Source organism: Chrysemys picta, chromosome 25 (genome assembly GCF_011386835.1).
Source record: "Chrysemys picta bellii isolate R12L10 chromosome 25, ASM1138683v2, whole genome shotgun sequence".
Lineage (NCBI taxonomy): Eukaryota > Metazoa > Chordata > Testudines > Emydidae > Chrysemys > Chrysemys picta.
In genome coordinates this window covers 3,759,961-3,880,195 of record NC_088815.1, presented here as the reverse complement: position 1 = coordinate 3,880,195, position 120,235 = coordinate 3,759,961, and the positions used below count along the sequence as shown (strand labels likewise).

Sequence of the window (120,235 nt, the reverse complement as noted above, 5' to 3'; positions counted from 1 at the left end):
AGTGAGGACTGGCCTGTTCCCCAAGGTCTGTGAGAGTGAGGGATCATTTTCCAGGATAGGTTGTAGATTGTTGATGATGTGCTGCAGAGGACCATTATTGGGAGTGGACCACATCCACCGTGATTGAATTGGCCCTGTCAACACTGGTTCTCCACTTATAAGGTAACTCCCTTCTCTTCATGTGTCAGTATATTTATGCCTGCATCTGTAATTTTCACTCCATGCATCTGAAGAAGTGGGTTTTTTACCCACGAAAGCTTATGCACAAATAAATCTGTTAGTCTTTAAGGTGCCACCGGACTCCTTGTTGTTTTTGTGGATACAGACTAACATGGCTACCCCCTGATACTTGGAAATCTTAGACACCCTCAGGGGTCCCAGGACCACTGGTTGAAAACTACTGGTCTAGAGCAGGGAGAGCGGGAGCTTCTCATCTCAGTATCTCCCTGCTCCAGAAGAAGGGGAGATTCAGTTGCATTGGGAAGTGGCAAATTCAAAACTGATAGAGGAGGGAAATATGTTTTCACACAAGGTGTGACTAGCCTGTGGAACTCATTTCTCCTCGCAGGATATTCTGCTGGTCAAGAATTTAGCAAGGTTCAAAGAGCGATGAGACGTCTATGGTGTGGTGTGTACTTGTTGGTGAGTATTTGGTTCAGGTTGGGGGGCTGTCTGTAAGTGAGGACTGGCCTGTTCCCCAAGGTCTGTGAGAGTGAGGGATCATTTTCCAGGATAGGTTGTAGATTGTTGATGATGTGCTGCAGAGGACCATTATTGGGAGTGGACCACATCCACCGTGATTGAATTGGCCCTGTCAACACTGGTTCTCCACTTATAAGGTAACTCCCTTCTCTTCATGTGTCAGTATATTTATGCCTGCATCTGTAATTTTCACTCCATGCATCTGAAGAAGTGGGTTTTTTACCCACGAAAGCTTATGCACAAATAAATCTGTTAGTCTTTAAGGTGCCACCGGACTCCTTGTTGTTTTTGTGGATACAGACTAACATGGCTACCCCCTGATACTTGGAAATCTTAGACACCCTCAGGGGTCCCAGGACCACTGGTTGAAAACTACTGGTCTAGAGCAGGGAGAGCGGGAGCTTCTCATCTCAGTATCTCCCTGCTCCAGAAGAAGGGGAGATTCAGTTGCATTGGGAAGTGGCAAATTCAAAACTGATAGAGGAGGGAAATATGTTTTCACACAAGGTGTGACTAGCCTGTGGAACTCATTTCTCCTCGCAGGATATTCTGCTGGTCAAGAATTTAGCAAGGTTCAAAGAGCGATGAGACGTCTATGTGGTTAACAAGACTTTTCAGAGTTATAATAGTTAATGCTAACAGAGTATAGGACAGGAGATAAACCCTGATGTTTTAAAGGCAATCTCTGTTAGTGGTTAGGGTAGGACCATCATGGGGAGGGTTTTATTGCCTCCCAGCTATATACTATGGGGATCCTTGCACTGTCCTCTGAAACATCTGGTGCTGGACATTGTCAGAGACAGGGCTGGATGGTCCATGTGTCTAGTCCATTATGGCAATTCCCACACTTCTGTCTGGAGAGCTAGGGGTGGGAGAGTACCAGACATGGGTCTGAGAGGGGTAGGGTGACCAGACAGCAAGTGTGAAAAATCAGGACAGGGGGTGGGAGGTAATAGGCGCCTATATAAGACAAAGCCCCAAATATCGGGACTGTCCCTATAAAATCAGGACATCTGGCCACCCTAGAGAGGGGTTAATGCTACAGCATGTTTAATCTATTTTACATTTATTTCCCCCATTCCTGGGGAACCTCAGAGCCCTCTCCTGCATTTATTCAATGCAGTTTGTGGAGTATAGGACACGTGGTCGCTCCTGCCCATTGCTGCACATGTCAAGCTGCCTGCACAGTTATTCCCTATTATTGTGAGCCCAAACATTCAGCAATGGCTGTTATTTGGGGTGCCCCAGTGTCTGGGTGCTCAAGTTGGGACACTTTAAAGGTGCCTCATTTTTCCAGAGCCACTAAGCATCAGCAGCCCCAATGAATTCAGCTGTGGTTGTTTTGGACTTCTAAAAATCAGGCCCTTTTAAAGTGCCTCAAGTTGGACCCCCAGAAACGGCAGCGCCCCAAATCATTAGCTCTAGCTCAGAGTTTTAGCCATAGTGCACAAGGGGAGGTGCTAGAAGCCAGGGCCGGCTCCAGGGTTTTGGCCGCCCCAAGCAGCCAAAAAAAAAAAAAAAAGCCGCGATCGCTATCTGCGGCGGCAATTTGGCGGGAGGTCCTTCGCTCCGAGGCGGAGTGTGGGACCATCCGCCAAATTGCCGCCGAATACCTGGACATGCCGTCCCTCTCCGGAGCGGCCGCCCCAGCACCTGCTTGACAAGCTGGTGCCTGGAGCCGGCCCTGCTAGAAGCACTACTGCGTGCTCTGCAGGCTGCCTGAGGGGAAGGCCTCCCTTCCCATGCCCACTGCAGCAGTCTGAAACAGGGCAGATCTACCCGCCCAAAGCCCAGATAATTGATTAAGGGGTGAGCACATAGAGCAGGCCCTACGCAGCTATTGGCCAGAGGACTGGGAGGAAATCCCACCCCTCACTCCCTGCTCTTGGTTGGAGAAGGAGGATGCATGTCTAGAGTGGAAGTTTAGCACTTTTGAGGTGGGGCTGGGGGCTGGCTGTAGGCCACTTTATCAGCCAGTGGGCATAGAAGTAGGATTGGAAAGAGGTGCCCCGTGGCTGAGGCTGGAGCAAGCAGGCCTAAGGGTAGCTTGGGCATGGGGCTAGGGATAGGCCTAGGTGGCTGCAGCCAGGCTGGGAAAGTGGCCCAGGCCCTGCCTGGGAGTCTTGACTGGAGTGGTAGCCATGGCGATGGAGGCTTGTGATACGGTAGAGACTGGGAGCTCCCGTTGCACCCAAGCACCAGGGATCACCATGAGAGGTACGAGAGACCTGTAATAGGCCTACAGGACTGAGGCTGAGATGGGGCAATATGAACTCGTAACGGGTCAGCGGTAGTACTCTTAAGGACTGGGGGCTCCGTGCATTGTACTGTTGAGGGGGTGCTGTGTGTGTTGCTGAAAGGTCCCTTACTAATCATGGGTTGTGTCCTTGCCCGGGTAAAGTTGCTGGTATTATATCTGAATGCAGCACTAATTTCTGTGGTAAATTCCTGCCTCCCCAAAACACGTGGGAGGGAGCCAAGCAGGAAGCAAGTGGGGCTCTAAACCAGGGGTTCTCAAACTAGGGGGCGTGACCCCTCAGGGGGTCATGAGGTTATTATGTAGGGGGTTGTGAGCTGTCAGCCTCCACTCCCAAGCCATGCTTTGCCACCGGTATTTATAATAGTGTTAAATATTTTAAAAAGTGTTTTTAATTTATTAGGTGGGGTCGCACTCAGAGATTTGCTGTGTGAAAGGGCAAGGAGTCTGGTGGCACCTTAAAGACTAACAGATTTATTTGGGCATAAGCTTTCGTGAGTAAAAACCTCACTTCTTCGGATGCATCCATTGTGTGAAAGGGGTCACCAATGCAAAAGTTTGAGAACCACTGCTCTAAACCCTCTTGGGCATGTGGCTTGGGGGCATTTGGGGACCACACAACAAACTGAGGTGCCCCCCCGTGCTGATCAGGTCCTACTGCTCCATTTTCCAAAGGGCCCTAGCGCTCAAGGAGCTGAGCACCTTACATACATAAACCAGTATTGCCAATGCCAGGCACTGAAAAATCATGTCAGGCTCCCCAAAATTATGAGATTTTTGTTCTTAAAAATGCACATTGGGTTCTTTTTATTTACCTTCTGGCATTTGAAGCTTTAGGGTTCGCTCCGGTCATGTTTTCAAGCTTTTCTCCACAACCACAAGGATTAGATACACAGTTTTTAAAATTAAAGCTGGGATTCTCACCTAACAACATGACTCCAGGAGCTGGGGCTTTAAGGAAAATAGTAAATATTGCAAGACTCATGATGAAGTTACAAGACTTGGCAACAGTGCAGTGGCAATGTGTGCATGTTACACTCACAGATCAAAGTGATGTTGGAACACTAATTTAATTACACTTTTTGTAAAAATTGGAGAATACAGTCCCCCACGGAGGTGTCTGCAGAAAGGTCAAACCTATGCTGTGACCACATCCTGCTCACCAGATTGCTGTTTGCTGCTGACCTTTCTGCCAAGAAGATGAAGGCTTAAAGAGATGGAGCTGGGATATGCAACCCTGGCATTATTTGAACAAATTCAGTGTAACGTAAAACACTTTTTCTTCAAAAATATAGGCTCTGTTTATGCTGAGAGTCCAAGGCATTGATTTCTGAATGCTTGGAGCTGGCAGTACTGCAGCGGTTTATATATGTTCCTCTTACATCCTATTCATTTCTTCTGTACAGAGTTCTTTGTCAGTCTTCTTTGTGAATCAGTGGAGATGTGCATTGAAGTCTCTCTCTTTCTGTTGACTCTGACACCCATTTTGGCTGCAGATTTTTGTCTTCCTCGAGTTATTCTTATACATGTTGTATTTCTGTTGAGGTGCTTTTTTGATTGTTTCCTAGTTGTAATATTAATTGTGCTTCATTTTGCCAATGTCAGAATTGCCCCTTTAATTCCATCAATTGCATGCACTCTGTGGGTGAATTCTTACATTCCCTTATTCCTTCCATTTTTATGCCAAAGTCACTTAATTTGTTTAATTCATTTTTATGTATGTTAAAGAATAAAATGTGGCACAATGACATTGTAAGTCATTCTGTGACAGCACAGAGTGACTAGAGGAAAGGCAAGATGCTGAATAGACCTGCACACAGAAGATTGCTGGGGTTTGTTTTTTTGTTTTTATGCTACATTTCTACACCTTGACCCTGCAATGAGTGACTACCACCTACTCACAGAAATCAATTCCAGAGCTGGATACTTGGTATGTCTGGACCCCCCCAAATAACCCAGAGAGAAGCAGTGCAAAGTCCCCTTCAATCTGCATAGGAGGAACCATCAGTTTGAAAAAAACCTATTGAATTCTTCATGGCCTACATAAACTGTAGTCTCTATCCCGGGACTGCAAAACAAGGGGTCATCTGATGGTGTTGGGTTTAGTGAGGTAGATAGCTGTCTGTCAAGAAATGGACTGAGACACACCAACTTATATAGGGGCCCCTGCGCAGCTGCCAGATAAAGACCCTACTAACCTGGGCTGTGAGAGGTGACCCTCTGAACCACAGTCAGATAATATCAACTACAGTAAATAGCTGGAGATGTCATTCACATCTCTGAGCAGGCTGAAACAGGGCAGGTACAATATTTACAGCTGGTAACGCCTTGCCACTCAGCATTAAAAATAGCCATGTGCTGGCACATCCTAGTCAAGGGGGGACACCTTCCACGTAGAAACACTAACAACTCTAATTCTGTTGTGTATGCATGATGTCAAATACTTGTACAGGGAATATGGTTTTAGCCTGAGTTGAGAAGGCCCCAGACAGGTGTGGAGGAAAATTGGGTCTGAGGCTTCTTCTATTTGAAGAAGAGCTAATGCAATCCCAGGATGCATAAACAGGGGAATCTTGAGTAGGAGTAGAGAGGTTTTTGGCACTGGTGTGATGGCTGATGGAATATTGTGTCAATTTCTGGGATCCGTAACTCAAGAAGGATGTTGATAAATCGGTGAAGGTCCCTGTTGGCCTTGGAATCTATGAATGAATGAAGTTTGAGAATAGTTGTGGGGTCTGATTAAAGTGGTGTTGCAACTCATTTTCTAGTTTCTATACCCAGAGTTCTAGGACGTAGAGCACAAAAGAGCTTTTTATTGGCGACTCTCAGCATGATGTTGCGGAATGTTATGGCTCTTCAGGTTATGGTTACTGTCTCTTTGTCAATTTTCTAATTTTCCAGCAATCCTATGTTTATTTCTTCTTGTGCTCCCCTGCCTGCTTGTCTTTATCTACCAGTTTTATCTTGTCTTAGATTGTAAGCTTTGTGGGGCTGGGTCCATGACTGGGAGATCCAGGCGCTACTGCGATATAAATAATTATAATATTCCATTTGTGCATTACCTTACAGAGCTGAGCATATGTATTACATATGAGGAAACAGTCTATGAGAAGCTTGATAAGGCTGAGTTTGACATTTGTTTGGTATTAACTCCAGAAGGAGGACTTGTAAGATAGACAAAAATCTACATTTTTGATTGCGTCTGATGAAGTGGGTATTCACCCACGAAAGCTTATGCTCCCAATACTTCTGTTAGTCTTAAAGGTGACACAGGACCCTCTGTTGCTTTTTAAAAATCTACATATAACATTTTTCAGCTGCCTTTCTGCTTGGTGACTTAGACCGTGATGATAGCGCCATCCCATTGTTTTAGAAGGGCCTCTAGTGCTACTTTTAATTTCTGAAGAAATAATTTGGAAAGTTTCAGGAAAAACAAACCAAGTCTAATTTATACAATTTGATTGTGTTGAATCATCTAAATGAAGGATTCAGATTAGTGTCATTTTTTCCACATCTTAAATAGATAGAGAGCTGTAGGGCACCACAGACTTCTGCAAATTCTGATTTTACGATTCTTTTCACTTGTTTAATACAATGAAGTAAAAACTGAAGTACTCTAAATAAGATACTGCTGAGACTTGTTTGATGTCTCTGAAATATGTGTATTGTAAATACTAATCTCTCGCTGCTTGCATCGTACTCAGAGTTCAGTGTTATGCTAAAATCTGCGACTGTCAACAACTCGCTCATCTAAGGTGCTTGTTATTTAGTGGCATAAATGTTCGTTTAATCTTTTGTTCAAGAGTTTGACGTGATACATATGGGGTAGAGCTGGGTTTAGGCTATTGGAACCCTGCTAGAGATACCTTGGCAACAAGCTAGTTTAGTCTGGAGTGGCGGTCCAACTCTTGGCTAAGGCATCCAGTCTCCACAAAGCATCAAAGGCCTTTGCAATGGGAGTTATGGCCCAGCTAGGGGTTGCACACAATGAAAGATTATGGAGAGAGATTGATTTAAATTGTATGAGGGCAGGCACAATGGGTATTTTCCTCTTCCCGCGCTTTTGTTTACAAATTTGGGGCTTGTTTACTTGCACAACCATTGCTTAACTACATTGTTACAAAATTTGACAATTCTGTGGCTGCGCTTGAAAGTAAAAGAAGAGACCCACTTCCTGGAGCAGGAAGGACACTGCTCATACACCTACTTCCAAACCACAGCTGGCCCCATCGCTTTTGTCTCTGTTCCAGAGGGAACATTTTCCACTCTCTCTTTTAAAATTTCGTTGCGTAGAGTAGCGCACCTGGGACACTGTGGGTAAGACTCTTCCTCCCCCACCCACCCTGGTTCCGAAGGAATTTGTCAGTCAGGTAACACTTATGGATTCTGGAGCTTTCACTTGGGAAACGCCTTTCTGCCTGGCTGAGAAATCTATTTAATTTGAACTGAGACGTATGTTTTCTCTTAGATGCCTATCAACTCTGCAGATCATTTTGGACATGAATGAGTTTCCAAGGGGAGAATATTTCATTCCACCAGGGTACCCTCTGTGTGGGAAATTAGCCAGCTCTGTTGACAAGGGCTCTTGCGTGCTTGACCAGAGGAATACGTTGAATGTGTGTGTAATACGATTTCTATTTTTAGGGCAATCAGTTCACACTGTTGTGGGTTAAGATTTATTGTGCATTCTCCCAGAGCTAAGTGATTTCTCTTGTGACTCCCTGAGAATTCAACCTGCTACAGCACCTGTTATCTCAGGATTTTCCATCTCAGAAAGGCTTGACTATTTATGACTCTCTGCACCTCGCAGTTTGCAGAATCAGCAGCACAAATGTTACCCCACTGACCAAGCCCTGCTGTGAAGTTGATCCAATAATAATAAACTTGGAAGGATTAGATTTTTATCAGTAAACGTTGATTTCACTGTACATGAAGAAACAGACAACAATCGGAATTTACAGATAGGCAAAGCAAGAAAAATGCTGTTTGAGAACTTGTTAGTTTGATTTAACGATGTTTACTTTGTAGATTTTGACATGTGAGGTTGACACTTTGTATTTTAATGGTTATAAACCTGTAACTTTTTGAATGTGTCTACTTTAATTAAATAGTCTGACCCCCCCCCAACTTCCTGCAACTGAAAATTTAAATAAACATTGAGAAAATGTTAAAACCCATAACTTTGCACAACTGTGAAAATTTAAAAATAGAAAAAATGCTTTAAAATAATTGATATGAGTGGAAATTACAAACAAATGAAAATGGAATTCTGCCAAGCCCAAATAATGAGTAATAGACTCCAAGCCTCTCATTTCCCCTAATCCTGCCTGTGACGAACTGGGAATGGTCTTAATGCTTTCTCTGAATACTGTGTGGGTGCCTCAGTTTCCACTATGCGTTTCTTAAATATGCACAGTGGTGGGATAAGGGTGTGTGATTGTTGCAGAGCCCTAGAGGGCAGGGGGGGTGCAGGGGTCTGCACAGAGAATGGCCGACATCCTGTCTCCTGGCAAAATGATGGCCTGAGCCCCTCCCCTGCAAGGTGCCAACTGAAGGTGTTGGAGAACAAAGAGATCAGGTGGCCTCCTGGCCAGGGAAAGAAACAAAGGCCAGATGAGGGGCTGGAGAGTTTCAGGTTGGAGCAGGCTGGGGAAACGGAAGGAGGCTCCCACTCCCTTCCCAGAGCTGGTAATAGAACCCAGGAATCCAGGCTCTCAGCCCTCCCTGCTCTAACCACTAGACCCCACTCCCCACATAGACCCAGGGAAAGAACCCAGGAATCCTGGCTCCCAGCCCCCCCTCTGGCTCTAACCACTAGCCCCCACTCCCCCCATAGGTCCAGGGAAAGGACGCTGGGAGACCGGGCTGCCACAGCGTCTGCTCCGTACGAAGCTCGATGTGTGTCAGCAATGGCGAGGGGGACATAGTCCACCAGTGTTATAGTGTGCTTAATTTGTTTAATCTGGTTTTAATAAAGTGCATGTGGCAAGTTTTCCAATACTGTCAGTTTATGTTTGTGTTGCTAAGAGCAAGTCGGGCATAGGGGAACCAGTTTAATAATACTGCGTAGGGCCAGCCCTGCCTGCGCATAGGGCAGAGTCAGCTCCATGTTAGAGATGGGGAAACTGAGGCATAGAAAGGGTACTAGAGAGGGCCAGGTATATAACCCAGGAGTCCTGGCTCCCACTAGCCCCCACTCCCCTCCCAGAGCCAGGGAGAGAACCCGGGCGTCCTGGCTCCCAGCCCCCGCCACATTCTACCCAGATGGAGAGGGGGCACTTCCCCCATGACCTTTGTTTACCCCTGGGGTGCTGATGGGGGTGGGGGAGGGGCTGAGCAGAATCTCCAGGGACTCTAATTAAGCCCAGGCACGAGAAGTGCCCCCGATTACATTTCCATTTAAAACAGAGCTAATGACACTTCCCTTCCCTGTACCTAGGCCCAGTCCGCCCCCTTGCACGGAGCCGGCTGCCAGCGCCTGGTGCAGATAAGTATGGGGCGGCAGGTGAGACTGCTGTCTTGGGGAAGGTGTGTATGGGGGGGTGGGGATCCAGATGGCACCCCCCGACCCCCCACAAATCTCTCCCATCCTGTGCAGGTCTGGCCCCAGGGCGGCGCTAGGGGGCGCTGTGTGGCTGGGAGCGGGGCAGGGGGCTCAGCAGGGGGTGCTCTCTCCTGGCAGGCAGGGCTGGCCCCAGGGCAGCATTAGGGGGCGCTGTGGGGCAGGGAGTGGGGCGGGGGGCTCAGCAGGGGGTGCTCTCCCCTGGTAGGCAGGGCTGGCCCCAAGGCGGCGCTAGGGGGCGCTGTGCGGCAGGGAGCGGGGCTGGGGGCTCAGCAGGGGGTGCTCTCCCCTGGTAGGCAGGGCTGGCCCCAAGGCGGCGCTAGGGGGCGCTGTGCGGCAGGGAGTGGGGCGGGGGGCTCAGCAGGGGGTGCTCTCCCCTGGTAGGCAGGGCTGGCCCCAAGGCAGCGCTAGGGGGCGCTGTGCGGCAGGGAGCGGGCCAGGGGGCTCAGCAGGGGGTGCTCTCCCCTGGCAGGCAGGGCTGGCCCCAGGGCGGCGCTAGGGGGCGCTGTGCAGTAGGAAGCAGGACGGGGGGCTTAGCAGGGGGTGCTCTCCCCTGGCAGGCAGGGCTGAGCCTACGTCCCAGCTACTCCTCCAGTCCATGTGATGGGTGAATGCAGTGGGTGATGCTTTGGCCGGCATTGTGGGCCATCAGCTAACGACCCCTGGCTAACGACTGCTTCCGGGAGGCTGTGCCAATGGGCTGCGGGTGCCCCCTGCCATGGCGTTCTTGCCCAGCCTGGTTCCTTTGCACTGCCCCGGGGTGTTGAGGAAGAGGGGCAGCCTTTGCCAGAGGGAGGGAGCCGGGATCCAGCTGTGTGGGGGAGATCAGCTGTGACACTGTGGGGCATCGGGGCTCTGCACACAGCCTGACTCTCAAATAATGGGGATCGGGGCCCCAGGTTCTAGAGAGCACTTTGGTCAGGCCCTATCTGGGCAGCGCCCGGCGCGACGGGGCCCCAATCTCAGTCAGTTACTTGGGTTACTTCCTACTTCAGTGCATTGATGTATCTGGCAACTTTCGGATCTCTGCCTGGGGTGCAGTAGGGTTACCATATTTAAAAAATAAAAAAAAGAGGACACTCCACAGGGCCCTGGCCCCGCCCCTTTCCCAACCCCGCCCCAACTCCGCCCATTCCCCATCCCAACTCCGCCTATTCCCCGCCCCTTCCCCAAAGTCCCCACCCTAACTCCGCCCCCTCCCCTGAGCACCCCGCAGTCCCCTTCCTCCCTCCCAGCCACACGAAAAGGGCTGCCCGAGCGCTACTGGCTTCACGGTTTGCCGGGCAGCCCCCAGACCCTGCGCCCCCGGCCGGTGCTTCCCCAGCGCAGCTGGAGCCCAGGAGGGGAAGCGCCCAGCTGGGGGTGCGGGGTCTGGAGGCTGCCCGGCAAACTGTGAAGCCGGTAGTGCTCGGGCTTCGGGCAGCCCCCATGCCTCCGGACAGCCCCCATGCCTCCGGACCCTGCACCCCCGGCTGGGCACTTCCCCTCCCGGGCTCCAGCTGCTGTGCTCCTCCCCTGACTCTTTGGCTCTGTTTAAGAGCCGAGCTGCCCGAGCGCTACCGGCTTCGGGCAGCCCCCATGCCTCTGGACCCTGCGCCCCCGGAGCCCAGGAGGGGAAGTGCCCGGCTGGCAGCTCAGGGTCCGGAGGCATGGGGGCTGCCTGAAGCCGGTAGCGCTCGGGCAGCTCGGCTTTAAACAGAGCAGAAGAGTCAAGGTAGGGAGCACAGCAGCCACGGGAGGGGAAGTGCCCGGCCGGCGGTATTTTTCCCGGACATGTTCAGCTTTTTGGCAATTACCCCCGGACGGGGATTTGATTACCAAAAAGCCGGACATGTCCGGGAAAAGCTGGACGTATGGTAACCCTAGGTGCAGAGAATCTCCTCTAGGGTTCACCCATGTAGATCCCCTCATCTTTGCGATACCCCAGAACACACTTGGATGTGATGTACTCGGGAACTACCAGACACAGGTAACAACATTGTTAAAAAGGCTGGAATCAGCAGCCAAAGTCTCCTCTTAAAGAGCGGGGATGGCGGCATGCGGGAAGCCAACAGAGCAGAGGGGAACTTTGGGACCAACATGGCCAGAGGAGTGCAAACCACTCTGCTCAGCTTTCTGCAGCTGCACCTGAGGTGAAGAGGAACTTGTTACGCCAGTTTCTAGCTGTTTTACCGTGTGTTTTTGATCACAACAGTGATACTAGAACAGGGGTGGGCAAACTACGGCCTGGATCCGGACCGTCAGGGTTTTGGATCTGGCCCGCAGGATTGCCCACCCCGCGCCGCTCCTGGAAGCTGCCAGCACCGAGGCCCCTGGGGGGGAAGGGGAAGAGGGCTCTGTGCACTGCCCTCGCCTGCAGGCACCACACCCCGCAGCTCCCATTGGCCAGGAATGGGGAACCGCGGCCAATGGAAGCTTCGGGGAAGGTATCCACAGGCGTGGAGCCCACTGCCACCCTGGAGCCACTCCAGGTAAGCGGCACTGGGCTGGAGCCTGCACCCTGAACCCCTCCTGTGTCCCACACTCCAACCCCCTGTCCTGATCCCCCTGCTCCATCTTGCTCCCCTCCTGCACCCCAACCCCCGGCCCTGAGCCCCCTGCTGCACCTTGCTCCCCTCCTGCACCCCAACCCCCTGTCCTGAGCCCCCTGCTGCACCTTGCTCCCCTCCTGCACCCCTGCCCAGAGCCCCCTCCTGCACCCCAACCCCCTGCCCTGAGGCCCATCTTGCACACTGCACCGCTCCTGCACCCCAGCCCCCTGCCCTGAGCCCCTTCCTGCACACTGCACCCCTCCTGCACCCCTGCCCAGAGCCCCCTCCTGCACCCCAACCCCCTGCCCCAGGCCCTACATTCATGGCCCTGCATGCAATTTCCCCACCCAGATCATAGACCCATAGACTTTAAGGTCAGAAGGGACCATTATGATCATCTAGTCTGACCTCCTGCACAATGCAGGCCACAGAATCTCATCCACCCACTCCTGTATCAAATGTGACCCTCGGGCCAAAATGTTTGCCCACCCCTGTAATAGATTGTCACTCTTTTCCCCCCTCCCCCCAGCTTTGCTCCCTGGGCATTTATGAATCACGTTGGATCCAAATTCTTGACACTAATGAAAAATTTAGTTTCACAACCCCGCTCTGAAGTAAGGAAATATCATTGTCTGCAATTCGCAGAGAGGGAAACAGAAGGCCAAAGAGCTGACGTGGATTAGAACCCAGGAGTCCTGAATTTTAGTCCCTGTTTCTAATCACCAGGCCGCATTCCCCTCCCAGAGCTGCAAACAGAACCCCGGCGTCCAGACGCCCCCTTCCTTTGCTCTAAACACATTCCACCGGGGTCCATTCTTCAGCACCACGTGCTCTGCAGTGGAATGTACCTATCATGCCAGGGGTGGAGAAACTGAGAGGGAAAAATCCTCAACCAGTAACCTTTACTGCTTCTCACACCCCATCAGACCGGACTGGACACTAAAAGCCAAAGCCTGAAAGGTATTTGGTGCCCATAAAATCAGCGATGTCTAAATCCCTAACTCCTTCAGCCTCGTCTGACTTTTTGTTCCAGCTTCCATGATCCACTGGACTCGGCAGATCAAGCAGGTGCTGAGAGCGCAGAAGGTGGGGGAGAGCAGGGAGAGCACAGGGCTGCTGGAGGAGATTGAGTTCTGGAGGAACTGCTGCACTGACCTGTCTGAGATCAGCGAACAACCCTGCAGGCAGGAACGGATGCATAGAATCATAGAATCTCAGGATTGGAAGGGACCTCAGGAGGTCATCTAGTCCCACCCCCTGCTCAAAGCAGGACCAATCCCCAACTAAATCATCCCAGCCACGGCTTTGTCAAGCCGGGCCTTAAAAACCTCCAAGGAAGGAGATTCCACCACCTCCCTAGGGAACCCATTCCAGTGCTTCACCACCCTCCTAGTGAAAAAGTTTTTCCTAATATCCAACCTAAACCTCCCCAACTGCAACTTGAGACCATTGCTCCTTGTTCTGTCATCTGGTACCACTGAGAGCAGTCTAGATCCATCCTCTTTGGAACCCTCCATTAGGTAGTTGAAAGTAGCTATCAAATCCCCCGTCATTCTTCTCTTCTACAGACTAAATAATCCCAGTTCCCTCAGCCTCTCCTCATAAGTCATGTGCTCCAGCCCCCTAATCATGCATCTGACGAAGTGGGTATTCACCCATGAAAGCTCATGCTCCAATACTTCTGTTAGTCTATAAGGTGCCACAGGACTCTTTGCTGCTTTTACAGATCCAGACTAACACAGCTACCCTTTGATACTAATCATTTGTGTTGCCCTCCGCTGGACTCTTTCCAATTTTTCCACATCCTTCTTGTAGTGTGGGGCCCAAAACTGGACACAGTATTCCAGATGAGGCCTCACCAATGTCGAATAAAGGGGAACGATCACGTCCCTCGATCTGCTGGCAATGCCCCTACTTATACAGCCCAAAATGCCGTTAGCCTTCTTGGCAACAAGGGCACACTGTTGACTCATATCCAGCTTCTCGTCCACTGTAACCCCTACGTCCTTTTCTGCAGAACTGCTGCCTAGCCACTCGGTCCCTAGTCTGTAGCAGTGCATGGGATTCTTCCGTCCTAAGTACAGGACTCTGCACTTCTCCTTGTTGAAACTCATCAGGTTTCTTTTAGCCCAATCCTCCAATTTGTCTAGGTCCCTCTGAATCCTATCCCTACCCTCCAGCGTATCTACCACTCCTCCCAGTTTAGTGTCATCTGAAAACTTGCTGAGAGTGCAGTCCACGCCATCCTCCAGATCATTAATGAAGATATTGAACAAAACCGGCCCCAGGACCGACCCTTGGGGAACTCCGCTTGATACCGGCTGCCAACTAGACATTGAGCCATTGATCTCTACCCGTTGAGCCTGACGATCTAGCCAGCTTTCTATCCACCTTACAGTCCATTCATCCAGCCCATACTTCTTTAACTTGCCAGCAAGAATGCTGTGGGAGACCGTATCAAAAGTTTTGCTAAAGTCAAAGTATATCACGTCCACCGCTTTCCCCTCATCCACAGAGCCAGTTATCTCCTCATAGAAGGCAATTAGGTTAGTCAGGCATGACTTGCCCTTGGTGAATCCATGCTGACTGTTCCTGATCACTTTCCCCTCCTCTAAGTGCTTCAGAATTGATTCCTTGAGGACCTGCTCCATGATTTTTCCAGGGACTGAGGTGAGGCTGACTGGCCTGTAGTTTCCCAGATCCTCCTCCTTCCCTTTCTTAAAGATGGGCACTACATTAGCCTTTTTCCAGTCATCCAGGACCTCCCCCGATCGCCATGAGTTTTCAAAGATACTGGCCAATGGCTCTGCAATCACATCCGCCAACTCCGTTAGCACCCTCGGATGCAGCGCATCCGGCCCCATGGACTTGTGCTCATCCAGTCTTTCTAAATAGTCCCGAACCACTTCTTTCTCCACAGAGGGCTGGTCGCCTCCTCCCCATGCTGTGCTGCCCAGTGCAGTAGTCTGGGAGCTGACCTTGTTTGTGAAGACAGAGGCAAAAAAAGCATTGAGTACATTAGCTTTTTCCACATCCTCTGTCACTAGGTTGCCTCCCTCATTCAGTAAGGGGCCCACACTATCCTTGACTTTCTTCTTGTTGTTAACATACGTGAAGAAACCCTTCTTGTTACTCTTAACATCTCTTGCTAGCTACAACTCCAAGTGTGATTTGGCCTTCCTGATTTCACTCCTGCATGCCTGAGCAATATTTTTATACTCCTCCCTGGTCATTTGTCCAAATCTTCCACTTCTTGTAAGCTTCTTTTTTGTGTTTAAGATCAGCAAAGATTTCACTGTTAAGCCAAGCTGGTCACGTGCCATATTTACTATTCTTTCTACACATCGGGATGGCTTGTTCCTGCAACCTTAATAAGGATTCTTTAAAATACAGCCAGCTCTCCTGGACTCCTTTCCCCTTCATGTTATTCTCCCAGGGGATCCTGCCCATCAGTTCCCTGAGGGTGTCAAAGTCTGCTTTTCTGAAGTCCAGGGTCCATATTCTGCTGCTCTCCTTTCTTCCTTATGTCAGGATCCTGGACTCGACCATCTCATGGTCACTGCCTCCCAGGTTCCCATCCACTTTTGCTTCCCCTACTAATTCTTCCTGGTTTGTGAGCAGCAGGTCCAGAACAGCTCTGCCCCTAGTTGGTTCCTCCAGCACTTGCACCAGGAAATTGTCCCCTACACTTTCCAAAAACTTCCTGGATTGTCTGTGCACTGCTGTATTGCTCTCCCAGCAGATATTAGGGTGATTGACGTCTCCCATGAGAACCAGGGCCTGCGATCTAGTAACTTCTGATAGTTGCCGGAAGAAAGCCTCGTCCACCTCATCCCCCTGGTCTGGTGGTCTATAGCAGACTCCCACCACGACATCCCCCTTGTTGCTCACACTTCTAAACTTAATCCAGAGACTCCCAGGTTTTTCTGCAGTTTCATACTGGAGCTCTCCAAGTCTTCCTACGTGGCACCCTTCCAAAGGCTTGTCAGACAGATACAGGCAGGGGTGGAGACAGGGCAAGGCTGAGCGGGGAGCCCGGGACGAGTGGACCAGAGCTGTGTCCCCCTTTGGCCACCCTGTTGTAAAAACTTGTGCCGAGTGTTGGCTTCCAGGGCTCATGAAAGGGAGGGGATCCCTACAGTAACCCCAATCTGTACATGCAGTGCGACTGGTCCAGTCCGGGGCTCTGTGCACACAGCTCTGCTGATGCCCCTCAGGCCTTGGAGAGAGAATGCACTTTTACTTTGGTGCAGGAACCAAAAAGGCCTTGAGAGTTTAATCTGGGCCTTGGAGCCCTGCAGGCCGAGCATCCTGCTTTCACTCGGAGCCTAACAGACTCTGAGTCACCTTTCAGAGTAGCAGCCGTGTTAGTCTGTATCCGCAAAAAGAAGAACAGGAGGACTTGTGGCACCTTAGAGACTAACAAATTTATTAGAGCATAAGCTTTCGTGGACTACAGCCCACTGTAGTCCACGAAAGCTTATGCTCTAATAAATTTGTTAGTCTCTAAGGTGCCACAAGTCCTCCTGTTCTTCTTTCTGAGTCACCTTGTTCCTCAGGATTAGACTGCCTGCTAGAAACCCAGATGAGATGACCCCTTGGATTTTCACTTTGGGGTCTGAGTTTTTTCTCTCCCCCGGTGATTGCTTTGCAGGAGGGGTCTGAGCACCCGCAGTCAAACCTCCGATTCCTTTCCATCCTGAAAGAGCTGTTCCAAGAGCTGGCCACACTGCGGCCCAAAGACACCCCTGTAGCGGGCTGGTTACCCCGCTCCTGTCCTGAAGGGCTTAAAACAGCCCTGGGGGAGGGTTGTAACTGGGAGCTGCTAAGCCGGGCTGATTGGGAAGTGGCTGCAGCTGGGCCATGCCCCAATCAGGCCTCAGCTGGCCCTATATAAGAGGCTGTGAGCCAGGCACTCAACAGTCTCTCTGTGCATTCAGAGAGAGAAGGGCTTGGCTGCAGGAAGCTAGAGACTGGGTACCTGAGTGGAGCAGGGCTGGGGAAAGGCAGAGGAGCTGGGGAGCTCTAGCCTGGAAAGCCCCAGGCTGCGGCCTAGCAGAAGGCCAAGGGGTACTGGGGGCTGCAGAGGGCAGCCCAGGGGTAGGCCAAGGCAGCAGGTCCAAACCCAACCTTGCCAGTGATGAGAAGGCTGATAATGTAGTCTGCCCCAGGGCGTGGGGCTAGACAATGACTGGCAGTAGCCTTCTACTGAGGTGAGGTGGGAATAGTGGGTGGGGGTTCCTGGGGAGGGGAGACCCTAAGACTCAAGGGTTACATCTAGGGGGCAGCACCCAGAAGGGATGCTGGGGTCCTGGGAGGGACATGGGGGCCAGAGGACAGGTGGATCACTGGCCTGCAGAGGGTGCGCTGGAGCTGGAACAAGCTAATTCCTGGAAGTCAACAGCAGGAGGCGTCGCAGGGGTGAGTCCGCACTGTTACAACCCCTGACAAGCTTCCCCGCCTCATCCGCATCATATGGGACAATTCCCCATTCTACAATACCAGAGAGAGAATCACAGCCCTATTCTGAAAGGGGGGGGCTAGTGGGTTAGAGCAGGAGGGGGGCTGGGAGCCAGGACTCCTGGGTTCTATCTCTGGCTGTGGCAGGGGAGTGGGGGCTAGTGGTTAGATCAGGGGACTGGACGTCAGGACTCCTGGGTTCTATTCCCAGCTCTGGAAGGAGAGTGGGGTCTACTTGGTTAGAGCTGGGATGCGATAGAGCCCACCTAGGGACTAGTCTTAGTCTCATCTGGTTTGTATGACGAAGTTGGAGATTTTTGTAGTGTTTTACATAAATAGTGTGTGCACCTCAGTTTCCCTGTGTGCTGCATGTTTAACAAGGTGGTGGGAGAGGGTTTGTTGTTGCAGAGAACCAGTGACCTCGCCTAGCAGCCGGGACCCCCGAACAACAGCCTGGAGATGGGGAACCCTAACAACTGGTGATTAAGAGGCCCACCCCAGCTTGGCAGCCAGCCGGTTCTGGCCAGTGGGAGGACAAAGGGCTGAGGAGAGAGGACCCCGGTGACCTGAACAGCCAGAGGGGAACAAAGGATGGAAGAGAGAGGGCCCCAGCGACCTGTTTACCTGGGACGGAAGACCAAGGACAGGGGAGGAGCTGTTGGGGGTGGTGATATCGGATGCCCAGCTGGAAAGTGCAGGGTCTCGGGACTGGAGGGGGGGAGCAGGCAGAGCCTACTGGATGCAGGAGAGACTTGGATGTACTGGGCTGAGGGAGGCCAGGCCTGAGGGCCCTGAGAGTTTCCTGTGTTGTGTTCAGATGCTCAATAAACCCTCCTGTTTTATGCTGAGTCGCTCAGGTCTAGAGAACATGGTTGCATTATTCCCTCTGGGAGTGGAGGCCCTGGGGGTCCAGAGCGAGTGGACTCCCTGAGGGGGCCCATGGTGAGAGACAGGCATGCTGAGGGCTCAGAGAGGTGGGGCTCCAGGAGGTGGAGGGGCTTAACCCCTGAGAGAGAGTGGACCCCCGAGAAGGGCTGTTGCACTGAAGGGGGTTCCCCCCAGGACCGTTCAGGGCCAAGAGTGGGCATGACCTGTAAGACTGTGACACCAAGCTCTCTGCCTCGGTTATATCTGGTGGCAGATACACCTCTACCCCGATATAACACGGGTTTGCATATAGTGCGGTAGCAGCGGGGCTCCGGCGGCGCTTTAAAGACTCTGGGGCTCCGGCTGCTGCGGGGAGCCCCGGGCCCTTTATATCACTGCTGGAGCCCGGCCACCACTACCCCGGGGCTGCGGCAGTGGGACTTGGATGACGATTTAAAGGGCCTGGGCTCCCCGCAGCCAGAGCCCCGGAGCTCTTTAAATCGCCACCAGAGCCCTGCCACCACTACCCGATAGAACGGCATTTCACCTATAACGCGGTAGGGATTTTTGGGGCTCCCCATGACCGCGTTACCTCGGGGTAGAGGTGTATATAGGGTTAATAATCCTCTGCCCCAAATCCTTTCTTCCTGTCACTCTGATGTGTGTTGCCATTGAACTTCATGGGGAGCTGGTCTCTTTATTGCTAAGAATTGTTGCCCAGGAAGAGTCTTTGTTTACTTTAAGAGGCCAAGGCAGAGCTGTGCTGACCCTTGAATCATTTCTCCTTAGATGAGCAACAAAATTATCCAGATGTGTTGCCAAGACATTTCCCTGGCCCAGATTTGAGGGTTACGTGGTATCCAGCAGACCGTCTCTCCACGACTGCATCTCATGTATGAATGCATGGAAGGATTGTTACCCGTATGCAGCTCAGATGCACAACAGGTGGGCAGCGGGACAGCTCAGCGTCTGCACCCTGCAAAACCAGTGGGAGGATGTAAAGGGAATGCGGCAGCTGGTGAAAGAGCCCAGGTTAGCTACTCCTCTGGATATCCCCAGAATGGGGACAACCTGGGGAATGGCAGGATGATCTCCCCTCTGGGGAGGAGGAAGGAGTTCAGTCTGTGTGGCCTGTTCAGTTCTTGGTACCTTTGCTCAGACTGCCAAAAGGTGGCCAGAGACATACAGCCCACTAGGGACCAACTGAAACCCGCTCGGTGGCTGGGAGATGGGGATGAGTGGAACCAGTGAGCCGGATGGGCAAGGCCCTGTGTCCCATTCCCCAGTCCCCTAAACCAGCCAGTCCTTTCTGCCTGGCTCCAGCCTCCCTTCCCTGGTTCTCCTGAGCTGTAAAAACCAGAATCTACCCTGATTAGGGAGGTCAGGTTTTAGTAGGCGCCTGGTCCTTGACAATTAAGTCTAAGTGTTACTTCTCTGCTTCAGATTCAGATTTGTCGAGCTGGATCAATATTTTATAAGATAAAGACATTAACGCGCAGGCAGCACCGAAGGCAAATACAGCTAAGTGGGGGTCATGTAGTTGAGCTTTGTTCTCAGGGTCTGTGATCTCCCCAGAGCTCCTGGACAGGATAATCTCCCTGGGTCTCCCTACAGCCCTGTCTCCCTGTCAGTGGGAAGAGATACTGGGGCATCTCGAAGGCTGTGAGCTCTTCCATTCTTTCTTGGGCTCTCTTGGGAGGGGGAGCAGAGAGGGTCTGCAGGCTTGATGTGCCCTTTGGGGGCTGATTCTCAATTCAAATAACACATTTGTGAAATCCTGCCCTGGGATTCATGTCCCAGAGCCAGAGGTCTTGGGTGACATTCCTATCCCTTGTGCCAGCAGGACACTGCCTTCTGTCCCCAGAGCGCTGCTGTCAAGGCTGTTTCCCCACTCTGAACTTTAGGGTACAAATGTGGGGGCCTGCATGAAAACTTCTAAGCTTAACTACCAGCTTAGCTCTGGTCCGCTGCCACCATCCCAAATGGATTCCCTTCCCTGGGAAGCCTTGAGACCTTTCACCAATTCCCTGGTGAATACAGATCCAACCCCCTTGGATCTTAAAACAAGGAGAAATTAACCATCCCCTCCTTCCTTTCACCAACTCCTGGTGGATCAAGATCCAAACCCCTTGGATCTAAAAACAAGGAAAAATCAACCATCCCCTCCTTCCTTTCACCAACTCCTGGTGGATCAAGATCCAAACCCCTTGGATCTAAAAACAAGGAAAAATCAACCAGGTTCTTAAAAAGAAGGTTTTTAATTAAAGAAAAAAGGTAAAAATCATCTCTGTAAAATCAGTATGGAAATTAACTTTACAGGGTAATCAAACTTAAAGAGCTCAGAGGACACCCCCCCGCCCCCCAGCCTCAGGTTCAAAGTATAGCAAACAAAGATAAACACTCTAGTAAAAGGTACATTTACAAGTTGAGAAAACAAAGGAAAACTAACACGCCTTGCCTGGCTATTTACTTACAAGTTTGAAATAGGAGAGACTTGTTTAGAAAGATGTGGAGAACCTGGATTGGTGTCTGGTCCCTCTCAGTCCCAAGCCAAACGAACTCCCAAACAAAGAGCACAAACAAAAGCACCCCCCCAAGATTTGAAAGTATCTTGTCCCCTTATTGGTCCTTTGGGTCAGGTGTCAGCCAGGTTACCTGAGCATCTTAACCCTTTACAGGGAAAAGGATTTTGGAGTCTCTGGCCAGGAGGGATTTTATAGTATTGTACACAGGAGGGCTGTTACCCTTCCCTTTATAGTTATGACAGCTGCTCTGCCTCTTCTGCAGAGCCCTGGATGATAGACATGCTGCTGCCTCTGAGAAGCAACGGCGATAACATGCCCACCTAGGAGAATCTACTCCCCATCTCGGTGCCTGCCTCTGAGGCAGCCATTGGGCATGACAAACCTTTTCTCCTTCCTCACTTCTAACAGGCTTTCCGAGAAAGGCTGGGTCCTGGACCAGACTAGCATCTTTGCCCAAATGGACGCCTTGGTTCAGCGCTGCAAAGACCTCCTGGGGGTACGTGGCAGTGGCATGTGATTCCCCCCTCGTGGTGACAGGACTAGGGACATGCCTGGCATTGCCCTGCAGGAGGATGATCTCACTGCCGCATTGGCGCCCTGGTCCCGCTATGAGAGGAGGATGCATCTCAGCCTGACAATTACTGGTGTTCATTTACTTGGAGCCAACGGCTGCTCTCAAGTGCACCGGGACAAATCCATCTGCTTCCCTGACAGAAGTTTGGCGCTCAGTGATTGCTACAGTGCCTGAGAAAAGTAGCAGGTGCTGTGTAGTGATCGTTAACAGCTCAGTGCCTGGCATCAAGCACCCCCCACACCGAAAGCACAAGAGCGTTCAGCCCAGCGTTATGTGGGGAGCTGCGCAGGAGGTACCCAGCCCTGTGTGACAGTGGGGAGCCCCACCCAGGAGGTAGCCAGCCCTGGGTGGTGGTGAGAACGCAGCCTTCTGCGTCAGCTGGAATTTTCAGAGTGTCTGATCATCCCTGCTGCTCCAGGCACATTTCATTCTGGTGGTGATGGGTGGAGAACTGTGGCAGACGCTCCTTCCCCGCAACACATGCAACGTCATCACATCATGCCATGCTGTGCTGCATGCAGTCAGGGCTCCCGCCTTGTTCTGCAGACTCAGGCAGCCCCAGGTCAGCAGTGCGTCAGTGAAGACGCTACCTGCGCTGATCTCCAGTCGGCATAGGCATGCCCCCTCACTGAGAGGTGGTAGCTAGCTTGAAGGGAGAATTCTGTCTACACTGGGGTTAGGTCGGTTTAATTCCAGAGCTCAGAGGTGTGGATTTTTCACACCTCTGTCATATTGACCTAATTTCCAAGTGTAGCCCAGGCCTGTGGCTTTACATTGTAAGATCTTTTTTGTTCTGTGGCTGCACAGCACCTAAGCACAATGGGGTCCTAGGACGAGCCCGGGGCGCCTAGGCGCTAGGACAGGATCAATAAATGAGGAGCTGAAAGCTCGTGTGTCACATGGGTGGGGCAGTTGGGCCAAGTAATCCACTATGTGTCTCATACAGCCAGTTAAATTGTTGCATGCAAATTAGCTGTAAAGTAAGGGTGGTGGTTGAATCATAGAATTGTAGGACTGGAAGGGACCTGGAGAGGTCCTCTAGTCCGGTCCCCTGCACTCAAGGCGGGACTAAGTAATAACTCGACCTTCCCTGACAGATGTTTGGTTGAGTTATCTCTGATACCACGGACTCTTGGCATGGCAGATACAGGCCTTGCATTGCACAGGTGTAATTTGTAAAGTCAGAATAGCTGGGACCTTAAAAATTGGGCAATAACAGACAGCAAAACGCAGTGAGGATTGAACCTGGTGATATTCTGAGCTCTCAGCAAGAGCTCCCAAGCCTGCTTGTAGGTGCTTCCATCCCTCCTCACTGACTCAACAGACATTGTGAGGAGGTTTGGCAGCATGTGACCTCCAGAAGGAGAAAGAGGAGCGTCCATGCACCAGCAATGGAGATACAGGTGAGCAATCGTTTCCATGTTCTCTCTACAGGTACTAATGCGGAGAGTGGACTAGATGACCCATCTGAGGGAAGGGAGCAGAAGGAGACTCCACCGATTGGAAGGCAAAAGATGCACTGTCCTAGGGATGGGGGTTCCACGACCACCACTCCCAAGAGGAGGAGGAGGGTGGTGGTGGTCGGGGACTCCCTCCTCAGGGGGACTGAGTCATCTATCTGCCGCCCCGACCGGGAAAACCGAGAGGTCTGCTGCTTGCCAGGAGCTAGGATACACGATGTGACGGAGAGACTGCCGAGACTCATCAAGCACTCGGATTGCTACCCCTTCCTGCTTCTCCACGTGGGCACCAATGATACTGCCAAGAATGACCTTGAGCGGATCACTGCAGACTACGTGGCTCTGGGAAGAAGGATAAAGGAGTTTGAGGCGCATGTGGTGTTCTCGTCCATCCTCCCTGTGCAAGGAAAAGGCCGGGGTAGAGACCGTTGAATCGTGGAAGTCAACGAATGGCTACGCAGGTGGTGTCGGAGAGAAGGCTTTGGATTCTTCGACCATGGGATGGTGTTCCAAGAAGAAGGAGTGCTAGGCAGAGACGGGCTCCACCTAACGAAGAGAGGGAAGAGCATCTTCGCCAGCAGGCTGGCAAACCTAGTGAGGAGGGCTTTAAACTAGGTTCACCGGGGGAAGGAGACCAAAGCCCTGAGGTAAGTGGGGAAATGGGATCCTGGGAGGAAGCACAAGCAGGAGAGCGCAAGAGGGGAGGACTCCTGTCTCATGCTGAGAAAGAGGGACAATCGATGAGTTATCTTAAGTGCCTATACACAAATGCAAGAAGCCTGGGAAACAAGCAGGGAGAACTGGAAGTCCTGGCACAGTCAGGGAACTATGATGTGATTGGAATAACAGAGACTTGGTGGGATAACTCACATGACTGGAGTACTGTCATGGATGGATATAAACTGTTCAGGAAGGACAGGCAGGGCAGAAAAGGTGGGGGAGTTGCATTGTATGTAAGAGAGGAGTATGACTGCTCAGAGCTCCGGTATGAAATTGCAGAAAAACCTGAGAGTCTCTGGATAAAGTTGAGAAGTGTGAGCAACAAGGGTGATGTCGTGGTTGGAGTCTGCTATAGACCACCAGACCAGGGGGATGAGGTGGACGAGGCTTTCTTCTGGCAACTAGCAGAAGTTGCTAGATCACAGGCCCTGGTTCTCATGGGAGACTTTAATCACCCTGATATCTGCTGGGAGAGCAATACAGCGGTGCACAGGCAATCCAGGAAATTTTTGGATAGTGTAGGGGACAATTTCCTGGTGCAAGTGCTGGAGGAACCAACTAGGAGCAAAGCTTTTCTTGACCTGCTACTCACAAACAGGGAAGAACTAGTAGGGGAAGCAAAAGTGGATGGGAACCTGGGAGGCAGTGACCATGAGATGGTCGAGTTCAGGATCCTGACACAAGGAAGAAAGGAGAGCAGCAGAATACGGACCCTGGACTTCAGAAAAGCAGACTTTGACTCCCTCAGGGAACAGATGGGCAGGATCCCCTGGGAGAATAACATGAAGGGCAAAGGGGTCCAGGAGAGCTGGCTGTATTTTAAAGAATCCTTATTGAGGTTGCAGGAACAAACCATCCCGATGTGTAGAAAGAATAGTAAATATGGCAGGCGACCAGCTTGGCTAAACAGTGAAATACTTGCTGATCTTAAACGCAAAAAAGAAGCTTACAAGAAGTGGAAGATTGGACAAATGACCAGGGAGGAGTATAAAAATATTGCTCAGGCGTGCAAGAGTGAAATCAGGAAGGCCAAATCACACTTGGAGTTGCAGCTAGCAAGAGATGTTAAGAGTAACAAGAAGGGTTACTTCAGGTATGTTAGCAACAAGAAGAAAATCAAGGAAAGTGTGGGCCCCTTACTGAATGAGGGAGGCAACCTAGTGACCGAGGATGTGGAAAAAGCTAATGTACTCAATGATTTTTTTGCCTCTGTCTTCACGCACAAGGTCAGCTCCCAGACTGCTGCACTGGGCAGTACAGCATGGGGAGAAGGTGACCAACCCTCTGTGGAGAAAGAAGTGGTTCGGGACTATTTAGAAAAACTGGACATGCACAAGTCCATGGGGCCGGATGCGCTGCATCCGAGGGTGCTAAAGGAGTTGGCGGGTGCGATTGCAGAGCCATTAGCCATTATTTTTGAAAACTCATGGCGATCGGGGGAGGACCCAGATGACTGGAAAAAGGCTAATGTAGTGCCCATCTTTAAAAAAGGGAAGAAGGAGGATCCGGGGAACTACAGGCCAGTCAGCCTCACCTCAGTCCCTGGAAAAATCATGGAGCAGGTCCTCAAGGAATCAATTATGAAACATTTAGAGGAGAGGAAAGTGATCAGGAACAGTCAGCATGGATTCATGAAGGGGAAGTCGTGCCTGACTAACCTAATTGCCTTCTATGATGAGATAACTGGCTCTGTAGATGAGGGGAAAGCAGTGGATGTGTTTTTCCTTGACTTTAGCAAAGCTTTTGATACGGTCTCCCACAGTATTCTTGCCGCCAAGTTAAAGAAGTATGGGCTGGATGAATGGACTGTAAGGTGGATAGAAAGCTGGCTAGATCGTCGGGCTCAACGGGTAGTGATCAATGGCTCCATGTCTAGTTGGCAGCCGGTTTCAAGCGGAGTGCCCCAAGGGTCGGTCCTGGGGCCGGTTTTAATATCTTTATTAATGATCTGGAGGATGGTGTGGACTGCACTCTCAGCAAGTTTGCAGATGACACTAAACTAGGAGGCGTGGTAGATACACTAGAGGGTAGGGATCGGATACAGAGGGACCTAGACAAATTAGAGGATTGGGCCGAAAAAACCTGATGAGGTTCAACAAGGACAAGTGCAGAGTCCTGCACTTAGGACGGAAGAATCCCATGCACTGCTACAGACTAGGGACCGAATGGCTAGGTAGCAGTTCTGCAGAAAAGGACCTAGGGGTCACAGTGGACGAGAAGCTGGATATGAGTCAACAGTGTGCCCTTGTTGCCAAGAAGGCTAACGGCATTTTGGGCTGTATAAGTAGGGGCATTGCCAGCAGATCGAGGGACATGATCGTTCCCCTTTATTCAACATTGGTGAGGCCTCATCTGGAATACTGTGTCCAGTTTTGGGCCCCACACTACAAGAAGGATGTGGAAAAATTGGAAAGAGTCCAGCGGAGGGCAACAAAAATGATTAGGGGTTTGGAGCACATGACTTATGAGGAGAGGCTGAGGGAACTGGGATTGTTTAGTCTCCAGAAGAGAAGAATGAGGGGGGATTTGATAGCAGCCTTCAACTACCTGAAGGGGGGTTCCAAAGTGGATGGAGCTCGGCTGTTCTCAGTGGTGGCAGATGACAGAACAAGGAGCAATGGTCTCAAGTTGCAGTGGGGGAGGTCCAGGTTGGATATCAGGAAAAACTATTTCACTAGGAGGGTGGTGAAACACTGGAATGTGTTACCTAGGGAGGTGGTGGAGTCTCCTTCCTTGGAGGTTTTTAAGGCCCGGCTTGACAAAGCCCTGGCTGGGATGATTTAGCTGGGAATTGGTCCTGCTTTGAGCAGGGGGTTGGACTAGATGACCTCTTGAGGTCCCTTCTCAGACCTCAGGAACCCGGCCTTGCAGGCTCAGATGAGGGCACCATCTGCACACACTTTGCTGGCTCGCTGGAGGGTGGCTGAAAGCCGCTCCTCCATAGAGTAAATATATGGGATCCTGTGCCCCGGGATCTGTCTGTGATGCAGCAGGACCCCCCCTGAGGGAATGAATCGTCCTCTGCCTTTCCTTAGTTCCTGTCATCTGCTGAGCTCGCACACCTTAGCACACGGTTAAGAAGTTTCCCAACCTCTTTGTGACATGGGTAAATTCGCTGTTCCTGTGAGGCCCAGAGCAGAGAAGGGATGTGCCCAAGGTCACAGAGAGTGAGTGGTAGGGTTTGGAATTGAACCCCAGAGTCCTGAGAGCATTCCCCCCCCCGCCCCGACTACACTCCCCTTCCTCAATAGGAATGAAAATGCAGGAGTCCTAACATCCTGCTTGAACCACCAGCCCTCACTCCTCTCCCACAGCCGGGGAGAGAACCCAGGAGTACTGACTCCCCACCAGCCCCCGCTCCCCTCCCAGAGCCAGGGAGAGAACCCAGGAGTCCTGGCTCCCAGCCCCCTGCTCTAACACCCAGACCCAGACCCCGCCCAGAGTGGGATTGGAACCCCCGAGCTCTAGCCGCTAGATGGCGATTGACTGTCCTGGTGTTCTTGCCACGTGCCTGGCTCTGGGTGTTGTGCGGCCCAGACATGAAGTCTGTTTCCTTGGAGGACTCACGCAGCACAGCTGGTTTGTTACCACGTGGTCCTTGCACCTCTTTGCAGTAAAGGGACTCGACTCTGACCTCGTTCGTCAGCGAGGGAGAATTCCTCTCCTAACACTGGGGTTTCACTGCACACCACCACCAGGGCTGTGCAGATGTGGTTCAAAGTGCTCAGATTTTCTGGGGGTGGGAAAAGCCACTGGGATCCTCAGCTGGGTCCTTGAGGATCTCAGTCCTTCCCCTTGGCTCACCATTGAGCTGCGGGGGAACCCCTGAGTCTCTGGCGTGGGGCTTTGGGATGGACAGTTACCCCGTGCTGCTGCCTCGCTATGGTATCACTCCCCAGCTCCGCCTTGCTAGGGGAAGCAGATTGCCCCCAGCACAGTCAGGCCTGTTGACACACAAACTGTCACTTTAACCACAGCACACCCAGAATGTGGCTGCAGCAACCCCGGTCTAGAGGGGCTTGTGCCAGTAGAGCTGGCCCTGCACAGGAAGGGGAACCAGCTACTCTGGGATAAGGTGCCTGTAGACCACTATATCCATACCCCCAGGAGGGGCTGTACCGGTCTGATGCTTGGTTCAAAATCACCTGTGAGCCCCCAGGCCGAACACTGGATTCAAACCAGGCTGACTTTGCCAGGAAAGTCCTATTGTTGCCGGTCCCCCAGCCCATACACAGCTGGTGGCCCATACAGTGTCCCGGGACATACGCTGCCCCCTCCCACATGTGAGCTGGCGGCCCACATGCTAGCCCCACTCATACACTAGCTGGTGGCCCATATACCAGCTTCCGGCCCATATGCTATCCCAGTCCATACGCTGTCCTGACCCAACCACCAACTGGCACCTCCCAGCCCAGGGGCTCTCCTGGTTAAAAGCGCAGGCTCCTCTCTGGGCCAGACTTTGCTCCCATCTGGAATCCCTCAAGCCCGTGTTTATTGTCTCCTAAATCCCTGCGCCCATTAGCGGCTCCGAGCGAGCATCTGCCCCCCGCCCCCGTTAAACAACCCCAGGGACGTGCGCCACACGCTGAGGGGAGCCGAGGAGGATTTGCAGCCACATCGCAGGCTGGGCTGGGCCCAGAGGAATCCGAAAGCGGCTGCAGACAGCCTTGGCCTTGCTATTTCTGTGTCCCCAGCAGCCTTGGGGCTTCTGCTTCTCCCATCCCGTGCTCCAGCCCTGGCAACCTAGTGGATTCAATACCCCGAGCTGCATTTCCAGCTCCCCGGCCGGCACCGCCTCCTGCTCACGGCCAGGAAACTGCAATTCAAAGAGCTGAGGGGGCACTGGGCGTCTGCCCCCTTAGGCCCTGGGCCCTCGCCAAGGCGTGATGGGTCTGGAGAAGGAGCTGCCAGGACCAGCCTGTGAGACTTGCACTAGTCTTAAAAAGGCAGCTTGGCCAGGCAAGATGCCCACCAGAGGGCAGCATCGGGCCCATGCCACATCACATGTACCTACGGGCCAAGCCCTACAACGGCTGCCCCCATAGATCCATGGGCCCAATCCCAGCCGCTAACGTGGGCGAAGCTATGGGCCAGGTGTGACACTGGCACAGCCCCCCATGTGTGCACAGCTGGAGAGGGCACTTTGCCGCAGCAGCTGGCCCTGGCTCAGGGTTAGCTCCCGTCCTTCCTACGTGACGCTGATGAGGGGCAGAGAAGCCAACCCCAGGGCAGCCCCTCCCAAAAAACACACGGGGCTTTGCACACGCCAAACTGAACCCATTTAACCCACATTTGCTGAGTCTGAGTGCGCCCAAAGCTGGGCCTGCCGCCCTCAGCGCCTGCCCTCTCCCACCGCCTCCCGGCCTGGCTGGCATAACCGTTACAGCCAGCCAGGAAGAGCCATTGATCAGTCAGGAGGTACCAGGAGCGTTGGGACAACGTCTTGTGGGCAGCTGCGACTGGCAGAGCAGCGCCAGCCCCAGGGAGTCGGGGGACACCTATCGCCCCATTAGAAAGCTGGTGTCCAAGGGGAAAGCCGCTCATCAGGCCAACCCCTTTGTAGCACCTCTCCCGTCCCAGGGGGCTGGGCCTGCTGCTCCCCACTGGGGGGTGGGTGGGGGGGAGCTGGAGAGGAGCAGCTTGGGAGGTGCCAGCTGCTGACAGGCCAGGACTGTCCTAGGCACGTGGCAGGTCACTGTCGGCGGAACAGGACAGCGCTCTTCCTCCACGTTCAGCAGCAGAGCAACAGCTGGTGGGTAAAAACCTCCCCCGCACGGCCCCTCCCAGCTGGACACCAGCCCCCGGCAACTTTCCTCTTGGGCCCGGAAGGCAGCGTGGGCCCTGGAAAAGGGCAGAGGTGGCGTCAGCAGGAGCAGGGGGCGCTGGGCTCCCAGCAGGGAAGTGAAAGGAGGTTGGCTGAGAAGGGAGGGAAGCGGGCCAGGCCGAGCTCCCAAAGCAGGATCTCAGTGAAGGCCCCACTAGAAAGGGCGCTGAGGCCACGTCTGGGGAACATCTCCCTTGAGAGGAGTCTGGCATGGGCCGCTCAGGCCTGGAAACCGTCAGCGGGGAAGGCCCGGTCAGCTCAGGACAGAGCCAGCTCCTTGGCCGCTGGCTGCTAGCTCCCTACAACAGGGAGTGAGGAGCTTGCAGAGGCAGGCTGGGGGAGGAGGGGTAGCACCCCCTCAAAGGCAGCCCACTGGTGAGCAAAGGAGGCTGGGAGGCAGGACGCCTGGGTTCTATTCTGCACCTCTGTAGACACTCAGCTGACACCAGGGCTGGAGTGATGGGAGTCAGACCCAGGGGCAGCAGGGACTCAGATGAATCCAACGGGCCCTGGAGAAGCAACGCCGTGTGCCCAGGGCGGAGGGCTGAGCTGGGAACAGAGCGCAGGAGCTCACAGCACTGTGCTGGCTGCCCACCGTCCCCTCTCCATGCGCCACCAGCTGACGCCCTTTAGCCCCACGATGCTCTCACTGGCCCACGAGGCTGGGACTCGCCCCAGCAGTGAGGGGAAAGGGGCAGGCCTGGCACAGTGGTTTTACCTCATGCCAAATCCCTCTGCTTGTGCACAGGGGACATAGTGCCACCTTCACACTAGTGCACCTGTGGTGGGTGGGTTCCCAGGAGAGGCTGGTGGTTATCTGGGATGGGCTGACGGCTATGGGCAGTGCTCCTGCACCCCAGGATGCTAGCTTCCCGCAGCAGGGACCAACGGGGAGAGCTCCCCTGCGAACAGAGCTCAAGGGAACAGATGGCTTTTCCAGGGAGTGACTGGTCCAACCGAGGACCCAGCGAAGCAGAGTGCCGGCCACCCTCTAGCGGCTGCTTTGCAGACAGCAGGAGACTAGCACTGCCTCTGGGCTCTCCGGGCTCCTTGCGGCCCAGACGCCATGAGGGGCTCTCGCTCCCAGAGCGCCAGGTTTAGAGAATCTAGGTTTATTTTGCTGGGTGAGTCGCACCACACCCATCCCAGGATCCCCTACTCGAGCCCATTAAAAACACAAGGAGGAGAGGAGAGGAGAGCTGCCCCCCCCGACACAAAGCAATATACAGAGCGCGCCAGAGGGCCCGCCGGCAGGGAATGCCCCTGCAATGCAGAGCACACAGAACCTGCCCCCTTTGATGTGAGAGCGCTCGCCTGCGGGTCCAGCACAAGGTCCCTCCAAAGGGAGGCAGCCCAGAGTCGGTAGGTGGCGGGCAGACGCCCGGCCCCCTCACCTGCGGTACCGGTACCGCTTGAAGTGGAACCAGAGCTGGAAGATGCCGTTGGCGAACTGGCAGCGGAAGCCGTGGCGGTGCGAATACTCCCACTCCCGGTTGACGATCTTGAAGGCGATGTCCTCGTAGGGCGGGCCAGCGTGGAAGCGCAGGATGGCGAAGTCCTTGTTGTCCTGACAGGCCTCCAGGAAGTACTCGGGCGTGGAGCGCTTGTCGATCAGGTCGGGGTAGAAAATGTTGAACTTGTAGCCCTGGACGATCTTGGGCGGCGGGTTGTCGAAGTCGTAGTGCGTCTGGTTGTACTTGTTCCACTCGAAGCCTGTGTGGACGCGGTTGAAGAAGCGGGGCTTGCGGGGCCGGTACTTGTCAGCCCATAGGTAGGCCTTGCCTGTCAGGGGCATCTCCACACTGAACTGGGCCTCATCGGCGCCCATGCCCTCCTTGGCCCTGCGGAAGAAAATGTCCTCGGCACTCTCGCTAGCGTCTCCTGTGGAGGAAGGGGCAAGGGGTTGGTTAGAGGGCAGCCTGCTGGGCGAGGCCTGCAGCACTACGGCTCTGGGGGCACAGGTCTGGCACCCTCCCAGGGCAGCACAGGGTGAGGCCACACCACTGGATCCGCCCCAGCAGGACCCAGCCTGGGACGGGGACTTGAGGCCTGACTGTTCCACCCCCAGCAGCCCGAGGCCTTGTACTGGGGGCCGGTCTGAGGCATGCTAAGGAGGGGAGGGAGGAGCCCGCACCCTTCCAGGGGCCAGGCTGAAGGCCGCTGAGAACGAGGAGTAGGGGGTGCAGAGGGCTCCAGCTCAGGCTCCAAGGGGATGGGCTGGCTGCTTGATAGGAGGCAATAACCTGGGGAGATGATACCCAAACCCCGGGTACTGGGTCCTTGGTCTGCTCAGGCTCCTCCAGCCTCTCATCCCACACACCCTGGGGCAGGCACAGCCTCCCCAGGGCTTTGCTGAGTCTGCCCAGGCCTTCCCCCCATGCGAAGTGCTGTTATCCGAGAGAGCCAGGCCCCATAGGCAGTGCCAGCCAGCACCTCTCAGTGACAGAGACCCTGAGGAGATGGACACACCCGGGCCAGCCAGCAACTGTTACCTGTGGCCTGGAGCTGCTGTCTCAAGAGCAGCAGCCGCTGGAGATCCTCCTCGGCCTCTAGCACGTGGGCGTCGCAGGGCAGCTCGTGGGAGTTCAGCAGCCTGGGGCTGTATCTCCCGGCGTCGTAGTCGTCTAAGCTCTGCTGAATCAGGTCCTCCTCCATCAGCACCGCTTCCCCCTCCCCCTCCCCCTTGGCCTCTGCCTCTCCCCCGCCCTCCGAGGGGGCTCCCGCCGTGGAGGGGCCCGGCTGCGCTGGAGCGCTCTCCTCGGGGTCCGGCCTGCAAGGCAGAGGGGAGAGAGGTTACGGCGCTGGGGGCCGGACAGGTCACGCGGGGCAGGCTCAGGCAGTGTGGAAGGACAGTGAGGAGTCTGTGCTCCCACAGGGCACTGCCCTCTGCGGTGCCACAATGCCTCTTCCACAGAGACACCTCCCACCTGTGCCGGCCTGGCGCCGTCAAGCTGCTGCAGCCTACGGAGGCCAAACACAGCGAAGCTGCCACGGGCTACTGCTGCTCCAGGGCAATCACCATGGCGCCCTTCCTCCCAGGAGAGGACTTTTGGCAGGCAGGGGCACGGGGACACCCCCCAAACACTACACTCAGAACGGAGCCTTCTGCTGCCCAGGGCTGGTGCAAAGCTGCTGGGGAAGGGGGATGATCCATGCCCCAGAAGGCAAGAATCCACCCTGCAGCGCTCGCAACAAGGTACCGACGCTGGCCTCTGGAAGGATGGGGGCACCTTGCTGGATCCATCGTCTGGGGGTCGACGGGGAGAAGATTTGCCTAAAACGGCAGGAACCCAACTGGAGGGAACCCCCTCGGGCGCCGTTAGTCTCTTTGATTGAGGCTGGGCAGCTGGGAACAAGGAGCGGTAACTCAGCGACCAGTGAGCAGTTCCCAGCCTCCGCACCACGGCTGCTGCCACATGGCGGGACCCGCTGGCTGGAGTCGTGCTGGCACAGAGAATGGGGGGAAGGGAAAGGTACTGGATGTTCTATAGCAGCGGTTCTCAACCAGGGGTCCACAGCCCCCTGGGTGTCCGCGAGCCCTTTCTAGGGGGCCGTGGGGCCCCACGTCTGAACCCCCGATCCCCTCCAGCGCAGTGGCACAACCAGCTCCCTGGCAGAAGAATTTCCGATCGAGGTTGTACGGAGCAGGCTCACCCGAACTGAGCATTGCAGGACCGCCCAGAGGATTCAGGGGGCCTGGGGTCTTCAGCGGCGGGGGGGGGCCCCCCACCGCCAAATTGCCGCAGAAGACCCGGCACTTCGGCGGCAGGTCCCGGAGCGGAAGGACCCCCCGCCACCGAATTGCCCCCGAAGACCCAGAGCGGAAGAAGCTCCAGGGGCCCGGACCCCGCAAGAGTTTTCTGGGGCCCCCGGAGTGAGTGAAGGACCCCGTTCCAGGAGCCCCGAAAAACTCTCATGGGGCAGAGGCCCGGGGCAAATTGCCCCGCTTGCCCCTCCCCCGGGCGGCCCTGGAGCATTGCCATTGTGCCAGCAAAGGCGGCTGGTTTTGCCGTGACCCCGGGCAGTGAGGGGCAGCTGCTGCTCTGGCTGGTGCATGGAGCAGGGAGCGTTCCCGTCCCTCCTGCTGAAGCTGCTCCTCGGCTCCCAGCCCCCTTTGCTCCCACAAGCCGCCTGGGTGGGGAGACCCGGCTCCGTGGCTCCAGACCCTCTGGGAACAGGGATCACTGGGAGTCCTCCCAGCACACAGCCCCAATGCCCCTCTCCCTGGGCCCTGAGCTCCCCCACTGCCCACACACAGCCCCAATGCCCCTCTCCCTGGGCCCTGAGCTCCCCCACTGCCCACACACAGCCCCAATGCCCCTCTCCCTGCACCGAGCTCTTCCCCCGCCCACACACAGCCCTAATGCCCCTCTCCCTGCACCGAGCTTCCCCCCCCCGCCCGCACACAGCCCCTAATGCCCCTCTCCCTGGGCCCTGAGCTTCCCCACTGCCTGCACACAGCCCCTAATGCCCCTCTCCCTCCACCAAGCTCCCCCCAACCCTATACCCTCTCCCTGCACCGAGCTTCCCCCCCCGCCCACACACAGCCCCTAATGCCACTCGCCCTGCACCGAGCTCCCCCCCTGCCTGCACACAGCCCCTAATGCTAAATAACCCCACTCAGCCGTTGGCTCACTGACGGAGGACACTCAGCTGAGGGTGTGCTCTCCGGGGCTAGAGGGGTTGGAGCTCAATAACCCCGCTCAGCCGACGGCTCACTGACGGAGGACACTCAGCTGAGGGAGGGCTCTCGGGGGCTGGAGGGGTCGGAGCTCAATAACCCCGCTCAGCCGACGGCTCACTGACGGAGGACACTCAGCTGAAGGAGGGCTCTCGGGGGCTGGAGGGGTCGGAGCTCAATAACCCCGCTCAGCCGACGGCTCACTGACGGAGGACACTCAGCTGAGGGAGCGCTCTCAGGGGCCGGAGGGGTCGGAGCTCAATAACCCCACTCAGCGCCTGGCACCAGAAGGAAGTCGCCCGCTCTGCGTACCTGTCGCTGGGAGAAGACGGCTCCTTCTTTAGGATGGGGAAAAGCGGCTCACTCTCCACTCCCTGCTCCTGCTTCAGCTTGTACAGCTTCTGGCGCAGCACGTCCTGGTGCCGCTCCCGAAGCCTGCAATGAAGTGACGAGAGCAAAGGGTGAGGCCCCAGCACGGCCTTCCCCGAGCCCCCCGGGCTGGGACCCCCTTGGCATCACATCCACCAGAGCGAGGTGTGAAGCGGGGCTCAGCGCCCGGGGTCCTCCCCGAAGGTTCCGGCAATGCTCCCAGGGAGACCTCCCCAGACGGCTCAGGGTCAGACAGCTCGAGCCCCAGTCATCGTGGGAGGCGACGACAGAGGAGCGGACTCAATATTAGCCTTTGTCCTGTGCAGCGTCTGAACCGGTCACCCAGGCTAAAGGAGACGTGGGGCACTCTCCTTCCCTTCAGCCCCGGAAGGGAAGCAACCCATAGCCAGCTAGGAGGGAGCTAAGAAGCCCATGTCCGGCTTGGCATGTTGGCACACCTCCCGCCCCCGTGATCTGGGACACAATTCCCCAGTACCACCCAGATACCCCACCTTGGGGGTGCAGCCCTGATCCAGACGGGATATGCTCCCTCTCCCGCTCACCTGGCCCGGGCCATATATGCTTTAAGCTGCTGCAGCAGACTCTCCCAGTAACCGATGTCCAGGTTGGGCCCCCCTGCTCGGATCTTGCCCTCGATCCCTTGGAAGATCACTTGCAGCTGGTTGTACGTCTTCCCCTTGAACACCGACTGCACGTCTGAGCTGACGGAGGCATTGACTCCTTCTCGGCGCTCTCCTGTCGTGCGGACAGACGAGGGTTAACGCGAGTTAGCCCCACCGCGTGCTATGGGACAGAATGACCCACCGGTTCCTGAGCCACAATGCAGAGCCACCCCTCCAGGATCGGACACCCCATCAATGCACCCTCCCCGCCTGGTGCACGAAGCCCACTGAACCCCTGCAGAGGTGTCAGGTGTTGTTCGGCTACAGACAGAAGGCCGTTTGAACGGGGCATTTGGCAGGGCCCAACCCTGCCAAGCACACAGTGCCCTTGATTCCCTTCAATGGGCATTGAGTGCCAAGCACCACTCAGGATGGGGCCTGGGCTCTGATGCACATGCCACACCCAGGCCTTTAGCAGGCTCTTGGCTGAGAGTTCCTAACCCAGAAGCTTTGGTACAAGCTTGGGCTCAGGTGACAGGATCGTGCTCTCAGCGTGTGACGCTGACGCTCACTGCGCCAGTGGTTCTGCGGCAACTTCCGGGCCCCAGGGCCCCATCACTTTGCGGGCAGGACGGAGCCATGGGGCCTCAGTTCCACTGAGCTCAAACAGAAAGAGCAATAATGGCCAGGGCCGGCGCCAGCATTTCTGCTGCCCAAGCAAAAAAAAAGCCGCGGTCACGATCGCGATCAGCGGCGGCAATTGGGAAAAAAGCAAAAAAAAGCCGCGATCGGCAGCGGCAGTTCAGCGGCAGGTCCTTCGCTCCTAGAGGGAGTGAGTGACCTGCCGCCCCCGAATTGCTGCAGGTGCCGCCCCAAGCACCTGCTTGTTAAGCTGGTGCCTGGAGCCGGCCCTGATAATGGCACATGGGCGCCCCCTGGCAGCAGCAAGAGAAATCGCAACTGCAGGAGAGCAAAGCCCTTTGATACAGGCCATGGAAGCAAGGCTGGGGAGCTGCAATCACTGAGACTCAGGATTTTACCAGCCAGAGCTGACAAGCCACTGCACATGTACTGAGTTCTCTGTACAAAGGCAGGGGAATTCACCTGGCTTGGTTACAGCCTCCAGGCTCAGCCTAGAGCCAGGCAACCGAGAGTTCCAGGGCCGGGAATCGCCCACACTCCAGAACCACGGTTCCACGTAGCTCTGGATTATTTTACAGCACCCTTGAGCCTGCTTGGCACTACACAGACAGTGCAGAGCTCACAGCAAGGAGGTCACCGCCTCAGTGACAACAGCTCAGAGAGGAGAAGCAATTTGACAAAGGTCAGAGAGCGAGATGGGGCAGAGCAGAACACAGGCCTCTGCTCTAACTACTAGGTCATGCTCCCCTCTCTCACCGGCACTGCTGTGCATAAGCAATGCAGGTGCTGACAGCCAGCGTTCCCCTCCCCCTTACCTGGGCCTTTCCCAGAAGCCTCTAGTTTACGGAGTTTGGCTATCTCGTCCTCAGTGATAATGGTCATGTCCCTCCAGAAATCCACATTCTTGCCCTGCTCCAGTTCCATGTAAACCTGAAACAAAGAGCCATGTGAATTCAGAGGCGAGGCGAGGCCTGGCCCTGCTGTTTGAATCAGGCCATTTGCAGCTGCAGGTGTTGCTATTCCAGTGAGCACTGGAAGCAGAACTGATGCGCACCAGAGGTGGGGCACAGGGACAGCATCTAACTCCCCCCAGCTAGAGAATGGAGGCCTAGAAGCAGCAGTACTGGAGGAGAGGTACCTGGATATCCTCCAGCAGATCCTCCATGTCGGAGACCGTCAGGCCATTCAGGAACGTGTAAGGCTCGTGCATTTCCACTGCCAGGTCGTCATCCTCTGCACTGATGTACTTGGCCAGCAAGTCGATGGGTTTGGCACGGCCATCCCGGATCCGGATTTTTGATCTGCAGGTAACAAGAGAACACACTGAGCTCCAGCTACCAGGGCTCAGACCGTGCCTGCCCCCAGCACACAGGCCCGAGACAATACCGCAGCTTGGCCTGGTGGAGGTGGAAGTTGTCCTCTTGCTCCTCCCAGGTTTTGAAGTGCTCCGCCTCTTTCTCCCGCTGCAGCATCTCCAGCTCCTGCTCACGCATCGCCTTTTCTCGCTCCCGTTCCAAGCGCAGCTGCTTCACCTGTCTCGGAGGGAGGGAAGACTGTTGCAGTGCACAGCCTGGGGCACCATTCCCCAAAGGCTCAGCCAGTCCCAGCATGTGAACTCATGGATGCTAGCTTCAAATCCAACCCAGCGCAAAACTGCCCCATTTCCCACGATCAGGGCCTTACAGGGAGTGGGAGGGCACCAAGCAAGAGGAGAACCAATGCTGGCATGGACAAGAGGAGAGCTGAAACTCACTAGATACGGGCAGCACAGACCCCTGACTGGGCCCATGCTCAGGGCTGGGGGGTACTGAGATCTCTATTGGTTTAATAGTGTGTCATTAAAGAGACCAGGGACCAGCTCATTCTGAGGATTCAGTATTGAGAATAGGGCACCACCTCTGTGCAGAGACAAGAACCTGTACCACCACATCCCCATCAGCACACATGCCACTCTCTGCGCCCAAAGATGGGAGAATTAGACTTGGCGGAGGCCGGGGGGGGGGGGGGGGGGGGGGGGGCAGGAGAGAAAGACAGCCACCAGTAACCAAGTGACTTATATCGGGGCCAGTGTCCTCGCCTGCATTAGCTCCGCAGCAGGTCACAGGCCGAGAAGAGCTACTGGCTCTCACCTTCTGCAGCTCCAGGCGGTTGTCCTCCTGGATTCGTTTGTTTCTCTCCTTCAGCTCTTTCTCCTCCAAGTGGCCGATCCCTTTCTTCTCCAGGGCCTAGAATCAATCCCGTCCCAAGAGTAAGCAGCCCCCAACAGGCCTCTCAGTTGCCATTTGTGAAGTGGCAGGAAGTCCCCAATACAAGCCCCCTGCAGTGTGCTACCATCCACACACTCCACCTCACCGTAGATGATGCTGTGGGACTAGAACTCAGCCAGGGGCCCCCAGGAATTTAGCTGTGGCCTCCTCAACGTGGATACACAAGAAACTACCATCCCACTTAAATTACCATTAGGCTCTATGTAATGCACAGGTTTCCAATGGCAGCCCGAATAAAACTGCACTGGGTCTTTAAGATCATTGCTCAAAACAAGTGGGTGCCTCTCCAGCATGTCCTCAGTGCAGGTTTCACCCTCACTTGCACTTTGCTGTTCCTAGCCTGTTCAAATTCCTCCCCCAACTCATCCCAGGCAAACGTGTCCCTCCCTGCGCCTCATCATCCCTGCCCCTGCCCCATCACCCCTTGGCCCTCTGCGCAGCAGCTCAGCTGGAATGTGCAACGCTGAACTGACTGAGGTTCCCAGGGGGAAGCTCTATCATGGGGAGCAGCACAGCCCTGATTATCTCAGAAGCTTGGGGGAGGGAAGAGCCCATTTATCCCCCCCCACCTCACTGCCTGTTGAGATAGAGAGAGGCCTCACCTTGCTCCAGATGAAGGTGCCTAGCAGGTTGTTGTCCCCAAAGGGGTTATCGGTGTTGGTGTAGCCCATGTATTCCTCCCCCCAGCCCATCTTCTCACGCTTTTTCCTCTCTTTGGCTTCCTTCTTTGCCAGCCGCCTAGCCCTCTTCTCCTCCGGTGTTTCCAATGCCTTCATCATCTCAGCCTGCTTCTTCTTCTCCTCTTTCAGTCTGAGTCGCTCCTGAAGGCTCAGCTGTTGCCCCAGCTCCTCACGTGAAGGAGAGGGAGATGTGACGGAAGACACAGAAGACCTGGAACTGGATCGCTTTCTTCTCCTCTCTCTGCTGCGGCCTCTTTTCTTCTCTCTCTCTGCCTCCGAGTCTGAGCTAGACGAGCGATCCCGTGACCGAGCGCGGTGTTTCTTCTGGCTTTTGTGGTGCCGGTCCCTGCTTCTGCTTTTCTTCTTTCTCCATCTCTTTCTCTCATCAGAGTCCGAGCTAGAAGAAAACAACACCACCCTAGTGATAGCTACAACCTCAGAGAAAGACTGCATAGCAGCACAGGGCTTACCTAGCAACCTGCCTATCTAGCTGTCCAAACGTTCATTCATTCATTCACCCTCACAACCCTGAGATGGGTAAGCGCTCGCCACATTTCACCGCCAGAGGAACTACAGACGTGAAGCCACACAGCGAGTTAGTGGCAGAGCCAGGAAAAGATCTTAACTTTCAGCCCTAGGCTTGTTCCTCTCAATCAGGCTGCCTCTCCTGTTGTCAGCTCACACACCCGCAACTTGCAGTCGGGATGAAGCCACAGCCAACCAGACAATGGATGTACGAGGTTCAGGCCAAGGTTTGAACCCGTCTAACGCCGCTGCTTAGGGGTGTGATTTATCAGGATAGTTACACCCTGGGGTGGGAACAAAGCCGCTGTGGTTTGTTCCCCTTCCCACGCGGGAACAGCTACCCCCGCAGAAGCCGCTTCGCTCTCGGTAGAGCTGCGCCCGCCTCGGGGCCTTGCCCAGCTCGGCCTGTCCCGGGAAAGGGAGGGGGCCGGCTCGCGGCTCCCCCGTTCACCTGCTCAGGGAGGAGGCCCGGGGCTGGGTGAAGCGACTCGCCCCAAGTCAGAGAGCCCCGGGCTGGGCCTGTCCCTGTCCCGGCCGCGGGCCCCGCCCCGGCCGCTCCTGTCCGGGGGCCGCGTCTCACCCCGAGCCCGGCTTCCTGCGCCGCCGCGTCTCGCTACCCCGGGCCCGGCCGCCTCCATCGCTGCTGGCGCTGCTGGACCCGGAGCGGGACCGGCGGCGCCTCCTCTCCCGGGACCCGCCCGCCTCCCTGCGGCTCCGGTGCCGCGAGCGCCCCGCAGGGCTCCGCGACCCGGACCCCATCGGCGCGTCGCTGCTCTCCGCCGTGTGGCCGCTTCCGGCCCAGCAAGGGTCCTCTCTCACCCGCGGCGCATTTCCGGGCGCCCACCCAGCGCCTGACTGGAAAAGGCTTTTCCCCAGCGGTCCCTGCCGCCCGCTCCTACGCCCAGCCCACCCCCTCCCCGAGCCTTAGCTATGCAGAGTGGCTAGGCCGAGACAGCGGCAGCGCCAACCCCTGCTGCTGAGCTCGTCCTACAGGCACCTACTCAGACAGCTATAGAAGCCGGGGGTCTCGCAGGGATGAAAGCCCCGAGCGGAAGCATCTAGTGCGTCACGCGATAGGGCGGGGCCAGCTTTTAAAGAGGCAGAAGCCAAGAACACTCGGCGGGGAGTTAGGCCCTCAGCTAGGCCGGAGCTTGCGGCAGCCGAAGGGGGCTCCAGACCCAACCCAAGGCGCTGGACGGGCACCGCTGCCACCATCCCCTGCCCAGGGCGGACACGTGCCGGGGCCCCAGCAGCGCCGTCCCCTCTGGGGAGCGGATCGGGGGGACAGGGCAGGAGAACAAGCCCTGGTCTACACCCCAAACTGACCTCAGTAGAACTCGGTCACTTGGCTGTGTGGAAAATCCCCCCACGTGATGCAGTGATACGGGCCTTACCCCTGGTGTAGACAGCGCTCCGTCACGGGGAGGGCGTCTCCCACTGGACATAGCTACCCACCCACCCACCCCCCGGGACCTGGCGTACCTCTGCCCATGGAAGAAGCTCTCCTGCCAACATAGGTGAAATCTTCACTAAGCACTACAGAGATGCAGCTACACCAGTAGAGAAGCCCTGAGAAGGGGCCTGGGGAGGGGACAAAGCGTAGAGTATTCTTACTTAGTTGCCATGGTTGATCCTTGTTTTTAAACACCCCTGCCACGCAGAAGTCTTGAGGTTAAACTATCCACATCCTATTTGCCATGCCTAAAGTCGGTTCCCCCTTCTCAAGCCAGAGAGTAAGGCAGCTTCTTGCTGCAACAAAGCTTGTAAACAGGTCACCACACCTGCCCTCGCCCTTCCAAGAGGTCCCCCCTCTTCTAACACAAACTTCTTGTCATTACTTACAAAGCTCACCCAATCCGACCTGTCATAAGAACATCAGAATGGCCAGCCTGGGTCAGACCAAAGGTCCATCTAGCCCAGTATCCTGTCTACTGACAGTGACCAATGCCAGGTGCCCAGAGGGAATAAACAGAACAGGGAATCACCAAGTGATTCATCCTGTCGCCCATTCCCAGCTTCTGGCGAACAGAGGCTAGGGACACCATCGCTGCCCATCTAGTCATGATTTTATAGACCTCTATCATATCTCCCTTAGTCATCTCTTTTCCAAGCTGAAAAGTCCCAGTCTTATTAATCTCTCCTCACACTGAAGCTGTTCCATACCCCTAATAATTTTTATTGCCCTTTTCTGAACCTTTTCCAATTCCAATATATCTTTTTTGAGATGGGGCAACCACATCTGCACACAGTATTCAAGGTGTGGGCGAACCATGGATTTATATAGAGGCAATATATTTTCTGTCTTATTTTCTATCCCTTTCTTAATGATTCCCAAAATTCTGTTCACTTTTTTGACTGCCGCTGTACATTGAGTGGATGTTTTCAGAGAACTATCCACAATGACTCCAAGCTCTCTTTCCTGAGTGGTCACAGCTAATTTAGACCCCATCATTTTGTATGTATAGTTGAGATTATGTTTTCCAATGTGCATTATTTTGCATTTATCAACATTGAATTTCATCTGCCATTTTGTTCCCCAGTCACCCAGTTTTGAGAGATCCTTTTGTAGCTCTTCGCAGTCTGCCTGAGACTTAACTATCTTGAGTAGTTTTGTATCATCTGCAAATTTTGCCACCTCACTGTTTACCCCTTTTTCCAGGTCATTTATGAGTATGTTGAATAGGACTGGGCCCAGAACAGACCCCTGGGGGACACCACTATTTACCGCTCTCCATTCTGAAAACTGACCATTTATTCCTACCCTTCGTTTCCTATCTTTTAACCAGTTACCAATCCATGAGAGAACCTTCCCTCTTATCCCATGACTGCTTATTTTGCTTAAGAGCCTTTGGTGAGGGACCTTGTCAAAGGCTTTCTGAAAATCTAAATACGCTATATCCACTGGATCCCCCTTGTCCACTTGCTTGTTAAGCTAGGGTTACCATAATCCAGCAAGCAAAAAAGAGGACGGGAGGAGCCCCGCTCCTGTCCTGCCCTAGCCCCACCCCATCCTGCCCTAGCCCCACCCCTGCCCCTCCCACTTCCCCCCCTCAGAACTCCCAACCCTCCCCCCGCTCCTTGTCCCCTGACTGCCCCCTCCTGAGACCTTCCCCCCATCCTAACTGGCCCCCTAGGACTCTACCCCCTACCTGTACCCTGACTGCCCCAACCCTTATCCACACCTCCACCCCCAGACAGACCCCTGGGACTCCCACGCCCCATCCAACCACTCTCCACCCCCTGACAGCCCCCCCCAAAACTCCCGACCCATCTAAACCCCTCTGCTCCCTGTCCCCTGACTTCTCCAGTCCCTCTCCGCACCCCTGCCCCGACAGCCCCCCCCCAGAACTCCCAAACACCCCCCCCGCTCCTTGTCCCCTAACTGCCCTCCAGAACCCCACCTCCTACCTAAGCCTCCCTGTTCCTTGTCCCCTAACTGCCCCCTCCTAAGACCCCCCCCAAATGCCCCCAGGACCCTACCCCCTACCTGTACCCTGACTGCCCAAAACCTTATCCACACCCCCAGAAAGCCCCTCCCGAACTCCCGACCCCCCCGTCTCTTGACTGCCCCCTCCAAAACCTCCCTGCCCCTTCTCCGACCCCCTGGCCCCCTTGTTGTTGGCCTTTCTTCGCCTAATGTCTTGGTGAACTTGCTCAGGAACTGCCTGAGCCACTCGTCGGCATGCTGGGCAGCAGTGGGGGAGGAGCTCCAGACTGCCGGAGCCGATCTGCGAATGCAGGGAGGGAGGGAGTGATTTCTGCTGCAGGGGGGAAGGGGGTCTCTCTCTGGCTGTCCGAGCCCCATGTAAGTGGCACCATCCGGCCGGCTGCCCTGTTAGCCGCGTGTGCTCTGCCTGGGGGGGAAGCCCGGACATTTACAAATTCCCCCCGGACGCTATTTTTAGCTTAAAAAGCCGGACATGTCCGGGGGAATCCGGACAAATGGTAACCCTAGTTAAGCCCCTCAAAGAACTGTAGTAGATCCCTTTACAAAAACCATGTTGACTCTTCCCCAATAAATTATGTCCATCTATGTGTCTGACAATTTTGTTCTTTACTAAGTTTCAACCAGTTGACCTGATACTGAAGTCAGGTTTACCGGCCTGTATTGCCGGGGTTTCCTCTGGAGCACTTTTTAAAAAATTGGCATCACATTAGCTATCCTCCAGTCGTTTGGTACAGAAGCTGATTTAAATGATAGGTTACAGACGACGGTTAGTAGTCCTGCAATTTTACATTTGAGTTCCTTCAGCACTCTTGAGTGAATACCATCTGGCCCTGGTGGCTTATTACTGTTTAGTTTATCAATTCGTTCTAAAACCTCCTCTAATGACACCTCAATCTGAGACAGTTCCTCAGGTTTGTCACCTAAAATGAATGGCTCAGGTGTGGGAATCTCCCTCACATCAACCGTGAAGACCGATGCAAAGAATTCATTTAGTTTCTCCGCAATGGCCTTATCGTCCTTGAGTGCTCCTTTAGCATCTCGATCGTCCAGTGACCCCACTGGTTGTTTTGCAGGCTTCCTGATTCTGATGTACTTACAAAAATTTTTGCTATTACTTTTTGAGTCTTTGGCTAGCTGTTCTTCAAATTCTTTTTTGGTCTTCCTAATTACATTTTTACACTTCATTTGCCAGAATTTATGCTCCTTTCTATTTTCCTCATTAGGATTTAACTTCCACTTTTTAAAGGATGCCTATTTGCCTCTCTCTGCTTCATTTACCTTGTTGTTTAGCCACGGTGGCACTTTTTTGGTTCTCTTACTATGGTTTTTAATGTGGGGCATATATTTAAGTTGAGCCTCTATTATGGTGTTGTCACGGAGTGTGGGGGGCACAAGGCCCTGCACCCCCGGCTTCCTGCGATTCACTATAACTCTCAGCCAGCCAGTAAAGCAGGTGGCTTATTTAGACGACAGGAACACAGTCCAACACAGGTCTTGCAGGCACAGACAACAGAACCCCCTCAGTTAGGTCCATCTTGGGGTCCCAGGGGCACCACAGCCCCATTGGGGGGGGGGGGGCAGAGCCCCGTCTGGGCTCCCTCCATTACACCAGCCAGCTCCTGAAATTCTCACCCCCTCCAGCCTCTCTCACCCAGCCTCCCCCGGCTCCTCCCCCAGCCTTTGTCCAGTTTCCCGGGCAGAGGTGTCACCTGGCTCCAACCCCCTTCCTGGGTTCTCATGTTACATGCTCAGGTATCTTCCCTCAAGGCCAGTCTCCCATCCCCCAATGCAGACTGTCCCAGCCAAACTCCCCACTCAGCATTCAAAGACCACATTAAGAACAGTCCCAGTTCGTCACAGGTGTCATCTTAGTGCAAGGTTAATGCCAACTTTTCCAATGTTGCTCCCTCCAATCTCTTCCATGCTTTCTCTCATGCCGCCCCTGACACGTGAGAAAAGCTCCCAGTCAGCCTGCAGAAAGCCCCCAACTCGGCCTTCGAGTCCCTCTTCGGTGATGGATTTGGGAATGGAATGGCTAAGCAGGGGAGAGATCACTGCTACTGCCCAGCTAGCAATTCTGCACATCCCCTTTTACCCCAACCCACCCAAGCCTGCTTCTTTGTCTCATCCACGTGTTATAGGGTTACCGTTCGTCTGGATTCCCCCGGACATGTCCGGCTTTTAGAGTTAAAAATAGCGTCCAGGGGGGATTTGTAAATATCCGGACCCCCCCCCCCCGCCCCCATGCAGAGCACGCGCGGCTAACAGGGCAGCCGTCCGGATGGTGCCATTTACATGGGGCTCCGACAGCTAGAGAGACCCCTCCTCCACTTCCCCCTCCCCCCCTGCAGCTGAGAGCACTCCCTCCCTCCCTCCCTGCATTCGCAGATCACAGGCCGTTCGCACCGGCAGTCTGGAGCTCCTCCCCCTGCTCCTCCTCCCCTGCATGCTGGTCTGAGCGGCAGGGTAAGGGGGCCAGGGGATCGGAGAAGGGGCAGGGAGGTTCTGGAGGGGGCAGTCAAGAGACAGGGAGCGGGGGGAGGGGTCGGGAGTTCGGGGGGGGGCTTTCTGGGGGGGCGGATAAGGTTTTGGGCAGTCAGGGTACAGGTAGGGGGTAGGGTCCGGGGGGGCAGTTAGGGTGGGGGGTCTCAGGAGGGGACAGTTAGGGGACAAGGAACAGGGAGGCTTAGGTAGGGGGTGGGGTTCTGGAGGGCAGTTAGGAGCAGGGGTCCCAGGAGGGGTGGTCAGGGGACAAGGAGCAGAGGGGTTTAGATGGGTTGGGAGTTCGGGGGGGGGGGCTGTCAGGGGGTGGGGAGTGGTTGGATGGGGCGTGGGAGTCCCAGGGCTCTGTCTGTGGGTGTGGATAAGGGTTGGGGCAGTCAAGGGACAGGTACGGGGTAGGGTCCTAGGGGGCCAGTTAGGATGGGGGGAGGGTCTCAGGAGGGGGCAGTCAGGGGACAAGAGGCAGGGAGGCTTAGGTAGGGGGTGGAGTCCTGGGGGGCAGTTGGGGCAGGGGTCCCAGGAGGGGTCAGTCAGGGGACAAGGAGCGGGGGGGAGGGTTGAGGGTTCTGAGGGGGGCGGGAAGTGGGAGGGGCTAGGGCGGGGCTCCTCCTATCCTCTTTTTTGCTTGCTGAAATATGGTAACCTTAATTTGTTATATTTGATTAACGGGTCAGCGCTTTGGAACAGGGACATTCCTTTGTACATCACCCAGTACAATGGCTTGCGGCCTCCAGGTACTGCTACAATGTTCAATGGTGAACTCCGGGAAGCGATTTCTCCTTCCCCATCTCCAGAGCCCTGAGTGCAAAACACAGAGCCCCTGGCATGGCTGCAAAGTGACCACTTCCTGCAGGGATCCTGTTACATAAAATAACTTCTCACTCTTTAAAAGATGTGTTGATTTAATACAAGGGAAGAGGCTTTTCACCAAGTAACTCTAGCATTAACTTGATTTCTTGCACACTCTAAAGAAGTCATAACTCACCATCTAGTTCAGGGGTGGGCAAACTTTTTGGCCTGAGGGAATAGAAATTGTATGGGGGGCCATGCTCAGAAAATTGGGGTTGGGTATGGGAGGGGGTGCGGGCTCCAGGGTGGGGCCAGAAATGAGGCGTTCAGGGTGCGGGAGGGGGCTCTAGCCAGGAGAGTGGGGCACGGGCTCCATCCGGGGGTGCAAGTTCCTGGGCTGGAACTCAGGGGTTCAGAGGGTGGGAGGAGAATCAGGGTTGGGGTGCGGGAAGGGGTACAGGCTCTGGCTGGGGGTGCAGAAGGGTTCTCAGGGCTGAGATCAAGGGGTTTGGAGGGCAGGAGGGGGAATCGGGGCTGGGGCATGGGGTTGGGGTGTGGGGAGAGGCTCAGGGGCGCAGGCTCTGGGCAGCGCTTACCTCAAGCGGCTCCCAAAAGCAGCAGCATGTCCCTTCTCTGGCTCCTATGTGGAGATGGGGCCAGGGAGTGCTGTGTGCTGTCCCATCCGCAGACACCACCTGTGCAGCTCCCATTGGCTGCAGTTTCCCGCCAATGGGAGCTGCAGGGGTGGCACTTGGGGCGGGGGCAGCATACAGCAGAGAGTCCCCTGGCTGCCCCTATGTGTAGGAGCCAGAGGTGGGTCATGCCGCTGCTTCTGGGAGCTGCATGGAGCGGCCCCCACCCCTGCTCCCTGGCTGGCATGCTGCTGTGGGGCAAGCCCCAGACTCCGCTCCCCAGCGGGAGCTCGAGGGCCAGCTTAAAACAGCTGGTGGGCCAGATCCGGCACATGGGCCGTAGTTTGCCCACCCCGATCTAGTTCTTAGTTGGCCAGGATGCCAAGGTTAACACTTCTATTTTAGGAAACAAGCATCAGGAGACTTAAAAAAAACTACAGGGAATTGGTATCTCAGTTATACATTTCATATGTAAAGTGAGGTCCTTCTGTAGCAGTGTTCCATTCCATCCCTCCGACACTCTCTCTTCCCCCAGGTGTACCACAAACAGATTAATCATTTCCTGCAGCACAGCTGAATTGCTCCTCGGACCTCTCCCACAGAAGACCTAGGTTAGATTAATTCTTCTTAACTTGCAAGCTGACACAGGATCACAGCAGAAAGCGAGATGCGCGCAACCAAATCACCTCTTAAGTGAAGAGGGACTAAGGGTATGTCTACACTGCAAAGTTGTCGACAAAACTTTTGTCTTTCACGAGTACTTCAAGAAGCCCCCCACGAAAGAAACGTTTTGCCGATGCAAGTGGCTGTGTGAATGCGGCTTTGTCAGCACTCTCCTGCTGACAAAGCGAACGCTGCTCGTGGGGCTGGGAGTATTTTGTCGGCAAAAGTGCCGACAAAGAGCGTTTATACATGCTGACTTTTAGCAACAAGGCTGTGTCGACACAACCTTGTCGCTAAAAGCCGCGTGGTGTAGACAAGCCCTAAGTGTGACGCTCTGTACCTTGGGGGAACACCCAGCATCCCCATTCTCATCCTTGGGAAATGATTGTGTAGTATCCACTGCAAGGTTTGTCATGTCAGGTGTCTTTGGAAGGCTCATGATGCACTGAGTATGGTTATAGTGATGTTATAGTAATTGTTACAGTAACATTATAGGTTACAATTTCATGTATATAGTTATGAGGCTGAAAATGTATCCTCATGACTTAAAGCAAACCCAGACAAAAACTCTCTAGAAGCAGAGGGGCAGTTCACACCTCATCAGGGCATGGATGGGACAAACCCAGCCCAGCCTCACAGGAACAATGGACACTGGCCTAGGCAGCAACAAAAGAAGCTGTTAGACCCTCGAGGGAGTCACCCCCCTTCCTTTGGTCAGTTTGGAATGGTGATAAGGTAATGCTCACCTGACTCTGAAAGGGAGCGGGGAGGGGCAAAGCCAAGAACATGATAAAAGGGAGAGACGTTTGCCATGCGCTCTCTCTCTTCCATCTATGGACAACACCACACCAAGCGACTGAAGCGCTGATCAAAGGGGAGAGCCTGGCTGAAGGGCAACCAGCCAGCCTGTGGTGAGAAGTATTTAAGTGTGTACGGACACAGAGTGGTAAGATCAGGTTAGAATGCGCTTTGCTTTTATTTCATTTGACCAAATCTGACTTATGCTTTGACTTTTATTAACTATAAAGCTAGATTTTAAGTGATTATATCTGTTGGTTTGTTCTGCCTGAAGCAGTGTGTTTGGTTTGCAGTGTGTCAGAGACTCCCCTTGAGATAACAAGCCTGGTACATATCAATTTCTTTGTTAAACTGATGAACTTATATAAGCTTGCAGCATCCAGCGGGTACAACTGGCACTGCAAGATGGAGGTTCCTAGGGTTGTGTCTGGGACTGGAGATATTGGCTAGTGTCATTCAGTTGCACAATCCAAGGAGCAGCTTACATGCCAGAGGCTGTGTGTGACCAGCCCAGGAGTGGGGTTCTCACAGCAGGGTAAGGGTGGCTCCCAGAGTCAAGGATTGGAGTGGCCTAGCAGATCACCGGTCCAGATAACACCAGAAGGGAATGTCACACTAAGATTTTGGTGCCCAACACCCTTGTAAACAAACCCTGATCAAACACACTCCGGTTTGTATGTAGCAAATCAGGATGGCTACCCAGCATCCAGTGCAAGCTGTCCTATAGGTCAGGGTTTTTCAACCTGTGGGTCATGACCCTAAGTTGTTTCAAAGGTCACATAAGCGGCTCTGGTCCTGCGGGTCTGGGCGGGTTTGCCTTCCTGCTCCAGGCATTGCACCCTTCAGCACCACAGTGCCATCAGGTTTGGTCCCACTGCCCCTCCATCATGACAGGTGGCTGGCTGGGCCAAATTTGAGTAAGTGGCACCACCAGCCCATGCTCCAGGCTGCAATGCCACTCGCAAATTTGGTCCAGACGGCTCCCCATCAGGCGTGGGGCTAATCCTGAACGATGCTGCAACCCCAGAGATCACAACACCTAGAGCAGGGAGCCGAGTCCAGCCTGCCCCACAGGACAGGAATGACTGCTGCACCGCTCTGCAAACCTCCCCCAGAGCATTCGTTACCCCTGAGGGTAGGGCCCAACCCCACTCCCAGGGCCTATATACTGGGCTGCAACAGGCCATCCCCTGCCAGGGCAGGACACAACCCCCTTCCTCTGGCCTATTTACAGGGCTGTGACAGGCCATCAACATACACAAATCACTCCTGAGGCCAGAAAGGTTGAAAACCTCAGCTACAGGTTAGCAATGAAGAGATTGAGGCAATTGCATGATTACCCTATTTATTAGAGAGATCCTTTCCAAAATAAAGGAAGGGGGAGGAGGGGACGCAGAATGAGGAGGCTGTTGCATACAAGTGTTATTAGTTCATGTCAGCAGTGGTTGTACATTTTATACAGAAATTCCACAGCTCTGGGTTCAAAGGTACAGCTCTCCCCTCGACAAAAAAAAGCTCAGAGATGGTCAAAGTATTGTTGGACTCAAAAGTTCTAATAGAACCCGCTTCAATAGTTAAGGACATACAACGTTTCATAAATTACGAAGTAAAACATGAGAGAAGATTGACCTCAATGCAATTTAACAACAAAAAAAGGGTTTGCCTCGGTCAGAGTTTAATGCGAGTTAACTCACTGCAAGTTAAGTTGAGTTGAGTTAGCCGACACGTCTGTGAAGGCGACTGTGGGTACGTCACAGGTGGGTCAGGACACAAACGTGTGGACTGGCCATATATTTACAAACGTATTAGCCAACTTGAGTTAATGGCCAATCAACTCGAGCTACAAACCCAAGTCTCAACAAAACCAGCAGTCTCTCTCTATGGGAGTCAGGAATGAGCACAGGCTAGGACTGTAGGAAACGTCACCAACAGGTGAGAGAGAGGACTCTGCTATTAACAAGAGTATTGCCTTTTGAGCTAAGTTCATGATTCCAAGAGAACATTGCATCTAAATTGTCTCACAAAATGCCTTCGTTTTAATACAGTACAATAGTTCAAACAGTATCCACTTTCTGAGCAGTAGCAGCCATCAGAGAGACAAGACAAACGAGGGTGCAATCTCACGCTGAAAGTATTTACAAAATTCTTTACACTAAAAAGGGAAACAATATTTTTAGGAACCATTCCCCGGGGGTTTCGGGTAAGGCAATTAATTCACTAGACATTATAAATAGTTTGCTTGCCTCTGTGTTTACATCAAAGACGACATTATGCTTTATCGCACAGCCGAAGAACAATTAGCATCAATATACATTTCTCTGAGAAAAAAGACTTCCAAAAAAGCGTTCAGGACTTAAACTGAAACAAAAAAAAGAGAAACATGACAATATCCATGGATTCTCATCATTTCTTTTCAGAGAAGCACTCCCCACGCCCTCCCACAAACCCCCCCTACTTACATACATTCTTTACACGGAGCATACATACAAAATGACCTAATATGAACATCAGCTATATTATACTTGGTCTAATGTAGACTTCAAACAAATCAGACATGATCCAGTAAGTCTGAGCTCTCTCATTTGCCTTTCCATTTAAAAACGTGGGCAATGATGCTGGGTGGGAGTGTGAAGAAAAGATACCCCGGCTGGGTTTAGCTGCTCAGGGAAGGCTCTTTGCTAGAAGGAAAGGCTGGAACGTGTTTCAAGAGTCAACTGGCTGACGATGACAGGGACAAGCACAGAGCTTGTGCCGTCTCTAATGCTGCCATCAAGGATCACAGTCATGCCAGCTTCAGTGCTGAGATTAAATCTTTTTGCGGTTTCACGAAGTGCGATTTCGACACTCACCCAGAGGATACTGGCGGGGGCGTGACAGCAGGATACCTGCAGTGACTGATTGCTACCAGCAGTAAAGGATACAGCTATGGATCCCAGACGCCTAGCAGAGCCTGGGGCTTTTGGGGGTTCCAAGAGTCTCTCCGGAGCACCAGTCTCTGCAGTTTGTTCATTTTCAGTGACCGAGCGCACATTGGGAGTCTGCTCCGGAGAAGCTGTTACTCCTGTTCCCTCGGGAGAGTTCCCAAATGAACACAGAACACACTGGAGCGGAGTGGTGCGCCTGCTGAATCATTCAAACTGAGGCTTCTCCCGCCCGGGAGCTGTTCGAGAAAGGCTCAGACTTGGGATGGAACACCCAGCAAGTAACAGCCCAGAGGCCACCTTGGCAGTCAACATTTTGCATTTCTTAACTGAAGTGGGGTCTTAACTATACCCCCGTCTGCATTCCAAATCCTGTAGCCTGGCACGAGACACTCCCCTGGGAATCCCCGACACCAGTGCTCACAACTAGCCTTAGCAGAAGCAATGGCCACACACTTTGAGCAGGTGAGTGGCAGGCTGCAGGGATGATGGTGGGACACTAATGACATGAAGCTACTTGGAAGCCTAGGGTCTCACTGGATCGTCCCACTAACATTGCAGTGGAAAAGGAACAAGCTGCCTCCTTTCAAAGATACAAGTAGACTAGAGCTTGAAACAGGCGATAGCTCATAAGCCAACTGTCCGCTATAGTGAAGCGAACAATGAAAATCCTGGTAGATGGCAAAGCCTCACCATAGATCTAGGGCAGAATCAACCAGCCGAATCTAGTGATGCAACCCCTCTCCTCCCCGTCCCCAAAGGAAGTGGCTGCGTCATCCCTAGAGAACGGAGAGTAGCAGACCGCTATCCCCAGTCCAGCTCTGGAAGTGGGGAGCTCTCTCATACCACCTACTGGATGAGTAAGCCTGGCAAAAACTACTCTGCTGAAGTCCAGGAGGCAGGAAATACAACTGCAATTGATGGTAGAGGAGCTTGTTTGGAGCCCAAGGGTATGTCTACACTGCAATTAAACCCCCATGGCTGGCACAGGCCAGCTGACTCGGGCTTGTGAGGCTAATTGCAGTGTAGACGTTCAGGCTTCGGCTGAGGCCCACGCTCTAGGACCCTGTGAGGTGGGCTGCAGTCCAAGCTCTGGGACCATCCCAAGCAGGAACATCTATACTGCAGTGAAACAGCTCCTTAGCCCGAGCCAGCTACCACAGGCCAACCGCAGATGTCTAAATGCAGTGTAGACATATCCGATGGGTCCCTTCCTCCTTCCTCCAGCCACGTGCCTCTCCCATAATGGAAATGGGAGTTTAAGCTTCCTGCAGGGCAACTTGTACTGGACAAGACAACACAGCACAATGCTTTGGGGGGGGATGGGACTGCAGGTGAACAACATGGTTTATTTCTGACCAACTCCCTCTGCAGTGTGGCTCCGGGGAAGGGTTTTTTGGTAATGCCCAGAGTAGCTGTATCTTTAGAAGGCATTCCGAGTCAATAATAGACCCTAAAATACTTGCTTGCTGCAAAGGGTTGAAAACAAGAGATTTACACAGATGCTGCTGCCCTAGAACGTCAGAGTGGAAAACACTCTGGCAGCAAGGAATACTTTTGGAATGGAGGAAGCAAGATCAGTTTTCCAACCTCACAGAACAGGGCTCTCGGCTTCAGCCTCTAATGTGGGAGCAGACCAAGGAAATGCCACGGCTGCAAACCGCATCACCAAAGGTGCTTTGTCTTTGCCGCAGAGATACTGACTGGAGTAGGTGTATTGGATAAACAGATCAGAGATCTTCCAAATGGTTGAAAGTAATAAAATCCTGCTCTTTATTCTTGGGCAATCAGAAGTGCCAAACTTCAGCATCTCCTTCTAAAGGCAGAAGGCTAAGGATTTGATTACCAGGAAGGCAGCATCTTCCTTTCAGCATCTTCCTTCCTGCAATGCTGGTCAGAGATGGGCCTAGCTCATCTTCGTCGCTCCTCCCAAAGCCTAGGTTACTCCATGTTGAAATCAAGGGCTTGGTTGTCACAGGTCTGAGCAACTGCAGCTCCCACTGGCTTCCTTTGGGCTTGGAGCTGCTCAGTGCTTCTGAAAAGTCACGCTGTACGTTTAGCTGTGTTCTGAAATCTTCTAGCAGTAGCGGAGTCTATGCATTGTTCACCTCCCTAGCTCCTTCGCCCAGCCTCCTCTTTGGAGAGGAGGCTGCCAGGTGGGCCTGGGCTGAGCCCTACATACCACCAAATGCCCAAATGATGGTAGCTATACCTGTGCGTAAGGAGAGAAGGGGCTATGTAGGATTCTGAGAAAGCTTTTAGGAACCTGCCAGAGTTCTGTAGCAGATTCGCCACCTGACTCATGGATGTAATGGCAGCATCTTGGTTTTCACAGCTGTTAAGGAGAGAAGAGGGGTTCTTTTAAACCCACAGGAGTTCCAAAGAAAGGATATTCTAGACCAATACAGGTGAAACTCAAACAGCGTAACCGCTCCTATGAAGCCCAGCACACATTGGGAGTGCAAGTCTTCAGCCTCTCAGGGCAGCGATTGAAAATTCAGGCTCCGAGTATTTAAAGAGAAAGCCATCGGCTGAAGATCCTCAGAACAGTGGCAGCTCCTAGGGAAAAAGCTTCGACACTCCCACCGACCCAACCTGCCTCCCCAATATGTCCTGAGTGCTGCCAGGACAGACCGTGGTACCAGTTCCTCAGTGCTTGGCCTGTAGACTGGGGCTGTCCTCTCACTGCTACTGCACAGGGAAGCTTGAGAACAGAGGTTTGAAGAATGTAACAGCATTAAAAAGTGATCTTTACCCCTCACTTTACACTAGAGTCCGAGGAGGACAGAGACACGCCCAAGCCCTCTCTGCGGGCAAGACTTTCTAATTCATGGGAAAGGAGATGCGATCGCTAGAGAAGTCAGGACCTACAGCTGCAGTATCCTACAATCACAAGGAGGAACTTGAAGTCAACACCAGGTCACTGCTTTGTGCCATTTCATGGTTAAGTGAAGCCAAATCTTATCTGGTCTAAAGACCGTAGCCTGCAAAAAGACACCTCTGGAGCACAGAGCAGCGCTATCCAGTTCAGAGACTCAGGGGCCACATCACACAGCTGGTCTCCCCTGGCTGTGCGTCAATAGCATGTGTGTCACGTGCCCAATACAGACTCTTCCAGCTGGGCTTCTCTGACTTCCTTCAATATGGGGGAAGGGTGGCGTGTCGGTTTCAGCTATGAAGGGATACACGTGAACCTCTGACACCCTCATTCGCTTAAGCATCAGATAGAGTCATGAACATGCTGCTGCTAAGTGACTTCAACAGCCTGCAATGCCCAGCTGCAGGTCACACAATTCTCCTCCTTCCACGCCCCATGGCCGCGGCAGCAGTCTTCCAGAATATCAGTCTGCCAGCAAATCAGAGCAGATCTCCAGCCCGCCACTGAGCAGCACACTTCATGGTGAAGGCCAACGCCCAGACGAGAGCCAAGCCAAGAAGCCATGTCATTACAGCCAGGGGTGGTTTTGCTTCTCCCATATAGATCAACAAGTTAATTGTAGAGGTCACTAGCAATTTCTAAATTCAGCTCAAGTGGCATGTCTAACTCGGACTGCTTTAATACAGGAGTGATTCTCGTCACGTCACTGGCCTCGAATACATTGCATTTACATAGCACCTTTCATCTGAGGGTCCAAGTGCTTTGACAAAGGTGGGTATTACCCGCAGTCACACATGTGGAAACCGAGGCACAGAGTGGCTAAGTGACTTGCCCAAGGTCACACGGAGTCTGGACTCCTGACTCCCAGTCCTGTTGTCTGGGGGTTAGACCACATTGCCTCCTCATCAGTGAAGCTAGGACTGGACCTGCCCTCCTCAGACTCCCCCCCCCCAGTGAAGATTTGTTCTCTATCTCCTGTGAGGTTTCACACTCTTGATGAAGCACATACATAGAATAGGACAACCAAAGAAAGTGCAGTAAACTAAATGTTTAAAAAAAAGCACATTTGTGCAGTGTCTGTGCAACGATAAAAGAAATAAATACATGATTAAAAATGAAAAAGGTTCACAGTATCCCACACGGGTAGGTAGCTGCAGTGGTGCCTGGTTGGGAACAGTCACTACCCAGGCCTCGTTACAGCCCGCTTTATGCAGGCGCTCTGGGTGGAAGGTTCTTTGCTGTCCGTGTCTCGGGTAGGTATAAATACACGTTTAGAGAGCGTTTCGCTCCAGCCTGAAACGCAGTGCCCAGATCCAGCAGTGCAGCAAGCTCTTCCCCATCCCATCTGTGTCAACGAAAGGGAACACCTCAACCTGCAGAGGGAACCGCTGCTCTCTGGGTCTTCAGTGTCTGCATAGAGATTACTGGAAGAGGCAAGGAGGAGGGGTTAGCAGGTGAGCATCACACTTTGCTAGGTCCTCTATACATGCTCACTCTGTGCCCTCAGGAAACAGGACAATTTAGATCTGAGGTCTGATTGTACTAGAAACGATTCAACAGAACCACCAGGAGCGTCGTCAAGGTGAACCCGGTTTCTGGCTACACAGCAGCTCTTGCCTGCTGCCGAAGACCCGATCTAAGATGCAGCAGGACGACCCCAGCCATGCAAGTGCCACCCGCTGCAGAAGCCAAGCCAAGGCCCGGAGCCCCGAACCTCATGCTGGCACCACAGCCCACATTCAGAGCTCGCCCCTCTGGGCGCCCATCAGAGCTTTCTTGAACACTTACTGTATCGCTCTCCTCATCGGAGACAGAGTGGACTTGAGTGCTATAGTGGAGGGGGGAGTAAACCCAACTCCTCTCGTCTGTAGGCTGCCAGAGAGGCCAGAGACAGTGCAAGAAGAGCAGCGGCAGAGCAGGGAGTGAGGGAGAGAAGAGGAGAAAATAGAGAGAGCAGGAAAATACAGTAAGAACAGCTGTACACCCGGAGGAAGAGAACTGATCTTACAACGAGACTTCAGCAAAGGAGCCCTCCTCATCCTCAATACGTACCTGAGCCCCTAACAACGGCTGGGAGAGCCGCTAGCGGCACTGCTAAAATGGACATCTCTGTTCAGCTGCAGGGCAGAGGGCAACACTTTCCTCTTCCATGGCACCTTCCATGTGAGCATCTCAAAGAGCTTTCAAGGCATTAATTAAGCCTCAAAGCTCCTGCAAGGCCAGCCCCAATGACAGATGGGGAACCGAGGCACAAAAAGCTAAGTGACTTGCCTAAGTCCCACAGCAGGTCAGTGGCAGAGCTGGAATTAGACCCCAGATCTCTGGACTCCCAATGCTGCATTTTACCCACAAGACCATTCCTTCCCCCACACCTTCAGCTGCAGTCGCATCTGCATATGTTGGATGTTACTGTCACTTTCAAGTTAAGGGAGCTTTTATGGCAAAACCGGCAATATTTGTATCCCCCTTGTGCTGATGTGCCAAGCAAGGCAGTGGAAGTGCAGGGTTAGATCATGTTGGACCATGAAGAGGAGCTGGTTAGTCATCAATTGGAAACAGCAGGGAAATGGAGAACAGGGACTGGGGATGACAAAGGAGGCAACACAGAACTGGATTGTTTTGGGGAAGGATCCAGGGACTTAGCTACCCCAGAACCGCATTAATGCGACAGAAATGTGCTTCTGCTTCCAGATGAGCAGGGAGAGACTTGCCCTCGAATGCAAGGCAAGGCACAGTTCAAGGGGGGGCCCCTTTCATCGCCAGTCAGTCTGGTTTCCCGCAGTGGTGTTTGAAGGCATGAGGTAAAGGAAGCAGGGTTGGCACTGAGTCTACGACGTACAGCTACAACCAGCCAGTCGAGCTTTGGAGCACTGGGGGGGGGGGGGGGGTCTGCTACACTGAACTCCACGGATAATGGCAGGTTCCGCCAACACGGAGCCGCTGGGAGGGGGCACCAGAATCCAGAGCTGAAGCTTGAAGTGCTGTGCTAGAGCCCCTGGAGCCCCTTCCCACTGCGCAGAGCCCACCCTGCTCCCGATCCTTCATTCCCCATTACTGCTCTGAACTCCACCACCCACCTTCCACGCCTTTCGTGAGCGCCAGAAGCAGGTGTCTAGCGACAGCTGCTACAGAAGTGGGTCTGTGCTGTGTGGTGACAGAGAGGAGAAGCATTCAGAGTGTGGGCTCGAGTTAACCCCCTCAGTGCTGGGAATTCTTACTACAGTAAATGGGAGCAAAACGGGTGTGAGGGAGAAGAGATTAACGATTCTCTCTCAACTCTCTCTGGCTCCCCCCATTTCACCAGGGCCAGTCTGCACATTGCTCATCACCTACATCCGGTCTGCTTAGTGCCCCCAGCCTCCCCCACGGCAGAGGAGGGGCTGGGAATACCACCACCCATTAAACAGTCCCTCTGGACAGACGCCTTGGAAGGGGAACAATTATCCCAAGTTTATAAATGGGGAAAAGGTGAAGTGATTCTGCCATGGTCACAGCCCGCTGAAGGCAGGGAAGGCACTTCACCCTAGGCTGGAGTCCCCAGCAGTTTCCCTCTTAGAGCCTCTAAGCTGTAGAAACTGGTCAGTGCATTAGACACCTGGAAATCAGCCAGTGTCCTAAGGGCCAAAGGGCCGTGTTTGTAGCTGGATTTTATCCTCAGCTTCATACCAGCCGAGTGATGTCTTCCTGGAATCCAGCTTTGGCGTTCCAGCCTACATGGCTACCAGGAGGACTCGGCCCAGCATGACACGTAAATATGGGGCCATGTTAAGTTAATGGCACAAAGAGTAATGATAAAGCACTTGGCTAAATTCAGTCAATTTCATAACTGGCCTAGAAAAAGGGGGGCAGGAAGGAGGGAGACTCTCAAACAGCTCCACTAGCAGGGGTTCATGGGATATCTTTGGAAAGAGGTTGTAGAGGGCAACTCCTCACTAATCAGGGGCTTGCTGGCCATGCAGGCTGTATCTACACCTCACAAAACAGAACTAGACCCTGGGGCATCCAGGAGAGAGGGAACTGCTTGGCCTTTGCTTGACCCCAGTGTTTCAAAGCTGCAGGCTGGCTCCCTTGTGTGCTAGCGTGTTCACTTACAGTCCCAGAGGAAAACGAGGCGGCTCGGAGTCTGCGCTGGCGGGGAGAGTAAATCCAGTACCTCCCATCTGTGAACTGGATGGCACCAGGGCAAGTGAGGTGAGAAAGGAAACAGAGGAGAAAGGATGAAGTGAAAGCAACCAAGGGGCTGGGCATCTCCAGGTCTGACAGGATTAGCTGGCAGGGGAGCCATGCGGGGAACAGCCGAGCCCCATGCCCAGCCACGCTGCTCTGCGCCTCTAGTCCCCTGCAGCGAGTAGGGAGACCAAGTGCATCCCCACCCCCCCGCTGTTGCTGCTTTAAGCACTGGAAAGCAGATCTCCCCCAAAGGGGAGTTTATGCTCCCTTGCGACTCAGTGACTTCTCCTCTGGTCCGAGCATCGCTTCAGATTACCCCCAGAATGCAGCTAGCTATTGGAGAGGGCAGCCAGTCCTAACCTGCATCATGCTCGGCTGCTCGCTCGAGCTGCCGCTTAAGCAGTTTTCCTAGGTGAAAGCCAGCGGGGACTAAAACTCGGTGCATTTCCCTTCACCTCAGTAGCTCGGAGAGACACAGCACAGCACGCTACACACGGCAACGCAAAGCCAGAGGGCTCAGATGAGGTATGAAATGCTGATGATGGGTTACAAGATTTGTGCACGCAGCTAGGCACAGCACACCAACCCATCCGTCCCAACAGGCTTGTCTATGGCCAGATGGTAGGGGGGTGGGGGGTTGAACCTCACTAGAAGGCACTTCCCAATGAGAAGGGCAGTTACCAGAAGGCAGCTCACACTCAGCTGCCATCCACAGGCAAATAAAGAGCAGCAAATGTTAGGGAAAGCTGTTTGCATTTTGAATCACATGCAGAAAAAACCAAAACAGACAAGCTTTTAAAACTGAGCCAATTCCTCCTGCAGCTCCCTGGAGCTGTCCAAATTACTCAGCAATGAATGAGCAATTCTGCAGTGGAGTCACATGAGCACAAGGAAAGCCACGTGATGCACGAATGCTCTAGGATACGCGGTGTTTGAGGTACCCACTTTAGGGTGATCTCGGTTTCTATGGAAGTGCCGAATTGCAGGACACAGCTCCTCCCTGCTGTAACTCCACTGCAGCCAAAACTAGCATCAATGCAAGGCTGAAGGTGTCATCAGGCAGTGTGCCTCCACCTCCCCTTGTTGGCCTTTGGTAGTTCAGAGAGGAGATACACGTTGCTAGAAGTCTCCTCTCTCTCAAGTCTCCAGCAGGTGCTCAGACATTGCGAGAGCTGATGGAGGGATACAGCTCAGAGATACTCCGCACTCTGCTGCCAACCCGGCAACCACCTCACTTACTCCCTGCCTCAGTACTAGATTTCCACTGCACCATCTAACGCATCTGCCTGCAGGGAAAGGAAAAACCAGAGTTCATCACAGACCTCGGAGGTCAGCCAGCACAGTAACTTCCTGTCCTGTCTCCAGGGGCTGCGAGGAAAGAATAGGGTCTGAAGCCTCATCTTTTCAGGGAGAGAAATAATGAATTCTGCTCTGTGGGGAGGAAAGCGAACTCGCAGGGTAACTGTACGCTCAATGCGATAGATTCCCAGATATGGAGAGCTGGCTTGGTTAAGCCCATCAGAGACTTGTGCATGTAGGTAGCAAAGTTGCTCATGTGGTGGACAGGCATGTCTACAATGTACATTGTAATAGCAAGGCCTGAGCACATGCTATATTGGAGTTAGCAAAGGGTGAAACTGAAGTTACTGTGATTTAACCAATGAGTGCCCAGGCGACTGACAGCCACGTGTTTCAGATCCACAGGACATGCATTACCCAGGTTAGACTATTTTCCTTCATCCGCTGCTTTGGTACCTCATATCTAGCTACAACGCTGCTTGAACACACTTTACGGGTGTAAGATGGATTAAGCAGATAAAATATCTTACAAAGTATATGTCTGCGACTGGCACATCGTCTTCATCTGAAGCCTGGCTGGCTGGCTCCGAGGCCTGGCTGGCTGTTTCCACTTCGATTGTAGCGGTGGCTGTTGCAATGGCACAGGCTGAAGAGGCCGCCTCCCTGGGTAAGAAGCAAAGAACATGAGGCCAGCTTCCTTTACCAAAAAAGGATGGAGCTAATCGATTTACTACAGGGGAGCTGAAGGGGTCAGGAGACTGCAAATCTGGACACCGGCACGACTCCCCAGTGCTAAGGTGCAGATCAATGTGGGGTTAGAAGCAGAATCACTCAGCACCCTGGGTGAGGCACCTACGCTTTTGGAAGTTTGGTACCCAGAGCAAATCAGTTCTCATGCATCTCAAAGCTGAGATGGAGACATCAGCCCCTTCCAGGCCCAGGAGTGCCACAGGCTGGCCAGCACCTGGAGGAGCTGCACTGAAGCAGGAATTAGCATTTCTTCATGGCCAATGCCAACAGCGACTCCTGTATTTTCCACATTGACACTTGCCCTTTATCGTCTTCCTCAGGAGCTATGATCTCAACGTCACATTTGCTTTCCAGCTCTACGGTTATCTGCTGGAGTTCCTCTTCAACCCGAACCTCCTCATGAGACCTGCAAAGCCAAAGATACACAAGCCTATCTGCTCTGTTTAACATGGTCTCTTCTACCCCAGTTCTCAGGTTCTCCAATACCAGGGCACCGCAAGTCTGCTTTAGGCAGAAAAGCAATAGCCTCACGTACTGCAGCAGTCCTAGACTGGATGTGGCAAATGGCAGCTTTTTGCACCAGACGTGGCCAGCACGCCACCCACGGGCAGTTGCACAGCACACGTGTAACACAGCTACATTAGCTCTTGCAGTCAGAATCTCCTAGTGTCTGGTCCTTGGGACAACCGTTTTTGACAGCTTAACTTCTCAGCCCAGAGGGTCAATCCCTTCCAAGTTCTGTGGCCGGGGAGGAGAGAACAGGGGCAGCAGGATTAGCTGGAGCCGGCCAGCTGACATCAGGAGACCCTGCTTCATCTCAGGATGGCTAGCAGCAGGAAGCTGCCTGCTGTAGGTGAGGAAAGCAGAGGCAGGTGGGATGGAGGGAGGAGCTGCACAGCTGACTCACGCTGCATTATCAACACTCCAGGTGTGCTGAAGCTCCTTGCCCACTTCTGTGTTTCTTGCCATGCAAAGATGTGCACAGGTACTAAAGGTGAATGACGTAGTCCAGACTAGATTATACACCTGTAACCCTAGGGAGAGCTATGTGTCTGTGGATTGTCTGCTGCTTCATATGTTATGGTACCGTTGCCCCTTTTCAAACCAAGGGGCTAGTCACAGTGTGGGGTGATGGGGACATTCCAGTTGGGAACAGCAATTGGCAATAGAAAACTGCAGCAAAGAAACACCTGACTTTCTTTACCGAGAATATATAAAGTCCTGTGTCTCTGAACACAGAAGGAATCAAATACCAGGAAACAGTTTCTTTTGCACACAGCACCAAGAACACTCTTCAGCCTGCACCTCTGGCCTGAATCCCTCTCCCCAAGTTTCTTCCAGGGTCAGACATGGTACTTTCAACTGCTCCTTCCTGCTGTCTGTGTTTCTCTGGTCCCCAGTGTTCTGCTTTCCCCTGCCCCACAAAACATCAGCAACAAACCTCCTGGGCGGTTCACACACTCTGTCCTAGGTAGGGGCTTATCCTTACAGATCTGTTAACTGAAGGATGCATTCACACCTATCAATCTCAATAAGGTTTTAACTCAACCCATAATGAGGTTTCACCCAGCTCATAATAATATTCAAGTGACTGCCTATTTTAGAGAAGCTTAGGCCTGGTCTACACATAGCTACACCAGTCAGGGGTGTGGAGAAAAAAAAAAAATCAACTAAACCAAGCAAACGTTGCCTCCCCACACACAGTCATGAGCACTGAAGCTATGCCAACCTCATTCCGGTGTAAATACAGCTAGGTCAATGGAAGATATAGCTACCATCACTTGGGGAGGAGGTGGTCCTACCACGATGGAAAAGCCCCTTCTGCTGTTGTAGGCTGCATCTACACTACGGATTTATGCTAGCATAGCTCTGCTGCTATGGTCCCTGCAGAACAGACATGGCCTTAGAGTAGATTATTCGTTCGATGGTCTTCGTGGGAGGGGTCAATGTTTGCCAAGTGAAGGACACAATCAGCTGGGGAAGAAAGTTATTTACACAGTCCTGGATTTGTAAGAGAGACCTGAAGATATCGCCACTCCCCCCGTTTGCTCACTCGACAGTGATATGCAAAGCACAGTGCCTGGAGAAGGGCTAGTCAGGGAGTGGACACTGCCTAGCCAGCAGGGGGAGCTCTCCTACAGATCTACGGGACTCAGCTTGGGAGCTCTGCTGTTTCTTGTAGTGATGGCTCTTTAAAAATCCCCGAGGGAATTCTCCAGCTACAGCACAGACAGAACCTCAACAAACTGGGTACGGCCCCTGTCGTCTTCTGAGCATGTATCAATACATTTGTGCTTGCAGCACTTTCAGAGGATCTCAAAGGGCTCTCCACACAAACATTAAGCCTCAGCCCCTGTATGAATAATGTATAGGGGCATACGTCCCACTGAGGCACGGGCCCACATTTTCAAAAGAGTTTCCCACCAGGTTGCCAGTTTTCAGGTGCCAAGTCATTCGACATCTCAAGTATGATTTTCAGAAGGGTCGAGTACCCGACAGCTCCCCCTTACTTCAGCTGTGGGTGTGGGTCCACAGCCCTGGGCCACTAGCAAGACCAAGACAAGATTGCAAGTGGGACTGGACATTTATATAGATAACAAAAACGTCCAGAGCTGTTCGAATGAATGACAACAAACTTGGGGAGGGGCTGAGAAAACCTTGTGCTCTGGACCAAGCCAATCTGGTTGCTGTCAACTGTCAGCGAAAGAACACTGGGTTGGATGGACCTGGGGTCTGATCCAGGCTGGCACTTCCTATGGAGCGTTGGGCACCCAAAACCTGAAGGCCCCAGGATCAGAGGCAGTATTTGGAAATGTTGGCCTTTGACTTGCTCAAGGGATCACAGCAAGTTTGGGGCAGAGCTGGCAACAGAACTCAGAGGAGTCCTGACTCCGATTCCTCTGCTCCAGCATGCAGACACTGCTGCCAGTGTTATCGGTGTGAGAATATTCTGGAATAATGTAGGATACTAGCGTCCAAAGAAAGATCTTAGAATAAAGGTATCCTCTGAGGAACAGGGGAATTCTGCCCACTTTGCCAGCAGCTCCCCGCCACACCCCACTGAAAGAGCAGAGGGCTGAACTCCCAGAAATGCTGAGAGTGAGCACCGCTCCCAGTGTACATCGGTGGGAGCTGGGGGCGCTCAGTATCTCTTGAAAACCAGACAGCATCTAGCACCACTGTACGGAGACAACAGATTGCACTCAAGAGGGATATGCCTGCCTTTCAGTGACTAGGGCACCAGACCAGGATCAATCATAGACTATCAGGGTTGGAAGGGACCTCAGGAGGTCATCTAGTCCAACCCCCTGCTCAAAGCAGGACCAATCCCCAACTAAATCATCCCACCCAGGGCTTTGTCAAGCCAGGGCTTAAAAACCTCCAATGAAGGAGATTCCACCACCTCCCTAGGTAACCCATTCCAGTGCTTCACCATCCTCCTAGTGAAAAAGTTTTTCCTCATATCGAACCTAAACCTCCCGCACTGCAATTTGAGACCATTACTCCTTGTTCTGTCATCTGGTACCACTGAGAACAGTCTAGATCCATCCTCTTTGGAACTCCCTTTCAGGTACTTGAAAGCAGCTATCAAATCCTCTTTCATTCTTCTCTTCTGCAGACTAAACAATCCCAGTTCCCTCTGCCTGTCCTCATAAATCATGTGCTCCAGTCCCCTAATCATTTTTGTTGCCCTCCGCTGGACTCTTTCCAATTTGTGTGGGGCCCTAAACTGGACACAGTACTCCAGATGAGGCCTCACCAATGCCGAATAGAGGGGAATGATCACGTCCCTCGATCTGCTGGCAATGCCCCTACTTATACAGCCCAAAATGCCGTTAGCCTTCTTGGCAACAAGAGCACACTGTTGACCATACCCAGCTTCCCGTCCACTGAAACCCCTAGGTCCTTTTTTGCAGAACTGCTGCCTAGCCACTCGGTTCCTAATCTATAGCAGTGCATGGGATTCTTCCGTCCCAAGTGCAGGACTCTGCACTTGTCCTTGTTGAACCTCATCAGATTTCTTTTGGCCCAATCCTCTAATTTGTCTAGGTCCCTCTGTATCCTATCCCTACCCTCCAGCGTATCTACCACTCCTCCCAGTTTAGTGTCATCTGCAAACTTGCTGAGGGTGCAATCCATGCCATCCTCCAGATCATTAATGAAGATATTGAACAAAACTGGCCCCAGGACCAACCTTTGGGGCACTCTGCTGGATACCGGCTGCCAACTAGACATGGAGCCATTGATCACTACCCGTTGAGCCTGATGATCTAGCCAGCTTTCTATCCACCTGGGCAGCTCTGCCACTAACTTCAGGGTGACCTTGGGCAAGTCCATTTACCTTCTGGGGCCTCAATTTCCCCATCTGTAAGATAGGGGTAATGATACTGACCTCCCTTGTAAAGTGCTATGAGATCTACTGATGAGAACTGCTAGATAAGAGCTGGGGACTATTATTTAAGATCACAGAGGGAGAAATTCACTCGTCTCTGCAGAAGGGGCCCAGCACAAAGTCTATGCACCACTGAAATCCCACTTTAGCTCTCAAAACAGGCCTGAAGTGGTGTACAGGCCTTGGCACTGTGGTTGCTTTTACTCAGCCCAGTCAGTTGAGGGGGATTTCTGGACATGTTTCTAGAGAACGAAAGGACGTCTTACCTGCCATCCTGCCCTGAGGAGTGTGTGCGCCTCCTGCGGAGACAAACCAAAAACCAAGTTTATCTGAGTGGGGGGATTTAAAAAAAAAAAAAACCAAAACCCTTCCCTGAAGGGGCTGTTCTACTTGACAGCAATAATTAATCCCGAAAGCACGTTCCTCACTCCCGGGAGCGGTTTAATTAAACTCCACGGCAGAGCGCAGCGCACTCTGCTGATGTGTAGGGCAGAGGCGAACCCCAGTCAGCTCTAGGATAACCAGATTGAGAACACCATCCTTACCTGTACCTGGACTGCTCAGAGGTCTCCGAGGGAGACCGCTCAGGAACAGAGAGCGACGTTGAAGAGAGCGTCGTTGCTATGGAGGCTGTGGTTGCTTCTTCGAAGGAAGGGGGAGTGCAGGGTAGCAGGTCTGGCCTTCCTGCTATGCCCAAGACCAAGAGCAGAAAGACGACAGGAAAAAACAGGCTGAAGGAGTTAAATACAAGCAACACTGGCCTGTCTCCAGCCAGCTGCTGAAGCCATGTCAGTCTGCTGCACCACCACTGGGATCCACACCCCACAGGCAGTGGGCAGTCTGAAAGGCTGTGCACCTGCGGAGGTGTTTGGGGGTGGTCATCAAAGTGACTGACAGCGCTGACTTGAGCTAGGTGAGGGCTCAGCACAGCCCTACCACGGAGCTTCACTCCCAACTCCACCAGTACGGAGCCTCCTGGCTGAAACCTGTCATTGCAATACGGGCCCAGGACCACGGAAAGCTTCCTCGCTCGTACCCAGCTGGCTTTGGGCTCAGACTGTCAGATCAATACCCCCGTATGCTCAGACAATGAACGAAGCCCTCAGTGGTTCACCCAACTATGCTGTAAAGATGTAACATTTATGGGCCCGGCTGGCCACTGCCTTTTACCATTCAGAACTGGTAAAGGTAGCACTGATGTACGCGACGCAAGGCTGTGGAAAATCAGACCCAGCTTTCTCCTGGCAAAGGCCAAGTCTTGTACTGTACAGCAGTACCTGAGCACCAATGGAATTGGGTTCCACGTCCCCATGTAGCCCCAGTTCTCTTCTCACTAACAGCGAGATGGTCAACAAGGCAACAGTGTTTCCATGGTGTCTGGACTGTCCCTGTCATCACTGCGAGTGCCAACGGACAGTGGGCACCTTGCAGCAGTGACATCAATTACCGTTTTTACACAGAACCCCTAAGGTGCTGACTCTCTCCAGAAGTGGAGGGAAGGGACTCCACCCTCTTCAGAGCCATTGGCGCTGCTTAGCCATATACTAGTTCCTAATACTATGCCAAAGCAATATTCTCTTACCTTCCCCCCTGTCCTGGTTAAGTTTAGCACCTGCAAAGCACAGCAAGAAATGGAATGAAGAGCTGTTGATCCAGGGAAACGCACATTTGGTGCACAGTGGGGGAAACTGAACGAGTACAGGGGAGGATGCTAAGGAACAGCTACACACCTAGGGAGAGAGAATAGCCACAGGGCAGCCAAAACCACCACAACCGTTACCTTCGTCGTCCAACGTGGGGTAACTCCTGGCGGCTCGGAGATCATACTGGGCTTCATCCCTCTCCGAGGGGATCTGGCTAGCTGAAAATGCAGCTGTTGGGCCAGGCATCTTGACAGCTAACAAGGCACTACGTCCTTTCTTAGATGGAGACGATTTCAGAGCTGCAGCCAGAAGAGTTAAGGAGATGAGACCACAAGCCACACACACTGACTGGACACTAGAGAAACCATCCCGCCCCTTGGATGAACATCCTCACAACACAGCAACAGAAGGACTAGCTGTGGGCTGTTGATACCGTTTGCCTAAAGAGCTTCCAGCTCTGAATCAGACACGTCAGTTAGGAAGTTTGGTCAGCTCCAAACTGCAGGGAGCTCCAGCTTCCTGGCCATTGCAATCTCCTAGCTTAGGCCAGGCCTGCTGTGGTGAGAGCCCAGTTTCCCCACATAGTTCGCTCACATAAGGAAAGTTTACAGGAGAAAGTTGACAAGAGTTGCCTCTTGGCAAGCATTTGCCAATCATGCCCTCTCACGGATGTCTTGAGGCATGGCATTCTCAGATTCCTACACACCTGCTTTAAGAACTCTATATACCAGGGGTTCTCAAACTGGCGGTCACAAGGTTATTACATGGGGGGGTTGCAAGCTGTCAGCCTCCACCCCAACCCCCCCCCCCTTTGCCTCCAGCACTTATAATGGTATTAAATATATTAAAAAAAAAAAGAGTTTTTAATTTATAAAGGGGGGGGTCTCATTCAGAGGCTTGCTACGTGAAAGGGGTCACCAGTACAAAAGTTTGAGAACCACTGCTATATACTGACACAAGGGCACCAAGAGAACTGTGCAACAGTGGTTATACATACAGGTGTCAGGAGAACTCAAAACTCTCATGCAAAGGAGTGGGAGCAGGGAGATCGGAAACAGCAGGGCTACTTTAGTACGGCAGAGCATTCAGTCAAGGTCTTCCCTCCTAGCAGGGTCAGGGAACATGGGGGCGGGCGGGGGGAGAGGAGAAGGCTGCCTGCCTATCCCAAAGGGAGGTGGTCCCAGCAGGTGCCCCAGGATAGCGAGGCTGCAGACACTTACAGGAATTCTTTCGGAACACTGTGTTGGTCATGAATTTGAAGAATCTCTCTGCATAGAAGCTGGGTCTGTGCACTGAGACCGTGTCCTAGAAACAGGAGAGGTGATCAACATTATGCTTAAAATCTCTCTCCTTATCAGCAGTGCCCAGCGAGTCGTCTATTCCACTGCCAGCATCGTAAGCAGCTCACTTCAGGCAAGCTTTTCCATCTTAACCCTATAAATATGCTTGCAGCATGGCCTTTGATTTGACTGCATTTTGATGAGGTTCTCAGTGTATTACGCTGGGCTGGTGAGGGTACCTAGATTTTTGGAGGAAGCAAATGGCCTGCTTTCATACAAGAGAGTCCCCCGGCTTTGTTTGTTGACGTTCAAAGCACACTTGGATACAGTGGAATTGGACATGGTCACCAACATTCAGCAATACAGCATCACTGCATTTTAGTTGTACTGTGCGTTTCATTGTGTGTACTAAAGCGGAAACTGGCTCTGACAGCTTTGATGTTCTCTTCTGCTTCCGTAACCAACGGCTTCCGTAAATGAGGCAAAGGCATTTTATAGAAGTACGATGTGCGTTTCTGAAGAGCAAGTCATCTCCCACCTGAAGTCAATTTTGTAGCAGCACAACTTGCTGCTGTGGAACACATTAGAATGCCAGAGGAAAACAAGTAGAAAGTGACTCCTCGTTAGTAGATAATTCACCCAGGTGGAACTACAAACACATCACCCAGTGCTCTGTGCCAGTACAAAGGTCCCTAGGACAATAGAAAGACAGAGGACCGAAACTTGAGGTATGACAGCTAAACAGTTGAGGAAGTGGGCCGAGCTAAGGGAACCTGAATGGAAGTACCACTCCACTGCCCCAAGAGTATAGGTGTGAAGAATTCCTCCTTTCCATTGGATTTAAGCTGTACCCGCTGAGAGACTACAAACAGCAAGGTAAATGGCACCAAACTGCATACAAGAAAGCAATGTCCGTACCCCTGCTGACAGCATTTCTCACCCAGGGCTGTGTGTGTTGAATACTCACCCCATCATGGACAAGGGCCTTCCAAGTGTGTTCTAGCTTCTTGATGAACCTAATTTTGAGAGAGAGAGTGTTGGACACAGGTTTGCCCTCCTCGCCCTGGCCAGACCACCTTTCACAGCAGAGGACAGGGAACTGCTAATATTCCTTCCTGTTCTCAGAGCACAGCTTTCCTCTCTCCAAGACAGCTGCGCTGATGCCTCTGAAGCAGAGATTTCTAGGTCTCAGCAGCTGGAAGGTCAAGACTCCCTGGAAACACTGGAGGTGGGAGGGGCACAAGAACTACTCCCCTACACATGGTACCACCCCTCCAGAAAGGGGAGACTTTTCTTTAAGAAAAGCAGATTCACCACCACTGGCTGAGATAAGAGCTTCAAGATAAAAACCCACAGCTTTCAACTATGCAGTGATCAATGTGAGACAGACTGGGATACTTGCTCTCGGAGACGGTCGTCTCACCTCTCTCCATACTCAGGAGTCCGAGGATGCTCAAGCCCCCTTACCTGTAGGACTGAAGGATATCTATTATTCCGACGTGCAGCAGGAGGTGCTCTCCTTTGCCATTCACGGCTGGGATTCCTCCCATTCTGAAGAAAAGAAAACATTGTCACACCAACTCAGAGATGCCCTAGGTTACTTATGCTGTATGTCAGAGTGGAAAGACAGATATCCACATTATCGGGGGGCGGGGGGGGGGGGGAAGAGACAATCTTGTGGTTAATCACGTTGACTCTGGTGCAACAGCTTTCATTAGAAGATACAGTACCTGTGGAGTCATGCATTTTTCTGTCTGACTGGAAGGTGATGTTCTATGAATCAACCTTGGTACAGCACTTGACCATATACAGTGCTAAGGTTTATTATGAATCAGGGGACTGCTCTCTCCGACCTGGGCCAGACACCCCAGGGTCCTGTCCTGCTGTAGGACATGGGTTCATACTCAGAAGCTAGACGTAAAGAACCAGCTGCAGTGCCACATGTGAAATGCACCCTTCAGACACACTAAGCTAGCAGCTTTCTGCCGGTCGCTAGTGGCAACCTAGGAGGACATTAAGACGCCTGTGGTACTTCAAGGAGGCATCCGGGCAAACATCCCCTTCTCCCAAAAATATACGTTTGACATTTAAGACTAGGTGTTAGCGCCCACCACACACCAGCTGCTCCCTACAGCAGTGGTTAGGTACATCTTAGGCGTGCCCTTCGCAGGCAAAATGCTTTGAGAACCCTAGGGCATAACGCCCCCTTTTATTGTAAGGGCCAGACTGCTCACGAGTACAGATGGACAAGCCCTGGATCAGGCAGTGGGAGTTGTGTGCATATACAAGCAGAAGCTTGGCCCAAGTCTTTAAGCACAAGTTTGTTTTCAAACCGCCCGCCCCCCCACACTCCCGCCCATTAATACCCATCTTGAATTTGCAGCGCAGTTAGTATCAGCACTTGGTAAGTCGACATGCGGACATCAGGCTGTCCACTGGAATTAAGAGTTATTTGAGAGAATGGAAACTCCAAAGTGTTTCCTGGCTCTTTAACTGTACAGAATCCTAACTGTTCAAAACGGAGCAGCTGGTCTCTCAGAGCACAGATGCCAGCAGACAAACAGAGCAACCCCACCACGTTAGTGAACCCAATCCACCGAGCCATAAAACCAAAATGCTGCAAGAGCCGCACACGGCAGAGTGCAGCAAGCACTGGGCAAGTTCCACCTGTGCACTTCCAAGCCTCCCCGTCAAACCCCAACATGCCCAGGCCTGGATCTCTGCTGAGCATGCCACATCCTCAAACCACGCTGGCCTGCTAGGATTCCACAGGGACCAAGTGACAGACTTACGATCCAAGCAGAAACTGAACTCTAATCTCCACGGGCTAGGCTAGTGTGTAGCCCCACTGCATCACCACACTCCTGAGCGAAGCCTGCCCCCATCTCTCCGCTCAAGACCAGTGCTGGGCCTACAGGCTGGTACAGGGCCCAGTTACCTACCGGATGAGGTGCAATTCATGGTCACGACCATTGTAAATAACTAAATGGGAACTGGTAAGTGTTTCAGAATGACCATGACCACATTTCACAACAAACTACTCCATGCTACAATACATCAGTGGCTGCGCTCCATTTTCCTTAGGGTAGATGGGTCATGCAGCTAGTTCAAGCCAACGGCACAGGGTGGCAACCTTTAGAGATTTATTACTTTGGCTTTTTGCTTCCACCCACTCCCATTACAGCAGTGCAAGAGAACCAGGTTTTCACCTACGTGTCATCTGTATCTATGGACTCCCCCCGGGCAGCCCCACCCTGGATGGACTCCATGGCTGTGGAGTAAAGTGCCTTCTGCCCAACGGGACGCTTCTCATCAGACGTGCTCTGGGCTCCCTCAGTTTGCCGCTCCCGTTCTTGCTGGTCTATGTTATGCACCCCGAGTAGCAGGCTGTAGTCCATGATTTTAAAGCTTTCCAACACCTATAGGTTAGTATCAAGTTCAAGAACAAATCAGACAAAAAGACAGTCAGTCCAGTAAGTTCTCACATGCTACTTCAAAGGCAGACCCAAAAGCATGGGACAGTCCATCTGGTTACACAGAACTCATGCCAACAACTCCTAGGCAGCAGCGTGAGAGAGCGTCAGAGTTAATCAGCCTTTGTTTCAACACAACATACTTTGGGCTTGGTCTAACGGATCTCAGACACCCTTGCCATTGGTCTTTTAGGTGGGTTGTGGGATGGCAGAGTTCACAAGGGGCCATCATCTGCTGCACACTGTACAGTAGAAGCTCGCTCACGAATTCACCCCAGTTCTGGATGACTGAATTGTGTGAACTGGAGAATCAGTGAACAAATGTGATAGGAAGAACCAAGAACACCGCAGCACACGGCAAGCTGTGTCCCGAGTGTCATTTGGTTTTATGACATTTTGTAGGACACTAATGAACGTTCTCGGAAACTAGCAGAGTACTATGAGCCCGAACTACTGCACTCTGCTTTTGGGTGAGCTGAGAACTGGGGTGGAGACAGCTGGCTTTGGGGCTTACAGATTAATGAGCTAACAAAAGCAGGGGACAGTCCATCTTGGTTACAGCTGCCTGAGAGCTAGAGAGCTACACAGTTAGGCAGTCCAGCTTTCTAGGTTTACCTTGCCCTTACCAAGCAGTCTCGCTGCAGCGTTTTCACCAGTGCACTGAAGGTGTCTGTGTCCAGCATTAGGCCTTCTGGCATGTCCTGCATGAAGTCCAGGTCCTTGAAAGTGGGGCTGGATTTCTCCTTCTCCTTCTTGGATGCCCGGCGTTTGTAGGTCGAACCTTTCAGGTCAAATTTGAGGTGCATTTTCACCACCCGGGGCAGGATATTGTTCATCACCACCACCCGAATGTTCTTGCCTCCCGACTGAACGCAGTACAGTCCATAGAACTTTGGCAGCAAGGTCCGTGGGTTCTGGTTCAGGTTCTGCAGTGGGGCAAGGAAGGCAGAAAGGGAAGGTTAGAAAGAGCCATTGTGAAAAACAACTGCGTTGTTCAGTGCAGAACTCAAGCTCAGATTGGCTTTGGGAAGGGTTTGCAGACTAGCATTTGCACATCCAGAATTTATTTTTACCTTGACAGCTTTGCACGAGAAAGATCCCAAAGAAACTCCAACTAACCATTTGAATGGCTCCACCTAGGACCTGGCTTTACAAACTGGAAAGATTGTTATGCCTTGATTTGCCTATAGAAAATAAGATTTTGCACCTCTCTCTGGGCAAATAGCCAAGTTTGGGAACTCCCAAACAGATTTCCCCACAAACTGCAGCTAAAGAAAGGGAAACCTAACCAACCTCCCTCCCCCCCCCCCCCCAAACTAGTTAGTGGGAATTTAAAGTTTTAAAATCTCAAATATCCTCATCCAATTGGAGATCTTACAACTATGAACTGTTCCCTAGCTCAGAACACACCAGTGGCATAACATGTATTACAACATCTCTATGAAGCCTCTCCAGCAGGAAATACGATCATCTCAGCTTACCTTTAATAGAAAGAGTCAAATTTATAAAACAGTCTGCCAGAGAGATCAGTTAAGCCACCCCACTGTCAGGCCCATTTTAGGCAATCATGTTATTAGGAATGATATCACAAACCCGGTTTGCTTGTTCAGCGCTGGGAGGCTTTTAAAAGGAAACAAAAAGAGCTATGCATACTATATGAGAGAAGAGATGAACCTGCCAGATTTCAAAACAAAGAAAAGCAGAAGCACAGCAAGCGTATGAAAATGTAATGCCTTTCATCTCATCTTTCCTCACTAGACCCAGGAGAGAGGTTTTTTTCTGAGCGTGTCAGTCGATACAGTGCCGTACAAAGCCACCACTGCCAGCCAGCAGCTGAAAGCAGAACTCCACTTTCCAGAGAGTTAGAGCAACTCAGCACCAACCGCCCTGGTGTCTTGTCTGTCTCAGGTCATTTTACAACTCAGATGAGTTTCAGATAGCAGCAGGGAGACCCTCATAGCAATTAGCACAGTGTAACTTTACAAAATAGCAAACAGCACAAGCGCTTTACAACAGGGCGAGAAGTCATGTTTGAGCCTGTATAATTATTTTTATTGTCCAACCATCTAAAGTTCCTGGGACAAGAAGAGTCTAATTACTACTTTCGTTTGAGATGTCCTAATCCTAGGAGCCCTGCCTAGCATGCTGCACATGCTCAGACAGAGTAAAATTTTCAAAAGCTCTTAAGTGATTTAGCTGCTTAAATCCCATTTTCAAAAGTGAGCCATTGACTTTCAGTTACACTCTGGAGCCTCGGTGCCTGAAGTGCTTCTGAATAATAATTCCTAGCCCTTATCTAGCTTTTCTTCAGTAACTCTCAAAGCACTTTACAAAGGGAAGTAAGTATCATCACACCCATTTTACAGATGGAGAAACTGAGGCACTGGGAGCAGAAATGGCTTGGCCAAGGTCACCCAGCAGGCCAGTGGGATAGCCAGAAATAGAATTCAGGTCTCCCCAGTCCCAGTGCAGTGCTCTGAGTGAGGCAGGGATCCTGAGGAATATAGCTCATCAGGTATTTAAAGACTAGTACGATGCACACATACAAGGGGCAGAGTGAAGGTCGTGTGGGTAACCTTAGCGCTGGCATTTCCATAGCACAGTGCTTCCCCTTTGCAGGCTTCGGGTTCTCTGAATGCAGTTTTTTATCAGGAATTGGGCCTTAAGATGCAGCTGTGTAGGAGGAGATGCTTCCTGCCACTGGGGGGGGACCCACCTTCCCTGGTACAGTGGGCTCCTGTTCTGGTTCTCTTGTTTCTCCTCCTGGCAAGTCTCTGCTGAGCCCCAGTGCACGGCCATGCTAACCCACCATGCTGCTGCGCTGTAGAGCAACCCCCAGTCTGGTGTCGGTTAGAAAATGCCAGGCTGCAGCCACTGGCTGATACAGGCAAAGGCTTCAGCTGACAGACTGGTACCAGGGCCTGTCCATGGCAGGGATCCACTACAATAGAACAGCCCGTTGCTAAGCAGATCTCTATTAAGCAGCACACACACAGGGGAAGTTCAGGAAATAGTAGGGATGGGTACTCCCGAAACAAACATGCTTGGGAGTTGCACAAAAGCAGGGCAATAACGCACCCACTCTGCCTTCACAAACCTAGGAGCATCTGATAGGAGACAAAGGGGAGGAGAAAGTTTCATCCCTTATGGCCTCCACCAGTTAAGGCATGATAATCTGCTATCCTGGGACACAACAGCAGTAAAGCAGGAGGAGGGTGCAAATACTTGTCAGGACATGGCTCAGCTGTCTCCAGGTTTCAAGTGAGCTGAATTTTGTTTCGACGTCAGGCTTCACAATAGGCTGTTCATTCAGTCACGTGTGCTAGGCAGGCAGGCAAAGGAAGCCCTGCTGGGTTACCAAACCCCACCCTTTGTGGTGCTGAGGACAGGCAAGTGTACATTTCTCCCACAAACCAAAGCCCTGATACGCACCATGTAGTAGCCAGGAAGAAGTTTCTGTAAGAATTCCGCTTCCTTGTGCATCACAGTTTTTATGATGAACTCGTCATCACTGGTGACATAGAAGAGGGAGCCGCTGGCACCAGGGTTCGACAGCTCGATCAGAGGCTCGTTACATAACGAATACTAGGAAGGAAAGAAAAAAAAATAAGATGCCATTTGTATACCACAAGATAAGCTATGACCAGAATAATACATCTGCAAGGCATTCCTAAGGCACCACCCCATGGAATCTAGATCCAGAGGTCTGGGATATTAAGCAGTATGGAAATTGTGAACCTTAAACTGGAGTTAGGTCTCTCAGTGGGTTAGGTGGACGACAGCTTACAAAGAGCTGCATACATTACAGTCCAGAGTGCCCTGAATGCTCACTGAGTCAAGCTAATCTGCCTGCCTTCAGTAACACCCAGGCTGCAGAACGACATCAAATCTTTTTAACGTTTTGTGCCCTGTACCACCACCACATACAGGGTTCTTTCCCTCAGTGTGTTAGTGTGCGCGCAGACAGAATGTCAGATCTGAAGAGACAAGCCAGCTTGTTCAGCGTTGTGTGCTGCAGTGCCAGAGAGGAACAAAATGCACTGCCTGTTCCCAAGACTAAAGCTCTGCCATGTGCTCAAAGATACATGGTTTGCAGAGGCGTCCCTCACACCCTCAACTAAAAGGAGGTGGGACCCCCCCAGAAAACTCATGTCTCAGTAGGCATATGGTAATTATGCTTCCCTGTATTCAGAACCCAATCCTGGAGAACAGAGCAGGGACTAGAAATCTGAACAGCAAGTTCCCAGAGCAGAATGTGCATGAGGAGCAGAAGGGAGGAGGAGGTGTTGTGTGGATACAATACCCCAAAAACACTTGCACATGTCAGACAAAAGGGGTTAGGGCAACATTATGTAGGAGCTGATATTTGAAGAAGGTAAGGCAGGGTAAAGCAGACAGTACAGAGGGGACATAATCAGAGCAATACATTAAATGCGATCATTACATGCTGAAAACAGCTTTCAGCACTGCATGGATTAACGATCCAAGACTTTAGCAACTTAATTATCTCATGCATAATTAAAAGGCATTCACTGCCCTAGTGGGCCAGAGAATGGGGAAGCAGTGGCTGCAAATCAGATCTGTGACCTTTGGAATTCAGGCAGGCTCTCTCCCTCCCCCAAGTTTGTAACCATTATCATCAAATCAGCAAGCATTATCCCAGATGGCACAGATGGGGATTTCTGTTGTTGTCAAGCAGCCCCATCGTACCAGCTCATTTTCGCTGGTATGTTTTCAGTCCTCATTTCTGACTAACTGCAGATATGGGCAAAGTGGTTACATAAAAATGGCACCTTCTTAAGAAGATCTGCTCCCGCCTCCAAGAAACTTCGCCTTGCTATCAGCAAGACGAGGTGCAACCACTTACATACAGGAGCCAACTTTAACAGAGGCCTGACCTACATTAAAGTTTTAAACTGATGTTGCTCAGGGGTAGGAAAAGTTCACAACAGACACTGTAGTTAAGCCCTATCCCCTAGTGTGAGCACAACTAGGTAGACGGAAGAATTCTTCCGTCATTAGCTACCACCTCTCGGAGAGGTGAATTAACTACAGCGATGGGAAAACCCCTTTGTCACAGTAGGAAGCAGCTACACTACAGCAGCGCCGTAGCTGTGTCACTCCAGCACCCATAGTGTAGACATGGCCTTAGTCTATTCCAAATCCAGTCAGTGACCTGACGGGAGAATACTGGTTAGCCCTGACGAGCCATTTCAGCTCTAGGAGAGCAAGTTGGAGTCTATTCTGATTTTTATATTACCAAGTGTTAACTACTCTCAGATTGTTAAACCTTTATTACTGGGGATGATGCATGAGGCAGAAAACATCTTCCCTGAGGTCCCGAGGGAGTTTAGAATACTCATCTTTTTTCTTGTAGACAGAGTGCATTTGTTGCATTATCAGTGAGTAATAGATATGGAACCCCACCATATCATTTTAACCAAATGCACTTTAAAGACTCCATGACAGTAGATTATTCTATTCTTCCTTTAACAGAGGGTGCCCTAATAGACCTCATTCGCTGGGAATGGCCTCAGCAAACTGAAGCAGAAATACCAGAAGACCACGAGCCTCTCAGACCCACACTTCCAGATGGTCTTTCTCCCAGATTGTACAAGAAGAGAAGCACCATCACAGACTTCCTCACATTGGCATCTGCTTGATGTACAGGATCAGAGATTCTCTCTAATCCCAGTACTTACCTCAGTCTCCAGCTACCAATTATTAGGTGGGGGGTGTTTGGCTTTCTTCTCTATGTTCTCTCCTCAAATTTGACTTCAACTGCCCCTGTGATATTGACCCAATCACTTGCCTCCATGCCTCAGTTTCCCCCAGCTATTATCTGGAGACTGAATTTAACGAAAATCCAAGGAAACCCCTAATCCCGTGCAGCTGACTGGTCACATATCAGACTGTGGTATGGCGTTCCCCATCTTCACTTTTACTGAGGCTTCAAATAAAGCAGTTCTAGCCAGGCCCATTCATACCTAGCACTAACCCCAGAGACATAAAGAACTCCACACATACCAAATAATCATCTGGACGAATTCCAAAGAGCTCCCGGAAGTACCGAAAAGCCACGGGGGCATAGGTTTTGAACCTGAAGTCAGGGTAGTGGTGAGCTGGAGTGAGGTTACTTCCTTCACTGCATGGCAAGGGTAGAAAAAGAGCAGGCGTGTTATTTCACACCAGTGCCTCGCGTACTCACACATTTACATCCAGGCAGTTAATAGATAAGAAAAAAAGGCAAATTGAGCTTTGTAAAAAGGCATCCCAAGAAGCCACCAGCCTAAGCACAAAAAGATCTAATATTTTAACCATCTGGCAAGGAAACACTCACTCCTTGGGAAGAGAGAATAGACGTTTGCAAGGCTAGACGTATTTACATACAGAATCTCGATTCTGTAAGCCCTGCACATGAACAGCTCAGCCCTGCACTAGCTGAAGTGGTCCAATGAATATTGTTGGCTCAGAGGGTTTCTTCAGTACAAAGATAACATCTGGAGGTGAAAATTCCACATAGGTAGGTTAAAAAGGACGACAATTATAAAGGCAATGAAAGCTTCAAGGCTAACAAGCCCAGTAAGCAGATCTCTCACAGCCCATAGTAAATCTAACCCCATCTCTTGAGCTGCAGCACCATGATTTCGAATGCTTCCAGTAATGTGCTGGTAAGAAATGGGTGCACACTTGAATTCTGAGGGCCCACCTTTCTGCTTAGAGTGAAGCCCCTTTAAATCAGCATGATGAAAGGAAACAGCCAGCCCCTGCATTTTGTTTCACTTGTCCACTTACCTGGGGAAGAAAATGCTCTCCACCACATAAAAATCCTGCATCAGGACGTCTCTCTCTGGCTTGGAGCTCAGGTTCCCCACCGTGTAACCAATACCCAGCTGGATGGCCCCCTTCAGAGTGGTTGAAGTGGTCTAGCAGAAGGAAGAGAGCAGTCAGTGCACATTCACCGCAAGTTACAGCAGCAGCCCCCACATATAGGTAACCTTGCTGCTCTGTGATCATGCTGATGTGGGAGGGGTCAGATATTAGCTGCTTTGTAAGAGGCCAACCTATAGACTGCCTCAGGTTTCTATAGCATGACAGTTGTAAAATGCTTGTAGCGTGTAAGGTCAGCACAATACACTGCAGGAAAATCTAACCAAATTGGTTGGCCAACTGCACACCTGTATTCCCCATTTGTTTCTTGATACTAGTCTATTCTATTCTCAACCTCCCACTTGTATGTGTGGCCACTACCCTCCAGAAATCAAGCAAGAGATTAAACCTTTTTGTAGGTAGTTTCGCCAGAAGCATCAACTCCTCGATGACCTATCTTCTTTCCTTGGCCAACTCCAGGCTGTCCTGATAATGATGGGGCCTGGGAAAGAGAAGTTTTCAGGTCAAAGTGGTGAAGAAAAGCTATGCTAGCGGAAGGAAGAGAAGAGGCACAGCTTTGGTTATAAGGAATGCAATGGTCTGCATTTATTCCTGTGCAGAGTGCATACAGATGCATTTGGCACCAGCAAGCTTTAAACACTAAATTATACATCTGCTGGCTATCAACTCCCCTCTCATTCTGAGGGGTTTGTTTCTCACACACAGGACTGTGGATATTGACATACTGGGAGGAGGGATGGTCTTGGGTTAAGACACTGGATTGGGACTCAGTTCTAGGTTTGTTTCCCAGCTCCATCAGACTCCCTGTGTAAAAGCCAGAAAGGACCATCATGATCCTCTGACCGCCCGTATAATGAAGGCAAAACAATTAATTTCAGTGCCTCGGTTCCCCGTTTGTAAAACTGGCGATACTTCCCCACCTCACAGGGTAATGGGGAATAACTGCATTCATGTTTGTGGGGTGCTCAGGCACTGTGGGGATGTGAATCAAATACTAGCCAGAATGATCAGTCTTTAAACACCCCACTCAGATAAGTATCAGGCCATTTGGGCTTCAGAGCTCAAAGCCAACCCTTTATACTCCATCTGAAAGCCAGCAAGCAGAGTGGATAACGAATCACCAGTGTTGTGTTCATGGGGAGATACTTCACTTAAGCAAGCGGCTGTTTACAATTGATTCCCCAAGCCAGGTGAATTGCTGTAATTGTAGCAGTTTCCTCCAGAAACGTAGCCAAGGTGCGTAAAGTGCGGTCTGAGTGCCAACACTAAAACGATCGCTAGCCCCTCCGCTCTTCTGTCCCGTCTCTTTTTCTACCCAGTCTTTTCTCCATCTGCTCCTTCCAGAATCAGCAGCAGAGCTGGACACATCAAGCCAACTGCACATTGTAAAATTCAAGGCAGTGTTTCTCTGCAGTCCCATCCACCTATAAACATCTCTGCCTTGGAGTGCTGCTTTAATGACTCTGTAGCTGCCCACTACCCGCGGTGATTGAGAAGCGTCACAGACAGCCAACAACATTCAGTGGACTCGCCATGTACATTTGGGGGAGAAATAGTGTTTGAGCATTCTGCTTCTGTGAAGCCACTAACAAACAACAGCCAGACCTTTAGACAGGACTCATCTAGGCACAATATGTAATGACCCAAGGCAGTCTCTCATGGAGGAACACTACATCAGCGGTATTGGTCTATGCTGCTGCACTTGACAATTTATCAACACTGATGTTTACAATAAAGGGAGTGTGATTCTATTCAGACTACAGCAAAGTATTGCAATATTTCCTTCCAATTACCCAAGCCGCTAGAGTGCCTTCTGGACAGGACCAACTGAATGCCTTTACTTCTTTCTATAAAGCACTATGTAGTCCTGGACATTTCTACAGCAGACTCCAGCCATTCTGACTACCATTACTCCACACATGTAGTTAACATTACATTTTGCATCTTCCACCCAATGACCTCAAAACTCACTACAAATATGAATTAAACCATTGCAATCCCACCCCATGCTGTGGGTAATTAATCCCATTTTACACACTGACCAACAATGGCACAGACAGGTTATGTGACTGAAGTCACACAGCAAGTAAGAGTTGGGGATAGAGGGCAGGGGCTCGACCCCCAGGCCCTTGTTCTAACCATCACAGAGCATTTCCTGTCCCAGAGAGGACTGGATATTTATTTATGCAATGAAAGAAGGAGTTAGCCTGTCCAGAAGTTTAATTTCCCACTAGGTGTTGATTTGGGGGTGTGAGAATGGCTCTCATACTCCCAGAGCCATCGCTTTATAGAAAATTATAATTATTGTTAAATGAGGGCCCAGCACGGTATCTGGGTGCCTACAAACAATGGCCCCCCACCAATCCTTATTACTCAAAGTCTGACACAGCTGGACCAAACAAAAATTTGCTGAACACTACCCTAGAGATCAGGGGCCAGCACACGGGATCCTCCCTGCTGCCAACTGTGGTGTTTAACTCCAGAAAGCAAGAGCGACTTAGCAAACTATAACCTATCGTAGCTAATGAGCGAGAGAGGGGTGATCCCTGGGACCCATCCCCTATGTAATTAATAATCCACTCTTCTACTGTGCTTAGTAACCATCTAGTTTTTACATAGTGCTTTTCATCAGATCTCAAAGCATTTTACAAAAGAGGTCAGCATCATTATCCCCATTTTACAGATGAGAAACTGAAGCACGGGGAGGGGAAGGGACTTGCCCAAGGTCTTCCAGCAGGCTAGTGGCAGTGTCAGGAATTTAGAACCCAGGTCTTCTGAGTCTGTCCAGTGCTCTACCCACCTGACCACACTGATACACATTCAGGACTTTACAAATTGCACCTAGAAGCTAATCAATGGTGCTCTGGGGAGATACACACACAATATCACACCTCACCCAAGACATTTATAGCAGCTTTTTATCATATTTGTTTTATTCTACAACCACTAAATCTGCACAACATTACAGAACAGTTAGCAAAGGGGGAAAAATTAAAGCATAAACAAGAGCCAGATGGATTTGAAGGTGAGATTTCAAAGAGTTGATGAGGCGCACACTCTCAGTGGCAGCACTCGGAGCAGCCTCTTGTACCAAGAGCAGTGGGATTGTCGAAAGGTACGGAGACAAGTGGTAGGTGAGTAACGCCACTGAGCGTGTGCGGGGGGCGGAAGAGATGCTATATTTGCATAGCTTATATGTATCACAGGCTGCTAAAGCCAGGAGTATACTTTACAAAGGTTTTGCTCTTATCAGTGCTTCATTCTCAGGGAAAACCACTAGCCAGAGCCAAGAGCTTACTCAGATTCGACAACCAGTGCCCAAAATTGAACCACATGAGCCCAGCAGCAGAGAGAGGGTGGGACTGGTCGCTACAATGGGTAGCATTGACTAGAAATCAGATAACTGAAGTAGCAAACTGAATAAATATGTAAAGGCCTGATTTTCAGATGAGCACCTGCAGCTCCCATTGACTTTAACTGGAGGATGGGGTCTGAAAATCAGGCTCTCAATACGTGTAAACGCAAGTTCAGTGTCAGCTCTAGGAATTTTATCAGCAGCTTTCCCCATTTCCGATTTAGACTTGCGTGCTGTTTAGTGAAGCACAATTTATTGGGATCTCTATTCTAATAAAGATACAAAATGTGCTTTGCTTGGAGAGGTAACTTGCTTTTCCACCTGAGCGTTCAAATACTTAGATGGGGGCCAGTTTCAGTAGATACATTTGTTGTGTTAGACTATAGGAGCTTGAGTTGCTCAGGACTGGTGAAGGGTTACAGAGCTTTGACCAGATGGTCAGGGATTTAATTTTGGGCCTGTATTGGTAACAAAGTGCTTACATGGCTTTCATCACTGTAGTAATAAAATCCTTAAGACTATCTTCTCAAAACCTCTGAGAGGTAGGGACATTTCATCCCCACTGGACAGTTAGGAGGGATAGCTCAGTGGTTTGAGCATTGGCCTGCTAAACCCCAGGGTTATGAGTCCAATCTTTGTGGGGGCCATTTAGGGAACTGGGGTAAAGATCTGTCTGGGGAGTGGTTCTGCTTTGAGCAGAGGGTTGGACTAGATGACCTCCTGAGGTCCTTTCCAACCCTGATATTCTATGAAATAGATTAAGTGACTTGTCCAAGGGCATACAGAAAGGTTGAGGCAGGAATGGAATTTGATCTCTTGAGTCCCAATTCAGAGCCCAGTGGAGAGCAATGGAGTACTGGTGAGATGGCCCACCTCAGATCTCTCTCTCACACACACACACACAAACCGGCTGAAAACCCGTGCTATCGAAGTCATATTGTAAAAAAAGCAAAAATTTCCAAGAAGTTAAAAATTGGACACTAACAAACTGTGAATCCCAGTGATTGAACCTGCTGAACTGTGGCAGTTGGGCCCAGAAATCCATCTGTGCACTTTCCCCACATACAACCAATGAAACTGTTGCATGAAAATTATCTGTAGAGTAAGGGTGGTGATGGGGTGAGATTCTGCTGTTATTACAATGGTCTAGGATCCTTGACTTGGCACAAATACATGTGACTAAAAGTGGCTTACTGTAGCTAAAAGCCCATGCTCTCACACAGGTGTAATTTGTAGAGTCAAAATAGCTGAGAACTTGAACTGATCAGTAACAAATCCCAGTGATGAGTCAATCTGCTGATACTCTAAATAAAAAGAATTCTCAGCCATGCTTGTAGCAATTTCCAGTGCTCCACACGGACTCAAAAACAACGAGGAGTCCTTGTGGCACCTTAAAGACTAACAAATTTATTTGGGCATAAGCTTTCGTGGGCGAGAACCCACTTCATCAGATGTATGAAGTGAAAAATACAGGAGCAGGTATAAATACATAAAAGGACATTCTAGCCTTCAGAGTGAGAATCCCTGAATATTACATAGATTAATTGGTGGGTCTCAGTCCAGTTCCAAATGGTCATATCAACATCACAAAATCCATCACCATAATTTGCCCTCTCACTGCCAGTCAGCAGACAGAAAGGCTGAATGGATCATGAAAAATACCCTCCCCCAGATGTGATCACTATAGGTCAAAAACACCCCACCCCTCAATGCCTTGCCCTGCTGCCAACCATGCTGTAGGAAGATAGAGGACCTCATTCTCCTAGGCTGCCAACCTGGCACCTTCATCAACACCAAGATTTACTTAAAAAAACCATGACTCTTCCACCTTGCACATTCCTCCATTTCAACTGTGCACCATAAAAGCTCTATTTGTGTTCTCTCCCCCCCTCTGCAGAAGGTTTTAAACAGCAGTATGCAACTCACCTCAGTGAGGGCCGTCTTCTTCAGTGCCAGACCTGAGGAGAGAAGAACAGTAGGTCAGTAGGAGGATGGTCACAGGCTCTTTGCAGGTGCATTTATCCCAACAGCTGATCAGTCAAGCAAATTGCCAGAAAAAACAAGGCAGTAATTTTTTGCCCAACTTTCATTTCTGCAAGCGCAGGGGTCCCAAGTTAAAGAACAAGCCTGGACAACTTGGCTTTTAGACGCTCATAGGGTGCCTATGTCTTCTTTTCTAGCTCTCGGTGGTGTTTTTACTCTAAAAATGTTATGTCAACTATGTAACTTTCCCCTATTCTTGCTGCTCCTCCAGTAATGGGACTGGGCTATCCTGAAGAATTATTTAATTAAAGCCCAAAGAGGACCCCAAAGAGGCTTTTATGATGCTCTCTTCTAGCCACTCAACAAGAGGAAAGACTGGTCTGAATGGAGCCCCACACCCACTAAAGCATTAGCCTTCATAGCACCCTGGGGGGGAGGGAGAAAGTATTATTCCCATTTTACAGACAAGGAGCTGAGGCACAGATTAAATGACTTGCCTAAGGTCACACAGGAAGGCAAAGTCTGAGCATGTCCCACTAGCACCTTAACACAAGCCCGTCCTTTTCCCACCTTAGCTGTAGTCAAACTTTGCAGACTGAGCCATGCACGTTTCTAAATGAGAACAGCCCTCTTTGCTGTCTGAACCAGAGCACACTAACAGAACAAGGGGCTGTTAGAATGGGCGAATGCAGCACTACTGAATTTTCATTCAAACCAAAAAGAAAGAAAGAAAGAACACCAAACCCAAGCAGTTATGTGCACGGTATCAACAACTCAACCGGCCCTAATTCTGGAGAGTTATGGCTTTCATGAAGCTGACCCTGGATGACTTCAAGCATCAGGAGCTGCTCAAAAAGGAGCCCTTTCAGCAATACACCACACCCCCGCAGAGCTGCCCTAAGGGCTTGCAAGTTAAGCAAGTAAGCCTCTCCTTACATGGAGAGTTTTGCTGGAAGAGCCAATGTGCTAAATGGGAGGGAAAAGCCCTTTTTAGAAAGAAGAAATAATGGATTTCACTGTGAGGCTGCCTAACTAGCGTTACCTGCTTCCAGTTACACACGGGCCTTGTACACGCTTCCAGGCTGACAGGAACGATAGGATCAGCAGACTATTGAACAATCCTTAATCCTTCTAAATGAAGGATTTCATGTTGCAAAGCAGAACACTGAAATTCACTCTGCACAGAACAAAGGCTTCATACACACAGCCTCCCCTCCCCACTTAACCTGCCCTTGAACTACCAGGCAGACATGTAACTGATGCAGCTCCTGCTTATGGCCTAAATGCAGATTTCCTACAGTCTAAGGAGTAGCTGTTTCAGCAAGGCAGGAGGAGCAAGAGGATGTTTCTGTCCAAGAGCAGTGCAGGCCAAGGGAGCCAGCGCTGCTGATCAGACTTTCCCATTCGGTCAGACATTATGGAACTATCACAGCTTGACCCAAAAGCTCTTCGGACAAAGAGGGGATGCTCGCAGTAAGTTGGGATGTGTCATGCCCACCCTTCTTGAAGAGCTGAGAGAGATTCAACCAAGTGGCAGCACTACAAGATCTGGTTCAAAATTAGTATCAACAAGAACTGAGATTAGCAGGAACATCCTAATACCATGTTGATGCCACAACAATGCATCTACAGGGTCCTATGACAAGGGCACTATTCCTTCCGTTATATTCCAGGAAACAGATCTCACAACAGAAAGAAAAGTGCTTCCTGCTGGTCGCCAGGGGTTGGGCCCTTTCTGAACAGATGCTAGAACAGGGGTGGGCCAACTTTCTGGCCTGAGGCCCACATGGGGGTTCTGAAACTGTATGGAGGGCCGGGTAGGGAAGGCTGTGCCTCCCCAAACAGCCTGGCCCCCTCAGAACTCCCCCCCATCTAACCCCCCCACTACTTGTCCCCTGACCGCCCGCCGTAGTTTTCCCACTTTTGTGCTAGAAGATGATCTCATTTGTTTATAAATATTCCTAGTGAAGACCAAGCCAAATTTTTACCACTGCATCCACGGCCCAAGATCCACGTGTTAGCAATATGAGGAGACCTAGCATCAACAGGCCAATAGTGGCTTCCATGGAACAGGTCTAGGCAACCTGGTGCTTTGAATGGTGATGGCAGGCTGACCACCCTCGATGTTGCTAGCACAGCTGGAGCTGAACCGGCCGTAGGTAGATTGCCCTAGGCAAACAGAACTGCTTATATCAAGGGTCGGCAACCTTTCAGAAGTGGTGTCAAGTTTTCATTTATTCACTTTAATTTAAGGTTTTCCATGCCAGTCATACAGTTTACATTTACAGGGGCTGGCGGATGGAACCCCAGACCCACAGTGGGGGCCGGCGGACAGAACCCTAGACCAGCAGTGGGTTGAGCTCGCTGCCAGCCCGGGGTTCCGTCCATCCAGGCCAGCAGCTGGGACCCCAGGCTGGCAGCGGAGCCCCTGGGACTGATGGCTGGGACCCTGGCTGGCAGGGGGCCGGCGGACGGAACCCCAGGCCGGCAGCAGAGTGCCACTGAAAATCAGGTCGCATGCCGCCTTTGGCACACGTGTCATAGGTTGCTGACCCGTGGCTTATATCTTATTCAAGTGCAACAGGTAAATGACCAGTAGGAAGGATGAGCAGAAAGTACAGTGGAATGGAATCCAGGGCCTATCTTCAGCAACCGATACTGTTCTTTGCATAAATCGTATCGCTCACTCCCACTTCAGAGCTCATAGGACTAACTTCTGCTAGGATGATGAGCAGTCAGAAAACCATTTCACAACCTTTCTAGGTCACAACATGGTCTCCTGTGTGCCTGTGCTGCTTATCCAGATTGTAAGTTCCTCAGGACAAGGCCCCTCTTCTCAATGCCAACACACACGCCACCTACTTGAAGGCATGATTCAAAGGGCCAGATTCTGCTCCCAGTTACACCAGTGTAGCCTTGTTGAAGTCAATGGAGGTGAACAGTGTAACAGAGCAGAATTTGAGCCAGAGGGGCTACGTTTTCTGTGCTGACGGTAGGAAGGTAGAGGCTAAGGCCCCTTTTGCTACAGCTTTGTATTCCACGGGAGTTAATCTTTCTGCACATTGTCCGAATTCCAGAGCAAGAGATTATCTTTAATTTTGTGATAATTACCACAAGCTGCTTTAGTGCCCAGCATGTGGAGTGTCTAATGTTGTCTGTGTTCCAAGTGCAGAGTCCACACTGATTGTCTGGAGTAGGGGTGATCAAACCAACCACCTGGGGCAAGGGATCACGGCTCTTTGGAACAAATTTTGTTTCGGGGACAACAGCGTTGACAGCAAAAAACCATCTTTCAAAATAAACAAACTAGTCTGGGCAGAAACCGAAAGTATTCCATTGGCTACTCAGTGTGCTGCATTAGGCTGTGCTTATCTCTTAAGTAAGCTGACAGATGGCCTGGTGGAAAAAAACCTGACAACTTTGGCTCCAGGGGTAATACAGCCCCGAAACACAGCACTTGGGTTTATGGATGAGTTGGAGCTCTCCTTTAGGAAGTTTCCACACTGAACAAGCTAATGTAACTCGAGAAGTCCATAGTCACACGGGAGAATTTTCAAGGCAGTCACTTCATACAAAGGCTACTCTACTGTAACTCCAACTCTCTGCCCGTCTCCATCTCAGCCCTCGTTTTTTGCAATGGATGTTCTGTACATTTGACTGACTTTTTTACAACATTCAGAGCTGAGAATTCTGATTGCAGCACAATGCAATACCCCTTTCTGTTCGATTTAACCCTTAACCCTTTCCTTCCCCTTCCTCTGGCTGCTGTCTCACTTTGTTTTTTCCAATATAAGCACTCCTGGGGGCAAGGGCTGGATTTATTTCTGAAAGCATCATGCATATTTACAGAGCTATACAGAGAGATTCTGGGGGCTGGCTTCCACTTTTAGCGTTCATTTATGCTGTAACATCCTTGAAAAATCATGTGTATTTAAACTGAGACTAGGCACACTGGAAGAGAAATTCGTTGTTTCATTAACAATCAAGCACAAGTTAAAACAATCCCATTTATTATTTGCATCCGACTTCACCAACATCAAGGCAAGTCCCAAAGGACGCATCCTCCTTGCAGTCGAGCAACATCCAGATTGATCTGTAGCTACCTACAACACTAACAAACTACCAATAAGTGGCCCACAAAACACCAGGATACAGGCTGCCTTTTCAAAAGCTGCCTATATTGGGGTGCCTCACTCCCTTACGTTCTTTTGGAAATCTCAGCCACAGTTGTAATTTGTCTGATTATTTTTTTTTGTTTTGTTTTGTTTTTTTTTAAGGTATCTACACTATGCACCTTTTAGCGACACAGCTGGGCTGTTACAGCCATGCCACTAAAAGGTGCGCAGCGTAGCCACTCTGTGTCAGCTGCTGACAAAATAAATCCACCCCCAACGAGAAGCGGTAGCTTTGTCATTGGGAGAGCTCTCCCGCTGACACAGCGCTTTTCGTCAGTAAAACTTGTCTCGTTTGGTGAACGACGGAAGTGTGGTGTAGACAGAAATTTGAGCACTCAGATGGCACAAAATTGAGATGTTGAGAACAATATTAATCAAGGAACCAAAGGACATGAAGAGAAGGAGTTCTTGAATTACCTACATACCAAGGAACCATGCACATTCTTAACCTGGCTAGAGAATATGGAGAAGCAAAGAGAGCAACAAGAATACGAAGATTTCTTGTTAGAACAGTCAGTTCTAACTGCAGCTTGTTCTAGTCAATATATTACATTACAAAGCACTGGAAGAGAAAGTGGAGAGCGCAGAGCTATGAGCTATAAAAAGGGAATGAACACACACATATTATACATGTTATAAGAGAAACATGGTGGGAAGTACTGGAAATGAAACATCCATCTTAAGAGATGGCACTATGCTGTTCTTTTCCGTCAGAGACTGATCTTAAAAAGAAATTAAGGAAAAAGCAATTCGGAAAAGATGCCCAAAAAGTGCTTCTCGTGCTGAGACTCATAAGCATCCTAAGTAGACAAGGCAGCCAGGCAAGGCTGTAGAGGAGAAGTCAGTGCAGGCATTCAGAATGCATCCAATGGGAAAGTGGACTGGGATGAAGCCAACCTCAGAGAGCCTCCATCTTGTCCCTACAACATGCAATCTCAGTTCCTACCCAGCAGCACAGCATGAGGGCAGTAATTAGAGGGAAAACAGAGGAACATCACTCTGAAGGGGAAGCTATTTACAAACTGGCCTTCCCACTGATCTACAATGACCTACTTTACCTTGTTAAATAGATAAGCCTTCCCTTTAAAAAACAAACACAGCTTGCTTAGGATGATATACGTAAAGTAACCCACCATTTAAAAACAAAAATACAGCACATCCCTGCAAGGAGGTGCTGTGGCTAACTGTACCCAGAACAAAGAAAAGTCAGCAGTTTATGCCATTTGTGAGCTTACAGAATTAGTGAAGTAAAGCAATTTGAGAGATTGTACTCATTAATGGGGAAAGACAACATAAGATGAGCCTGTAAAAGGCAAGCAAACTGAAATGAATCCATTCTCCCCTAGAGCAATCAGGACAATTCAGTCAGTTACTTTAGACTTGTCTATACATAGGAGTTGCACCTGTTTAACTAACGAGTTATAAAACAAGTCACACCAGTTCAGCTCTGTGTTTAGACAAGCATCCTACAGCACCATAAGTAAGCATGGTGCGTTATAAGCACCACACAGCTCAAGCCCTGGAGCTTACCATCCAAGCAAGCTGTACTGAAGAGGGTGGAACTGAGTAGCATCCAACTTTCCATACCCACTGGCTGGAGCAGGCTGCACAGGAGACTTTCAGAGGCCCCTGGACATGAGTGGCAGCATCAGACTACTTACTTCAATTTGGCCTCTGGAGTAAACAGCCAATCAATCAGCAGAGAGGGAGAATGTCCCGCTACCTCCCAGTCCCACCACTACAGCTTCAACCGCTTGATCCTCCATACGCCTCTCCTTATCCTCCCTTCCTTCCCTCCTCTACGTCTATTAATTCTTCTACTCCCTGACAGTATGTAAAAACCAACCACCACCACCTCCTGGAGGAACTACCATGCCATTAGCCAACCATCATCCTCTGCACTCTGATTTTATGTTGCACACAAGTGTGCTGAAAAATATCCATGCAATCTTCTCCAAAATCCTTCCTGTCCAATGAGCGAAGGAAGACAGAAGTCTATGAAAGTCAACCGCTGGCTCAGTAAAGTAGAGTAGGGGTTTGTTTTGTGGAATGTTGGTCCACCTTCTATGGAGAGAGGGTGCTAGATAGTTTGGATGGCCTTCACCCCAGTAATAACGAAAGGGGAGGGTAAAAAGAGGGAAAATATCAACACTCCACTGGCGCAAATCAAGATGTTGAGAACAATATTAATCAAGGAATCAAAGGACATGAAGAGAAGGAATTCTGGAATTGCCTATACACCAATGCTAGGAGTTTGGGTAACAAACAAGAACTGAAATTGCTCATTTGTGAACATAAATTCGATCCAGGTGGTATTACAGAAACCTGGTGGGATGATCTGCACAACTGGAATGTGAAAATCTATGGCTGAAACCTATTTAAGAAGGATTGAGTGGACAAAGCGGGAGGGAGAGTGGCACTGTCAAAAATGACATTACCCTGTTTCTGAGTAACTGGTAATTCAGAAGAAAATAATATTGAATGCTTATGGAGCAATATTCTAACAGATAAAATACAAGATCGGGTATTAGTTGGTGCTGACAACCAAATCACACTAAGAAACAGAATGACCGCTACCTTATGTGCCTATCTAAAAAGCGTAGGGGGGAAAAACTGCATGATCATGGGGGACTTCAACTGGAGTGACATATGCTGGAAGCCTCATGTTGCCAGTACTAAAACATCCTTGGAATTTCTCAACATTACACATGACAAGTTCTTAACTCAAAGTGTTGTAGCCAAGACAGGAGAATTCTATATTAGACCTTGTCCTAACAAATAAAGAGGAACTCATCATTGAACTAAAAATTAATGTTAGCTTGTGTACAAGTGATCAAGACTTGATCACATTTATAATGTGCAAGTTGAATGAAGTCCAGACCAGTAATATATATATACACTTGGTGCTTTAATAGCATGAATTTCACAAAGCTGAAAACAATTGTGAGCCAAATCAGTTCGAGGAAGAATTTAATCAGAAAAAAGAGAATGCATACCAGATGCCCCAAAAGCCACAAACCCATAACCAAGGAAGAAGGCTGTGTTGGTTAAAAAACTGACCTGATTTAGAGGAAGTGAGGGCAGCTGTAACAAATAAAAAATAATAATATAACAAATGGAAGAAAGGGGAAATTAATAGTAATATAGTTAAGTTAAGTATTGTAGAAAATTGATAAGGGAAGGAAAGGGACACAAGGAGAAATCTATAGCCAGCAGAGTTAAGGACAATAATAAAAAGAATCCTGCCAATGGTATTGGTCCATTACTCAATGCAAGTTGGTAGAATTATCAATTATAATGCATAAAAGTTCAGTAAATATTACTGTTCTATATTTGAGGAAAACAACTGATATATTCTCATTGTTTGGTGATAACATGCCATTCAACTAGTATCTCTGGAGGATGTTAAACAGATGCTACTAAAGTTAGACATTTTTAAAATCAGCAGGTCCAGATAACTTGCATCCAAGAATTTTTAGAGACTGGCTGAGGAGCTTGATGGATCATTACTGTTGATTTTCAATAAGCCTTGGAGCACTGGAGGAGTCCCAGAAGGCTGGAAGAAAGCGAATGTTGTGCCAATTTTTAAAACAGGTAAACAGGATGACCCGGATAATTATAGGCCTGTCATCCTGATACCAATCCTGGGCAAGATAATGGAGCTGCTGATTCAGGACTCGATTAAGAATTAAAGGAGGGTAATGTAATTAATGCAAATCAACATGGGTTTAAGGATAACAGATCTTGTCAAACTAACTTGGTTTTTTTTATGAGATTACAAATATGGCTGATAAAGGTAATAGTGTTGATGTAATATACTTAAACCTCTCTAAGGCATTTGACTTGGTACCGCATGACATTTAGACTAAAAACTAGAACGATATAAAATTAACACGGCACACATTAAATGCATTAAAATCTGGCTAACTGGCGTAGCTTCAATAATCCCAGGACACTCACTTTAGTGCCTCTTGCCGGCACAGTCTATAGCTGTGAACTCCCCCATATTTGGCTACAGACTGGCTAACCTAGTGAGGAGGGCTTTAAACTAGGTTCGAAGAGGGCAGGTGACCAAAGCCCACAGGTAAGTCAAAAATATGGAGGCCTGGGAGAAGGGTTGGAATCTGGGGGGAGCACGGGCTGTTATAGCAGAAATAAGGGAGAGAGAAAACAGAATGGGGCGGGGGGAATCAAATCAGTATCTTAGATGTCTGAATACTAATGCAAGAAGTATGGTGAATAAGCAGGAAGAACTTGAAACGCTAGTAAATAAACACAACTATGACACAGTTGGCATCACGGAGACTTGGTGGGATAATACACAACTGGAATATTGGTATAGAAGGATACAGCTTGCTCAAGAAGGACAGGCAGGGAAAAAAGGGAGGAGGTGTTGCCTTAGCTATTAAAAATGTACACACTTGGACTGAGGTTGAGGTAGAAATAAGACAGACTTCTTGAAAGTCTCTGGGTAAGGATAAAAGGGGTAAAAAACCAAGGGTGATGTCATGGTAGGGGTCTACTACAGACCACCAAACCAGGAAGAAGAGGTGGATGAGGCTTTTTTTAAACAATTAACAAAATCATCCAAAGCACAGGACTTGGTGGTGATGGGGGCCTTCGACGACCCAGACATCAATTGGGAAAATAACACAGCAGCTGGGCACAGATTATCCAACAAGTTCTTGGAATATATTGGAGACAATTTTTTATGTCAGAAGGTGCAGAAAGCTACTGGGGGAGGCTGTTCTAGATTTGATTTTGACAAATAGGGAAGAACTGGTTGAGAATTTGAAAGTGGAAGGCAGCCTGGGTGAAAGTGATCATGAAATGATAGAGTTCATGATTCTCAGGAATGGTAGGAGGGAGAACAGCACAATAAAGCCAATGGATTTCAAGGAGGCAACTTTAGCAAACTCAGGGAGTTGGTAGGTAAAATCCCATGGGAAGCAAGTCTAGGGGGTGGGGAGGAAACTGAAGACAGTTGGCAGTTTTCCAAAGAGACATTAAGGGCACAAGAGCAAACTATCCTCCTGCGTAGGAAAGACAGGAAGTATGGCAAGAGACCACCCTAGCTTAACCAGGAGATCTTCAACAATCTAAAACTCAGAAAAGAGTCCAAAAAAAAAAAAAAAAGTGGAAACTTGGTCAAAGTACAAAAGGATGAATATAAACAAACACCACAAGTATGTAGGGACAAAATTAGAAAAGCCAAGGCACAAAACGAGATCAAAAACAAGAAAACATTCTACAAATACATTAGAAGCAAGAGGCCCCATCATCTCAGGCATTGGCACCCTAACGGCAGGACTGTCTGGCTATATGGACTCTCTCCTCAGGCCCTACGCTACCAGCACTCCCAGCTATCTTCGAGACACCACTGACTTCCTGAGGAAACTACAATCCATCAGTGCTCTTCCAGAAAACACCATCCTGGCCACTTTGGATGTAGAAGCCCTCTACACCAACATTCCACACAAAGATGGACTACAAGCCGTCAGGAACAGTATCCCCAATAATATCACGGCAAACCTGGTGGCTGAACTTTGCGACTTTGTCCTCACCCACAACTATTTCACATTTGGGGACAATATATAGCTTCAAGTCAGCGGCACTGCTATGGGTACCCGCATGGCCCCACAGTATGCCAACATTTTTATGACTGACTTAGAACAATGCTTCCTTAGCTCTCGTCCCCTAATGCCCCTACTCTACTTGCGCTACATTGATGACATCTTCATCATCTGGACCCATGGAAAAGAAGCCCTTGAGGAATTCCAACATGATTTCAACAATTTCCATCCCACCATCAACCTCAGCCTAGACCAATCCACACAAGCAGTCCATTTCCTTGACACTACTCTGCTAATAAGCGATGGTCACAAACACCACCCTATACCGGAAACCTACTGACCCCTATACTTACCTACATGCCTCCAGCTTCCATCCAGGATACACCGCACAATCCATTGTCTACAATCAAGCTCTAAGGGCTGGTCCCCACTTAGTCCGGACTTCGGACTAAGGTACGCAAATTCAGCTACGTTAATAACGTAGCTGAATTCGAAGTACCTTAGTCCGGACTTACCGGGGTCCAGACGCGGCCGGAAGTCTCCCCCCGTCGACGCTGCGTACTCCTCTCGGAGAGCTGGAGTACCGGCGCCGATTGTGGGCACTTCCGGGATCGATCCGGGATCGATTTATCGCGTCTTAACCAGACGCGATAAATCGATCACAGAACATCGATTGCGTGCCTCCGGACCAGCCGGTAAGTGAAGACTAGCCCTAAGATACAACCGCATTTTCTCCAATCCCTCAGACAGAGACAAACACCTACAAGATCTCTATCAAGCATTCTTAAAACTACAATGCCCACCTGCTGAAGTGAAAAAACAGATTGACAGAGCCAGACGAGTACCCAGAAGTCACCTACTACAAGACAGGCCCAACAAAGAAAAGAACAGAACACCACTAGCCGCTACCTTCAGCCCCCAACTAAAACCTCTTCAGCGCATCTTCAAAGATCTACAACCTATCCTGAAAGATGATCCCTCACTTTCACAGATCTTGGGAGACAGCCCCCCAACCTGAAGCAAATACTCACCAGCAACCACACACCACAGAACAAAAACACTAACCCAGGAACCTATCCTTGCAACAAAGCCTGATGCCAACTCTGTCCACATATCTATTCAAGTGACACCATCATAGGACCTAATCACATCAGCCACACCATCAGGGGCTCATTCACCTGCACATCTACCAATGTGATATATGCCATCATGTGCCAGCAATGCCCCTCTGCCATGTACATTGGCCAAACCGGACAGTCTCTATGCAAAAGAATAAATGGACACAAATCGGACATCAGGAATCATAAAATTAAAAAACCAGTAGGAGAACACTTCGACCTCTCTGGCCATTCAGTAACAGATTTAAAGGTGGCAATTTTGCAACAGAAAAGCTTCAAAAACAGACTCCAACGAGAAACTGCTGAACTTGAATTGATATGCAAACTAGATACTATCAATTTAGGCTTAAATAGAGACTGGGAATGGCTGAGCCATTACACACATTGAATCTATTTCCCCCATGTTAAGTATTCTCACAGCTTCTTGTCAAACTGTCTTAAATGGGCCATCTTGATTATCCCTATAAAAGTTTTTTTTCCTCCTGCTGACAACACTTCATCTTAATTAATTAGCCTCTTAGAGTTGGTTGGGCAACTCCCACCTTTTCATGTTCTCTGTATGCATATATATCTCCTCACTATATGTTCCATTCTATGCATCCGATAAAGTGGACTGTAGCCCATGAAAGCTTATGATATCTAGACTTCCTGCCCTATCGCGTGAGAGACTTACTTAAAAGAGAACTAGATAAATTCATGGAGGTTAAGTCCATGAATGGCTATTAGCCAGGATGGGTAAGGAATGGTGTCCCTAACTTCTGTTTGTCAGAGGGTGGAGATGGATGGCAGGAGAGAGATCACTTGATCATTGCCTGTTAGGTTCACTTCCTCTGGGACACCTGGCATTGGCCACTGTCGGTAGACAGAATACTAGGCTGGATGGACCTTTGGTCTGACCCAGTACAGCCGTTCTTATGTTCTTATATTGGGTGAACCTAGGGCCAGAGGAAAGAGCTCCCCTGTGACTACTGCTCTACAATAGTTTCCTGAAGTACCTTCCTATAGGAAGGAGACCAGCTGAGCTGTAGCCATAGATTCCTTGAGCTGATCATTGCACACTACGTTATACAGCAGAACCAGAGCCATGGAACAAGATGCCTTGCTCAAGGAATATCTTTAGTATAAATGACTGCAACAAACAGGATACTTCTGCAGTAAAAAAAAAAAAAAAAAAGGCATCTAACCAGGCTATTTCTAAGAAGTTCTTCAGCAGAAACTCATGCTGTCACAGGAAATAATCTGCTGTTATCCAGGATCACGAGGCGATTCAGGATAGCAGTTAACTCATCCCACTCCAAGCCTAGACTACTTCTCACCATAGGGCATGCTACAGCGCAGCATTCCTCCCACAGCACGAACTGCTGAGCTAATACATTCGGTGTTAAAACGTCTCCTTGACAACTAACCAGGAAAGCATTTACAGCAGAGAGGCCAGTTACAGCTCTGAATAAGCAGAACAAATGCAGTGAAATTTAAAACAATGAGCTATTTTACTGTTTTAAATAAGTTGCATGGTTAGGAAGGGCTTTTCAGAGTGCTTAGCATGAACTGTATGACAGGTCATCTGGAAAATGAAACATCTAATCAAGAAGAACATACACAATACCTAATGGCAGAATACACTGCTCCACATTCAGCTGTATCATTATGTAATCCAGTGGTATGTTCAGACATTTAACTTTCGCAATACAGTTTTTCCATCACTAAAGACGAAGTGGAGATTTTAACCAAAAATTGTATTTCTTTCCCCTTCTATGCCACCTGTCATTGGAGGATTTCAGAGATTAATGAAGCAAACTTCCTAACACACCTGTGTTGTCACCAGTTTAAAGATGGGAAAAAACAGGCAGAGATGGGAGTGACTTTCCCAAAGGTCACCCAATGAGTCAGTGGTGAGGGAAGGGAACCCTTTTCCCAATCCTTGGCTTCCCATTATTACAACCTCCAAAATCAAGCATTCACTATTGGCAAATTTTGACCTACAGACTAATTTGAGGCAGTCAACACCATTGGATCTCCTTTATCCCAAGATGACGGTGGTATAAGAACTGTAAGCTCTTTGAGACAGAAACCCATCTTCCTACATCTATGACATGTCCAATGCCCTTTGACAGACACACCTTAGCAGCACATTATACTGCCATGTAGATTTGTAGCAGAGGAAATCCTTGAACATCCTGCAATGGATGTCTCCAGAGTCAATCAATATCATTCTGAATGCTCAAAAGCTATCGGGGGGGGGGGGGGGGGAGGGGGGGAAGGAACTGTCCCACAAGATCCCAGACGGCCTATTCCTGACACTATACTGAAGCATGAGGCTGACCTGGAGAAGCCTGACAAGAGCGGATATATTCAAAGGCCTTAGAACTCAGCTCAGAATTAATTCCCCCCCCGTCAGATCCATACACTTTAGCAAAGCATTGATACAGACGCTTCTCGGGTTACGCAAACCTGACTTACGCAAAAAGTTCCATAAGCGTTTTGGGGGGTTTTTTTTGTTTTTTTTAGCGTAATTGTCAGGTATACGTCCCCGCAAATATGCAGAGCGTCTGTACTTCAAAACGAACCATGGATTCCTGCAGGAAAGCAAGGCATAAGCAGCTTTAAAGCCTCTGGGAAGGGAGAAATACTGAACTGCAGTGTCTTCGCTGGGCTCTTCCTTCTAACTTCAAACATGTTAATAAAGGGGAAGATTTAGTGAGTTCATGAGTTCCATCTACCTACCTGACATCACAGACTGCTTGGGAAAGCAGTTATTCTCCCCATAGCTACCACCCTACTCTATTTCCCCAGACACACCCCTTTTGCAATGGTACATGTTCCAGCGGGATAGGTGCACAAGGCTCAATTCCAAACCTCACGGCTTTGCACTGCAGAGAGGCTAGCGCTGGTGGAGGGTGTTTACTCAAGCGATAGCAAATCAACCCACCTAGTGCCCTCTGAATCTTGACCACCAACAGCATTTGAGGAGGTGGCTAGTCCTCAGCTACAGAGTTAGCATGACAATATGGCTATGGCTGACCCTGGAGTTAGGAATGAACAAAGAATCTGCCCTTGCAGCCAAATCGAAGGCCTCCACTCAACTGACAAAGTATCACTAACTGCTGCTAACCAGAAGAACAAAAACCCTGTAGCCAGTGGTCCCGGAGAGCAGCACCGGGCATTTCTCCATACTAACCAATCCCTTTGAGCTCCATTACCTGTAGTAATACCTTCAGTATGCCACGCTCTCCTCCAGTGGTTCTAGAGACATCCAGTGAGGCAGGGAGACCTGGTGCACTGCTCGCAAGAACACAATAGCAGATGGAAAGGAGTAAGGAATTTAAGTGGAACTGAAATACTGTGGATTTTCCCCCTTACAAAGTGTTCCACAGAATGATAAAATCAGAACCTCTGCACTGCGTGAGAAAGATGTAGGAGGGATAAATTAGACTGGCATGTTCATTAACTATTTCCTTCATTACATTGTGTTGCTAGAGGAGACACAAGCTATCTGCTTACTATCAACCACTGTTCTAAGACTAAAAGTTACATTTACTAACTACATACAAACGCCTCCCCCCAAACCGCTAAAGACATTTTTCTACCGTAGAGAAAGATTCTGGCCTTCCGGAAGGGCAAAAGGTAGACACCGAGTTGAGAAACTAACGATTGCAAGAACTAAGGTTAAGTATATTGAAACAGTCCTCTAATCCAGTGCTAGTGGGGAAGAGGAGTACACCCAAAATTTAACTGCCCTAGTACCAGGATACGCTGGCACTACAACAGTCAAGTTCAGCGTAGGCGTAAGCAAGTACAACTCTGAGGTCAGTGGGAACTCAGCCCCACAAGATCAGACCCCAAAGAGGTAACACCCCTTTGCTCACAGTAAAAGCAACTGTCTGAACACTAAGGCCACTCTGGAAACATACCTGGATTTTTCTTAGCGGGTGGGGTATTTTCCGATTTGCTTTGTAGCAAAAGCTGCTTGTCTAAATCCTCTAAGATTTAATTCTGCTCTTGCTAATGTTGCACGACAGGGAGATTTTCCTGGGGGTGCTCGAAGCAGCACAGACTAAAAGGGGATTTGTGAATGGGGCTGTGTAACAATATGCGTCACTGAACATGCTGCCCTTTTGCTAGGATGCTCACATTAGACTGAGTAAACTCCTCTCCTTCATGAAGCACTTTCCAGTTGCCAGAGGCTGGTGCTTACAACATTGAAGAGGCTGGGGGAGAAGGAGAAGAGAAGGGGCCATTCACATTTTACCTAATTTGAGGTTAATTTCAAAGAGAATGTTTCAACTAGATTTACTGAAATTGATTTTTTTTTTTTTAAATCAGAGTTCCTGTCCTGATACGGCCCTCTTTAAATAATATGTCCAACATTTTCAGACAAATGTGGTTTTCAAGTTGGTGATGGCCTTTTAAAAAATGTGAAACAAGTATAGGAAAAAAGAGGATCAAAATGGAGGTGAAGAGGCATGTTATACCTATTTCTGAATACACCTCAGTGGTTTTCCTGAATTACTTACAGCCAGGAGTTTGCCAACCTCCCTGGCTGTATATATGTCTCTAGCTGCACCTAGAGAGACAAGGTGCTTCCACCTTGTACTTAGCTGTAACACACTGAATTCATTTCCCAGACCTGAAGAAGAGCTCTGTGTGAGCTCGAAAGCTTATCTTTCTCACCAACAGAAGTTGGCCCAATAAAAGGTATTACCCTCACCCACCTTGTCTCTCCTGGGACCAACACAGCTACCACATGCACTTGGCAGGGCCTACACTAGCAGATTTTTGTGAAGTCTCATTCAAGATCACCTACTCCCAAATGAAGCTGGACACCTAATGACTGGCATAATCATGTAGTCCTACAACCCAAGCACAATGAAATCTCAGGGAAATCTAACACTCAGAAATTGAGCTGCTGATCACCAGCACTTCCCACGCCCCACTCCCACCTCTTGACTGGATAATGGCCATCTCTGTTCTAAGACACTAGAGTGGTTTTGCATGATGTCCCATTATAGGGCACCTAAACTGCTAAAACAAAACAAGCTCAAAGTGAGCTGCCAAAGACCATAATGAACCTTAAAGATGAAACTTCAGTAGAAATCCTATTTCCAGAGGAACCGCCAATGAGGTATGACACCCCGTGACTCAGCTGTCAAGCTGAGAAGTATGTCTGTGTTAGCTACACGACACTGTACACCAGGGGTCTCAAACTCAAATGACCACATGAGGACTAGTGCATTGGCCCAAGGGCCGCATCACTGACACCCCTCGCTGCCCCCAGCCCCGCCCCCACTCCAACCCTTCCATGAGGCCCCGTCCCTCCCCCATCTCTTCTCCACCTCCTCCCCTGAGCACGGCTCCCTGCTCCTCCCCCCCCCCTCCTGGAAAGTGCTAAGCGCCACCAACAGCAATGCACCTCACTCAAAGGACAAAACATGCACTTAGTTAGATTTACTTCTGTTAAAGCCCCCCCCGCCACTGCACTGGGCTGCACCACCACTCCACCCCTGCCTCTTCCAGGGGTGGCAGGTTTGTAGAAGTTTTGGTGGTGCCCAGAACCTGCCCTCCCCCAAACTCCACCCCCATCTGCCTAAGGCTCTGGGAGGGAGTTTGGGTGGGGGAGGGGGTCTGGGGTGCAGGCTCTGGGATGGGGTTTGGGGATAGGAGGGGGTGCAGGGGTGAGGGCTATGGGGCTGGGGATGAGGGGTTTGGGGCATTGGAGAGGCTCAGAACTAGGGCAGAAGGGAAGGGGAAGGGCAGCCTGCCCTGGCCACAGTGGAGGGGGGCACTAGGACCTTGCGGCAGCAGGTGATGCCGGAAGCCAGTGGAGTCAGCACTCTGGGCAGTGAGGGGGCAGCAAGTGAGCCCAGGGGACACTCAGGGGAGATGCGTGGGGGTGGCAGGCGGGGCCGGGGGAGAGACCCGGCCCCAAACATTGCGGAGCAGCGAGCTTAGCTGCCACATAAAGTAACTTGGGGCGGGGGGGGGGGGGGGGGGGCAAGGAGCTTGGTGGGCTGCAGGGAAGTGTTTGAGACCCCTGCTGTACACCCTTCACACAGGTGCCTCTAACATGGCCAAGCCAACCCTGAGCTGAAGAACAGGCCCTTCCTGGTACAGATCTGCAAGTTTGCTCAAAAGCAGACTGATAAAAACAAGGCAGCTTCTCCAACCCGCTGAGCAGCATTCTCTCTCATACTCCTAGCCTGGCATCTCTTACTCCCATTTAACAAATACAGCTGGGTCACATTTTTATTCATTCAAGAACGAGCTCTCCCCATTTGTGTGCCCAGACTTTGTAAGGGTAAATGGTCCGAGCTAAAGAACAATGGTCTTTTCAGACAGGAATCTTAAATTAGAATATAAATGGAGCAACAACATTATATATTAAATACAGAAAACTTCCAAAGACACTGGGGTTGCAAGGTCAAGCACTCAAGATTTAGGAAGTGCCAGAATTAAGAGTGATCATTCTGGCCACCTGCACTGGTGCATGGCAATAGTCGTGCCCCCCTCACAAGCAGTTAAGAGGCAGAGAACCCAGCTCGAGTTCTGGTCTAGTGCCTTCTACACAAGAGAATCATTCTCTTCATGCAACACTCTGCCTCATTCCCTGTCCATCCTGCACACTGAATGAGACGGGGATCCTTAGAGGAGTACGTTATGTCACATGCAATTCAAGATTATAACATGCAACCTTAAATTTAACATTTCTTAATGTCCGAGTGCCTGATTTTGCAACATTAATGTTCTTTTAACATCTTTACAATAGTTTCCTAAGATTCTTAGGGACCAAAAATTAGATCATGTGGAACATGAAGACCCTCTGCATGGAGGGTTATAACCCAGAATTCTCAGGACTAAGGCACAGACCTCTATCACTTGAGCTAAAAGAGTAAGAAGTAGCCGTTAGCCTCTATGTGGACCAACCATAAGGTGGCTTGAGACAACTTGCCAGTGGCTTACACAACTATTTGTTAGACAGCAGATGAATGCTGGAAATCTCTGGTTCTATTCCACATGCTGTAGGAATAATGGGAGATGTGGTCTGCACAGCCAGGCACACAAACCTCACACATTCATTCAGAGAGGCAGGGCACCTAAGAAAGACTTGGGTCTGCCATATTAGAGATTGGGTTCTATTCTTGGTTCTACTGGAAGTGACCTTGTGCAACCTCTCTGTTTCCCTCATATGTGAAATGGGCGGGGGAAAGTGATACTTGCCTACCTCCTAAGGTAGGCAGATGGACCCGCTCTCAGTGAGGGCTGTGAAGTGCACAGAATTAAGTCAGTGGAAAAGCAGAGACTGCTCCTGGGGGAATTCTGTGCAATGTAGAATTTTAATGTGTGTGCAGAATTTCCTTTCCCCCCACAAAAATGGGCTGCAGTGCTGCTGCTGGGGGCCGCTGGACCCAGCAGAGCCCAGCTCGCACACAGAAGACACTGCCGGGGGGAGGGAGGGGGCAGAGAGGAGAGAGCTAGAGCAGGGGTGGCCAACCTGAGCCTGAGAAGGAGCCAGAATTTACTAATGTACATTGCCAAAGAGCCACAGTAATACGTCAGCAGCCCTCCATCAGCTCCCCCCCGCCCCCAGCACCTCCTGCCCACCAACAGCCCCACCGATCAGCACCTTCCCATCCCTCCTGATCAGCTGTTTTGCGGCATGCAGGAGGCTGGGGGAGAGAAGTGAGGGCAGGGCAGGCTCAGGGGAGGGGGAAGGTGTGGAGGGGGGGCAGGGTCTGTGGCAGAGCCAGGGGTTGAGCAGTGAGCACCCCCCGGCACATTGGAAAGTTGGCGCCTGTCGCTCCAGCCCCGGAGTCGGTGCCTATACAAGGAGCCGCATGTTAACTTCTGAAGAGCCGCATGCGGCTCCGGAGCCACAGGCTGGCAACCCGAGCTAGAGGGTTCCTGGCAGCTGCGGTTCCCAGCACGCCCTGAGGGAAGGAGACAGCGGCGCGCAGAAAACTCCACACAAGCCTGGGACCCAGCATCAGACTGTTTCTCCCTCTGGATCCCTGGGCTCTGAGGAGTAGGGGACGGGTGGGTTTGTGGCTTGGTGTTGGGGGGGAGTAGGGGGTTCGGGTGTATTGGATGGGGGGGCCCCTAGATGGGCTCAGGAGGGGGAGGGGCAGAGAAACAGGAACTGGGTTGTCTTAAGAGTTTCTTTAACGCTCTATTCATGGGGGGGAAATTTGTGTGTGTCTGTATTGTTACAGACATACTTCCTGACAGGTATTTTGAAATAAATTACCAAAATAATTGAAACTGGCATGATTCTATAGTGTTGTTTTGACAAAATTTGCAAAATTTTAAAATATCGTGTGCAGAATTTTAAATTTTTTCGGCACAGAATTCCCCCAGGAGTAAGAGACTAGAACTTTTCCTGGCTCCCAACCCAATGAACTTTTCTTCTCAGACAAAGGGAGTTGTGGCTGCTGTGATCCCTGTCTGGAGCTCTAGCTCTTTATCCACCATGAAAGAGGCTCAGTGGGGGCTTGCACCATGACCAAAGAAATGTTAACAAGCTCTGCTGAGCACATGTAAGTGGATACTGGGAGGGGGAAGCAAAAGGCAGTTATCTGACCCCAGAACTATCACCCTTTCAAGTTTCATGATCTTACTTCAAAGGATGGGGATGCTAGAGCTCAAACAAACAATGGAACAAGGTGTAATACTGGCAAAACTATTTTTCTTGCCCTCCTTCTCGGAAATGGTTGAACCACTGAACCAAAAGTCAGCATGAGGAAAAGAGCAAACATGGAAATGTCCAGCCCAAATGGTTAGCAAGCAACTGAAACCAGGGCTTGATATGGAAAGTGTCAGGCTACTTTAACTACAGACATTGGTGAACGTATTTTAGGCAGAACTGGTAGCAATCAAATGCTCTTCTAAACGATCACCCTCAATCCAGGTGCCTACTACTCTTCTTCTCACAACAGGCTGAGACACTCCCTATTACAGATTAAAATGGTTTTTCACATCACCTTGGCACAGAAAAAAACTTAAATCTGTCCCTTTAGTTGGACACACTCGAAGTGCATATCCAGCTTAATTTTTATTGCTTCTGCAAATTCATACTGGTCAGTTTTAGCTTTCTGGTTGCTGATTGACCGTCAGTTTCACATTTTGGGTTTCATGCACTAGTGCAACACTGCAATGCTGGGCTCACTAACTAGGCAGAGGACAGTTTAAAAGGAAAAAAGATTCACAAATCCCAATATTAATAGAAGTGTTTTCATTAAGTTTTAAGTTATTTTTTCCAAAGTTAATTTCAGTCACTCAGCTTTTTTAAAAGCAACTTTGTCCATCCATTGTACCTTTCCATCTTAAGAAATAGTTTTATGCCCATTTTATGAATGAGGAAGTGGAGGCACAGAGACATTAAGTGACTTTTCCTTAAGGCCACGGAGTCAGTAGCAGATTCAGGAGTCCTGATATCCAGTCCTCTACTCTAACCCTCATCATTTCTTCTCCAAATGTTCTTAAAATTAGCATCAATCTGGGGTTGCCATCCCTGTTCACACGGAACACAACGATAAGTAAATCTAGTTCATGATTTAGAAGCAAAACAGGCCTCCTGATTCCATTCCTTAGATTGGCAGCATCTCATTGCAATAACTGTCTTTTGTCTTGTTCAGCAACATGCACAGAGTCAGGACTTTGATAATAAAAGCTCAGGTTTGCAGGGACTTCAGTGGCCTTTTGAGGGGTGCTGGGATGAGAAGGAAGGGCTATATATAGTTACACATGATTAATAAGCGAACAAGCCACAAAAAGTAATTAGCAGCATTTTAGGATGTTCTCCCCCCCAAGATACTCATTTTCTTTAATAAGCATTTTCCGGCATTACTGCTCCAGAAGCCTCTTTCTTAGAGGAGAGCCCTAGAATGTTAATCCACCAGTTAATCTCCTGTTTAATATTGAAGTGAAAAAAAAAACAGACATTCAACCCTGACAGACTGAAGTGGAGAAAAAGGCTGCATAATCAGTTCTCTTTCACAAAGAAACTGAAGACAGAAGAGATGCCCAGATGCTATGTCTAAGGGGAAACATCCTACAAACCCAATAAGAACAACACCCTCTACACTGGAAGAATTAACTTCCCACCAGCTTCCATGCAGAGATTTAATAAACCATTACTGGAAAAAGGAAAGACTGAGTGGTAGAGACTGAAACAATTTGCATTCCACTAGAGAAGCTTAATTATTGATCTAATAATTGATGGTCTTAGCATTATATAATAAAGTTAGGAATGCAACAAATCCTGATTAATCTTCCAGATCTCAGCTTTGATAGCTCAAAGAACGATCCTTGTGAACACAACAATATTACGTGTGATTTAAAACCAACGGGAGCCAGAAAACAGGATTCCAGAGTGAAACTTTACCCTTACTTCTCCATTCTGCCTAGGCAAGCATTAGCCCAGCAATTGAACAGGACATCATTTCTTAACTCTCTAAAGTGTTAAGACCCTGGAATAGTTGCAAGGCTGTTTTTATCCTAGCTCCAGCTTTGAATTTACATATTATTTCTATAGTTTGCATTTCTGTCAACAAACTCTACTGAGGCTTCAACACGGTGTCCATCAACACATATGTGGGCAGATGGTGAGAAGGACCATTGTAGAGTAAATATACAAAGGGAAGCTGTCCCTTTAAAGGGACATCAATTTGAAACTGACAATTAAAAAAAGTACTTTCAGGTGTTCCATCTGACCCTGAGTCCATCAGACAATTTGCGTAGGTTTTCAATCATATTTCCTATCCCCCCCCTCTTTTTAATTTAAAATTTCTCCCGTTATTGCACAAAGCACACAAACACACAGGGAACTGTCTGACTTAACAGTGGAAGCCGTGAAATTGACTATACACCAAGTGCTCTTACATGCACAAGGTAAAACTGAAAAACATTCCTTTAATCTTTCAATCACATTCATTTTGGAGTTATCTGTAACACCTATAGGTAAGGAGTTTTCAGAGAGAAGGGTGGTTATTTAGTTGACTGACCCCCTTTAAAAATGGGGTGAGACATTCCTATCGTGAAGGATTTACAAAAGTCAGTTTGCAAGATGAACAAAGATATGGCTGAAAAAAATCCCTAAATGATCAAAATTTGCATCAATAGAAATCTTTCATGGAAAGTGAAAGTCTGATTCCTTTCCCATCTCCACCATAGAAACAGCCAGGGTGTCTTTGGAAGTTTCTATCAGAGTCCATTGCGTTCCCTGCACACCACAAATGGCAAGCAAAGTGTCTGCATGATTCTAGTACATTCTCCTGCACAACCTGTGGAGTGAGTGGGCAAGTGCCAACGTGGGTAGGCTCTCACCATCCTCATGAGGAGCTCTAGGTAGGCCAGTAGCACTTTAGAACATTAATTTATCAGAGACAAACCAGAACAGTTTGAACCTTAAATTCACCAAAGAAAATTTGAACTGAAGTTTCCAATGCTACAATAACGTCATATCTACACCTTTTAAAAACAGAACAGCCAACTTAGTGGTAACTCTAAGAGGCAATGGTTAACCATCTTATTTTTACTTGTAATTGAGACTAACCTGTATTTCTAGGACTTGTGCTAAGACGGAAGTTTTTCTTCCTATTCCCTAACCCTTGAAGACCCTGGGTGAAGTCCTGACCCCAGTGAAGTCAGTGACAAAACACCTACTGACTTCCATGGGGCCAGGATTTCACCTCATTTCCGAAAAAGTTATGCAGCACCAGTAATGAAACATTAACGGTGCCTTATCTCAACTGCTGTAACCACAGAGTTCCTACCAATGTTGTTAACACAGCAAGAGTGCTTTGTATACAGGTTATTGACACCACTATTTCTATCACTATAATGCATGCGGATAAGATTTAGCACTTCAAGGCACTGTGGCCTGTTGGGAGCCATGTGACAAACTGATTTTACAGATGGTCTTGAGTGATGAAAAGCCTGTCCACTGCATAGAAGCATTCATCTGACATTACAACCCACACACAACACAAAAGATTTGGACCAATACAATATATACCAACATTACTCAATTCCCAAGCTCCCCAATTTGGCCTAAGGTGACCTCAATTACCTGAGCTTCTAGTGAGTCCAAAACAAAAGTGAAAATCCACACACAGTCCTTATTGACTAAACTCTCATTGCTATAGACTTTACATGACTGGTATTAAAGATATGGTTATACGGTTATTTCAGTGTAATGGAAGGTTGCCTGGTTCACAACAGAAAGGAAGACAAATGAATATTTACGAGCTTAGAAGGACACAATCCGCTTGAACGTTAATAGTCTCACTTTGTCCCCTTTAAATAATAGGTCCTTGTCCTGAAAAAAAAATCAAGAGTACCTTTAAACTGTATACACAGAGTCTTCTTCTGCTCCACTGCTGAGAATTGTTTTGGTATGTAATAAGCTATGACTGCAAAGCACTCCACAGCTAGAATGTGGCAGAACTGGGGTTGTCCATGCACCCTTTGTTCAGTCCCCTTATGCACATACCTTATTCATAGACTCCAAGGCAGAAGAGACCATTGTTATCATCTAGCCTGACCTCCCATATAACACAGGCCAAAGAACTTCCCCAAGATAATTCCTAGAGCAGATCTTTTAGAGAAACAGCCAATCATCACTGACCATTTTAAAATCAAGGAGATTCCACCACAACCCATGGTAAGTTATTCCAGTGGTCAATTACTCCTTTAAAAAAAATCTACACCTTATTTCCAGTCTGAATTTGTCTAGCTTTAGCTTCCAGCCACTGGATTGTGTTAAACCTTTCTCTGCTAGATTGAAGGGACCATTATTAAACATTTGTTCCCCATCAGGTACTGTACTTACAGACTGTAATCAAGTCAACCTTTAACCTTTTCTTTGCTAAACTACATAGATTGAGCTCTGTGAGTCTAATGCTACAAGGCATGCTGTCTAATCCTTTAATTATTCTCATGGCTCTTCTCTGAACCCTCTCCTATTTACCAACAGCCTTCTTGATTGGAGGGCACCAGAACGGGACTCTATAGCCAGCAGTGGTCACATCATGAGAAATAGAGAGGTAAAATAACCTTTCCACTCCTACTGGAGATTCCCATTTATGCATCCAAGGGTCACATTAGCCATTTTGGCCACATCATCATGCTGGGAGCTCATATTCAGCTGATTATTCACCATGATCCACAAATCTTTATTATATTAGTCTGCCATTGCATGTGGTGGATCAGAGATGGGGGCAGAACCCAACTCTCCTCAGTCCCAGGCCAGTGCCTTAGGCATAAGAGGACATCACTTCTCTTCTTATAACCCTCTGTCTCATTCACTGTCCATCCTTTGCACGGAATTAAGCAGAAATAGCAAATTAAAGGGTGTATTATAATGCCTTGGCACAAGAGAAGAAATCAAGCTACAGCTTAACTCGAGCATTTCCGAGCTTCTGAATGTTTGACTTTCCAACCTCCATGGGTTTTTTTTATCTAGTTTGTGTGAGACAATTTCTAGTGCCTTTTTATTTTTTTTAAATATATACCCTCACGTGGAGGAATAATGAGTAACAGTTATCCGCTGTGAGGATTGGCCACTAGAGGGGGATGAGAGGCACGTTTTGCCAGTGACTTACACAGCTGTTTGCTAGGCAGAAGAGGAATGGTGGGAAAATCCAGATTTCTATTCCTGGCCCTGTAGAGAAATGGGGCCTAGTGGTTACAGACAACCCAGTCAAGCACTGACTAGAAACATACATTTTGAAAAGCAGTGTGATTCCATGGATGGTGTCCATGCCATATTAGAGACAGGGTTCCAACATCAGCTCTGCCTTAAGTGTACTTGTGAAACTTCTCAGTTACCCTGCCTGGGAAAATGGTAAAAATAGTACTCGTCTGCCTCTCTACGAGCCATCAAGCACCCAGAAGTAGGAACACCCCATGAAGTAGAAGAGAAGGGACCAGAATTCTGTGGAGCTGGAGCAAACGGAACGTTCCAAGATTACAGCCTCAAGCTTCTTACAAGCCCTTCTGAGCATGTGCAAGTGGCAATTTTCCCCCAGTGGCTTATACTGCCAAATCCCGATGGGTTTTGATATGGGAAGCAAAAGGCATCTTACACACCCAGGACTATCCTCCTGCCACGTTTAGTCCAAAGCATGGAGGAGCTAGAGCACTTCAAAGAGAATATCGAGAAAAACGTTAACATTGACAAGACTATTTTCCCTTAACCGCATCCTCAAGCAGCTGATCAGGGTTTGCTGAAACTTAAAGAAATATCAGCCTGAGGCAGGGCAGGCAATGAAAAATTTCTGCCCGAATAGTTGAGCATTTGGCAAAGTTATATAAGCAACAATAGGGTCTTATCAGGGAAAGTGTTGGCAACTTCAACTATAGGTGATGCTACCAGCTCTGCATACAAGAGTCCTTTCTGCATAGTCAGTCTGCCTTCATGCTAAGGAAAGAGTAAAACGGAGAATACAAAGTGTTGCCAAAACCAAAGTAAACAACCTAATCTTTCAATTGTACCCATTGTAAATTATACCTATAACTATCGCACGTACACTATTTTCAGACAGAAACGTGATGTCTTTCAAGTGGCCATGCCCCTTTAAATGCTGCATCTCAAAAGTTACACACACCCTACACGTGCGCTAGGGTACAGTAGACTCAACAAGTGTTAGCCAATCATTGCAGTTAACCTGGTGCATGATTTAGCTGCACTCATTGCTGACATTCCTTATAACAATGGGTAGCTTTGATAGTGTAGACATGGGTTTGGTGAAATCCAAGTTAACAATTTCCATTGTAAAAGCATCGAAGGCTGACTTTCTAGTGATCAGTGTTTGGATTTAAGGTTTATTAATAGTCACGCATAATCTTTTCCATGTGTTGCTGAAGACTTTCACAAGGTTATACAGTAAAGGAGGAAGATGTATTTGAGCTACTCATCTTTGAGTACAACACAAGTGCATTATCAGTGCTTTAGAAATAACAGACACAGTACCAAGTGCGGGCTAGGTATTAACAGACCAGAAGGATGACAAGATGATCATCATCACAGAAAATCCCAAAGGGACATGCCTCCTTGCAGATTGAGCACCACTTGGATTGACCTCTACCTAGGTCCTTAAGGTGGCATGGCGGGATGACAACCTTAGTGCCACCGAAGCTTTTTTCCAACCATGTGATTATCAGCCATGTAGTGACACTGCAGCCAAGATGACACTGCCCTCATCTTGTGGTCCAGTGACATCCTGCGAATTTAAGATTAGAATAGTGTTCCATAAAATGGAAGAAAAAGTAGTTTGCCCTGTGTTCAAGTTATCTGAAAAGTTCCCATCCTCAGCTTGTTTACAGATCACTTCAGAAACAGCAGTGTGTTTGCCCAAGCCAATCTTGTGACACAGAGAAGTCCATAGGCAGAGGATGTTTTTAATTTGTTGAATCAGTGTTTGCTGTAAGGAAGCACACAGCTACCTGTTGGTTTGCCAATATTTATCCCTGCTTTTCTGTAGTGCAGGGGTAGGCAACCTATGGCACGCATGCCAAAGGCGGCACACGAGCTGATTTTCAGTGGCACTCACACTGCCCGGGACCTGGCCGCCGGTCCGGGGGGGCTCTGCATTTTAATTTAATTTTAAATGAAGCTTCTTAAACATTTTAAAAACCTTATTTACTTTACATACAACAATAGTTTAGTTCTAGATTCTAGACTTATAGAAAGAGACCTTTAAAAACGCTAAAATGTCTGACTGGCACATGAAACCTTAAATTAGAGTGAATAAATGAAGACTCGGCCCAGCACTTCTGAAAGGTTGCCGACCCCTGGTGTAGTGTTTACAGATGAACAGGCAGATATTCATTTGGAAGTGGGTATATTTCTTAGATGAAGATTTTTTTAAGCCAGTAGTCTCATGGCAAAGAGCAGATAAAGATTACTATTGCAGATACTGCTAATTCTAAATTAGAGACAAAACTGAAGACCACATCCCCATCCTGAATAGTCTGGAAGTGACTTGCACTCTCGGCACTATAAAATACTATACAGATGGCTGTGCACTGTGACATTTCATTTATGGACATTGGGTCCCCAGTGAGAGAAAAGCCGTGCAACTGTACAGAGGGATAATTCTAGTTGGCACTGTTTACTACAGATGAAACTTGACTGCATGTGCAGTCGGAATACTATAAAATAAAGCTGTTCTTTTTACAGAAATAATCATTCCCCTTTCCTGTTCTACAGTAAATATTTAAGAGCACCATTTACATTACACAGTCACTCATTGGCTTCACTTATTTACATATAACAGAGCCAGAAGGGAAATGGCATTTTGTTTTACTCAGTAATACTGTAGGAAAAAGTTAGTGAGGTACAGTAAATGGCTCACTGTGAACTGGAACTGCTCAGGGATGTGCAGTCTTCTCTAGATTGCCGAGGCGACAGAAAGAGGCTGGCTGAGCATCGCTGGCAGTTCCAGACAGCATAAACTGATGGGAATATGTTGAATCCTCCAGATTTACCCACCACACACACTGACTCAGTCTAGTTATTCACCACAAGACAGTGAAGAAACTCACACGTAACCTGGAGAAGCCACAAGACCACATGACGAAAAATAACTACTGTACACCTAATTATAGGTTGAAGAGATTTTGTTTAAATATGTGGGTGGGAAAGAGAAAGTGAGAAAAGCTCTTGTCATTGGTTTGGGCCTTTTCTTTATTACTAGAAATGTCTCTCAGAAAGTTCTGAGGTTAATGAGGCTACCTACAACACTGGAAAACCCCAGCACAAACACGCACCACACAGCCCTGGGAGCAGAGTATTTGCCTAAAGGAAGGCAAGGCAGCACCATTGGCTCTTTGAAATACTGTGAACAGTCTGTGTTGGTGAAAGGGGCTGGATTAATATCTTCTACAGACTAAAAGCCTCTACTTCTCAATAGGTCAGGCACAGCAGGAAATGTGTCTCAATCCTGATCTCTGGGTGTGCAATCTTTGGGCTCTCTGCTAGGAGCACTAGTTGTGATACAGATTGAAGCTAAACTCATTTTTACACACACCACCAAGCAAGTTACAGATTTTTCCATCACCTCCTTTCTTGGACTTTGATGCGGATATTAAACAACAAAACAGCCTTTTGTCTGACATCACTAACAGACTGACTTGTCTTTGTATTGGGTTACTGATGTTTTGCCATCATAAAGGTATCAACATAGTGGACTTGTAAAGGTTGTAAAGCTGCATGCAGTAAGGTGCTTGGCATGTCACAGATCTGCATTAAGGAATCTTCCACGCCACAAGAGAGAACATGTGGGTGCTTGTGTGCGTACTGAAAGAGTACAGAACAGGTACACAACCAGTATGCTGTATATGCAGGGTGGATCTGCGGGGCAAGCAGTTTGCTTTGCCAAAGACTTACAGAAAGTGAAAATATTTTGATTCTACAAGTCTCTTCTACTGGATTAAGGAACAGTGAATATCATGCAGAGGTACCTAACGTAAGTTTCTTATTGGGAATGCAAGCCACAGAATGAAAGCTCTTTTAGAATATATCAAACCACTTCAACTTCATATCCTGCTCTGTGCACATGAAATTGAACAAGCTCAATACTTTGGGCCTATTGAGTGCATGACTAACTCCTCTTACTGTGGCTAAGAGTGGAGCAAGTTCTTCTCTCAGTTATATTCATGCAGGTTGCACAGCTGTAAGGAGACCAGAACAAGACATGGCATCTCATGGGAAAGCCATGTATTTGAATTAAAAGGACAGTCAACTAGACTTTTAAAAATTAAGTAAAAATAACACTGACAGAATCCCCTTTAATACACATCACCTTTTTAAAAAAAGTCCTTTATAAAAAAATATTGATAGGATTTCCAGGTGCCCTGCTGATATTTATAAAGGTCTAAAAGTACTTGGGCTCACCCCTCCTCGCGCTTGCTTCTTCAGGAGTATCAAGGCAAGGCCTCTCTTCTAACCTCCTCGCCAGGACCTGCGAAGAACACCTAGGAACTGAAGTACTACTTCTCCCACAGTCCCTGCCCACACTCTCATTGCTCCATAGCCTGTAAAAAAGAAGGGGGCTCCCTGGCAGTCAGATTTTATACCCCCAACATCGTAAGGGTCTAGAGAACAAAGGGGGCTCTGTAACCCATCAAGCTCCCATTGTAACCCAACACTATAAAGAGGTCTTGAAGAAAGTGATTCCCAGCTCCTGCTGTTCCCCACCTCAGTGCAGGGATCCTAGGAACAGGAAACAGGCTGCTCCTGGAGCTAAACTCCAACTGCTACTGTGTTACTGGTAAATACTGGGGAAGAGAAGGCACAAGACAAGAAGTCAACAAATGAGAGTGAAACTGATTATGCCCCAAGTAGAGACACTGACACGCAGAAAAATGTTTCCCCTCTAATTTCAGTTTTAGCCACCTCTGCTGTAGTTACACAAGACTAGGGCAGGGGCAGCTTTTTCAGACAAATGTGACTTTTAAGTCTATTACATCTTGAACTACTCTTTGTTCCCACATGTACAGAGAGATGGGAACTAATCCTGTGCTGGAAAACAAGCCTATTAGAAAATATTAAAGTGCAACATCACACTGCCGAAACAAAGGCACCTGCCAGGCTCCTGCAAATTAATTCTGGTCTGCAGGAGCCTATTCAGCAGGCCAAAGAGACGGATGGGAATAATAAGTGACAAAGATGTAAGCAGCACCTGATGAGCACTGTACTCCAAATCTTTGTCAGAATATCACATGACCCTGTCAGATCTATTTCTGGATTTAATTTGTTTCAGCTGAACGATGCTTTCATGAAGAGAGCTAGCGCTGTCATTTGGACTTTGTTTTTATACTGCAAGATCTGTATATGGGAAAATTCACATTTTAATCAGATTATGGGTTCTTGCCAGATGCACATAGGTCATGTGAGTGAATTGCTTTAATCACGGAGCTCAAATTATACGCTACTCAGTCTCAGATCGTTTCCTAAGGAAGACTTCTTCAGAGACCTATAAGAAAGCTCCCTGAATGGAATACAGCAGCAATTCATTCAGTCTTATCAGTACTGGATTGGGGGGTATGAATCAGTGTTCACGTCGCACTCCCAATTGGTACCCGGTCCAGGACAGGGAAGCTAACGATCCAACCAGCGGACCAAATTCGGCAATGAATCCTGCTCACGTGCCACCTGAGGCATTTTGCGCATATGCTAAGTGGTAGTACTGGATTATGAGACTAGCTGTTACATACAGATCAATACTGGCTAGATCAAATGCTGGTAAAAAAAAATCAACTCAAAAATATTTTAAAATAAGAGTGGCTAGAATACCCAGTGCTAAGATAGAAAGTATCTAGTTCTTATTGTTCTTCCTCAGCTCTCAACCTCCACTAGAAACCCTCCTGCCTCCCTGTTCACTTCCTGCCTATTCTCATTTAAAGGGGCAATTAGTTTGCTAAGTCAGTCTTTGAACTAAAGTTATAACTTTCTTCTAATTCCCCACAGATGGGCTATGTACTGGGCTGACTTAGGGAAAAGCTACTGCAGAGGGTCTTTAAAATATCAATGGGTCTGGGGGTGAGGGGGTGTCTTCTGACTAGCCACCATCACCTTAACTGGCACTGTTTCCAAGGGCAATGGGCATGCACCAAAGCACCATGCTTTAAACCTTCATCACATGTGGGATGATGTTTATATTTGATTCTTCCTCAAGCTGATAAGATCTTTCCATTCCCAGAGTGACCTCTCCAATTTCCTTTTTCACCACATTGGGAAAGATTGAACTGTTTCTGGCCTGCGGGTAGACTTCTTGTCTCGGCTTTTTAATCTGCTCACTGGATAAAACCATTTCCCACATCCCTTGTGAAGTTACTTATGATTTTATCTTTGGGCGGAGGAAGAAATTTTCCACCAATGAGCAAACACTTCATTGTAATATTGTTCTAACCAGCACCCCTAACACCAACACTTCAGGATTGTCATTATAGCTTCAGTCAGCGTCCACGGAGGCTGAGGGTGAATGCCTAAGAGTGAACAGACTCCACCCTGCACTCCACCTTTGTCTCCAGGGCGGGAATAGCAGACAGCGAGATGCACTGTACCGAGCCAGATAAGGGAATCCAGCCATTAGATCATCTAGCCCATCTCCCTACAAATAGAGGGCTCACCCTCTAGACACTGGAGGATTCTAGAGTTTTGCCCAGTCTAGCTTTTAAGAGTCACAAGTGATGGGGCAAGACTTGAAAAACTGACCAAACACCAACTAGATAGAGAGATCAGAAAGATGGAGTGGGGTGTGAGAGAAATCCAGGCCTCACCTCCCCAAACTGCTGCAATTCCTACTAGTATATTGCCTCTAGACCCTGCTTAGGGGCACCACCTTTTGTAACACCACTATGTAGTTGGGTCTCCGATTATTTGAACCCCACTCCCTACAAGGAGTTTTTGGATTCTTCTCATTCCCTCAGAGCTTCCTGGCTGCTGCTAATAGAGGGAGGAGAGAAAGATGAGGTCACTGCTATTCACCCTTCCCAACCACTTTCTGGGAACAGGTACTCCATTCTGAGTAATTCCAGGGCCTGCCACTGCTGCTGCTTATCAGAGCTTCCCCAAAGACCAGCCATGTGAAGATAATGGGATTTTCACCAGTTTCACTGCCGCTCACAGCAAAACTGAGCAAAGTCCTCGAGTGCTGCTTGGTAAAACTGCATGCAGCTGTCCGGGCTAGACTGTCTGCAGATTCAGGAAGACAGTACTGCACCAGTTTACATGTGATTCAATTTTCAAATCTGTTCTTTGCAATCATAATGGCTAAAACCAGGGGGGAGGGGGCAGAAGAAGAAAGATCAGACTCTGCAGAAGTTGATGAATTAGACCCTTGTGCTCATGAATGAACACTTCCTGCTTGCCAATGTCAAGTGTGATTTTATGAGGCTTCCAAAATTCCCCTTGGGAGATCCCTCCACAATTTAATCCATCTGACTGCCAGGAAAATGTTTCTGATCTTCAGCCCAAACTTCCATCCCATGACTTCTAGTTACATCCCTGTGCATGCTGAGTCCTCTCTTTCCTTGAAGTTCACATCATGCCATTTCTCCCCATGCATTCTGGGGGCCTTTACTGACCTGGACAAGGCCCTTAATGAACTCTGTCAAGTTCATTTCATAAGAAAGCACAGTTCTCAGCCAACCCAATTGCAAAATGGCTTTTGTCTACACCAGCAGTTCTTCCATCAATGGTAGCAGAGTCTCCAAAGCTTTAAACACCACGTCAACCAGCATTTGTGTACACCAGCTACAACGGTGGGAAATGTAGGAAAACTGCTAGTGTAGAAACAGAGGGTGAGCAAAGGAGAAGTTTTATTTGGGAGGTATCCATCCCAAAACATGCCTGGAAGCAAAGGAACAGTGTTCCCATTCAGAGGAATGCGAGTTCTCAAGACACATACCCACCCCGCTACATCACTCACTGCCCTGCCCTCAGGATTTCAGTGTAATCCTTACGGTGACAGTGTGCCATAACCATGCATTTGGGAATAGTTCACAGAAGAATGGATGAAGTCAGGTTTAGGTCGAACTTTCTTTTGACAATGTTTTTAAAAAGCTGCCGTGTGCTGCCCATCTACCCCTATTCCCTGTTGCATATTAACAGTCAGGACTTCAGGGCAGGGACCTGTCTATAGCTAGTCATGTGGCACACTTGGAACACTATGTAAGTAAACAGTTTTTCAAATGAAAACATTGACAACATTATTCTTTGCCCCGTATCTGCCTGGTGCTAGCCAAAGGAGACAAGATCTCCTACGGCTTTCGTTCAGCCAGTGTGCTTTTTTTGGAGAAGGAAAAAATTATGCCCTCATTGTTTTGTTTTAAGTCAACAGCTGAGCTGTAGCTTCCACAGACTCCTTGCTGCATCCTAAACATCACAATAACGTTCTGCTGTCCTCCAACACTCTTAGAAAACCAACGTTATAAAAAGAGAACAAGCAACATTTTTGTTGCTTTGTGAAAAAGCGTTTTCATTTTTTCCACTCAGCATCAAAAACCATAAAGCCTGCTGCCTGTACCGCATCTTGTTAAACAAGCCTCACACTGTGCTCCAGCAAAGGGAGCCTAGAAACTCTCTGATTTACTTTTCTAGAGCTCTCTCGCAGCAAGCCACATGCAGGTGTTCCCGCCATTATCCTAGCAGTACTGACCAACTGAAGCAGAAGTGCACGGCCCGGCTGGGATTCTCCAGAAGTGTGGCTACCACCACCTCTTACAACATCTGGCTTATCAAACACTACCAAACCCATTGGATGGCATCTCCACCAATTTCTGTAGTGGATTATTTAAGTTCTACTGCCGCTAAAAACCCTAAAGAAAATCAGATCATTGTGTTGTGACAGTCAAAATTTAGCTGGTTCTGTTAAATACTATGAATAAACTCAGTGTTCAGAGCCACAGATACTCAGCATCTCTCTGAATGAGACCCACAACGGGACGTGTAGTCTGCTTAACAATCTGTAATAGTTGCACCATGGGCATATGCAAAACTGAACCTAAAAATTGTAAAGTTATAATGAACTGTAAGTCAGCGAGCAAGGACAGATGCACAGGGATTTGCCCAGCCATGCGTTTCTGTTTTTGTCAGTTAGAGATTCTCAAATTAAATTAATATTAATATTAATTTAATAGCCAGGTCAACTCGTAAGCTTGTTTCCAGCCTTATAATCACTTTCAAGCAGCCTTGAGAAAGCAGAGCTTTCTGATCTTGCTTTGGATAAGATGAACTAATAACATGATAGAAATATTTTCCTAGGTTCTCACAGCTTATAAGGGCTACATGGGGAAGGTCACAGGAAGAGCTTGAGTTACTGGGGAAAGCAGGGGGTTGGACTAGATGACCTCCCGAGGTCTCTTCCAACCCTCATCTTCTAGGATTCTATGAAAGCAATGAAGACCAGAGATGCGAGAGGAGACCCCTCCCATCCCATTCTCTATAGGAATGAATATGAACATAACATTGTAGTTGGAGCACTTATTCAATCCTGTCCTTTTATCAAAGGAACAGAGCCAAATGGATGTGCACTTCCCAGAGAAAGCTGTGGTTAGTGCACAGGACTGAAACTTGAGATCCCAGACTTGGTGTGTGATCCCTGGGCAAGTCATTTAAAAGCCCTAGTGTCTACAAAATGAGGTTAACCATTACCCTACTGTACGGGATGTTGCAAGGATAACATCAAAAATGCTTGCATGGCTACTCAGATATTACAAGGACAGGAGGGCTGAGAAAAGCCAACAAACCCCAGACAGTGATAGGCTTCTTATCCGCTCGGATGTCACCAGATTGAGGGTCTCTGCCTGTTAGTATTTGGTTGGGAGCAGAAGAGTAATTTTTCCCGGAGACCCTGCACATTGCTGATTCCAGCACTCTCCTTTCAGGGGAGATGACAGAGGAAGCCTATTCGGTCCCATCTAGTCCATCGCACTGGGGACTAATGAAAGATTATGCCCTATTCTCCAGGGCTCAGTCCCGTGTAGACAAGGCACCATCCCCTGATGTCCTACTGCTAAGCAATGGGGCTCCCACCTCTCCCATTCCACAAGCTGATGCACTGCACTATTCCCTCCTCTCTCCCCAGGGGCAGCCCAGATTGCCCCTTACATTAGTACATTATGTTTCATGCACACAGCCCCACCCCCAGAGCGGCAGGGGCTTGCCCGCCACCCAGAGCGCCCAGCCCACCCCAAGCTGCCCCCTTCCCGACTCCTGAAGGGTGAGCAGCAGGGCAGGCTCAGGGCAGTGCCACCCCTCAGAGAGGAGCAGCCCCAGGCTCGCTTGTTGGGGGTGGGGTCCTATGCATGAGGGGTTCTGCCCAGGCATTATTATTCGGGGCGGGGGGAAAGCTCATCCTGGACAGTGCCATTCATGGGGTCCTCTGAGATAGCGGGGGGGGGGGCGCACACAGCACAGGCTGGACCATGCCAGGCTCCCGGGGCGGAGGGGGGGGCACAGAAGGAGAGGGCGCTCAGCCCGGCCGGGTCCATGCCAGGCGCCCCGGGAGGGGAAGAGAGCAGGAGGGGAGAGCACTCAGCCCAGCCGGGTCTATGCCAGGCTCCCGGGGGGGTGGGGGGAGGGGAGGGCGCTCAGCCCAGCCAGGTCTATGCCAGGCACGCCGGGAGGGGGGTGGGGGGGAAGAGAGAAGGAGGGGAGGGCGCTCACCCCGGCCGGGTCCATGCTAGGTGCCCCGGGGGGGGGGCGCTCAGCCCGGCCGGGTCCATGCCAGGCTCCCGGGGGGGGGGGGCAGGAGGGCAGGGCGCTCAGCCCGGCCGGGTCCATGCCAGGCTCCCGGGGGGGGGGGGCAGGAGGGCAGGGCGCTCAGCCCGGCCGGGTCCATGCCAGGCTCCCGGGGGGGGGGGGGCAGGAGGGCAGGGCGCTCAGCCCGGCCGGGTCCATGCCAGGCTCCCGGGGGGGGGGGGGCAGGAGGGCAGGGCGCTCAGCCCGGCCGGGTCCATGCCAGGCTCCCGGGGGGGGGGGGCAGGAGGGCAGGGCGCTCAGCCCGGCCGGGTCCATGCTAGGTGCCCCGAGGGGGGGGGAAGGGCAGGAGGGGAGGGCGCTCAGCCCGGCCGGGTCCATGCCAGGCTCCCGGGGGGGGGGGGGGCAGGAGGGGAGGACGCTCAGCCCGGCCGGGTCCATGCCAGGCGCCCCCGGGGGGAGAGACTCAGCCCCACCCCCGGGGTCCGGAGCCCATTCACCTCCTGCCGAGTCGGGTCCCCCCCATCCAGCCTCCGGGGTGACGGCTCCGGCCTCGGCGGCTGCCGCGCTCTCCGCATCATCCGGCACCTCCAGCTCCATGGCCGCCGAGAGGGGGGAGGCTGGGCAGGCCCCGGCAGCGCCGCCGCGCTCGCTCCCCCGGCTCCGGCCGACAGCAGCAGCGACGCGGGCGCTCAGGAGACTGGGAAGCGCTCCGGGCCCCGCGGACCATAGAGCCGGGAGTGTGGCGGCTAGAGGAGCCCCTATGGGCGCTAGAGGCGGAAGAAGATCATAGAGACCGCAGGAAGCAGAGGGAGCGGACCCCCCAGGCACGGAAATGAACCCTCCATGGGGCTGTGGGGGGCTAGATAGGGCCCTGGGCGGCGCGGAGGTCAGAGACTATAGAGCGATACTCGCGGGGCTAGACGGCCGCCGCAACCGGAAGCAGCGCCTTGGGAGTTGGAACCCTACCGAGCGGAGGAAGGAGGAGTCACACAGGAACCGCCTCTCTATGGCTGGGGCGCGGCCAACGGCCCCTCCCAGGCTGTCCTCAGAGCGGGGTGAGCGGCTCTAGCCCTGCACGACTGGGGGGCGGGGCCTGCCGGGTCACCATGGCAACACGGCCTAGCCTGCCGCCGAAGGCTCTCATTGGCGGAGCCGCCGTGCCGGCTTCACTGAGCCTCGCCCTCTGCAGTGCCATGGGGGGAGGGGTCGTCACACACTCCCTGCCCCGGCTGCAGGCTCCATGGCCCTGTGCTGGGACACGGCGGGACGGGACGTGGCATGGCCCTGATGGTCCCATGGCCTCGTCCTGGGACGCGGCGGGATGGAATATGGCATTGCCCTGATGGTCCCATGGCCTCGTCCTGGGACGCGGCGGGATGGAACGTGGCATGGCCCCAATGGCTCCACTGCCCTTGTGCCAGGATGTGGTAGAATGGGACGCGGCTTGAACCTGCAGCACCTGGATGCTTCGCACATTGGACTGCACGTTGCCTAACTCCGGATTTTCCCGGACATGTCCGGCTTTTGGGGGCTCAAATCCCCGTCCGGGGGGAAATCCCCAAAAGCCGGGCATGTCCGGGAAAATCGGGAGGTCAGCCGGGCCCTCGGGGAGCCGGGTCAGCCGGGCCCGCGGGGAGCCGGGCCCGCGGGGAGCCGGGCCGGCGGGGAGCCGGGTCAGCCGGGCCGGCGGGGAGCCGGGCCCGCGGGGAGCCGGGTCAGCCGGGCCGGCGGGGCCGGGAGCCGGGGGGTGCGCCGGGCCGCCGGGGGCTGGCAGTGCTGGGCGGGCCGGGGGTGGTCGGCCGGGGCCGGCACCCCAGGGCCCGAGCTGACCCAGGCTGGAAACGCCGGGGGGCCAGCCTGGGCCGCGCCTCCTCCCCCCACACCCCCCTTACCTGCTTCAGGCTTCCCGCGAATCAAATATTCGCGGGAAGCAGGGGAGGGGGCGGAGACTTTGGGGAGGGGGCGGGGCTGGGGGCGGGGCCGGGGCCGTGGAGTGTCCTCCATTTGGAGGCACAAAATATGGTAAC

The 120,235-nt window shown here is 50.3% G+C and overlaps 2 protein-coding genes and 1 long non-coding RNA gene across 15 annotated transcripts; all 3 read right to left on the bottom strand.

The window, feature by feature from the left end:
• Positions 1 to 30,578: 30,578 nt before the first annotated feature.
• On the bottom strand, positions 30,579 to 40,082 carry CACTIN (cactin, spliceosome C complex subunit). Its single transcript, XM_005283807.5, has 10 exons — positions 39,850 to 40,082; positions 38,667 to 39,141; positions 37,927 to 38,022; positions 37,184 to 37,329; positions 36,936 to 37,098; positions 36,613 to 36,727; positions 35,096 to 35,288; positions 34,476 to 34,598; positions 31,975 to 32,252; positions 30,579 to 31,363 (listed from the first exon to the last, which is right to left on the bottom strand). Exons 1-10 carry the CDS (start codon positions 40,026 to 40,028, stop codon positions 30,873 to 30,875), a joined length of 2,259 nt encoding a protein of 752 aa, XP_005283864.2. The 5' UTR covers positions 40,029 to 40,082; the 3' UTR covers positions 30,579 to 30,872.
• A 9,347-nt stretch (positions 40,083 to 49,429) lies between these two features.
• PIP5K1C (phosphatidylinositol-4-phosphate 5-kinase type 1 gamma) lies at positions 49,430 to 119,254 on the bottom strand. Of its 13 annotated transcripts, XM_065578353.1 has the most exons (20): positions 118,706 to 119,253; positions 83,081 to 83,112; positions 78,188 to 78,280; positions 77,704 to 77,834; positions 76,936 to 77,053; positions 74,341 to 74,493; positions 71,535 to 71,834; positions 70,649 to 70,854; positions 68,903 to 68,986; positions 68,403 to 68,451; positions 67,376 to 67,460; positions 66,293 to 66,454; positions 66,095 to 66,124; positions 65,058 to 65,199; positions 64,779 to 64,811; positions 60,417 to 60,549; positions 59,900 to 60,028; positions 57,993 to 58,067; positions 55,689 to 55,772; positions 49,430 to 55,324 (listed from the first exon to the last, which is right to left on the bottom strand). In XM_065578353.1, the coding sequence occupies exons 1-20, from the start codon at positions 118,803 to 118,805 to the stop codon at positions 55,322 to 55,324; spliced, it is 2,142 nt and encodes a 713-aa protein (XP_065434425.1). In that variant the 5' UTR covers positions 118,806 to 119,253; the 3' UTR covers positions 49,430 to 55,321. The 13 variants fall into 13 exon arrangements, with proteins under 13 accessions (XP_065434425.1, XP_065434427.1, XP_065434430.1 ...); XM_065578355.1 differs by lacking the exon at positions 57,993 to 58,067 and having other exon boundaries at positions 118,706 to 119,252; XM_065578358.1 differs by lacking the exons at positions 55,689 to 55,772; positions 57,993 to 58,067 and having other exon boundaries at positions 118,706 to 119,251.
• On the bottom strand, positions 107,488 to 117,928 carry LOC135977428 (uncharacterized). The gene is made up of 2 exons (XR_010594914.1): positions 115,091 to 117,928; positions 107,488 to 114,969 (listed from the first exon to the last, which is right to left on the bottom strand). It is a non-coding gene; the product is annotated as an uncharacterized LOC135977428 (long non-coding RNA).
• Positions 119,255 to 120,235: the final 981 nt, after the last annotated feature.

What these genes read in the sequence shown, in the direction of transcription:
- CACTIN (XM_005283807.5), bottom strand. Translation starts at nt 40,028, where the DNA reads ATGGGGTCCGGGTCGCGGAGCCCTGCGGGGCGCTCGCGGCACCGGAGC. An exon ending in CGCAGGAAGCCGGGCTCGGG is followed by an intron (nt 39,142 to 39,849) that starts GTGAGACGCGGC and finishes GTTTTCTTCTAG; the next exon opens with CTCGGACTCTGATGAGAGAA. An exon ending in CCGTCTTCTCCCAGCGACAG is followed by an intron (nt 32,253 to 34,475) that starts GTACGCAGAGCG and finishes TCTGCCTTGCAG; the next exon opens with GCCGGACCCCGAGGAGAGCG.
- PIP5K1C (XM_065578348.1), bottom strand. Translation starts at nt 118,805, where the DNA reads ATGGAGCTGGAGGTGCCGGATGATGCGGAGAGCGCGGCAGCCGCCGAG. An exon ending in GCGAAACTACCTACAAAAAG is followed by an intron (nt 77,835 to 78,187) that starts GTTTAATCTCTT and finishes TCCTTCTGCTAG; the next exon opens with ACCACTTCAACCACTCTGAA. An exon ending in CCCCACGTTGGACGACGAAG is followed by an intron (nt 66,125 to 66,292) that starts GTAACGGTTGTG and finishes TGTGCTTTGCAG; the next exon opens with GTGCTAAACTTAACCAGGAC.